Raw genomic sequence first — 144,179 nt, forward strand, 5'->3', positions numbered from 1 at the left:
CAAACTAGTGAGGTTTGTGGTTGAGCATGTGCCAACTGCTTTGTGTCACCTATATGGCGACTCCAGCAGCGCCGCGGCGGCCACTCGGCCGATTGAGTGGAGCCAAAAACCTACTCTCTTTTTGTAGGCGGCAGCACCAAGTTCTTCTGCATCTATGATTGTTTGTGGGAGGTTTCGATAAATCAAATGGGCAAGTAGAAAGGGATTACTGTTCAGTGACGTTAAGGTTGATCTGGGAAAGTTATATCCGTAATTTATTCGGTGTCTGGTTTGATAATTATGTTGTAAGTTTGTAAAGATATTGGTTTTATTTGTTTTTATAAATGTAAGGATGGATTTCAAGTAAAGCTGGCAGATATCCAGGACCTGGAAATCGGAAAAGAGCTGGTCTGACGAGTATCTGACTGGTTTCTTTAGAATAATTTTTATAAGCGCTCTTTGCGTGACAGCCAGAGGCTCAAGCACAGCGGCCGAGGCACCGCCCCATGCCACTACACCATATTGAAGCAGCGACTGAACATACGCAAAATACACACTCCTGCACTGATCCGCAGCCAGCAACCATGCCAGCTGTGAGAAGGCATACAATAATTTCCTCAATTTCCGTTTAACATTGACAATGTGTGGGGACCAACTCATTTTGTGATCAATTGTTATTCCCAAGTAGCAATACTGCTCCACATGCTCAACCTCGTCACAACCGCAGGCAGCCGACCGCAGATCACCACAGGAGTGTATTGCAAGCCTTCTCAGCCCAGGATCGCCATCCTGTCTAAAGTATATAGGCAGAGACTTGGTTTTTCCGACATTCAAGGATAGGGTGTTCTGGTCAAACCACCTTTTAACTTTTAGTAGGTCTGAGGAGGTCTGTTCATAGACTTCGTCCCAAGAACTTCCAGACGACACTAAAACAGTGTCATCGGCGAATAACAATAGTTTCCCTTTAATATTTACTCTAGTTATGTTATTGATATAGATAGAGAATAGTAGGGGGCCCAGGGTACTACCCTGAACCACACCATACTCGATACTTTTTGGGTCACTCTGTGTACCGTTGATGGACACAAACTGCGACCTGTTTTTCAAGTAACTAATAAACCAGTCCAGGGATTCAACGCCGGCGTGCTGGAGTTTCACTATCAATTTATGTCTATCAATAGAATCGAATGCTTTTGCCAGGTCGAAGAATGTGACAATCACCCGTTTTTTGTTGCCTATTTCTCCACTTATGTATCTTATAAATTCAAAAAGTGCGTGGGAAGTACCCCTGTCTTGTCTGAAGCCAAATTGAGAATTGGAAATTATTTTCTCACGCTCAAGGTAATTTGTGAGTTGTATTTTGACGCATTTTTCAATTATTTTTGATACCGTGCAAAATATAGAAATTGGCCTGAAGTTTGAGGTAACATTTTTTTGTCCAGACTTAAATATTGGCAATTTTAAAAACATTCGGAAATCTACCTGTTGTAAAACTAAGATTAATTATGAGTAGCAGAGGTAACTGTAGTGTGTTAATGCTGTTTTTAATTAACTTGGTCGGTATTCCATCCCATCCCGGAGCCGAGCCGCCTCTCATACTGACCACTACCGCGATAAGCTCGTTGTGGGTGACGGGACAAAGAGCAAAGACAGTGTCTGTCGCATGGTCGGTGTCGTCCTCGAGTGGACCAGTCGGCTACAGTGCCCCGGCCAACCGAGGCAAAGTATTCATTGAAGGCATTACCTATTTGTTTAATTTCAGTGGGAGAGGCCTCACCGCTGCGCTCACAGTACGCCTGCAGCGGAAATTTCGGCTTGCCCGTGGATCGACCAGAAACAAACATTGATAATGAATTAATTTATCTACTAGTCTAGCTCACATTCTTGTTACATTCAATACAAATTTAAACTGAATTTTGTAAATAAAATATCTAATGAGACATAGTAATGGCTGATAGACTTACACAGAGTCTTAATATTATAGATTCTTCATGTTTATAGGATGTCATCCTAATAGTATTGAGACGGTAGGCCTACTCATCTATTTCACTTTCAATGACAAAATGCTGGTTAATATTTCAATTTTATCATTATTATTAGGAATTATTAATCACATTGAATTTGACTGCAATGTCATAATTAATAATTCAAAAGGAAAAGTATTATTGAATTGATGGTTGTTGTAAAAATGCCATAACTTTGTTTGTTACAGAGGACTGGACCACTTAGAAAAGAAAAGCCAAACCCATCCAAAGGACCAGATTGTAAGGTAAATACGTTTCAACCAGGTCCGATTTTTCTTAGCCTAAAAGCCTGAACATTGTGATACCTGAGATGACGATAATTTTGTAGCACTGTACATTGATGATGCGTTTTTCACAACAATGGTGGAGAAAACCAATCAAACATATTATGATCATTCAGTGGGGAAGTCTCTACAATTAGACATAAATGAGCTAAATGTCTGGTTGGGTATTAGCAGCTAATACCTGCCTCATGTCAGCTTTACAATACCCAAAAATACGAATGTATTGGGAGAAAAAGTACAGAGTTCCAGTCATCAGTGGGGCAATGTCTTGGGACAGATTTTTTTTATAACGAAATCACTCAAAGTTGTATTTGAAAATGATATTTCAGTAGAAGAGAGGGAAACCGACAGGATTTGGAAGATAAGACCTTTGGTAAACCGTGTTTTATAAGGTTGTTTGTTGCAAAATCGAGATCAGTGGATTTGTATCGACGAAATGATGATACCTTTAAATGGAGCTTGAATAGGGGAATGAGGTGCACTGGTACTGTGATGAGAAATCAGGTTCCAGAAAACAGTGACTTACCCGAAGATAGAACTTTTAAAAACAAACAAGAGGTTCCACAAGCATTACTGTGAGAGAAGATGGTTTCATAGCCTGTACATAATGGCTTGACAATAGGCCAGTCATTTTACTGTCCACACATGAGAGTCAGGAGCCAGAAGGAGTCAGAAGAAATACATAGAGACCAAACAACCAAAGGTAATTAATTCATACAATAAAAATATGAGAAGGGTGGATCTTACAGACAGAATGCTATCTTTCTGTCCATCGAGGTTCAGAACAAGAAAATGGACTGTGAGAAGCATCTTACACTTTATTGACTTGGCACTTGTAAATTAATGACTACAGATGAGAGGAATCAGGAGGAAAGAAGTAACTACAGGTAAATATATTCCTCAGTTCAGAACTTTCAAAATGAATTTTGGTGAACGGTTAATAAACCAAAACAGTCAGGCAGATTCTTCTTCTGATGAAGATGATAGCAGAGTAGGCCTATTTGAAGATGGTAGGAGAACGACACTGCCATCAATTGAACAATGGATGAAAGGTGCTAAACACATTCCAGGGGTTCATGACGGCCAACAACAGAGGTGCCGAGTCCCAAAATGCAAATTGAAAAGCAAAATTTATTGCAAATCATGCAGAGTTTTCCTCTGCTTGAAGAAAAAGAGTAACTGTTTTTCTAAATTCCATCAGAAGTGAACTATTTTAGTGTGTGTATTGTGAAACTGTCCATAGACACTGTATGTGATTGGTCTAGAGATAGAATGGGTTGTCAAAGCCTATAGGTTATAGGTTTACTTTTTAATTCAGTTATAATTTCATTTTCCTACTATCTTGATTTCATAAAACATTTATATTTTTCATTTATGTAAAACGTAACCGGTAGTCTACTCCTAGTTATTATATTCCTCTGTATATGATGCGTCTAGAGGTAGAATAGTTAAGTCTGGTGTTTACATTACCTACACATTTTGTAACAATGTATTCTTTTTAACAATATAATATTTTCCTATTAGAGCAATACAATTTGACTTCTTGTAACAATAAATAATCAATGAGTGCTATCAAATAAACGTTTATTTGTCATAGAATAATGATGTTTTCCGATGAATTTGTTCTAGTATTCAAGTTCGAGTTTTCAAGTTTTATTGAACAAAATATTTACATTGGAGGTCCCACTAAACCCGAAGGTTTTTCAGTAGGTGCCTATATAAGTATACATAGTAAATTATAGAATCGTACATTACAAAGAAAAAAAATTAACAAATTTGATAAGATGAAGAGAAAAAAAATTTTTTTGCATGCAAAGGGAAGTTGGGAAGTAAGAAGAGGATGTAAAGGAAGGATGGTGGTGAGGAAGGTAAACTTATCTAGGAACTAGAATAATAAAATTTAAGAAAAGAAATTAGATAAACTACTCAAGTTGTCAGATTTCGCACTATGCATTGTGTTCTTGTCCCAACTTGTCGCGTTAGTGCGCAAGTCACTTTGTCATCGGTCCACTTTCACTGTGTTTTCTGCAGTTCACGGATTACATCAGTTTTTTGTCATGCTACATTTGTACATTAATTTTATTGTACATTTTGGTATTATTTAATATTATTTTGGAGTATTTCCTACCGTGTCTAGAGGTTTTTACGCATATCTTTTTCATCGACGTGGCTATACGTAGTTTCTTACAACGCAATTTGTGCATGCACTTTCCTGTTTCCTTCTTCACAAAAAAATGGCGTAGCATATAAACATCAACGTTTTCCAGTTCTTCGGTTTTTTGTCACCTTCAATTCAAAATTTTCAATTCTCAGTTTTAAATTCATGTTTATTCAATGTAGAATGTTTCTTCCAGTGCTTTGATAAAGTTTCAGTATTTTCGGTTCGTTAGTTTGTGAAATGTGGCCCAGCTGATTGCACTCACTAGCGGTAAAAGAAAACTCGAGTTCAGAAACGAAATACTACCTTATAATTATTATCACTACTTGAAGCAACCCAAAAGTGAAAACAATAGTTCAGTTCTTATATAGCTGTATACATCTGTCACTCGATAAGATCCCGGATTTATATTTATGTTGAAAAAAATAAACTTGCAATGACAAACCACTGTCTACTCAGTGTAGCTGGTTGAAACTTAGGTTAAGTAGATAGTTAGAAATAAAACCATACCGATCACCAATAAAAAACTCACAGTGCACAGGAAATTCACCTCACAATACAGCAACTACCACTTTGTGGTTCATAATATCGTAAGTATTACGATAGGCTACACATTCATTGGTGATGTGAATGAAAGTCATACATAATTTCGCTCCTGGGTTTTGGAAGATTTTGTGTTATAAATAGTCACGGATAAGTAGAAATTTTGTATTAATTTCATTATTAATTGTTTCTTGATCACGTTTTATCATTTTGTTTTAGATTTTAATTCTTAATTCTATTTTATAAGCCAAACATCGTTTAGAGGTTATTTTGAGGTTAGGTTTTCGAGATTTAAAAATAAACATAGATAGTTTACTTGACTAAAATTATAACCAAATTAAAATCCTATCATTTATAAATCAATTATTATTATTGCAAGTAATATAATTTCTTAGATAGGAAGATGAGCTCAAGTAAAACACCGAAGGTTAATAATAGAAATGTAAACATAGCGAGAGTACTTACGCGTTCCCAAAACCTAAATTCAAAAACGCCAAAACCGAAAACCCCAGTTCTTCAAACTACTTTAGCCGAAAAAGTTGCTCAACTACAAAGTAGCCACACTAATTTAAAAAACCAATTAGAAGTAACTTTAAAAACGTCTGAGGAAGAAAGGTTAGGGATGGTAGAAGAAATTAAATCTTTGGAACTGATTATAAAATTACAAGATGAAGACCATAAAAAAGAAATACTAAATCTAAAAAATCAATGTAGTCTAATGTCGGAGGAAATAAAGAAACTAAAATCTAAATTTGATAATACTAAATGTATGATAGAACCTCCGTCCAAATGCAAAAAAATAGAATCTAACCTAAATGATGGGAAATGCTCTGAAAATGGTCGAAATAAAACGTACAGTGAGGTTTTGAAGACAGCAACCAAAAATATAGCTGAGGAAAATAAAGATAGGAAAGGGAGAGTTCTGCTACTGACGTCCAGTCATGGACGTGATTGCAGTGATCTCCTTGATAAAAGATTAAAAAATAAATTTGATGTCCAATGTTTTTTCAAGCCAAGTGCATCAATTAATGCAGTTGTAGGGTCAGCTAGGGAACAAACTAAAGATTTTGATGAAAATGACTATCTAATTGTACTGGGTGGCTCAAATAATATAAATGAACCTAACTTGAATCATCTTCCTCAAGTAACAGAAAAAATCAAGGAAATTGTGCCACTCAGCAAAAAAACAAACTTAATAATAAGTACTATTCCTAATAGGTTTGATAGGCCAGAATTAAATGAAGCAATCAACTCGACAAACAAATCAATCCATAATACAATCAACAGTTTAAAAAATAAGAATTCTAAACAACTGGGGATTTGTTTTCTAAATGAAAGGCTGAAAAGACATAACTTCACTAATCATGGGTTGCATCTAAATCGATCTGGCAAAGTAATCTTTTGTAATAGATTGGCAGAGCTGATTGAAAGCCGTTTGCAATCCTCTGGTTTAAAAACAGTCAAAAAAACAAATAACGATTTTTTAGTAAATTGGCTCAAAACAGGGAAAGGGAAATAGCTACAAATGCTAGAGATAGAGTAGCACAAGATGGTAAGGTTTTTAGTATTTATCATCAAAATATTCAGTATCTTCGCAACAAAATTGACAGATTAGAAGTATTTCTTAAACAGGAGGATCCTGACATTGTTATTTTCACAGAGCATGGCTTAAAAATAAAGGAAATAAATCAAGTTAGGATTCCAGGCTATTCACTGAGATCAGAATTTTGTAGAATAGCTCATAGAAGTGGTGGTGTATGTATATTCACTAGCAATGCTAAACATACCCAAACTTATGAACTGGATTTTGTTAAGAGATTTTCTGTTGAGATGGATTTAGAGGTGACGGGACTAAGGTTAAAAATTGATGATCGATTTGAGGTAGCAGTGTTAGGTATCTATAGGTCACCAAATGGAGACTGGCAAAAATTTTGTGAGCTGCTCCATACACTTTTGGAAATTACAACCGCTCGTTTCACAAATGTTATAGTAGTAGGAGATTTCAATACCGATTTTGCCAGGCAGGATAAAATGACAGAGGATATTAGAGATATTATTAATATGAATAATTTAGAAATTAAGGTCCACGAATATACAAGAGTAACTCGAACTTCACAGACAATTATTGATAATATCCTCACAAATATAGAAGGTTGTAATGTCAGGTTAGGTAGCTCAGATCTATCAGATCATAACTATCAAATTTTAGATGTTAAGTTGCAGGGCCAGAATCCAAGCAGAAAAAAAACTTTTGTGAAAGAAATTCAGCAATATGAGCTAGGAAATATAAATTGTTTGAAGCAGGAACTGCTTCAAGAAAATTGGAGTAGTGTTTATAACAGTTGTAACCTAAATTACAAATATAAGCAATTCATTGATACTCTAAGATTTCACATTAGTGTATGCTGTCCAATAAAAAAAGTCAAAGTAAAAAGTAAATTAAACAAAGTAGATGAATGGATAACTGAAGATATTCTTACTCAAAGAAATATTGTTAGGGAAGCTTATGAGGAATTTAAATTAGTGAGGGATGTTCCGAGTGAAGTCAAATACAAATGTCTAAAGAAAAACTATGCAAAAGAAGTGAGGAAAGCTAAGTGTAAGAAAACAGCTGAAATATTAACAACTAGTACCAATTTTAACTCTGCTGTTTGGGAGGTAATTAATAGAAATAGGAGAGCAGCTCAAAAAGATACAGTTACTAATGTCCCTAGGATAATCGATGAACATGGAAATTATATGGATGATAGTATAGACATTTGTAACTTTTTCAATAAGTATTATCAACAGGTTGCATATAATCTCCAAAAGTCACTGAACACTAATACTTATAATACAACTACATTAAATGCTGAGCCAATTGAAAAGGTATTTAAATTTCATCCATTATCAAGAGATGAGTTGTCAAGAATAATAAAAAATTTGAATAACAAAAAAACAGTAGGATTGGATGGGGTCTCAAGCAAAATTTTAAAAGAATGTGAAAATGAATTACTGGACCCTTTATTGCATCTCCTTAATACTTCACTAGAGCAGGGTATTTTCCCTGATGATCTGAAACAAGGAAAAATTTTGCCAATTTTCAAGAGCGGTGATTCTGAAAGAGTTGAAAATTATAGACCCATTAGTATTCTAAATGTAATAAGTAAAATTTTTGAAAGAGTAGTTTTAAATAGGCTATTGATGCACCTGGAAGAAATTAATTTCATATGTGATGAACAGCATGGGTTCCAGAAAGGGAAATCTACTAAGACTGCAATAGTATCCCTTGTTGAAAGACTAATAGATATAATAGATTCAGGTGAGAAGGCAGCCGCAATATTTCTTGATTTATCCAAAGCTTTTGATTGTGTGAACCATAGAATATTATTGGAAATACTAAAAACTGTAGGTGTGAATGGTATAGAACTAAAATGGTTTGAATCATATCTCATAGGTAGAAACCAGTGTGTTGAGCTTACCAAGGTGGATGGGAATGAAATAGTAAAAATTAAATCTCAAAAACTGGAGGTCCAGGCTGGAGTACCTCAAGGCTCAATTCTGGGTCCCTTACTGTTTCTGTTGTATGTGAACCAATTACCAAAAGAGTTAAAAGATCACAGAGCTCTGTTGTTTGCTGATGACACATCGCTTATCTTTAACAATTATTTATTAGATAGTCTAGAAATAAATGCTTTTACTGGAGTACAGTCAATTGTCCAATTCTTGAAGCAAAGGCAATTAACAATAAATAGTAAGAAATGTCAATTCCTACAATTCAAAAGTAAATATAATTCAGTAGAGGATAGAGAAATAAATGTGTTTGTAGAGGAAAATGAATTAGACCAAGAAGAGAAAGTAGCATTCTTGGGAATTTTATTGGACAGGAAATTAACATGGCATCCTTACATTGAGAGGATATGTAATAAGATATCATCTGGGGTATTTGTCCTGCGGCAGCTTGCTAGGCTGAATGATAAAAAACTACTGTTAACTGCTTACCATGGACTTATACTATCTCATATTAGGTATGCTATTTTAGTATGGGGTAATTCATCTCAACAAAATATGGACAGGGTGTTTAAGATTCAAAAGAAGGCACTCAGATGTATAGAGAAAGTGAATAGGTTAGACTCTTGTAGGCCTTTATTTAAAAAGCTTGGTCTATTAACTGTGCCATCTTTGTATGTATATGAAGTTGTAATGCATGTGAAAACGAGTGGTGTGATCCAGAATTCAGATGTTCATGAGTATAATACGCGAAACAGAGCAGATTATCATATAATGGGTCACAATAGTAGGTTATTTGAACAAAAACCAGATTATATTGGTAGGAAATTTTATAACTAGCTACCTAATCATTCATTGCTAGATCGCAGTATTAGCAATTTTCATGTCTACCCCATAGATGGTGTATCAGTTTCAACCAGTTCTTTTAGTGATCTACGAACATTTGTTACATTTCATTCACCATGCCAAGCATTTGGATGGTTGTCTATTCAGACATTCACTATAGCATCAGTGTTGTGAATTTTGGCCGTCGCCAACTCAATTAACTTTGCATTTCATTCACCGTGCCTAACTTTTGGACGGTTCATTCAATTCAAATTCAGTGAATCTTCAGCTACGTTACTTTCAAGTTTATGTGTTGCATATCTCAACTGTGTCACACCGTCATTGTGTCAGTCTTGCCCGTATTGCACTGACAATAGTTAACCTGACATTACCCACTCATCGCTGTGTCGCCGCCGTTCCTGTGTCGTCACCACTGAGCCATCGCTGTTGGCTATCCTGATTCGTCATCATTCCAGTCCGGAGTCTGTCGCTCGGATTGATTCTTGTCCTGCCTGCGGGTCATCCTAGTCGCCGCTCTTCATGGTTCGCCGTCCAGTCCAGCTCCGGTAGCTCGCTCTGGTCCGCTCCATTTCGTGGGTCCATCCAGGTCTCCACCATCGTCCGGTATCATCGAGGGGGTCTCGATGTACTGCCCATCCAATTCAAGATTGGATCTCATGCGCTTCATGCATTTGATAAGTATTCTGTATCAATTTTGAATCATTATCAGCATTTTTCATTATTTGTTCAATTGCCTTGTTTGTTTAATTATTATTTGACCTTTTCAGGGTTTACTTGGAATTATTTATTCTAAAGTCGCGATTCCCATTTGTAGACACTACTTTTTACCAATATTTTGGAAGTATTGCAAGTATTTGTACTTTACATTTTTCATATTGACTTATTTAAATATCGATCAATTTCCAATTAACTTTTTGTTTGTGTATTAATTTGATCACATTTTATGACTTATGACCTATGTTTTACTTTTATCTTATCATGATATATCTGATCATATCAGACTTATTGATCTATCATTTAAAGTTAGTCTAGGCCATTGTCATTTACGTTCTTGAATACAGTGTCTGTTTCATTTCACTGTATTACCTATTTTATATTGTCTTTAAAATTATTAATTACATTGAATATATGCTTTTCAAATGACGTTTGAATTTCAAGAAATAATTATAAGTGGTCGCTCTAGCTGGCGGCAGTGACTCAATAAAATTAATGTACCAGCAAAATCTCTGCTAGCTGTTTCTTTATATGAGATTATTGTTATTTATTACATAGCTAAGAACATCACTTTTTGAATAATCTCGAATATTCAGAGGCAATTTATTAAATAATTTAGGAAGTATGTAGAGGAGTGATCTTTTTCCATATATATTTCCAAATCGAGGTAACTGATATATAACTGGTGATCCTAAATTGTAAGGAGATGGTGGAGCAAAGGATCTGTATTGAATATTATTCTTGAAAAATATTATAATCTTGTAAATATAGAAATTCTTTGGAGTTAGTGTATGGTAAAATGTACATTAGAAAGATTATTGAAGTTAATATTTAAGTTGATAAGAGGCAATCGAGATGTTTTGCACTTCAGGGTTCTTAATTGAATTCTTTCTACTCTGTGCAACAAATAGTCAGCTGCACAGCCCCATGAATCTATACCATACCTAATGATAGACTCTACGAGAGATTTATAAATTAGGTGAAGACAGTCCACCGGAATAGTTTTATGCATGTAAAATATTTTTGCGCTTAATGCTTGAAGTTTTTTCGAGATGTAGTTGATGTGTGGATGCCATCTCATTCTACTGTCAACTATCACACCTAGGTATCGGGTATCGTCAACTTGAGTTAGTGATGGGCAACTACAAGTTTGAAGTGATCTAGAAAGACAGAGGCAGTCATGACTGATAATTTTTGGAGTTTCATTACATCTCATATGTGGTGATTTAAAATGCATTAAAACTGTTTTTTTTTTTTATTAATGACTAAATTTCTGTCATGTGACATCCTAAGAATCCTATTATAGTCAGATTGCAACAGTTGCTCTGCAACTTTAAGATTTCTATGCCCAACAATTAAAGCTGTGTCATCAGCACACATAAAAATGTCACCATTTCTGATTATGCTTGAAATTGAGTTTACATATATATTGTAGAAGACAGGACCCAAGATACTACCCTGTGGGACACCAATATCGTCGTTTTTGAATAATTCGCTTTGATTGTTCCCCAACTTAACCAGAAAGTATCTGTCACTCAGGTAACTATCAAACAACTTTAGAACATTTCCTGTGATTCCAATGTCATGAAGCTCATCCAGAAGGATATTATGCTTCAGGGTATCAAAGGCCTTCCAATAATCTATGAATATTGCTAAAATATGAAATCTATCACTCAAAAAATTATTTATTATGTGGGTAATATTTAAAAGAAGTGCTTCTGCAGATTTCCCTTTTTGAAAGCCGTATTGAACATTTGACAGGATATTATTATCAGATAGGTATTGATTTTAATGGATTGATAAATATCTTTTGAATATCTTCTCAGGCACTGATAATTTAGCTATTGGCCTGAAATTCTCCAGGTCATCTCGAGCACCAGTTTTAAAAATTGGTCTAACAATGGCTATTTTTAAAAAGTCTGGGAATATGCCTTTAGAAATTGATAAATTCATCATTCGACAAAGAGGATTTACCATATGCTCTTTCAGGGCTTGCAAATCTGAAACGCCAATATCATCAAAGCCTGGAGACTTATTTGTGCTCATATTATTGATAATTTGAATAATATCATCATTACTTGCATATTTAAGGATGAATTTATGCTCAGATGGCACATGGACTGAGTCGTCAAGGATCAAGGGACATAAATGTGTAGCTTTCCTAATATTTCTGATAAAGGAAGTAGCAAAAGCTGAACAGACCTCGGTGAATGGGATTTTATTCGCAAAATCATTCAAGATTCGGTAATCCGAATCTTCGGAGGTTCTTCCCAAAATGCCATTAATGTACTTATTATTTATTTATTATTTCTTCCCCAAAATGCCATTAATGTACTTATTATTTATTAATGTACTTATTATTTTGAGAGTCTTGAAAATGTTTAATTATATAATCTCTTTTAGTTTTTATGACTTCTTTATTAAGTATGTTTCTATAGTTACAATATTCATCTCTGTAAATGCTATTAGTGGGATTGTTTTTAGTGCGTCTGAATAATCTGTCTCTTATTCTAAGTTTGTTAAAAAGTTCATCTGACATCCAGTTATTTTAAAAGTTGGAATTTGCTCTTTTAAAGGAAATTTCTTTTCTACATTGATTAGTTGCCTTTTCAAAATTTAACCCAATCTTATCATAAATTAAGTTGGGGGAGGAAAGTAAATCACAACTGTTCCACTCACTTTCTTTCAATAAATTTATCCGTTTCGTTTTATTTATTACAACTTTTCTAAGCTCTTCTTCCTTTTCCTTCTCAACTGAAAAGCTATAGTAAATTTTACAACTAATAACATAATGGTCTGAAATTTTCAATTTAATCACTCCGGTAGAAGAACTAAGATTTTTTGTAAATCTTAAGAATAAGTGATCAATACACGTCTGTGTGAGAATATCCTGCCTTAGTTCCTCTCTAGTGACAATAGAAACACCTTTTTTAAACCCGTACGACAGAAGCATAGACTCGTACAGCTGTACAGATTGATCGTCATGCTTCAGTAGATCAAGATTGGCATCACCTTCAATAATGAGATTGGATTTATTGTCCAATTCAGAGATTAATTTTTCTAGATCTGTGATAAAGTTGTTTTTATTAGTACTGTGAGGTCTATAGAGGCTTATTATATCAATATGTAATTTTTTAAATTTTATGTTCAGCAAAATATACTCCAGATTTTCTACGTTACTATTAACTGATTTTTGAATGTAGAAAATATCTGCTTTGATAAAAGCTGCAAGGCCGAGTTGGAATCTATTTGAACTACATTTGTAAACGGATTTGTAGCCAGTGATCTGAAAAAGACTACTTATCTCATCGGGAATATTAATTTCAGGTAACAAGATAACATCAATGTTAGCATTCCTGATGGCCAAGGTTAGTTCGTCGAAATTCTGTCTCAAAGACCTGATATTGAGATAAATAAGTTTTAATGGAGAGTTGGCCTGTCTCGATAAATTGAAAGGAGGCGAACAATCGCTCTTATCAGCAAGCCAGTTATCAACTGTCAGAAATGATTTGCAAGGCAGAATGATTTCTTCAACATTAAAGTCTTCCTCAACCATAGTTGTGAGAAATTATTGTCAGTAATAATTATTATCTTTCTTATTATTGAAAAAACGAAAAAGTGGATTATTATTATTATTGTTATTATTGAGAAAAAGAAAAGTGAATATGGTATAGTAAATAATTAGTATTTGACTTAACATCTAATTTTGATGACAGGAGCTGAATAAAATAAAATTTGCAATGAATGTCATTATACTATAGTCCAATCTAATCAAAAGCCTAAATAATGTTTTCCAAATCTGATAAACATTTCATGCGCAAAATATTCGCCTTCTCTTCTTTTCTTAGAGGATTTTTCCTTGCGATGTCCAAACATATTTGTAATCCAGGAGTCTAGCTTTACGTTTTACTTGCATAAACAGTTTTTTATTATAAGGTGTCAGATTTTCATTGAAGAAGATAATATTATCCGAAGGATTTCCTAGCACTTTGTAAGTTTTGCAGCACGGCCCTTAGTGAGCCAATTGGAACGGGTTATTTTTGAGACGAATTGTACTATTAGTACAGGCTGAATTTCGTTTGATTTTCCGGCCGTTTGATTTTTGGCTTTGCGAACAGGAAGTCTATGAACCGCACTAATATCACTCACTTGAAAATCCATGTCAATTTCAATCCTTCTCATCACATTAAGAGCTGATGTTTTTTTAGAACACATAAAAAACTATTAATACCATTGAAACGATTTATTTCTCCATTTTCCACTTTCATTTGAGTTATTGTTAGATGGAATCAGTCAATCAAGCACAGTGCTGATCGATTGGTTGGCACAGGAAAAGACATAACAAATGTAAACATTTTTTCAAAGAATTGGGAGCCTACTGCCCTAGCATCAAACTCTTCATCATAAAAAAAATAAAAATCCAAGAAATCGATAAGATGTTGCCAAAAGATTTAATATCATTAGTTGGAACTTTGAAAATACACGAAATGACATTGACAAGAGCTAGGCCTTTCAAGATATACGCAAGAGAATTAACATGTTTGACATGTTCAACAAAACTAGAATGCTCCCACTATGGATTGGGAAAAATCAACTTTGAAAAAAGAATCCTTTCAAACTATTACTATTTACTAATAACATAAAGTTTCAATGCCATCGCACTGGTTGTATGATCCAATTTCTCTGTTAGTTTTTAAAGGAAGCATTTTCTTCAACTTGTAGAGAAGTGCATCATGCCATACTTTGTCGAAGGCTTGCCCTCGAAAAATGGAAAATTTATTGTTGAGCTTACTTAAGCCCATATTCTAATACACAATTTTATCAGAAGTATTTCACAAGACATGCAGACATGCAAGACATTCAAATATAGAAATTGACCATTTTTTGTGTATTAGAATATGGGCTTAAGTAAGCTCAACATTAAATTTTCCATTTTTCGACCGAATTCGACTTATGATGCATGATTTAGGACCGCCTTGACAAGAGGAGAATGAAGTGTAGTACAATGTAATCTAAGCATTTTGTCAAAAGTTATAAGTGTTTGAAATTTTTATCCTTGAGGTAACCTTAAGCGCGCCTCTCTACTGGGAAATACTGAAATGAAGTGCATCTAACGGGTGATTCTCATAGAATATACTCTCATGAACTTAGGTCATTGTGCGAAATATCAATGTGAGGACAAAGTAGTTGGTGATGATGGTTGAAGCTGAAAATTAGGTGTTTTTCACAATAAAAGGAACATTGTTGTCAGTTGTACCTGGAAATCTATATGAGATAGAGCGCTCTACCTGATCTCAGACTGTAGAGCACAAAAATACGCCCAGAGGGATTCTGAATTATACATATAAATGGTAACAATCGGAGGATATTGTTGATCAAAAACTAAAATTCATCAAAATTTCACTCAATTTTGAAAAATCATAACTCAGTAACTCAGTACTCAGATCTCATTTTATTCAGAATTTTATAATTAAAAAAAAGGCGAGAGCAAATATTTCTCTCCGATTACGAGATTTGGCAGAAATAGCTGAAAACTAGAAAATGAGCCGAAAATACGAGGTTTTTGGGCCACCCTGTATCTAGCACAAGGAAATTTTGCATGAAGAAATTGGTTCGGGACTTCTCTTATGTGCCCAAATAATACATTGAAAATCTATAAATTGCATGCACTAATGTATATTGTCAGTGACTGGACTACAAGTCTAAATGAAGCATTTAGTATGTTTGTTAACTTGAGTGCTTTCCTTGGCAGGTGCTTTAGGACTGAGCCAGTTATCAAGTCGAATCCTGGAGTTTTCTTTGCATTGATAAGCTTAATTTCTTTTTTCATTTCTTCCACTGAGACACGCAGAATTTCTTGATTCTCTTGCATAAGATTTTCATCAGTTTCTAAATCTTGTTCCTGTGGTCCATTATTTGGCTGGAAAACTTTAACAAACTTCAACTTTAATTTGTCGGTGCTTTTTCTTCATTGTTTCTGGCCCATTCTCTGTTTTGGTTTCTGAAAGGAGGAGCTTGTTGAATAGGTATTTTTATTTTCCTATATCCCTTTCAAAGCGAGTAATCAGTGTTTTTTCCTCCTGTTGAGTTGCGCAAGTAACCGTTGATCGATTCATTTTTAATAGATTGTATCTCTCTTTTCAGTTCTTGAGTTAGATTATTCATCAATCTCTTTTTGTAATGAATAACTAATTTAGTGGATATTTGTTTATTCAATTTCCAAAATCTCAATATAATCATTGTTTATGAAAAATTTTGGTGGCATATTCGGCCGAATTAACGGCCGGCAGATTCGTATGATCCAACGGCCGAACGGATCGATTGGATTCGGTTACAGTGGACGGTAACCCTAAACCTAATGTTAACTCAAAAATCGTTCTTGTAGTCTGAGTTTAAAACTGAATTAAGCATTAAGCAAGTATAGTTTGAATCTTCAAAGCAGTATGTCCAACCCAAAATAGTAGAATCAGAACTTGTAGCAAAGACAATAATGGTATAGTCTTATATTGATAGTGACAACACACCCTACTTGGATAAATGCGTAATGCTCGGTAAACAAAATACTATTCTAGATTGAAAATAGTCCTACCAATCCTTATCTCTGTGAGATCACGTTTTCAAATTCAAAGTATAATATATTTATTTACCTCCATCATGCCCACCCAACATAAGTAGTATAACATTCCAATTTGATTTATTTTTATGACGAGCCCACCAATGAAATTTATCTTCAATCTCTTCAACATTATATTTGGTCATATTTCAGATGATTGATAATATAACAACTTATTATGATGGTATAACAACTTAAATAAATATGAATAATTTATTATTAACATAAAATAATTTATGTTGTACTTTCATTTTTCAGGTGGAGGAGAATCTATCATTATCATAGATAATGCTTACTTAAGCACGGATAGTCTGACTGTCAAGTTTAATTCTTCAAATTTGCTCAAGGAAGTCCAAGGATTTGACCACAATGATTTTAAGGACCCAGTCTATGATCCAGATAATGATTTGACTGCTTTCTCAGATAAGTCTAACTACATACAAAAGACTCCATCTCAAATTGGTGAAATTACTCACAATCTTATACTTCCTGTTCATGAAGAAATATCAAAACATTATTTAGCCAAATAAAAATAAATGCCAAATGTCTGTATGACCAGGTCTGGTGTCAGGTTTTCAGGTCGCACCAAATTTCAGGACCTCTAACGTGACTTAACCACTGCTTTTAGGCAGCCGTGATTGACGATTTAACGTGTCCTTCCAAAACACAAGATTCGCCCGGTGAAAAATAACTGGCCTGGCCTCGATTCACAAGCAGGGTCTCTGGTTTACAAATCCAACAACTCTACTAAGGCTATTCCAGAAGATGAAACTAATCTGCTGTCACATGACCCTCTACTCTACATCAACTCATCAAAATCAATTCAGCTAACAAAAATCTTTTCAACTTTTAAGAACTCTTATTCAATCCTGATTCCATGTAGCTTGCAATATTTAGTTTTTAGACAAGATTCATGAAAGTATATCTAAGAATATAAGAGATTTGTGTATACAGTATTGTTTTTGAATAAAGATTTGTTTTTTTTTTAATTTTTGAATAGATAACTTTCAAATTGTTTTGAATACTATTATTCCTAGCTCTCATATAATCACATACCCACAAGACCAGACTTTACTTTTCCGTTTCCGAACATTTGTCAATTATGACAGGTCTACACTAATGCCAGCAGCGTTACTGAGGATTTCAACAAAACAATAGCACTTTCAGTTATTATATGCATACTATAAAAAATAACATTAAACCGCTGCGTCAAGCATACAACAAATCACCAAAATGTGAATAGCAATATTAAGCATACTTAGAAAAGTATGCGCCTGACACAAGGAGGAAAAAAATTGAAGATAAATTTGAATTGTAAATCTAAAGTTGAATCGCAGTATAAACGTGGCTAATGACAGACTCCAACTTCAAAACAGTTGAAATGAAAGGAAAAAATAATTAAGCAAGAATACGCTTGATCCAATTGATGAAAGTAATTGTAGGAAATAATCTAGTTTCACAACTTTTTGGGAGCTTTTTAAAAGCTAAAAATTCTTCCTTAAAACCCATCAAAGCGATCCAGCAGCCTTATTCCTTCAATAAGTTTGAAGAGTTTACAGTAAGATTTCAATGCTAGGCAATACTCGTAGTGAATACAATCTCTTACATAAGTCTAAAATGTATGAAATACCAAATTAGTTAGCTTAAAGATATGAGAAATATTTTGTAATGAGGGTAGACCATGATGAATTAATACTTGCAGAAGTGATGAAGTTCATCTGTGAGCCATTTGGAATCGCAGTAAAATTGTGAAGTATTCAGTTATCTTGATTTTGCCTCTGTACAATTCTCCACGGCATTGTCTGAGTCAGAGCTAGAAGAATCTTCACTAGAGCTGTCCTCTTCGCTGTCTGATGTATCACTTTCACTCTCTCTGAAAAATATCAATACATTGAACTAAGGAGCATAATGATTCTCTTAATATACATGACTAAGGCCCAGTTTCTATGATACTTATTTAATCTGATGGACCATGGAATCTTTATTAAATCTATAGATTATTGAATCTAAGGTGACTTTGAATCTGTATTAAATATATTATACTCGATCACAATGACCCATTAGATGTAATACGAGTGTCCTAGAAACCGGATCTGATAATTATAATTAGAAACTTTATTTTGATGATTCCTGATTGGAGGGAGCACCGGGATTGGCTTTTTTATATTGAGCTTCTTATAGAAATCTACTTGTTGAGCACCGGAACTGTTCAACTTGTTTCAACCCAATCGGCTTTGTTGTGGAATATTTAAGAATAGTATGGATTTTAATAATATATTAGAGCATGACTACATTACCGTAAACAGTTCATAACATATTAAGACAAAAACACTTTGGTGAGATCCACGTTAACTTTATAATGACAGATGGTTAGGGCAGCCATATTGGGAGCCAGAGATTTGAAATGAAGTAGAAATGAAATTGTATTTTTTATTCAATAAATTGATTTTTATTTAGTTATTTACAGTTTGGAAATGATTAAGAGTGGAGGAGTGGATGGTGTATTCAGAGTGAGGATTGTTTACTATTGCTGTCTGTTTAGCCCACGAAGCACCCAAATAATCGGCAATATTGTCAATATGGATCAACTAATTGATCGACATCAAACAGTCAGATCGAATATTCGTATCAGTGTATCGTTTCAGTACATGCGCATAAACGTGAGAACATTCTAGTGTTATCCTCGCCAGGAAAAAGCTGAACTACAGCATCCTTGCAAGCAGCAAGCAGTCTCCTCACCTTCCAGCACCGGGTCCAAGAGGGATTCTAACCAGAAGCTCGACTACAGTGAGAATAACAGTTCCAGTTGGGAAAATAAGTTACCAGAAAACCGGGGTGACTTTGTTCCAAATTTGGAGAGTTGAAACTTTAAACAGCTTACAATCAATCTTAAGTTGCAACAAATATCTTGTAATATTTTTTTATTGTACTCTGCAATGTTTAAAGAGTATTTTCCATTTTAAAAAGTTAGTATTTTTCTCAACTTAACAGAGATATATTTTTTCGAAAATAAGAGACAATGCCAATCAGGGGTTTATTGTTTATTGTTTTTGAAGGGCGAATTCCTTGACAACCCCTGGTTTAATCGCGACTTTACAGTTAGTACTTTAAAAGAACAAAAATTAACTGAACCAATGAATTGGCTCAGAACCCGTCTCCCTTAATAATACAATTATGTTTAAACTGCCCGATCTGTGACAGAATAACTGTATTATAAAACGAAACGAAGTCTAGCCTTTTTCACTGAATCAGCTAAAAAACACTGTTCATTGAACTTTTAATTAAAAAACTCTAAAATTCTGATCAGTATGAGATAAATATATGATTCATATATATGTCCCATATGACCAAGTGACAAAGTTGATCATGTTCAATCTAGGAATATCCTATTGCCTTCTCTCTGTTATTTATTCATTCATGAACTTATGCGCTCAACTTATTATATAACTTATTAAATGCCTATTAAAGGTTTCCCAGCAAAGTGACGATCATTATTAAGATGAAGACTGGAAGTAATAGCATGATTAAGCAACATTAAAATAAAGTTAACTTACAAATTGAAGCCTAATGTTTCATTGATAATTAAATTGGCAATCTTTTGTAAATAAAAAACGCAGTTGAATTATTAGAGGTGATTATTTATTTATTTGTATGATTAACGATTGATTATTCATTTATACCGGTTAATACAAATACAATGAAACAATGCTATTATATTATACTGTATCTTATCTATGAAACTGTATTATATATTAGTTATTCTACAATACTGTATCTTATCCACAATTCACAGTGTGAAAAACTAAAAAACTCAATGACTAAATAACAGAAAGTCACTTGAAGAAATGACTCTAAATGTAAATGATAGAGAAATAATAAGGTATAGCTTATGCTTCTTAGGTGATAAACACAGTCCCACATGAAGGATAGTCTTTCAGTCTCAACTCCAGAAATAATCATGCGACGATCGATAGATTTTGAATTTAGATTAAATAAATATGAGATAAAATAGAAATAACCCTCAATTGTCACTGAAAATATTGTGTAGAATGTATAAAATATATTTCAGTAGCTCAGTAGAATAATTTTATGACTATTAAATTATTTTCATTTGAAAATTCCACTCAAATCTGTGAGAAAAAAGTTTCAACACGAACTGAGACTCAAAAGAGAGGTTTACCGACCTCCTTTCTTCTTTTTAATGTTATTGTATAAATGAATTCATACAGAGTGGGGCAGAACCGATTGACGAGTTTGGAAGGGTTATAAGTAATGAACCTTTCAACTCAGAAAAATTCTTTAATGGGTTCAATTCAGTTTTAAATGTAGTTTTTATTGTTATTTTTTTAAAATTATATCAGTTAAATGGCAGTCATCAGCAGTAATACACTGATGTAGTGTATTTTTCAAGTTTTAAAACGCATTTTGGCACACTGCGATTGGTAAGGCGTGGATCTCTCTGATTCCCTCCTTTAGTTCTTCCAAGGTGTGGGTGATGTTTGAAAAATTTATTTTTGAGATAACCCCATAGAAAAGATCGCATATGCTTAAATTGGGTGAGCGTGCGGCTCAATAGTGGCCAATAGTTATTTGAGAATGGCAACATCACCGTCAATGTCACCTCCCAGTGGTGAAATGTGAGAATGTTAAGAACGTTTTTGCACCCCAAATTTGAAGAACTTGCTGAGGAACATGAAATATGGTTTTAGCAAGATGAAGCTACAGCCCACACAGGGCGCATTTCAATGAATGTGTTGAGACAAATGTTCCCAGGGCGGCTTATCTCACTAAGGGTGGGCTTGAGGTGGCCGGTACGCTCACTCGATTTGAGCGATTTTTTTTCTAAGGGGCTCTTTTTTTTTGGGGGGGGGTTACCTAAAAAAAAAAGTTTTCAAAGATCGTCAACACACCTTGGAAGAACTAGAGCGAATCAGAGACGAGATCCAAGTTTTACCAATCGCAGTGTGTCAAAATGCGTTTTAAAAACGCATCAGTGTATTGCTGCTGATGACCGCCATTCAAACTGAATTGAACCCATTTTTTTTTCAAGTTGAACGGTTCATTACTTATGACACCTCCAAACTCGTCAATCAGCTCTGCCCCACCCTGTATAAAAAAAATTAAATAAATGATAATTTTTTATCCGTTGCATCACTAACGAACGTCTATGATCTGTGATGAGAGAAGATCACTATATGTGAACATCTTCACTTTTGTGATGAAAGTATTTTCTCGTAGACATTGGTGAACTAGCGAGAGGGTTATGGAAGTAAGTTTGAATTGATTTATCTGGCGTATCTGGAAAGTTCATTACCTGTTCTACGATACTGGCAAATTTACGTAGTTTCTTATCAGATACATTCTGAAGCCAAATGCAATAGTCTTTGATGTAGAGCTCATTCAACATGTATCTTGGTTCACTCTCGCCAAATAACGAGTATATTCTTAATAGAAGCCACAGAACATGTCTTTTACCTGAAATGTTTTTAAATTTTTTACCTGGTTATTCAATTATGGAGACTTTTATACAACTATAAGAAAGAAATCAACATCTTTCAATTCAACCACACTTTAAGTAATCAACATATTTATTAAAAAAGATAACACAAATTGGCATAATCCTCAATGATGAACAATCAAAAAATCATTTAAAAACATATTGATGCCATTGGAGTGGAAGAAGCAATATAATATTATGAATGAGGATTTTAAACTTTTCTTTTCACAAATTTTTCATTATGGAGAAATTTCTTTTGTTCGTAAAGCATGAAAAACACCTAAAATGTTTCCTGTTCACAATCAGACCGAAGGCCAACTTTTTTATTCAACAACCAGTTATGAAATTTTCGTACAGAATCTACTAAAATATGTAAAATGGACTACAACTAGAATCAAAGCAGATCACTCAAACTACGTGACCACAGCAGAAATATGTTATTCACAGCCTTGAAATAATTGAATCAATAGATAATAATCATGCTGTAAGCACCAGCAGACGGTACTGGATTGATTAGATATTTGAATTCAGCTAAGCTATTTCAATGGTATCATAAGTTACTTGTAGAGCCAATAGCAATAAGTTATTTGTACTATCAAAGGAAATGGAATGTCTTTTACCTGCATTGAAGATGATCACAGTATCTTGTAGAACAATATTCGCTAAGTTCCAATGCCTATAAAGAGGATAGATCAATGATCTACGGAGGCAGCACTTGACAACATCCTCTGGAGATTTGAAAATCTGGGAATAAATTGATTAACAATGTTATTACTTCGATTTGAAAGAGAGATATATTCAATTTGTGGTACCCTTATTAGAATAGAAGAGGTATTAGTAAATTTATTATGCTATTTTATTACAGAAGTAATTTCCATTATTAATGGATGATTATAGGGAAACTAAGACAAGTGAGTGAAAATGAAATAGCTACACCTTTAACAAATCTCGTGTCATATTTGAATATTAATTTGATAGTCGTATTAATATTTTGAAACAAGACACACGAATATTACGCTAACAATTGTTTTTTTCAAACTTCTATGAACTTATTCAATGAGAAATAAAAGCTAGAAAGATGCTCGAAATCTTAAAGGAATAGCAAGGATGTGATCATAGTATAAATAGTTAAGATAGAAGCGTTAAATGTATTAAATTTAAACAAGAAATCGGATTGTTCATAAAATTGAGTCTTGTAGGAAATTGCTTTTGTTATTCTATATCATTGATACACTTAGTTTTCCTATAGATGGAAATAGTTATTTGTGCAACTAGTGCGCAAAGTGACAGTTTGCTGCACCGAAAGAAACGTTTACGTACGAGCCGTACGCGAGGGCGGAATGGTTTCTTGAGTGCAGCAGAGGAGCTTTGCGCATGTATTTTACATTAAATTTTTCCTAGTTACCATTGAATATGAAAAGTGGTTGATTATGGGTAAAATGATGGCTGAAATCCATCAAATGTTTGTCTGTATAATTTTGTTATTAATAACAACTTTAATTTATTTTAAACTTGATAATCCAATTGAAAATTAATAATCAATAATTTATTCAAATTAAAAATTAAATTGATCGAATTAATTTGAAAATTAGAATAATTTTGAGTAGTAAATCTTAATTTCTAAATAATTTTTCAACCAATCAATTTATGAATGAAAAAAAAATATTTGAAATAATGATGATAATAATAATATTCAAAATGTATAATTTAATGAGTTCTCATTTTTATTTATTTGAAAATCAGAAAAATATATAGATAGAACAAATTTGCATTCAAAATACACGCCAACAATGTCAACAGCTGATTGGGACGGCTGCAAGATGATACGTAAAGTATTAAGAGTACGCAAAGTAATACTTTGCGCACTAGAGCGGAAAAGTGATACTTTGCGTTCTGTAATCAGTGCAGGAATGGTCACTTTTCAAGGTAACTGTAGGAAAAAAATAACTATATAAATTAAATATAGGACATCTGCTGAGAAAGAAATTAAAAATCAATTTGCCTAGCGGGAAAAAATTATATTTACGGTAGTTGAAAAATATAAAAACAATTTTAAATCCGATTCGGCACCCGGCTGGAAAAACGTTTTCAATTCATTACACATAGAATAGTATAATGAGACAAGAGATTTCAGTTTTACCTTCAACCATGACAACGTAGCACTGAGCTTATTAATGGTCCACGCCGATTCGACGGAAGATTCACCCATTGTTGTTCGAAAGTCATAAACACAGGCAAAAATGACGTCAAACAGCGAGAGAAATGCTGATATTTCATCGTCTTTAGTAAGGAGATACTCTTTGTTCCCAAAGTTTTTCAATGTTTCCAGATCGGTTTTAGACAATTTCACTGTAAACAAAAATCATTAATAATTTCACAAGAAATATCAACTTTATTGGTACATGAACAAGTTACTTTCCTATGAATGTGAGCGATGGAGCCACTTTCTCAATACCATTTTCGCTAGAGTACTGACACTACTGGTACGGACAGGACAACATCCCAAAATGTGCTATGTGCGATTTGCAAACGCTTTCTAGATATTAAAGTCAAAAATGAATTACATTTTCATTTTACATCATAAAATTCATCATTAGAAACACTCAACATAGAAATTATAACAGAACATCGAACGCACAAAGTTATTAACTGATTACTGGGTATATTATCATATACTAGCAAGTAAGCCGAGCTTTCACCGGAGAAAATGTTGTTTTGTAAAATGTAATCAATCCACTCATGCCCAGGAAACATCAAGGATTAGAATTATTATTTTGTCAAATCTTCAAGAGTTGAAATTTTTCAGCAAAAAAGTTTGGGTTTGATCTGGAACCTGCAACCTTTCATTCATTGATCGCGCATGCTACCAATTACGCCAAACTTCTGTCTGGTTGGGCTTTTACTGTTGCGTTCACTTTGAATCACAAATTGAATAGAATTGATTTGATTATTCGATTGAAATTGATTGATTAATAAAAATGAAAATATGCCTATAACCATCCTCAGTAAATTAAGAATCAGTATAAAAAATTTCAAGTTCATCAGTTCAGTAATTCAGACGTGATGATGCGTCATTCGTGTATTTCCTATCCCGTACATGTACAGCCAATTCTTTTCTATTATAGATAGATGGATATGATAGATTATATATGAGCTGAATATACGTTTTAGTAGCTTAATCTTGATGAACGTATAACTAGATTCATTCAATCTTGCCAGAGAAAAGGTAATGTATTTTTCTAAATTTCGAAATAAAGTCAATATTAAATAATTGGGAATCTTGATTTATTACTTACTTTTAGCATCACTTTCTCTCCAAGGTGGGCAATATTCAATGAAAGGCTGAATACCCTCCGGTTCCATGAGGTCACTAAGATAGTGATCATCGCTGAAAAGTTTTTCTTCATCATCGTGCATCAGTTCATCACGCCGACTTTCGGCAGTAACATCAATGTCTCTGAGATTCACTATTTCATAGAACTCTTCACCAAGCCTCGCAAATGCATTGCTTGTCTGATTGCCAAATCCATAACGAGGACAATTGAGAGAGCATCCCTGAAGACTGGGTTCAACCACTTGCTGATCAATCAACCATTCATTCTCATCTTCACTTGTACTTTCTTCTTCCACTTGGTTAACAATATCACCGTCTCCTCTCTTCTCATCATCATTATCTATACTACCTGCAAATTTAAAATGGAAAAGAATGATTAAAAAAGTCAATTTTCAAACTTCACTAATACATCATAGAGATGAGAAAATCTTATAAGCAACTTTTTTATTTGTAACCCAAGTATATCAACAATTGGTGGTATAGCACTTAGGTTTATGGTTCGTTCTTAAAATACTCTATCCGCTATCAGCGGCATTAGTGTAGTGGAATTTTAAAACGTTTTTGTTAATGTTGATAGCAGTCCGGCTTCTTATGGCTCAAAAACAGGGTTTCATGGGAAGTTCGTGAAGATGGAAACAGACCCGAATATTCTGATTGTGGGTACCTCAGGGTATCCGAACCACTTGATGCGCATTTGGGGGTCACGAATGGGCCGCGTAATGGCCGATTCAAAATAGCGGATCCAGCATTAATTAAAACGGTCATAGAATGGTTACCATCCATGATAGAGACCTCTAGTGAACGCGAATCGAATCACAATGAACTATTCTACCAAGTTTGTTATTACACATTCCCACCTAAAACATGATTTTAACCTACAAAAATGCACTTTTTCAAAAACATTCAATTTTTTCACGAGTTTTTTCTAAATAACTACTTTCAATGACAATTTTTGGATTTTAAAGTGCCAAACCAAAAATTATTTGAAATAGAATTTATGATCTATTCCCGTTTGTTTCAAGTTTTATCACCTTTTGTTCTGGAGTTATGATTTTTTTATGTCATTCTAGCCTCTGAGACAATTAATTATCATTAAAACTGAACTATAAAATCGATTTTTCACGACTATTTCATTATATAAATATTTGAAAATGCTCCTTATTCATTTGTTACAACCAGCCTATTACTATTTTTAAGATTGCCATCATGGATATTCTCTCTCTACACATTATGACTAAGAGATTGATACCATTTCCAAGTCTGTACCTTCATGGATTATTGAGATACACGGTTTTCTAATTCTCAGGTTTATCATAGGCCTAATATGGAGGGAAAAATGTAACTTTGGCTGCAAATCCTACTTTTCTTTCTTTTCAATGAAGCTCCAGAAGTGAAAAATGGACTTACAGCCCTCAACTAGATGTCATTTTAAAGTTTTGGGAATATTCTACAACACAGTCTCAGTAAAAGTAGGTTATGTTCACTGTGAATACATTTACAGAGTGGAACGTGAAATTTCGCCCCGAAGATTGTATGTTTCAAGTTTTTGAAACTAAATTAATCATGGAATGAATAATTAAAATGAGATTAATATCTAGATTATTATATTTTGGGTAGCTATGAACACTTTGGTGGTAGAATCAATCCGATATCTCTCACTATAACTGAATAGGAATCGATATAAAAGAATTTTTCAGTTATGACCGCCATCTTGAATTTATCAATTATGAAAAATATATTCGTCGCTTTCTCATCAAAATTATTATTCTGCTGGTTGTAACAAAGAAATTAAGACCACTTACAAGTATTTATCATTGAGTAGTCGTGAAAAATCGATTTTATAGTTCAGTTTTAATGATAGTTAATTGTCTCAGCGGCTAGAATGACATAAAAAAATCATAACTCCAGAACAAAAGGTGATAAAAGCTTGAAACAAACGGGAATAGATCATGAATCCTATTTCAAATAAGTTTTGTTTGGTACTTTAAAATCCAAAAATTGTCATTGAAAGTAGTTATTCAGAAAAAAACTCGTGAAAAATTTAATGTTTTTGAAAAAGTGCATTTTTATAGTTTAAAATCATGATTTAGGTTGAAATGAGAGATAACAAACTTGTTAGAATAGTTCATTGTGATTCGATTCGCGTTTACTAGATGTCTCTATCATGGATGGTAACCATTCTATGACCGTTTTAATTAATGCTGGATCCGCCATTTTGAATCGGCCATTACGCGGCCCAGTCGTGACCCCCAAATGCGCATTTAGTGATTCAGATATCCTGAAGTACCCTAGAATCTGAATGTTTGGGTCTGTTTCCATCTTCACGAAGTGCCCACGAAATCCCTTAAGTAACCGGACTGAAGTTGCAATTCTTTAGACATTCCAATATCAATGTAGATGACTCCAAAAAATCAACCGTATAAAAAATTAACAATAACCTTCAGTTGCACAAAGGTATGTTATCTATTCATCCAGATTGAGTGCTGTATTTTAATCGAGATGAACGCTAATGAATTGAAGCGTTGGTCGTCTCTGTCTGGATCATCTAACATGAGCTTTTTAAGCTTTTCCTAACCTGAGCTTTTTCCTAATCTAAGCTTTTCCTAACCTATGCTTTCCCTAACCTAAGCTTTTCCCGACCCTAGCTTCTCCAACCCTAAGCTTACCCCCATCTAAGCTTTTCCTAACCTAAGTTTTTTCTAACCTAAGCTTTTCCTAAACTAAGCTTTTCCTAATCTAAGCTTTTCCTGATCCAAGCTTCTCCTAATCTAAGCTTTCTCCAACCTAATCTTTTCCTAACCTAAGTTTTTTCTAACCTAAGCTTTTCCTGATACAAGCTTCTCCTAATCTAAGCTTTCCCTAACCTAAGCCTCCCTTAACCAAAGCTTTTTCCTAACCTAAGATTTTCCTAACCTAAGCTTTTCCTAACCTAAGCTTTTCCTAACCTAAGCTTTTCCTATCCTAAGCTTTTTCCTAATATAGGCTTTTCTCTAATCTAAGCTTTTCCTAACCTAAACTTTTCCTAGTCAAAGTTTTTTCCTAACCTAAGCTTTCCTGACCATAACTTCACCTAACCTAATCTCTTTCTGACCTAAACTTTCCCTAACCCAAGCTTTTTCTGACCCTAACTTCTTCTAACCTAAGCTTTCCCCAATCCAAGCATTTCCCAACCTAAGCTTTTCTCCAATCTGAGCTTTTCCTGATCAAAACTTCTCTTAACCTAAGCATTCTCTAATCTAAGCTTTTTTTCTTTAGAATTTATTATTCTATTATATCCAATTGTTTAAAATACCTATCAATCACCATTAAAACAGGTTAAAATCTTTTGAAGCCAAAATTGTACTTTTTTGCTCTTCTTTCTGCAATATTTCGAAAACTACGGAAGTTATAAACCTGAAAACGTGGATTTCTCGTCAAATTTTACATAAGATTGCACTAGTTTGAAACCTATTATAGCCATAGAAAAAATTATAAAAAATAAAAATTGATATAACAATTTTGAACTTTCCGCCATGTTTTTTCACCCAATCCTTGGAAATCGACAACAATGTTATGCATGGTTGATCTCGTCTTGACCTTCTCTATCGATCTATGTAGGTCCCAATGCTAGATTCCGCGGCCCATATACTAAAGTGCAGCCCTCCTTAGTCCACTGATGCCTTCAATTCATAATTCAATGTAACTTAACTTGAACAACCTTTTTTTCTCTTGACTTTTCACTTCAACAGAAAATTGAGTTCTCCAGCCGTGAACGAGTTCTCCAGCTGTGGGGCTCACTAGTAAGTGAGTTATTTCAGTCTTCAAGTTGATATATCGACTCGAGCTTAGATTTAATGGTGCAGTATAAATAAAAAACAATAAGACAACAACCAATCAATTATATACGAAGAACACAGCAAAGCAATATTAGGCTACAAGATATGATTGATAAAAGGATTTGTCAATTCTTAGAAATATTAATTTCAATTTAGATATCGTAACTAAATTGAATACAAATTACTTACTTAAAACTTGAATGTCCGGTTTAATATTTTTTACTTTCTTCTTTGGAGCTAACAATCCACCAATCAAGTCAAGGTCTGGAAAATGTTCACCAGCATTTTGCTTGTGTAATTTCACTTCGAATTGTTTTTCGTCCGTTAAATATCTCGCACAAGGCTCGTCTATATCTTTTACAAAGCCAGGAAAGTGAAGTCTGAAATAAAATGAATAGTGGAGGAATAAATATCTGTCCAACCATATTATAGTCTTGTACAAGAGTACTTAGAGGAAAGAATTTCACCACACCAACACCAGAAAACAAGTGAATGAATTTGAGCTCTTGATGAAAAATCTGAAGTCCACGGCGCAAACGCGCTCTCAGTGTGAGAACTTCAAGTATCAAGTAATTAAGTGGGTAAGTAGTAAATTAGTAGTCGTAAGTATCTGGTGGGAGATCTTCAAGTAGGCTATCAAGTAAGTAAGTAGGTACCGTAGGCTAAGTAGTAAGTAAGAATAAGTTTGTCGTATTAATTTCAAATTGTCACTTGATATAGATAAGACTTGAGATACAACAGTTAAGGTCTAGTAATATTGTTTGATAGACCTAGGCCTACGTCGTAACTTATAGAAAGCTGTAGTTAAATTTACATCCTTAGCCAGATTATAGAGCCGCTACCGCACTTAAGAAAAAACAAGTTATATTAGGCACAAAGTAGCTTAATAGTAAGGAAGCAACATGTTTTTTAATGCAGCTAAAAGTAAAATAGAATCACGCCAATCACCACTTGTTAAAAACAAATTTTCAAAACATGAACATGATTGAATCCCTGAAATTCCTGAGTAAAAGCTAACAGATTGATGAAAATCACCTGAGGTAATAAGGAGATGAATAAAACCGGAAATCATTTCCTTCAGCATAAATCTCAGTCTCTTTGATATTGGCGTAGGGAGCATGTATAAGCAATATCAACTCACTATCACTTTGACGAATCTCAAAATACGGCGTTAACATTTTAATAAAAGCAATCAAAACACAATATTTGAGATATTTATTTGATTCTCTCAAATAGATCTAGTTTGTAGTTTGCAAGCTAGCAAGCTTGTCAAATCACGCTATCATTATTCAATATAGCATAACGTTATGAACAATAGCTTGATGAAAACAGTCCAAATTGTAAAATTTACAAAAAAGGAATCAATGTTTTTTTGTCTCCGAAATTTCAAATAAACCAGGTTGAGAAAACTGTAGCCAAATAGTTATAGCAATTAAAATGAAAACAATAACACACAAATCCCAATTTTCACGCAGGGATTGAAACACGATGTACTAGCACGTTGACGGTTGACGTTCACAAAAAGTGAGGTTAGTTTTGGCGGATTCACTTTTTTATCAAGAAGGCAGTTGCCCAGCAACCCAAGGAGGGATCCTATCACAGTATACATACAGTACGGAAACTTGGCTATACCCTGACGCCAAAATCCGCCATCTTGTTAGGAAGCGCCGCATTGTAATAGTATTGATGGTAGGTTCGGATCACTTCAATGATCCGGATCAATTGATCTCATTCACTGCCACGAGCCAATCAGAAGACCAGGATTGGAACTTCCCAAAGTGACGTGTTTAGTATTGGCGTCATGTAAAAAGCATTGGTTAGATAGGCGATTGATTACAAGTTTCCATTCTGTATATTCTGTTATCCTATAATGAGGTCGGGGAACCACCATAGCACAGTATACATACAGTACGAAAACTTGGCTAGTAGCCTGACGCTAAAATCCGCCATCAATGATTCAATGATTTATTTCAGCCAAAAAAATACATCAAGTACATTAGGCTAGGTCAATTTACAGATAAGTCATATTATTACAATAAAAAATATATATCAACTTGAATTATTATCACAGAATGCACTAAACTTATTCTTTAGGAATATAATATACATGCAAAATAAGTTTTAATCCTAGAGATGAAATTAATTCAGCTGATAGCAATATCATAATAATATTCAAAATAAAAGTAGGTACCTAAAATAAATTATGTCATCTCATGATGATAACAGAATTATTAATCATTATTGTAAAGCTGTGTTTACACAAAATTCATTAACAAAATAATGTTTATTTCTTCGTACTTATAGATTCTATTAGATTATAGTATTATACTATTAGATTCTATTAGTATGATATGCTGCTACTTACACTAAAATTATATTATACATTATACATAAAATGTACTATATGCCTACCTACATAATATACCATATACAAATGATGATAAATATACTATATTTATTATATGCTGATGCTTAACACCAAATTTATATCCATAAATTACATCATACATACAATGTGTGATAGGCCCACCTACATATACCATATACAAATGATACGGTGTACGGTATTTATTATATGCTGGTACCTACTTACACTAAAATTATATACATCAATTACATCATACATAAAATGTGTCATAGGCCTACCTACTTGTACTGTTTACAAATGATAAAATACATAAAGATATATAAATATATAGAATCTAAGATATCAAGATAATGGAATATTATATGCATGTACATCAGGAATAATATCAGACAATCAATTTCATTTGTTGTAATAAGAAAGAGCAACATGATAGGTACTATAAGTGTCAGACGTTTACAGAAAGTGAAACATTATTCTGTGAATTATGATTTTGATTCCTTATAATTAATATTACATGCTGTTGTTCAAGCTAGATCTTACAGACAAGAACTGTTCTTAACACTATTTATAAATTACTCTATACTAATTACTCTACTTGGTTATGTTACTTCTTTACACTTGAATGATATTGCTTGAAGTCAGCTTCAAATGTCATATTTTTGTAAACGAGATAATGGAATCATTCAATGGTACCTACTCAGAAATACATCAGCAATTTTTGAACAGTATAATCTATTCATTTTTTGCCGTATTGTTGCAGCACTCCCGTGTGCTTTCAGATTGATTAGCCTAGATTAGCCGAAATTTTCAATAAACATAGAAACTATCACAGTACGGTATAACTTACTAGGAATATAACCAAATTTGTTGTTTTATTTTTGGTCAAATAAACTGATCAATATAGAAAGAAGTATTGGAAATGTATGTAAAACAAAAAGATTTCTTCAATCAATGTTATTTCATTTCCTTTAACATGCCCATTCTTGCATCCAAATGCAACACAATACATCACCATTTTTCGGTCGTATTTTTATTAAATTCTACGCATTTCACGACAATACATCACAATATTTAAGAGAAAAGGTTGTGATCTAATACTAATAGCCCTAATACTCATTCAAATCCGTTTTTAACTTTAAAAATGAAAAATCGTACTCAGAGCTGCAACAGCCTGCTTGAATGTATGAGTACGAGAGAGAAGAGAATCCCACACGGTATGCCTGTCTCACTCACTCCGCCTTACACACTTTTGGTTGTAGCTAAGCATTGGACAGCCCGTTCCAGTTAGTTTAGAGTTCACTGTTGATTACAAGTTTCCATTCTGTATATTCTGTGAACAAACCACTCTCTGTCTCAGAAGGCACCGTATCGCGCATGCGTTAGCAACGGGTTTTTCCCGTTCCATTCAGTCAAATCTTTGAATGTAACGTTCTTTGTGATGATGGTTACCGAGCACTGTAACTGGAGCCAATCGTCATTCTATGTGATGAAGATATTATTATCCAATGATGATTTATCATTAACTTCAATATAATAATCAATATATTATCATTTTATTTAATAAAAGGAAGAGTACTTTTGAAAAATATAACTAATAAAATATAACAGTTGTTATTTAACTGATGTTAAAAACACTATAACTAAGTCAGCATATTGTCATTTCAAAACAAAAACCGAACCATCAACCTCCACTTTTACATTTTAAACATCAATAAACATAACAATTTGAAAAACCTCTAATCCCTTCCAGCATATTGCAATTTCAAAGCAAAAACCTAACCTATCTTTCCACCTTTGAAATATCAAAAAGCATAATTTAGGGCAGCCCTTCAATGCAAGCCTTAAACAAGACTACATAAATTATAGAAATGTATTGAACTCTTTAATAAGAAAATCAAAGAATGATTACTACAACAATAAATTTATTGAATATAGAAACAATTCCAAGAAAAAATGGGAGTGCATTTCTGAATTGTTGAGAAAGGAGAAAGAATATCACGAACCTAAAATTGATCCTGGAATTTTGAATAAATATTTTGTAAATGTGGGAATTGAGCATGCTAAGAAATTGCTGGATTCTGTAAAGCATATTGAAATACCTCAATCATTAAATGCACCCCCAACAGATAGCATGTTCCTAAACCCAACTAGTATTAATGAAATTTTAGAAGTAATTGGTCAATTGAAGAATAACGCTTCTCCAGGTGTAGATAATATCAGTACACATTGTGTTAAATTAATGAGTAAATATATTGTTTGTCCACTGGAACATATCATAAATAGATGTTTTTCAGAGGGTTATTTTCCAAGGGCGTTCAAGTCTGCAAAAATAATTGCATTACACAAGTCAGGGGATAAATCGCAACCAGAAAATTATCGTCCCATTAGTATTTTAAATAGCTTCTCTGAAATCATCGAGAAGATTATTAAAAAAAGAGTTTTAAACTTCCTAAATAGTAATAATTTTTTTGAAAAAAATCAATTTGGTTTTCAACATGGGAAGTCTACAACTGATGCGATCATCCTCCTGACTAAATTGATAGATGAAAATTTCAATTCTAAACAAAAAACATTGGCTGTCTTTTTAGATTTGGCAAAGGCATTCGATACAATCCCTCACAGCATTTTATTGGAAAAATTAGAGAAATGTGGGATTAGGGGTATATGTACCTGTACCAATTGACCTATACCAAATTGTACCCAAATTGTATATCTTCTAGCTAGCTATCTTCAAGATAGAAGACAAACATTAAAATTGTGTGGAATATCAGTTCATTTATCTAGTTTTGGTTTACCACAGGGTACAGTACTGTCCCCAGTATTATTTTTGATTTATTTGAACGATGCTCTAAAATTGCCTATACCAAATTGTACCCAGATTTCTTTTGCTGATGATACAGCATTAGTATTTTCGGGTGAATCATGGCCACAGGTGTATCAAAGTGCTAATGATGGCCTAAAAATTATGAAAAATTGGATGGATGACCATATTTTAACAGTCAACTTAAAAAAGACAAAATATATTACTTTTTCTCCAACATTAGCGGTTCAACCTGATGATTCATTAGAATTAAAAATGCATACTGATTCACTCTGTTCAAATATCAGGATAAATTGTTTATGCCAACAAGTTGAGAAAGTCATGTCTATAAAATACTTGGGAATAATGGTGGATAGACATTTGAAATGGGATTCTCATATTAATTATTTGTGTTCTAAACTTAAATTTCTTATATACAACTTTTACAAAATTAATCAATTAAAAGACCTTGACATAAAGAGATCAATTTATTTCGCTTATGCCCACTCATTGTTTCAATATGCAATTGAGGCATGGGGTGGTGCATTTGATACTCATTTTAATAAAGTCTTCACATTGCAAAAGCATCTTATAAGGGCAGCACTGGGTAAAGCAAGGCGATACCCGAGTAGGAAAATTTTTGAAGAACTAAGGGTACCCACACTTAAACAGTTATATGTGATAAAGATTGTTTCGCATTTAAATAAAAATATAAGTAATTTAGAAATAAGGCATACACCATAACAAACACGACTAGCAGTATCAAACATCTTTAATACGAATTTTATTAAGTTAGTGGTGTAGACACCAATTCTCTTATTTTTGTAATATATTTTCGAACAAGGTTCCAATTATTTTCATAAATACAAAAATTACTAAAAAACTTCTTAAAGAAATAAATATATGGGTTGAACAGAATATTTATTATAGACTACCTAAATTCTAATAGTTTCATAATTTCGTTACCAGCTCCATTTTGGTTATGTGTTGAATGAGGTTTCTTTTTTTTGTCATTGTACTACCTATTGGATTTTTGTTACTTTTAATTTCTTTATTTATATAATTTAATTTCCTGTATGAACTCACAGCCAGCGCACAAGTTTACTTTGATGGCTGTGCCAAGTATGTGTAAAAATGTATTTCATCTCATTATTTGTATTGTACATTGGCAAATAAATACTTTTTTTTTGAATAACTATGTTATTACTGTGACTGTTGCTGGCCGTTACTCTGTTTCTGAGACAAAGAGATGCTGCTGTGGTGGCAGGCCCAATTTTATTTTACTTGTTGATGCTATGGTTTGTCGATGCTATGTCGTGTCGGTGCTATGGTTTGTCGATGCTATGTCGTGTCGGTGCTGTGGTTTGTCGATGCTATGGTCACAGAATAAGTACAGAATGGAAACTTGTGATAAATCGCCTATCTAACCAATGCTTTTTACATGACCCCAATACTAAACACGTCCGTGACCTTGGGAAGTTCCAATCCTGGTCTTCTGATTGGCTCGTAGTAGTGAACGAGATCAATTGATCCGGATCATCAAAGTGATCCGAACCTACCATCAATACTATTACAATGGGGCGCCACAGTATACATACAGTATGGAAACTTGGCTAGTACCCTGCAAAGACCTTAAAGATGTATCTCTTCAAGGTCTCTGGTACCCTGACGCCATCTTGTTAGGAAGCGCCGCATTGTAATAGTATTGATGGTAGGTTCGGATCACTTTAATGATCCGGATCAATTGATCTCATTCACTGCCACGAGCCAATCAGAAAACCAGGATTGGAACTCCCCAAGGTCACGTGACGTGTTTGATATTGACGTCATGTAAAAAGCATTGGTTAGATGGGCGATTGATTACAAGTTTCCATTCTGTACTTATTCTGTGGTGGCGCTTCCTAACAAGATGGAAACTTGGATCATTGGAGCTATGTGGCAGAGGTGAGCATTGAACAGATATTGAGGAAAATGTAAATAATTTTGGTAAGAGGATCCCTCACAGAGTGTTCAGTGACGGTGCAGTCAGGCTTTTTTATGAATATTTGGTGGCATGTGGTGGTGTCTGGCATGATTTGGTCTCCACTATGCAGGCAAACATCGGCTACAATTATTTCTTTCAGAAGTTTCAGGAAGGCTTTGAAAGTTTCTTTCCAATAAGAATGAGGCTAAGGGGTTTTGACAGGTTTGTAACAAAGAGGGGGAACTCCACTCCACAGGTGAAGGATTGGTTCACTGATGAGCTAGCCCAAATGAGAGACATGGTTTCGATGGTTGGTGATTTAGCTGGGAGTAGGCCTTATCTATTAGAGTTAGCTACTAGACTTAAGAAGGAATACCGATTTAGATTGCGGGAGGCTAAGAAAAGTGCCAATGCAAGGTTCATTATTGAGGCTCAAAACCCATGTAAAGCTGCCTGGGAGCTTATAAATTCACAAAAGCCCAAATCTAAAGGAAATGATCCAAGATTTGCAACTGCTGATGAGTTCAATAAGTTTTATGTCACATCTGTGGAGGGTATTGTTGACAATATACAATGTTCAAGTGATGCATTCACCACTCTTCAAAAAATCCCAGCCATTGAAATTAATTTTGAATGGAGTCATGTTACAGGTGATGATATTATCAATATTGTGAATGGGTTTAGCACCTCAAAGGCAAAAGATATATATGGTATGAGTGTTGCTTTTCTGAAACAGATCATTGTTCCTCTGTACCCAATACTTGCTTGTCTAATTAATAAGTGTATAGATCAGAGTGTCTTCCCGGATGAGCTCAAGGTTTCACGAACGGTCCCTGTCCACAAAAAAGGTGCTGTAGACAATGTATGAAATTATAGATTCATTTCCGTTATTCCAGTATTTGCCAAAATTTATGAAACAGTATTATGTGCCCAGCTTTATGAGTATTTCTAGAACAATAATCTGCTGGTTCCTGCTCAGTTTGGTTTTAGGAAGGGAAAGTCCACTGTGTTGGCCGTTCATACTCTTATACAATCAATCCAAGATGCTTTTGAAGGTAAAAAATCATCCTCACTTCTGATGTGTGACTTGACACGTGCCTTTGACTGTGTTTCACATGATCTATTGTTGAAAAAGCTAGAGAGGTATGGTCTGGGAGTCAGTGCTATTAATTTGATGAAATCTTATCTCGGTAATAGGTCCCAGGTTGTGGACTGGAATGGAGAATTGTCAGGCTCTGCTCCTTTACACTGCGGAGTCCCACAAGGGTCAGTTCTGAGGCCTTTGCTCTTTCTTATTTCAATAAATGACCTTTATTACTCAGTGAATGGTGGCGTTCTTCTGTTTGCTGATGATACGTCTCTTTTTGCTGAGCATGATAGTATCGAGTCTGCCAAGTTGGTTGTTAGAGAGCTGTATGATAGTGCTTCCCAGTGGTTTAGTGCAAATAGACTTGCCCTGAATAATGATAAGACTCAGGAGCTAGTTTTTAGTCTCAATCCCCAGAATTCCACTACAGATACTGTGAAACTGTTAGGGCTCTCCCTGGACAGTAAGTTGATGTGGGAGACTCATATAGATCAACTATGCATCAGGCTCAGTAGGGTTGTGTTCTTGTTGAGGAGGCTTGTGGATTGTGTGCCTGACACTTTTGTGCGTCAGGCATACTTTGCCTTTTTTCAGAGCCATATAGCCTATGGAACAATCCTATGGGGACATGCGACCAGTGTGGATAGGGTCCTGTTGCTGCAGAAGCGAGCGGTTAGGGTTGTGGTGAGGGCTGGAAGGATTGATCATTGTAAGCCACTGTTCATCTGGTTGAAAGTGATGACAGTCTTCAATCTCTATATATATATATATGAGTGCTTGACGTTTGTGAAGAAAAATCTAGATTCATTCACTTTAGCTAATGAGATTCATGGTCATGTAACAAGGAGAAACCATAATATATTCCAGTTAAGAGTCAGATTGGAGCGAACAAGTAGAAGCTTTCCCTCATCTGGTATTAGGTTTTTTAATATGCTACCTAACGAAATAAGAAGCCTGCCCCTTGTGACTTTCAATAGAAGGTTGAAGTCATGGTTGATCTCCAATCCCTTCTATTCTATTAATGAATTCAGGGAGGCCAACCTAAATTAGATGATTGCCAGCTCATCTGTATAGAAATTACTTTTTTTATTATATTTGAAAGTTAACCACATTACATTTTTAGGCTGTATTAATTTCATCTCTAAGGATTAAAACTTATTTTGCATGTATATTATATTCCTAAAGAATAAGTTTAGTGCATTCTGTGATAATAATTTAAGTTGATAATATATTTTTTATTGTAATAATATGACTTATCTGTAAATTGACCTAGCCTAATGTACTTGATGTATTTTTTTGGCTGAAATAAATCATTGAATCATTGATGGCGGATTTTAGCGTCAGGGTACTAGCCAAGTTTCCGTACTGTATGTATACTGTGCTATGGTGGTTCCCCGACCTCATTATAGGATCACAGAAAGCAGCTTCTCTTTGTCTCAGAAACAGAGTAACGGCCAGCAACAGTCACAGTTATAACATAGTTATTTAAAAGTATTCTTTGAGTATCTATAGTGAGGTCCACGTTATAATGGTAGTGTACGATTTGCAATGGTGTTGCTATCCTTGTCCATCGTTCAACAAATGTGAAAGAGTTAGGGGTTCGTTTTTATTTAGGTTATATTTAATAATGTTTTATTAGGATAGGTTAGGTTTTTGCTTTAAAATTGCAATATGCTAGAAGGGGCTAGGGGCTAGGGTCTAGGTAGAGTTATGTTTTTTGATGTTTCAAAGGTAAAAGGATAGGTTAGGGGGTTAGGATTTTGCTTCGAACCACATGTTCGAAATGAACCATGTTCATGAAATGAACCACATATTTGTGAACATGTTCATGGAATGAACCATATGTTTATGTTTTGTTCTAAAGATGACGAATAAATCTGAAGTATTAAATGTGAAAGGGTTAGAGGTTAGGTTTTATCTAGGTTATATTTAATAATGTGTTATTAGGATAGGTTAGGTTTTTGCTTTGAAATTGCAATATGCTAGAAGGGGCTAGGGTCTAGGTAGAGTTATGTTTTTTGATGTTTCAAATGTGAAAGGATAGGTTAGGGGGTTAGGATTTTGCTTTGAAATCCAAATTATTAAATGTGAAAGGGTTAGAGGTTAGGTTTTATCTAGGTTATATTTAATAATGTTCCATAAGGTTAGGTTAGGTTTTTGCTTTAAAATTGCAATATGCTAGAAAGGGCTAGGGTCCAGGATAATAAACAATATGAATTAGCCCAATAAAACATTATTAAATATAACCTAAATAAAAACGAAGCCCCAACTCTTTCACATTTGTTGAACGATGGACAAGGATAGCAACACCATTGCAAATCGTACACTACCATTATAACGTGGACCTCACTATAGATACTCAAAGAATACTTTTAAATAACTATGTTATAACTGTGACTGTTCCTTGCCGTTATTCTTTTTCTGAGACAAAGAGAAGCTCCTGCTATGGTTTGTCGATGCTATGGCACAGTATACTGTTTCTGTGGGGTGGCTATGGTAGGTAACCTGTTTTCACAGCCCAGAGCCCACAGGTTATGTTTTCTTGTTTTGTTAAATTGATTTCAAGTAATCTTGTAATATACTGTGCAATGTTCATTATATATAAATATTTTTAAAATGGAATGTGATTTAAATGAAGATATCGATATAAATGATGTTTTTGATGATATTGCATTATCAGAAGAAAAAATTGTTCAAAACAGTTTCCAAGAAGGTTTGAGTAAAGGCGTTTTGGAAGGTGAAATCGAAGGTTTCCATTTGGGATATCATAGAGGATCAGAAATAGGAAGTGAAATAGGTTTCTATAGTGGTTTTGTAGATATATTGATTTCCATTTCCACTTTGAAAGAAGATTTCCCTCAGAAGGGAATAGTTATTCTAACCAAGTTGAAAAACCTACTTCTTGAATTTCCTAGAAGTAATGTAGAAGACTGTGACATGGTTCAACTACTAGAAAACATTAGATCACTTTATAAGAAGTTGTGTGTCATGCTGAAAATTGACTGTAGACTACCGATGAAAGACGAACTGTCATTCTGATTTACTAACGGTTATGGCTATTCATGATAGAATGAACTTCAAGAAATCCTTGCCTCAAGTCAGGCATAGATTGATTGAGATGACAGATTATATAAAACCATTCTTACCTATTCTGGAATGTCATATGGTTAACTTTTATACAAACAATCTCTGGAGCAAAAATGTGCCCGAGAAAATAAAAGTAGAGGTAGAGAAATGCAATTTGATAGTGAATGAATTTTTTGAAGAATCACCATCAATCAAAAATAGCAAGGAATTGCAAACATTTATAGAATCTGCTAAAAAATATTTTCCTTCAACTTTGGATGTATGTCTCCATGAAAAAGAGTTTTACAATCTTTTCAAAGATTGGAATTGCTCTCGAGCTAACACACTTCTTGATAACTCCTTCATGTCGTTCAAGAAGTCGCATGAAGTTGAAGTAATGAGTAACGTAATCAAGTATTTATCAGAAGGCTTTGGTTGCTCACATATTCTTGATCTTGGAGGAGGTAAAGGCTACTTGGGCTCAGTTCTAGCTCTGGAACATAAATTAAAAGTTCTTAGTATTGATTCGTCGAGTTCAAATACTCATGCAGCTGGAAAGAGAGCTCAAAAGATGGAGGTGAGTCATATTCAAACTGTTGTTCTTTTTCTTTCTTAATTCTCAATTGATCTTGAATTGTAGGGTGAGGGAGGAGCAAGGAGTCTATAGTATAAATTGTCTTTGTAGAGTATTATTACAATTTTGAAAAGGTAGAAATTTTTGGGCGATAAGGTATGATAGAATATGTTGTGCTACGTGGTTTGTATGGATCAATATTATTAACATCAAGAATTCTAGTAGTTATATATTTCAATGTTCTCAATTGTATTCGTTCAACTCTAGATAAAATATAATTGGCTGCACTTCCCCATGATTCAATGCTATATCTAATTATTGGCTCCATCAAAGACGTATAGGCCTAAATCAGATACAAGCAGTCAGGAGTGATATTTTTATGTAAATAAAATACTTTTGCGTTAAGCGCTTGAAGTTTTTGTGAAATTTATTCTATGTGAGGACACCATCTCAGGCTGCTATCAATTATAATGCCAAGGTATAAGCAAAAATTATACAAACTACTCCACTGTGGACTGTTGTAACATTAAATTGATTGAACAGTGGTATCCATCATTTGTAATAAATGATTGGTGACCTGTTTGGTAAGAGTAATAAAAGGGGGCGATCCACCAGTTCCCAGACGGGAACACTGTAAATTGTTGTTGCGTAGCATTTGATGGTAGAGCAAAAGCAGTTGGTTTTTTTTTAATATTATCAACTAGATGTTTTTTGGAATTTGAAAGAAAAACATTTTTTTTCAGGAGTCAGATTTTTTTATTTAAAAGAGAATTTCTGTTTGATTTAAATGTGAATTTTAACATATTTTGGTTTCATAAAATTAGTTATGCTACAACTATTCTAATACAGAACAATTAAGGAGGGTTATGAAATTTTGAGCATTTAATCAATTAAAAAAAAATTAAAATAAACTTGTTGCCAATGATTTTTCAAAACGTTAGACAGAATTGTGTTGGACAGATTATTGTGTTTTTTATTTAAACAAGTTATTTGACAGTTCAAAAAACATTATTCATTTATAATTAATTTGGAATTTCTAAAATCAAAACAATATAGAAAAAATAAATTGAATGTGGAACGATACCGTTATACAGTTGATGTCCATCCTAAGTTGCCATGGGGATGTCCAGCCACGGGGCAGCTCGGTCTGTCTCAGGAGGTAGGCGATCAAAAAGTGTGTGAAATTATTCAGAAGAAAAGTGGAAAGCTTTTTCCACTAGCTGGCTGGAGGGGAGACTAGAATGCTAACCCCACTTCTACCTCTCCTCAGCGTTTTTAGTCTGTCAGCCAAAACTGTCTAATCAGCTTTTAGTTTTTAAAGTTGGAAAAAATTAATTTCTTCTTAAAGAAGGATCTGACTGAATCTGGGGTATGTCAAACCTTTTGGTTCATGACACTGTGGTAATCTTGGTTTCAATTGTGATTGCTTCGAATGACTGAATCTGGTGATTGGAGGATGCTGGACTGGAAGGAGGCGATACAGTTCGGCTGCTCCCGTCACCCGAGTTTCCTTTTCAACCGGCTTCATGTCTGATTCGAACCGAGGGTGCACTCGAGTCGTGGACTATCTCTTATTATTATATTATTGACTGAACTTTCTTCCTGGGAAAGCGTGATTAATGTGTCGACGGGCTCTTTTTCGGACAATATACTCATATAGAACGGACCTCAATATTTCTAATCTGTTTTGTTCTGTTATCAATTTCCTTTTAATCTTTCTCTTTCTCATTTTAAATAGCCTTATGTGTTTACAGTACATCGTAATTCTATTTAAGAATTTTTGCTTTCTTTCCTTTTCAACATATAAGCTATTAAAATAGCCTAAATCAATAATAATTTGAAATCAATTGAAATTGAAATTCTTTATTCTCCAAAAAAGATTAACAATACATTTGTATGTAAAAAATAAAAATACATTCCATTGGAGGCTCCTCTTATGGGCACATGCAATAAGTGTGATTTATAAGATAGCCTGCAATATCTTAAAACATAATTTTCCCATACTTACAAGACGTCTTGTAGTGTTCTCTTCCTGCTTCCTGGGAAATGGGTACTTTCACTCTCAGTCCAACTAATAAAGGAACACTAAGCTTATTTTCCTGGACTTTTACTATGGAAAATCGTTTGAGAATCTTTCTGGTAAGATTCAATGGCGTTGTTTATCAAAGTCGTGCAAAGCGTCTCTGACTGATTAAGCAATGTCTAAAATAATCGAAATAGATTGCCGTCTCCATTACCATCTCACGCAATGTAATAATAAAAAGTTTGAACATGTTCATTTATCAACATGTATCGTTTATTTATAAATGTATCATTTATCAACATTTGTCGTGCAAAGCGTCTCTAACTGATTGAGCAATGTCTAAAATAATCGAAATAGATTGCCGTTTTACAGAATTATGTCCTCTTGTTCGCAGAAATATTGGCAAGGGATAAGAAAACGGATTGAAACTGGTATCACCAGAAAAGGAAAGCATTGGAAGGCAAACCCTTCACAAAATGAAGTTACCGACTCTCCCAACTCTTCATTGCTCTCTACAGATAAGGCTAATAAAGAGGAAAAACGTATAAATTTTATTGATCTGTACAAAAATGTAACTATGTTTGTGAATCCTGATACTGATGTTGTAGGCGTTTTGAGGGAAAAGTTTAAAGAAGAAAATGATGACCTATCAATTGCATTGGTTGGTTTGCATACATGTGGAAACCTAGGGCCAAGCTCAATTGAACTATTCCTGAAAATGAAAAGTGTTAAACTACTTCTAAATGTTGGATGCTGCTATCATTTGCTGACTGACAAATTTGAGGGAGAGCAGGAAACCCAAGTAGCAACGAATCTTTGCTCTTATAGCGCTGGTTTTCCAATGAGTCAATTGCTTCTTTCAAGGGGATTTCGCTTGACTTACAATACTAGAGTTGTGGCAGCACAGTCTGTTGATAGGATCATGCAGGATAAAGTGGTAAATTACACACACATTTTTTCGCTTTTATCTCCTACTACTCTGAATATTTTCAATCTATCATTAGTCAGTCAATTTACTCACACATTAGTCAATCAAGGATTAGGTGGCTAACATCATTTGAATGCTTCAATTTCAAAGTGATCTAAGCCAAATGTTAAATTTTTGGAACATCAATAGAAACACTCCAATTTTGAAAAAAACAGTTTTTTATTTACTGCATTATTATTTTAAGATAATTCATGAATGTAAAAAGTGTCCATGTGTTTTAAAACGATATAACTAAAACAATCATAAAGTAGAAGATAAAAAAGGGACAGGTTAGCAGAAAGATCCAAGTCCGAGGCCAGTTTCTTCCAAATGGGTCTAAGCCCGGGGCCAATTACCTTCAAATGGGTCTAAGTCCTGTAAGCAAGATGAGACGCCTTCAACAACTATGTAAGCTAATGCCTTCACCAATTAGGTAATGGTGAGAAAAGAACTACCATATGTAGCCTAATATGTTTTGATGGTTGTAATGATACAATCAAAGGGTGAACAATCTACTATATAATTTAATCATTTTTTAATTATTATATAATTTAAAAAACTAACCTCATTCTTGGGTTACTTTTATTTTTCCACCTTTTCTCCTTTCAAAATTTTAATTTTCTTCTGTTGAAAATGCTACATCACCCATTATATTGATATTTATATATTTATATTAAATTTAATAGAAAGAGAAACCTATTGTAGCCTACAGTAGTTCTCTGGTAAACGAACTCACAAACAGATGACAGCCTGCCAGCTGGTTGTATGGAGTTAGATCACTTTGAAAACCACTGCCACTGGACATAGACACAGCGCATTCTATGAAAACTAACAGAAAATGATTTGGAACAAAGATCGTGTAGAAGGGCATTGGCATTGGTACTTAGATAACTTTGAAACAAAAAAAAACTTTTTTGGCACTTGGATCGCTTTGAAATGAAAGCATTCATATTTATAATACATCGCATCTCCATATAATTGGTTTTAAATTCATCAGTAAAAAAATACTAATGTTGTTTCTTGTCCGCATTATGTTTTTATTTTTATTAGCGAATGTACATAATTAGGCATCAGAGAAATTCATTGAATATTGAATAAAGTTCAATATTTATTTATTCTTCAATATTGCAAACTAACGTATTAATTTTTTAAAACAATCATAATCTTACTACAGTAACAATTAAAACATTTCAGCAATCATTTCCTTACCTTCGATAAAGAACCTATTAAGTTGGGAGAGTAGATTGAACTTATTAAGTGTTTATATGTTTTCAGATTCCATCTGCAAACCTTTTTTATCGAGCTCTAGTGGAAGTATTATTGGTAGAGAAATTCAAGATAGAGGAGATTTTCAAGATAGGCTCTATCAAGTGTGACTCTTTTCCTGAATATGCAAGAAAAGCGTTGAAGAAGTTCGAATTACAAGATAAAGTAAGACAGTTTTTAAAATTATCTATTGTTACCCATCAATCATTATTTTATTCAAAAATTGATAACGACTCTTTTACTAATGCATGTCTGATCGCTGTATAAGGTTGAGGTGTAGATAGAGATAGAAGTTAGATGAAATTATATTCCATCAATATCTGTAGTCTTGCAGGGATTGATGATGAATAAATTGGAAAGCTTAGGAATGTGTACCTCTTTTTGGAATAGATTTATTCTCGAATATTTTACTGTATCTCACCTGAGTTTAACAAATGGATTTGAAAATATATTAACAGCAACTTGATAGCTTCTAATTTTATAAACTATCACTTTAGAAATGGTTTGTACTTGGACCTTCAAGTCGTACTAAATTTCCCAATCTTTTACCGCCATCAAATTAAAATTGCTATTATATAACCTCTTCTTAAGCAATAACATAATTTCACTGATAAAAAATTATTTTCACCGTTACTTTTATTGTGTTGATAAACAGATCGATAATTTCTCGTGATTCAATGTTCTTCATGCTGTAATCCAACTGGAAGTAAATTAATGATTCGTTTCAAAGTAATTGAAAAATTGCTCAAAAATGTGTATTTATTTGCGATTATTAAAGATACCACGTTAACCATGACATATTATTGAAAACATAATAAAAACTTTGATGAGTTATGAAATCCAATTCTAGTTTCAGTTGAAATTATATATACTTTGATGTCTTCAGTATCACATTAAAAAATCAACAATATTCTCATTAATTATTTAATAATAGGCCTAGTTATATTGATTATTATTTTCTTTCGTTTGATGAGGTTTCCTGAATTGCATTTTCCAAATTGATTTCAGGTCACGGATCATGAGCTGGATGAACTATTCAATAAATATGAACAACATTGGAGCAAACTACAAATTTACTTTATGATGAGAGTGACACTTGCTCCTATTGTCGAGGCAATTTGTCTTCTCGATAGGCTACAATACCTACATGAGCAAGTGAGTAACTCATCACTTCTCATCTAAACATAGTTGATAATTTCACTTTCAACGTTTCATTTATAATGCTAATGGTACTGTATGCCCCGAATTGGGGTCTCTTCTATTCATAACATTCATTCCAAGGTTGTCATCCTGATTTGAAGAACTGTTTGTATATAAATAACTTAACGAAGCATTTTTCTACTTTAACAGTCTTTCACAACTCACTTGTTAAGTCCAGACGCGGTTCAAGGCACTGGCCCCTATCTTCAACGTGCAGGTAGTAGACTACCTTAATACATTATTAACACAGGGTAATACTCTAAGTACTTAGGTACTCTCTGTACGCTGAAGATAGGTCCAAGTGCCTTGAAACGCACTTGAAAAGTAAGTTATAAAAATAATGTTTTAAGAGTGAAGAAGTTATTCTTCTTCTCAGCCTGTTCCCACTCAGGTGGGGTGGCGTTTCTGGTCAGTGGCTTCCAGGAGTCTCGGTCGTGGGCTGCGTTTGGTGTTAGTTCCTTCTCTGCAACATCTTGAGCGATACAATTTTCCCATTTCTCCCTAGTGCCTTCGACATCCAAGTGGTCGATCTTTTTTCCCACATAATCGGCCTTCCTTCCCTCCAAATGTCCGTACCACTGCAGTCTTTTTTCTTGTATTTTCTTTGATATTTTTGTAACCTTCATTCTGTTTCTTATTATTTTATTTCGGATTCTATCCCTTCTAGTTACGCCGCAACTCCACCTCAGCATCTTAAACAAGTATAAAATTGGAAGTCACTCATTACTCTTTGTAAGGATATAAGATTTTACACCCAACAAGATCGAAACAATATTCCAACAAGAATCTTATTATATTCTTACACTTGAATGCAGAAACTGCATTATCCGTTATATGGCTATACCCTATGTGCAGAATATTATGCATATAATAATTATGTGCTTCCTGCTCTAGTGGAATACATAAAAATCCCACACATTTAAACCTTTCATGAAACTAGTTAAATGTATTGCCATCATCCAATTTCTTTGAAGTTTCATAAAAATGTTTTTTTTTTAAGTTTTACTTTTATAATTTTCAGGGAATTGAGGAGGCTTATCTAGTACAGCTGTTTGACCCAGTGAAATCTCCTCGCTGTTACGGAATACTTGCTGTCAGGGATTAAACAAGATCATGTTAAGTGAGACAAATTTTTAACATACTCATTTTGAATATTATTCTCAATTTTTTGAAAAATATACTTGATGTTTTCGCAAATTAAAACGTTTCAAGTACTCTTAGGATCATTCAATCCTCCTATAAACTCGAGGCATATTTCTTACTGCTAGATATATCCTTCTATGAGATGGAGAGTGTCCAATTTTTGTTTTCAGTTATTGAACAATGTTCAATATCAAGCATCGAAGGTATTCGTTAAGAATCATTGAAATTCCCTCACCTAAAATCATCAATATTTGAATCCAATCTTGGGACGCTTTATAACGCCACCCGCTGCTTTGTTTTGAAACCCATGGTTTAGTGTCATTTTGAAGTTTTTCAACTGAGGATGGATGTGATGTAATTTTTTCATTTTGATGTCCACATAAGCTTAATGATTGTACGAGGATGATGTAAAGGATTAATGGGCCTTAGTTAGGTGGGCTCCGAAAACTAACTGGGAAGTGATTCTGAAAACTGTCTGTTATCAGATCCGTCCTGAAGTAAAAATACATCCAATTGGATAACTTGCGCTCCGAAGAGCTGAGTCTATTTTATCTGTTAGATCTGTTAAGCTCATGGCTCATTATGCGTGGACAACCTCTATGAAAGTTATAAAAGCTAATGTACTTTGGATTTTTTATAGTAGCGACATGATTTTTAAAGTGTTATCCTCATGACTGATTCGAATCATTATAATAATATGGGTTTAAAAGCACTTCATAACAGGTATACAATACTGTCAGAGACAAATAAATATATTAAACAGTATATTTACTCAATGATACTGCTTTCCGTATTCGTGATCCTGGAAATCTTTAGAACTCTTCTCCATTCTAATTGGACATTTTAAATTAAAGCATATTATTAAAAAAGGATTATAACTAATTGAACATTCAACATTATACAGCGAAGGCTATAATATATATGATGAGGGTTGAGTAAATATGATATATAGAACATTTTTATTTTCATAGTACTGTATTTATTAAAAATACAACATATTACATAAGTACAATATGATACATATTCTAAATATTTACAGATTCACAGCAGCTTGCAGCCATGACTAAATCAATAACATTTATTATCAGCAATCAGAGAGTAAATAATTCAACATTTCGTAATAGCCCTAAAAAGCTTTCTAAAAATTCCAATACATTTCAAATTCAAAGTTAAAAATAGCTTTTAGGCCTGATAATATATATTAGTACAATATTTTGTTTTTTGTGACATCAATGCACGTAATTTTGCAGAATTCGATTCAACAATGTTCAGTTCTCATAATTTACCATCACTACATCTACTATACATCTATTTTACATAAATCATGTAAATTAATTAGGTTTTCAAATACATATCATATAGGGTCATTTCATAATTTTTAAAGAAGGATCTCAGATTATGATAATTTTATTACTTATTTCCTATCATCAATCATTCCAATAAATCAAAAGTCAATATTGAACATGCACTTCCATGTTGAGTTGTTTAAAATTCTATGTAATATAATATGTTTGCTCCTATTGATAAATCTTGCCCAATATTTCCTCGCTCTTGTAAGCGATTTGTGGATAGTATAAATACTATTGCTACTACGGTATTCAAATATCAATAACCTACTGAATAAAATTTCAAATCTGTTACAACCCTTAAAATTGACAATAATTCAGCAATAGTAATTCAATCTATATAACGATTTCCAAATTTCCAGTAAAAATATTATTTGCCTACTTACTAAAAATGGGAAATGCTTTTCATGTGTTTGTGTAGTTAGCCTTAGAACAGGTATTTTAAAGACCAGTCTTTCAGAGAGTTATGAAAAATAAGATTTACCTGGAAATTTACTGTATAATTAATTAATGCATACTTAGAAACAATAAGTATTGCATCAATTTGATTCATTGGAATCAATATTGCAACTCTTACTGTTGTCGAGTATTAATAATCAAGTTAGTATTATTATTTGTCGAATATTTATATCATAAAACTTTGAAAATGCCCAAGCACATTGAAATTGCTGGATCCATGAAAAAAATATCCATATTATTTACATGGGGGTCATTATCATTGATAGAAAAATAAACTTTCCATTTTGATTTTCAACGAGTGATTCCAATCAATACCTAACAACAATTCCATGAATATCTCCTTACATTAAATGCAGTCCACCAACTTAAAAAAATACATTTTCCATTCATAACTTTCCATTTCTCATCGATATGATTCAGACCATTTTCAATTTCCTTGCAATCCCTCATCATTTTCATAATACGTGGAATTTATGTAAAACGTTTTTTAATAGTTAATTCTCTCCACCTCCTTTCGCCACCTTCATGTCTGTGTTTTGAGTAAATGCTTATGAGGCTGAATCAGTGAAATTTGTACTGAGAAAGTAGGCGAAAAAGACTGATTATAAATATTAAATTATTGAGATACGGCTCTGATGCCGAAGGATTTTGATTCCATCGATTCGAAGCATTTTGCTAATGAGTATGCTCTGAACTTTGGTAGGGCTTAGAAGAAGGATACGGTAACTTTTTAGAATCTGAAATGTCTATCATAGCCTTGAAATTGTATAGATTAAAATAAACCTAATCCATAGAAATTGCTCCGTTTTCAAAGATTGTCAGTATTTGAAACTTGTGTGCTACATAATGACATTATTGGTTGTTCTAAAATGCTTCTTGTTCTGACTATGTCGTTCTAATAAAGAATGAATAGTGAAATATCGTAATCTCTACGTTCATTGTATTTAAATTCAAACAGTAACCTAATATTTTGCACATTTTCATCAATAATTTTATGCATTATCTCTAATAGTAGAGTATATTGCTGTAGTAGACTAATCAGCAGTCATATAACTAATATTTTAGATCTTGATTGAAGGCTACATCTAAAAAAGACTCGTAAAAATTTCTGATGGAGTGATGTCCTATTCAGATTATTACAATAAACAAACATTGTTTTCTCCTAAAGAATCGAATGATCATTCTATAATAATTATCAACATTCTCAAGTTTCTATTATAGCTCAATATTCTGTATAATTCAATTCAAACTGATTTTCCTTCATTCAATTGATCAAAAGTTGTGGGAACTATTCAAATAATCCTAATATTATTAAGTTAATTCGTAATACTAGTTCTAGTATCTTTCTTGATGATTATAATTATTATCAAAGCGTCCCTGCCGTTTACACAGTATGAATAATTCTCTATTGATTTACTTATAAAAATTCGGAACTAATCCTCTAGATATCGTTTCAGCTTGTAACAGATATAAGTAAAATTGTGCTCCTCAATAAATTATATAATGTTATGAAGGCATCTTATAATAATTATTATTTATAATTGTTTTTCAACTGTTGAGTTTCAGTGTACTTAAGTTTATTTGCTACTCAAGCTGACCAATATTGCTTACGTACTAGTTTTGAACTATTTCCATAGAACAGCTTCGATTCTCCATTTACTCTATCAAGATCTAACGGAGAAAGGTCTCTAAGTCAGGGTAGCAGTACAAATTATCTAGGCCATATGAATCTGAATACTCTACCAATTATTCAAAATAGTATACCAATTTTCAATTTACACACAATTCACTTTGAGTTGAAAAATATCTATCTCTGACCTATATTCAATAATTCCCTGAAACGTCTGTTTCACAGGAATATATCTTCATTTTTTCATTTTCTATTTAGCTTGAGGGAGCTTTTCCAATAATTATGTTGAACTATGATTTGAAAGTTGACAGCTCATCTTTTGAGAATTTGAGACAATGTCTACTTGAATAGTTTCTGAACTGTAGTCACTAAATAATAAGAATTTTGCTTTGAAAAATCACTGCTGCTCTGTTATGAAGATCTCCACTCGAAAATGAACCACTGACAATGACTGGTTGAGTATCACTTGGCATTTTTGAGATCTAGAAGTAGGCGGCACACTCTCAACCTTCAAATTTGAATATAATGACAAGTTGAAGATTGATCTGATAGCTATCTAGAAGTGGACTTATTCTCAATACTTATCGTAAAGATTAGTTTGATAAGTGTCAGAAATTGTTTGAAAAATTAATATAGCATATTGATGAAAGGAACAAGGTTTTACATAAGAGCCTTTATTTATTAGAGATAGTTATTCTATCTTTATTTGAACATCTTAAGACCATTACTTAAGAATGCTGTAAGATTACATATCTACTGTTGTCCAATTGATGAGTCTCATTACACATATTAGGCCCACTCATTTGGAGTACTCTAGACAATATTTATTCTGGTTGATTCATAGATTTGACTATTAATAATTTTGGGCTCTATTGGCGAACTTATATGCGAAAAGGACAGTAGGCCTGTACCGAATTACTTGGTGCTACATCTCATTTGGTTACCCTAGCCTCCTTTGATATTCCTCTCCATTCCTCCCACAATGTCATAATGTTCCATAAAATGGATTACACATCATTTGAATGTTTATTAAATCATTCCAAGTTTGAGCAATAGCTGAGAGCCTAATGAACCGTTAGATCCCAATAACGTAAATAAAAAACGAAGTTCTACTTTTTCAGTAAGTCTATTTCGAGAAAGAAGTTATAATATCGCTGATACTGGTGTAGGTTCCAACCAGTAGACCAGCAATACCGAACAGAATCAACAGGAAGTTGCGGAAGAGAATGTAGTAGCCGGTGCCCAGGTTGTCAGGCCACATGACACAGATCTCAATGATTGCCGGGAAAGCGATTCCCAGTGCTGAAAGGCAGAATGCGCCAAAAGCGAGATGAACAGTTCGAGGCGAGGCACGGCAACTGCTAGTACAACTGTAAAACACACACACAATAAACATTACATTTATTTATTCTTCAATCTTATATTTATCTCCCCACAGAGTGATCTAAGCCTCATTGACCCAAAAAACGACTGAGTTTCTGTCGCAGTGGGAGGGATCAAAAATATTTCCTCCAAGGCTTGTTTTTTTCCACTCATTCAAATTCTAATACAAGTTACAATTTTGTAATGAGATCATTACTCATGAAGCATTTGTAATACCATGAAGTATTTGTATTCTCGTGAAGTATTTGTAAAATACCGTACTCATTTGTAGTCTATAAACATTGTGAGAAATGTTTCATTAGTGATCAACAGCTCACTTTCCCATAGTATCCACAATGAAACTATTTCACTCATATTTTGAGTAGGCCTTGAGCCTTCCTCGTCATAGCCTTCTTCACTTTCATTACCATAGACAAAACTAACCAAGATAGAATGTCTGTGCTATTATTCAAAAGGCTTTATTGAAGCTCATTAAGCGACATGTAGAGAGACGACTTTAAAATTTTTGGAACTTTCCACTTTGACTTCCGACTTTTTGAGGAACTTCATTCCAATTTTTTCGCCATCTCTCTTAATCAATACAGATAAAATTAAATTTGGATTAGATGTCCAAAAGCTCAGAAACAGTTCAATACTCACATGTGATTAGCACTGCAGCGGTACGAAGAACATACTCCCAAAATAAATGTTTTGTTGAGATATTCTTCTTCATGTAGGTGTTCCAAACAATATCAACCGGCACATAACACTGGAGAGCGTAAGTGATGAATATGGCTACAGCAAAAATCAACTTCACAACTTGAGCCAATCTGGAAAATGACAAAACCATTTTTTAATTATTGTATAAATTTAAAAAAACTAAGCAATCAATGATAAAAATGTTTTCTAATCTCAGTTGGAAAAATTTCAAAAGTATTCCACAATATTAATGGAAGGATAATACTAACTTATAATTGATTATTCTTATTTATTTATACAATTTGCACTGAGTCCAACAAGACCCATAGTGGTACAAACCAAAATAGCACTGTACATTAATAAACTATAGGGTAAGTATTAATGTAAAACTAAAAGTATGATAGATGAGCACAATAGAAATTAATGTAGATTACTCCAAAAACAAGATAGAAAGATAGACATAGAAAAATAAGAAGAAAAAGTCATGCAGTTCGTGAACCTGTGCAAAAAGCATTATCTACATTTCTTAATTAAGTAATTATAAAATATGAAATACGACTCCTCCTCGCTACCACCCATAAGTTAATACCCTGGAGCAAGAGCTAGGTAAAATATAATAAAACAACTTTTACTTGTTTTCTTGGTTCTTAGGCTAGTTTCACACTCATTCGGTTCGTTTCGTTTTCGGCAAATTCAGATAAGTGTGAAACGGTAATTCGGTACCGAATAGAAACCGCATAGAACCGAACGCCCACTTGACTCTAATACATTCCATCAGGTTTCAATTCGTTGCTAGCGAGAAGCTACTTTCACACACTTTCGGTTCGGTTCGGTTCGTTTCGTTTTCGGTAAATTCCGATAAGTGTGAACCGATGATTCGGTTTGAATTCGGTACCGAATAGCAACCGCATAGCACCGAACGCCCCCTCGACACGAATAGGTTTCATCATATCGAATTCGTTGCTAGGGAAACAGGAAAAAAACAAAGTCTTTTACACACGCTTGCCTTTTTTATTCTTATTTTAACCTGATATCGTAATAATCTGTTTCAAAACTTTCCAAGTCAAAATCATAATTATGGTCAATTCATTTCTGTTAGTTCACAGGAACATTTTTCTCTCAAATGAATAGTTTGCTAAAAAAATATGAAAGATATAAATTAAAACTCAGGGAGAATTTTTATTTTTTCATTTTTTTTATTCTTCCACGAATATTACATGATTTCATCAATGGAGAGAAGAGATTAAGTTTATATACCATGTGTCAAAACAAGGAACACATTTTAAATTAAAAAAATAATCTCTCTGAGCATCCAAAATTAACATAATCAAAAAGAAACTATTCAAATAATTCACAATTTTTAACTAACTTTAAAATTTGTTGTTGAAGAAATAACATCTTACAATTTAACACCAGCTGTTATATTTAAATATACCAGCATGAACTGTGAAAATCCAAACACACCTGTGTTTGAGAAGAAAATACCTAATTAGAACCGTACGAATTAAAACCTGACATGTATGAAAGCCTCATTCGTTTTCGGTAACCAACCGAACCGAATGCGTGTGTAGCTAGCCTTATTTTGTACTGAAAGTAAATTTTGTTGTCATGGCGAGTTTGTTGCTTAAGCCGCCATTTTGTGACACCGTTAAGTGGGAGGAGACTGCCTAGCTGGGCCAACGGCAGGCGTTCATGCCCTGGACCAATGGCACTACTCGCCTACTAGTATAAATTCTGCTGCTCTTGTATTTAGTTTTAGTTTATCAGAAATTGACAATGGTGTAACCGAAACCGGTCTTTCTAAGTATCAATAAATCTGTGGTTTTTGACAATTTCTTAGCATTTCCATTTAATAATTAAAAATTGAGTTAGCATTTTCTCAAATTTCTGTGGATTGAAAATGGATCTTTATTATTACTGTATCTATTTCATTAAAAAATGGTATTAAATTAAATGTTCAGTAGTATTTTGATCCATATCCGTATCTAATTATTGTTAAAAAAATCAATTTTACTGTGAATTTCGTTTGGTATTGACTTACATGTCAGTACTAGGCAAGTTCAGGGTGACACTTCCCAGAGCACCCTTTCCATACTTGACGTAGCCGAAGAAGCCAACCAACACATACAGGATAACAATAACAATCATGCCCTGGTTCAGAACTCCCGTATAGCCACCAAACGATTTTGGTGTTTTCATATTATTCTCCAGAGCCAATATCTGAAAATTATAAAAACAAAATAGTTGTTTGTTAGGTACTAAAAACAAAAAAATTAAAGAGTTTTTAATTTGACTGGTAGGCTTTTTCATGTGGAATTGGAAAAGAAAACTGGAGGAGTAAATTAATATCATGAAAAAGGCTTCTCTACAAGTATGATAAATTTATTGAATAGAAGATACTCAGGCACAGTAAAATCTGTATCTCTCACTTGTGGATGAGTGTAACCGTCCAACACATATTAACATTTTAAAAACCCACTAATTGGAATTATAATTTAAAAGATTGAACATAATAGGCCTATTCAATTACATTCTAATGGATTTGTGGAAAGTTTGATGAATTATTCATCTAACAACTATCCATACAAATGATCACATATTTTCTGATACCTTCAACTCATTCACTGACTGTATTGTTGATGAATTGGATATTGAAGTCGAATCTCAGTGTCCTTCATTCTTTTATTAAATTTCTTAATTTGTTTGTACTCAACACTTTTCATCTATACTGAGGTACACACGTTACAAGGGCTGTGAAGAAAGATAGGAGAAAAACTTTGCCGATTCTCTGCCTTGCCACTGCCTTCTACAGAGGATGACATACCGGTATAAAATAATGAATCATATTTTACTTGCCAAGAAAATATGTTCTTAATGTTAAATAATGAATTTTCATCATTGAAATTGAATAATTGGAAAATTACAGATTAATTGTTATAATTGTAAGATAGCAGAAAGCTCTATCCAGGAGGAAGATAGAAAAGAGAAAAATAAGAGGACAGAGAGAAGAGATGAAGAATAAAAGTAAAACATATATAAAAATAAACTAAAAATGAAGCACAATTACTTTTAAGTGGCGTTGAAAGATCAGCGGACCTCAAAAAGCTTACTGAATCCGTCAGAGAGAGAGAAAGAGAGAGAGAGAGAGAGAGAGAGAGTGTGTGTGTGTAGAGAGACAGATAAGATAACAATAAGGAGGAAATGGAAGTGAAAATGGTCAGAGTTGAATTCATATTCAACTATTTTCATATTCATAGTTGATTTTCTGATTTCATATTTGGATTCATCTTTTCAAAGTTTAAAATTTAAAAAAAAGGTTTAAAAATATTCATGTTTAGACCTAAACTTTTAAGTGTTCGAACACTTCTAAAAACCTTTCCCTTTGTGAGCAAAAAAATGATTATCTTATTAACCTAGTACGTTTTTACTATGATAATAGAAAGCTATATTAAAAACAGCCATAGCTCCCTTGTTTTCAGGTATTTTCGAAAATGGGACTTACGCTTTAAGAATTTGGGGTAGCTGAATTCAAATATGAAATCAAAATTCCTGTATTTCCATTATTGGACGATTTAGATTTTGATGGAGAGGATAGCCTTGAAAAGTAGGGCAGGCCGGGCTCGCGTTGCTTACTACTAGTGTGTAGTGATTTTGCTCCGAGTCGTTCAAGGACACGAGCCAAGACAGGCCAAATCTGTAGATGTGTAGGGCCCTTAACTGCCTTAACGAATGATAGATAAGGATAGCAAGACCAATGTTAATCAAATACCGTCATTATAACGTTGATCTCACCATAGTATAACTTTTATTTTATGAAGTCAATTGTGCTCAATCTATGTTCATGAAATTTATTTATTTGTATGGTAGTACCGTATACTATCATTGAACGTTTATCATTGAACTACAGCTGTATAAACTGGTCTTTTACTAATACTAACAATAGTCTAAATTGTAATTCAGCTCATTAGAAATTATTCCTTAATAACTCCTTCACTAGTTTCTATTGTGAATAGCTTGTCAGCTTATTGCTAACGGAATTTGAGTTTGTGGACTGACCACACCGACAGCCTCCAGTGCAAACAGAGTGGTTCCCATGTAGAGCACAAAGTTCCTGAGCACGCCGACGTAAGGCACTGAATTGACAGGTGGCAAGTCATCGAATATGTAGTACAACGTGATGCCGATTCCGATGAATGTGATGATATTCGCCAGTTGAGAGAAGGGAGCCAACAGCTTCAGATTCCTTATGTATGTAATGAGCATCAAGGGAACAAGGATAATCAACATGTGGAGTCTTACATCGAGAGGTGTTGCATATATGTCTGCTACCTGTAGCAATTGAAATAAACAAAATTACTTATAAACATTTTATTTAAACATTATATTACAAAAATTTTGATTGAGTTTGTTTCTACCTTGAAAAGCTCTTATTTCATTCAAAATATTCCTACTTTTATAATTGATTTTTAAGTGTGATAGGCTAATCTATTCTTATCCTTTATTTATTACTTTTTTGCTGAGGGTGATGCCTATTATGAGCTCTAGACTTGTGCGTGACAGGAAATTATGATAAAAAGTAAGAAGTGACTTTTTTTGAATCGCTATTAGTCTAAACTAAATTTGGAATTAAAATAGTAAAGGGTTCGCCTGTTTTATCTTTTACTCTCCCAATATAATTTAAAAAATAATGAATTAATAAGTTTCTTACTCACTTCTTACAATGGTTTGATAATTATTGAGAGTACTAATAGCTTGTATGAGTAGGAACTTTGCCTGATATTAATACGAAATTACCATATTTTTTCAAAACAAAAATAGTTTTACTGCTCAACCCAACTTGCTTTGAAATGGGGCTTCATCAAATTGTCATCTTTATGACGACTAGGAGAAAATATTCATGTAAGAAATATCACAACATATATAATTTAGTAGGCTACTGAAGCATGCTATATGAACTCTGCTCGCTCATGGTCAAATAGGCTTATAGGATTGTGTGTTTGACGCTGATATTATTGTTCTTCCATGAAATGTACTTAATTGAAGCATTTTCAACATTTTAAAATTTGGTTTAGATTTTTTTGAAAATTTGGATGCTTTTTCAGCAGGTGTTTTATCTCTTGGAAAGAGGTATAAAGTTCAACTCATTAGGCTATTTGGAAAATTGTTACAAAATATTTGAGGGTTTGATCCTACATTTGGATTTTACAAAATAACCGCTTAGACCTGATTTAAATCATTACAACTCACCTGTTTAATACTCTGGGCAACAAACATGATATAACAGACGCAGATACCTAGCTGATAAATGATCAAAAAACCATCAACAATTGGCCTGAAACAAAAATAATACATTTAGTATCAAGCCCAAAATAAAATGAATTTCACATTGAATCAATACTCTTGGAAAAATATTCTTTCCAAGTATTCTTGTCCAGGAATTAGCATATCACATTATCCAATGCTCTCATTTTTTAAGGGTTTCCTCTTGTTATTCATTTTTTGATAAGACCTTGATGTTTTCATACTTAAAATCTAGATAAATGCTAGATCCTTTTCTCATTAAACTCTGCTGACTCTTCTGTAAATTCACTATTTTTTTCACGTAAATACAGTATATAGACCGACTGATGAAAAACTTGATACTGTTAAATGATATCTATTACTGTATTTCTATTTATATGGGTTTGTTGAAGATCATTTTCAGTAGGTGGCTGTGTGGTAGATCACTTGGATACTTGCATTGTAAATAAGGCATAGAATTTTTAAAACTAGTTCTATCACAGAATAAAACTGTTGATATACTATTGAGATTGAATAATCCAATATTGAATAAATATTGATGAATTTATGAAGAGAAATTCGAAAATGTGTCCCTCACCAGTACGTGAAGGCAGTATGTGCAAATGAATCCAATTACAAAAGTGGCCACAGTTCCAACAATAAGTCCTGAATTGTAGAACGCATTTGGCATAGCCAATATACCAGTTCCTAAACTGCCTTTCAGTATGTGTATGAGGGTTTCACGATCCCTGTAATACAAAATAATAATATCAATTGAAATTATCGATTTCATATTAATATGACATGAACATAACATTTGTATGATTCATCAGGATCAGGGGATCGTACATTTTCACAATTATTGGGCTAAATAAATTAATCTAGGCCTACTTGGAAAAATCCATATTCCCATTCCATTAACTTTCAAATGAATTTCGGCAGAGTTTAAAGGTAAAGAGGTTGTAGAAAAAACTAGCATAGTGTGACTTCAAATAGTTAACAAAACCTTCCACTTGAACTTGTATCATTCAATGTTAAAGATGCGTTAATCAACTTTGAAATAGATTGTAAAAATTTTACTTTAAAATTACAATAATGGATAAAATTCCCTTACTCCAATTGAGTTAGCTTGATTACTTTCTTCGGACTTGGTTACCAGCCAGAGTTAAAATTAATCTGAATCAACTTTTGAGTGTTCTTTGATCTGGCCTGATGAGAAAAGATATTTTGCAATCAATGGTTATTCTCTCAGAGCTAAAAGGAATGCCTACTGTTGCATCTCAAAGAGTATTCTTATCAAATCTCTAGAACTCTATTTAGCAAAAAATGTGATCAGATCTGCTTTATTATGTGTGATTCACTATTTAACCACTCAATCTAGTTGAATCTTCCATTAATGCTGTACTCATCTTAATTATTAAGATTTTTCAGAACGATGAATATTGCATAAACTTTAATATTTCAATCAAATTTAATAATTGAGTTCAGATCTTTTTCTTACACTTAAATACGGTAATAAAATAATCACATTTCCATTGAAGTTTGAACAGAAATAAGATTTAATTTATTCAAGTAAACACTCGCATCAATATAAAATAATTTCTAGGCAGGTAATGAATAATACCCTCATCTATTTCACTTTTCATGACAAATTGCTAGTTATTATTATTTTTGACGAGACTACAAACTAATCTATGAATAATAGTGAAAAAACACACTCGTGAGTACTACTTTTTAATAACTAATAAAAAAAATAGACAGTTATACTATATTATTACTATTATACAGTTAAACTATTAGTGTCGTCAAAAATAGTTCAAAAAATAAATAATATCCATTTTATAATTTTAAATCTACTCACGTTGTAGGATTTGCAAGCTCTCGGTGAGCATGTGGATCGTAGGGAGGCCCTGGCGACCCAGACTCCACCGAGTAGTTTGACCCTTTATTCCCATTCACCCTGAAATAAAACATGTAGAAACCATCTGTTGATGAACAAGTAGGCTACAGTCACTTCTAAGATGTCAGAGCTCGAAAGACAAGAATGGTTGTCAAGAGTTGGAAGGGAGGTTTTGAAAAGTATGTATGGAATTTGAGACTTGAATTTTATCAAATCACTTGATACAATTCTGTAATAAAAATGCTGTTATAAAGTTGGAAGGTATATTCTAAAGAGTCATTGACAATTCGATGAAATAAAAAATATGATCTTTTGTAAGAGGGTTTTTTTTTTGTCAAAAATAATAACTATTTGAGTCGCAAAACTCAATAAATTTCAATATTATCCATTGTAATATTACATTTTCTTCTCACATTGGAATCGAATCTTCAATTCGAGATCTATGGAACTTTATAGTAAATGTCAGAGTTATCAATAGACGGACAAATTTTTTGACGGAGAATTTATTATCGTAAATGTTTGTTGCATTGTTCCATAATGTCACCGAGGTAGGGTTAACAAATTACTAAATAAATCGTTTATTTGAATAGAATATATGTATAAAAATTTAAAATAACATTTTCAAATTAAAGTTTTATTGAGAACAGATGTAGAATGTGAATTCTAAATTTATAAGTTATAATTTTGTGTTGACGTGTCTGTAAAGATCGATATTGAAGAGGGCGTTGTCTTTCGTGACTGGCAAATTGTGTCCTTTTCCTGTTGGACCTTCTTCTGAAACTAATGGCTGGCTGTTGCTTGTATAATTTTGTGCTCTGAATTTTTGTCTGTTTAAGTAATTTATTAATGTTTTAAATTGAGTTTATATAAATTTTTGTGCAAAATTCGCTATTAGTGTAGTAAAGCCAATAGCCACTGTGTTTCAACTGTAAACTAGATAAGTATTTTAGTTCGTAGTTACTTGAAATCATTAAGCTTATAAGTTATTGTTCGTTTTATAATTCTGTGTTTTTGCCAAAATTTTCATCTGAAGATTATAAGTTAATTTGCTCTGAAAACTGGATTTCTCATTCATAGGCAATAGATCCATTCACAGTTTATCAAGTATCTATTTTATTGGAGCCGACAACTTTCCTTAGTGTGATAGGTGTTATATGCTATTCCAACCGTTTAAGGAAAAATTGGTAGCACGGCAAATGTTACCCCTGTGGTGGGACAGAATTGCAAAATAAATATGTCCCAAATGGTACACTATGAAATCCCTGGTTATAGAAATTATTAGTAGATAGATATCTTGATAGGTTATGAATGGTTTGTTGCTGAGTGGGAAGTCGGTTCAAGAGAGATCAAGTCCTAATGAATATATTATCTGTGCAGACTAGCAAAATGGCATACAATATGAAAAATATTAAAATTGATGATGAATTAATAGCTGCCTTAACACAACTGTTTGATAAGCAAGATGCTAAGTTAGACCAAATGTTTGAAAATCAAAATGCTATGTTTAATGCTAGGTTTGATGAGATGAAGCAAGAATTTGCTAGCATAAGACTAGAGCAGGTTAGTATAAACCTTCTATTGAAAGATGCACATGAAAAATTGAGAGATAATCATGAAGATGAAAACAAATTGAAGCATGATAATAGTAGTGTTAAGATACAGGATCAACTCATTCAAGTTTCTGACAATGTAGGCCTAGTTACTGTTGTTGAAAAAGTCAACCATAGTGAAAGTGTAGAATTGAGTAAAGAAGTAGGTAGGGAGTTGTCTTCATTGAAAGTCAACTATCAAGAAAGTACTATTGCTACATTGAAGGTTAGGAAAACAGTAAACAAATCGAATGTTTCCATGGATCAGATTACTACATCGAAAGTTAGGAAAACAGTAAATAAAATGAATGATTACATGAGACAGGTTTCTGTAGAGGTTAGGAAAAATGTAAACAAAATGAATGTTGCTTTGAGTCAAGTTGATGAGTTCAACTTTCAACTGAGAATTGAAAAGGTGTATGCTATGCATTCTCAAGTGAACATGACGAACTTTTGTAGACAAAACTGCTTGGTAGAAACTAATGAACCTATGAATAAAATCATGCTATTGAAGAAAACAAAATGCAAAGTTTCCATTGATGTATTAGTATTCAAAGGTTGTTTCAAGTTGCTTATTTATAAGATTATGACAATGAATCACATGATGAAAGGGTATTCCCCAACACACAATGATTAGGAATCCTGTGTTATGCCGGGATTCAGAATAGCATAATCGCTACACAGTGTATGGTAAGAGTCCATAATTGTGTCTTTTTTCTTTCCTATAGCCTATTTTTCTTGGCCCTTGATCTTTTCAAATTTCAATTCTTTCCTGTCTTTGTGTAATATTCAGTAAATTTCTTCTATGAAGCATATCTTAACCAATCTTGTCCATAGTCATTTAAATTTGTATTTTTTCTGAAATAATATTAGAAGTTGAAATAGTAGCTTATTTTCCTAATCTTTAAATTGTTGATAAAACTTAACTTTTCTAAAATCTATCCACTGTAGTGTAAAGAATTGTTTGCTTGTGACATATTTTTTCATCATGTATCACTTATGTGAAGTGTATCAATTTTGTGTATGTTGTTTTAGGGAATTTATTTACCCAGTTTTCTTTTTCTCTTGTTTGTATTTTTTAGGGAACTTATTTACCCAGTATTTCATCTTGATCATCTTTGTATCATAATCTTGAAATGTTTATACTTATTATACAGTCTTTAAATTTTAAATTATTTTAAAAAATAAATGGTTCAATTTAAAACGTTTTGTTATATTATTAATTGAAATAAGTTTTTTGTGATTGATATCTTTTTCAAAATTTTTAAATTTGTTTGTTCTATAAATTTTGATATGATTGATTATCGTTTGAAATGGATGCTGGAGTGTATGTAGAATTTTTAGTGGGGTTTGTTGATTAGAATTTTGCTGGTATGTGATTGTTTTTTGAGATGGAAACCCATTATTGCCTAAAGAAGGAATAACAGAGGTTATGACTTAGAGAGGCAGTAATGAGATAATATTTTTTGTGTTGATTACTTATGTTGATTGCCATAGATGCAAAATGATGATTACTTATGAATATTGTTTGCCTTTGAAGCAAAATATTATTGATGTTTTGAATGGTTCTTGTTTAATGTTTGATAGTAAAGTTTTGTCATGAAATGTAGTTTGTGTTTAGAACATTGAAGAGTCGAAATAAACTATAGTATCCAACAAACGATGATTAACAATATTAAATAATTTGCTTTTTATACAATTTTTGAACAAAATTAAAACTAAATATTTTGAAACCCTGAATGATAAATCATAAATGTGAAATGAACATGCTATAAATGAAATGTTATATTAAATAATAATGAAATGCAAATATATTATGAAATGATTGAATAGAAGACCAAATGTCTGAAATTATTGAAATATGTATTGAAATTAAATTTTTGTTGTGTTGTTATGATGTTTGTTTTTTACAATTTTGATAATGATACAGGGTGTTATGAAATTCTATTTCTATTTTGAAGAATGGATTAAAATTTTGATATTTGAACAGTGAATAGATGAAAATGAATGATTTTTTTTTTAAATTTATCATTGATATGTCCATATTTCACAATTTATGTATTGCTGACTGTATAATAAGATGTTAACAAATTTCAATTTCATAGATACTTAAAATAATTTTTATGTGTATTAGATTGTATTGATAGCCTAATCAAGTTTTTCTTCTTAGTTTATAAGCATTTTAAGATAACAGGTACAGCACAGACATTAACATTGAAATAGTTATCATGTGAATCTCGAAATCAGTAACAAGTGAACGCCATGAAGAGTGTTAAGAACATTTGGGTGATTTTCGAACTAGTGTGACATATCTACGCCAAAATCAACGCTGCGGCCTACACCAATAACTACGCCGAAGCCAATATCTGCGCCAATGCTGATGCCAAAATCTGCGCCAATGCTGATGCCAACAACAATGTCAACACCAATATCAACACCAATAACTACGCCAAAATCTATGCCGATGCCTGTGCTGATGTCAACACCGAAATCAACGCCGATGCCTGCGCCGAAGCCAAAATCTGCGCCAATGCCAACAACAAAAATCAATGCCAATAGCTACGCCAATGCCTGCGCCAATGCTGATGCCAACAACAAAAATCAATACCAATGCTGCACCAATGCCAATAGCTACGCCAATGCCTGCGCCAATGCTGATGCCAACACCAAAATCAACGCCGATGCCTGTGCTAATGCCAATGCCTGCGCCAATGCCAATGCCTGCGCCGATGCCAAAGCCGACACCAAAGCATACGCAAATAGCAATGCCAATGCTTATTGCTGACTCTGTATCTCAAACTTCAACACTACTGCATTACCTGGAGGTAATTGCCATCCATGTTCACATTCACAACTTTGAATTCAGAAGAACAGTCACAGTATCATGAAAGAATTGATTCAAAAAATCCTCTCCTAAATTATTCCTGTATGCAGAACTCTAAACCTTGAAAACTGAAAATATCAAAAAACCAAACCTTACCTAAATTAATCCTCACCTAAATTAATCCTGTATGCAGCGTCTATCTCTTTTCCAAAAAAATGAATTACATTGTCATTTCAAGCCTGAAATGTACATTGTATAATTACAAATATGATACAAAAGTTATGTGACTCTGTATTGAATTTGGAATGCAGCCGTATACTACAAACATGAAGGAATGCTAACTGAGATGTCACCGGTATCAAGTTTGGAATGCAGCCGTCTACTACAAACATGAAGAAATGCTAACTGAGATGTCACCGGTATCAAGTTTGGAATGCAGCCGTCTACTACAAACATGAAGCAATGCTAACTGAGATGTCACCGGTATCAAGTTTGGAATGCAGCCGTCTACTACAAACATGAAGCAATGCTAACTGAGATGTCACCTGTATCGAGTTTGGTATGCAGCAGTCGACTACAAGTATCAGCCCAACACTACGTGCATCCAGATCAGCCCAACACTAACGTCATCACACTGGAGTCACACTAAACTGAAAATCATACTGAGTGCCTTAACGGACTGTTTTCAAAAATGTGCATCAATAAAATCAACCGCGTCAATAGTGAAAGAAATGAACATTTTTTGATTTATTGAATTTTATGTGAAAATTAAATGTAACAATTCATCAATTCATTTAAAAAAAAAATAATAATAATAATAATTTTTCATTCAACATACTAAATTTTTTTATGCAATAAGAATTAATTTTTCTATCTATTAAATTTGTGTGCAATTTCAAAAAACTATTCTTTACATATTAAACTTTCTGTTGAGATATTTTTCTTTAAATTATAAAGCTAAATCAAAAGTAATATTGATATTCTATATTTTGAGATATTGTTTGGAAACATATAACAAACGCTATTGATGAATTTTTATAATAATTTTCAATATTTTTGGATGACATGTAATGTTTTTCTAGAAAAAATTGTTACTGTTCTCAAATTTAAATTTCAACAATTTTCATTAGGGTCAATGTAAATTTTTTCTTTAAATTTTTCAAACAGTAAAATTTTTTTATGTCAAGAGGGGGGTATTTGTAATATTACATTTTCTTCTCACATTGGAATCGAATCTTCAATTCGAGATCTATGGAACTTTATAGTAAATGTCAGAGTTATCAATAGACGGACAAATTTTTTGACGGAGAATTTATTATCGTAAATGTTTGTTGCATTGTTCCATAATGTCACCGAGGTAGGGTTAACAAATTACTAAATAAATCGTTTATTTGAATAGAATATATGTATAAAAATTTAAAATAACATTTTCAAATTAAAGTTTTATTGAGAACAGATGTAGAATGTGAATTCTAAATTTATAAGTTATAATTTTGTGTTGACGTGTCTGTAAAGATCGATATTGAAGAGGGCGTTGTCTTTCGTGACTGGCAAATTGTGTCCTTTTCCTGTTGGACCTTCTTCTGAAACTAATGGCTGGCTGTTGCTTGTATAATTTTGTGCTCTGAATTTTTGTCTGTTTAAGTAAATTTATTAATGTTTTAAATTGAGTTTATATAAATTTTTGTGCAAAATTCGCTATTAGTGTAGTAAAGCCAATAGCCACTGTGTTTCAACTGTAAACTAGATAAGTATTTTAGTTCGTAGTTACTTGAAATCATTAAGCTTATAAGTTATTGTTCGTTTTATAATTCTGTGTTTTTGCCAAAATTTTCATCTGAAGATTATAAGTTAATTTGCTCTGAAAACTGGATTTCTCATTCATAGGCAATAGATCCATTCACAGTTTATCAAGTATCTATTTTATTGGAGCCGACAACTTTCCTTAGTGTGATAGGTGTTATATGCTATTCCAACCGTTTAAGGAAAAATTGGTAGCACGGCACCATATTCTACTTATCAATTAAGTACCTTTAAACTTACAGGTTGGCTACCGTACTGAACTCAGGTTAGACTTGAAATGATAATGATTGAATCCTATTACTATTACGAATGATAAAAATACCAATATAATTTGACCTCTACTTACTTTTGCAATCCGATCGAGTCACCCTTTGACATTTTCAACTATAATGTGGACACCTGCGAAGGAAAATGATTATTATTCATTTTGCAAAATTTTCGAAAATGAACCACAGAAAATTTTTAACAGTAAACTGTAAGTATTACAATAGTCATGTAATTTTCCCCATAGGTAGGTACCATTAATAATATTAATTCTCACAAATACATCACAAAACTCATTTTATTATACGGTATATGTACAACAACCCAATAGTCATTCATTTATATTGATTATATGTAAATTATCTCCGCTAAATAAAAAATAAAGCCCACTCGTTCTTTCCAATAAAATATTTTATAGGCGGACGGACGTTTTGGACTGTGGCCTGGAGTTGAGGGCTTCAAAATCGATTGAATATACTCCATATCCCGGCTATAAGTGAAAACTGGAGTGCATAGTAGAGGAGTTTGAGCTTTAGATTCCAAATTGACTTCTTTCAAGGCTCAGTGAAAATCCTTGACCGTCCAAGACTGACAAGTATAGCCTAGTTTCCAAGTTTTCGATTAACTAATGAAGAGGAGTGAGCTATCTTAGGTATTTTTAAATATTGATTAATTGTGGCTATAGGCTACCTATTCATGTAGTGATAGAATTTAATACTTTATTCGAAAATCGTCAGGCAATATAGAATTGAAATGCACTTCTAGAAGTAAATATTCTCGATTTTCATGTTTTGAATGGAATGTTGAGGGAACTAAATCATATCTTGATCAGTACATTAGAAAATAAATTGCTTTTTGAATAGGCCTGAATGCGTTACCACAATTTACACTTTAACGGACTTACTTAGACAGAAGAGAAAAAAGAAACACGAGAAAAAACGAAAGTGAAACCAAGCCGTGATTGAGAGTTTGCTGCTACAATGGCAAAAGGGTTGAAAGGGGAAGGGTGATTGGAAGGAAAAGAGGGAGTGAGAGATGGAATAGGAAAGAAGTAGACAGATGGAGCAATCAGTAGCGATACAAGGAGAAGTGGGAAAAGAATGAAGGAAGCAGAGGAGTGGGAACTCAGGATGAGGGTGATAAGGGTGTGATGACTGGTTCACATTGTGCTCTAGGTCAGGAGGTCGATAACACCTCGATGACCTCATTCGTCTGGAAGGATAACGCCTAAACTATATTCTTATCAGCTGTTTTCTAGAGGTACATTAATGAATACAAACGATAAATATTAGCAAAGTAGAGTTCAAATTCTACGGTACATGCTTTTAGCCCAGTCAATAAAGGTTTTTTCGATCCGAAAATTGAATAAAAGCTGAATCTCTCACCATCGATAGAACCCTCCCAGAGGGTCAATCTCCCAAAAGTCCCAAGAAATCCCCTTGAAGCTTTCCCCCCTAGCCCTCCTCAAAGTTGAAAAATGCAGGTAATCACGGGAAATCAATTATTTCAATAACCATCGATCGTGAAGAGTTCTATTATATGTCATTCGAATCCTTACATTATGGACTACAATATTAGTTATATTCATTTTTTCAATAAAATGAACAGTTTTATTGATGAAATAAAAATATATATGTAAAAATTTAGGGGGTTTGCGATTTGATTTTTTTGTTTTCTTCGATTAACTTTGAAGCAAGTGATTTTAAAGAAAAAGGAGCTAAATAATTAATTCAGCCACTTCCATTGCGAACCCATTGATGTATATTGTTATGTATTTGCGATTCGATTTGACGCCGTGGAAGGAAAAACTGTCGACGCGGTACTGCGCGGCTGACTCGCTTCGCCATAGTAAACAGCAAACAGGAAATCAATTATCTATGTAACCAATAATCGAAAAAAATCTATCATAATATATGTCATTCGATTTGTCCCATTATGAACTACAATATCAGACTTATTCATTTATTCATTAATTATTCGACGCATTTTTCTTTAAAATTACTTGCTTCGAAATTAATCTGAGAAAACAAAAAAATCAAAAAGAAAACCCCCCCAAATTTTAACATATATATTATTTTATCAATAAAACTGTTCATTTTATTGAAAAATATAACTAATATTGTAGTCCATAATGTAACGAATCGAATGACGTTTAATAGAACTGTTTCCGATCAATGGTTACAGAGATAACTGATTTCCCGTGATTACCTGCATTTTTCATGTTTTAGGGGGCTGGGGGGAAAGCTCCAAGGGGATTTCTTGGGACTTTTGGGAGAATGACCCTCTGGGAGGGTTCTATCGATGGTGGGAAATTCAGCTTTTATTTAATTTTCGGATCGAAACTGCGTTTTTGGACCTTCATTGACTGGGCTATTTCTATGCTGTACGTGATTCAGATTGGGATAAATGGAAAATTGAGAAAACTGAAATGCCGAAGGCCTATCCAACCTATGAAGGCGATAGGCTACACAATCAAAAGTCAATCAATCAATAATCTCATTCAATAAAGTGTATTACAAACTTATAATGAATAAATATAGTATATCCTATTTATTCTGAAATAGTGATTTGGTTCCATTGATGATGAATAAATATTTATTTTGAGAGAATAATATGTTAGTCAATACCGGAGATCATTGAAAGGTAAGCGTTGGAGATCGAGAGAGAAAAGGTTTATGAAGAGTGATAAATGGTCGTAAAGTATATTAATATGAACTTGAAATTACCAAGTCATGAAGTCATAATATGTAATATCAATTGCATCATACCATAAAAATCGTACCATGAGGATCTATATGATTGAAAAATAAATTAATAGATGAATAACAGAACTATTTCTCACGCGTGACACCATCTTTCTAGATCACATTTTGATTGGAAATCTCGTTATGCTACTGTATTGCATGGAATTTTCAAAATCAAACTGTGATTCGCCGATAGAACATAGGAATAGCATTAGGATGATAACTCATTCTTTGGAGGTTTATATGGGTCACGTTAGCGAATATTTGCTTGAAAATAGTTTTGTGAGAAATACACACACACTCAAAAATCAATAACTGATTCATATAGCTTTCGATGATAACGGAATGCTTCAATTACGGTAACATAAACAAACTACAGTATATCAATATCAATAAATTTAGATGGATGGAATGATTGACCAGCAATTGAAATTGATTGATTCTTGAAACGCTTCTTTTATTGATTCGAAATGATTAATCAAAGTTCGCAGTTATTGACCAGCCCGACTAGAGAAGAAATTTTCCGACGATAGTGATTTGAGCTGATGGATCCTTCATTCTAGTTTGGATTTACGGTGTAAAAATCTCCTGTTGAAAATTATTTCCAGAATTATAAAAAACTTCTATAATAGATCCTATTTTTCTAGTGAGGTTGAAGTAAACTCTTCGTCCTGTTCATGTTTGATGAAAAAACTCATCCACCAATTTATATCTATGGCATCTATATCAAGTCACAAGGAGAATCGAGAAAATGATTAATACGGTAACTGAGATGATGAAGATCATAAATAATGTTTAATAATGTTTAATAATGTTTATTTGTTAGCACTCGAGATGTTCTGCTTGCACACTAACATCAAATTTGCAATGAATCTCTCGTAATTGGTCAATTAAAATTACAGTTATGAATCTCGTGAGCTTCTCACTTGAGTATTGCTAGCGTTATTAAGAAGAATAATTTTGGATGAATGAAGAATTTCGAAACAATGAGACTCGACCTTGTTATACATTAACATCTGTGACCCCAGTAGGAGCTGTATTGTAACGGAAAACATGTTCGGCCTCAGCCACTGCGCTAGTCCTCGATAACATAAATATACAATGAAAATAAATGTTTATTCAAAGTATTCATATTTATCATTATATTCTATCAAAAGTATCAACATTAATTCATTTATGAATCATTAAAAATACCTATACATAGGACAACAATAATTGATGAACAACTTATACCCATCAATAGAGAAATCAGAAATTCTTTCAATAAGGTTAAATTAATATTAAATTTTATCTTTGTTGCGAACAATTTTGAGTTTCTTTTTTTAAACGGCTGTTGTAACACTACACAATCATCTAGACCTATAAGCAGTATCAGGATTTTGCATTCTAATTAGGAGATCAAATTAATATGTTTAAGAATGATTTTGAAATTGTATCGTTCATCGAGTAGGCCTACTGATGTGTGTCATTTGAAAACAATGTTATTCGAATAATTTTGAATCAATGAAAATAAACTCTCATAAACCATTCCGTTCAATTCAATAGGCCTACTTTACAAAATCGTATTCATAAACCTGTTTTCTAAGAATGTGGTGTTGAATGTGTTGTGAACTTGACAGCCATGTGACATGTAGAGCACCCAATTGACCTCTGACCTTTCATTCAGAAAATTTAAAATCACGTAAAAATATAATGTCTCATCAACCAAATTCAGTTTTTGTATTGTCAGAGAGAAAAGTAATGAATTATTTTGAAAGCCAATCGATTTACCTTTTGAAAAATACAAAATTCCTCGTGTATTTGCGACGGTTTCGTTGATCACAGGTTTCCCACCATTTTCAGGGATTAACCTCTAACTGCGCACTGGTGCTGGAGATTTTCCGACAATATTTCCAAGTATTTTGGTGGAGATTGAAGATTGGTTCGTTAGTTTGGCACAATATAATGATGAATAATGATCACATCACTGTCACAAAACCATCCCTAATCAGGAGTCCAGCATCCAGATAACCTGAGGGACGGGACGCTTTATCGTCGTTCCCCATGGGCGCTCCTACTCTCAATAAGGGTCCAAGTCACCCTTTGGCTTCGCGCATGCGCAGAACATGCCCGAGTGACGTCACTCTCCTCCCTTCTTAACCTTGCGTGTCACGTGGTTTGAAAGATTTTTCCGATATGCTAACCCTAGTGAATGCTACACTGGAGGACAGAGCTTACATTTCTCATACCACGCATGAATCGCAGTATCATTCACCCTGGCTCAGATCTTTCGGCGCCTCAGTTCTCTCGTTTCAACTAAGCAATTAGAGTGTTTTCCTCTTTACAACACCGGCTCCGGTTGATTTATTTTGGGAGTTCATTCTAGTTCTGCCAGAGATTCAAAACGCCATTTTTGACCAATAATTTCTATCATCTTGCACTTCTCCTCTCTATTTTAATACTTTATCCATTTATTTAATATTTATATTAACATAATACAATGGTTATAAATTGATAGATGGAAATAATCGTTTCAATAATTACCTATTATTATTTGTATTTTCAACAGTCTTTTGAGCTAATATTTTAATGTAATACATAATGGCTGAATACGTAATGAAATGTAATACGTAATACATGAATACGGTTAGGAAGTCTATTAGTTTAACTTAGTTTCATTGTGTGATGAGTTTTATAAATAGTTACAACCTACTATTGTTGTATTTTAGTTTTCCTGTGAAATAAAATCATTTCCTACTTCTACCACTTCTCGTCAACAAATTTTTGATCTATATGAGATCCTCAAACTCTCTATATGAATAAATATTTTTTCAAAGCATTTGAGAACTGTTCATGGCAAAAATATTTTTTTTAATGAATATTTTTAAAATATTTTTTCAGTTTTTGGAAATTATAAATCTATTTATATAGAAGTGAAAGGGCACTGATTCACTCACTCACTCATTCATTCATAATCAACAGAACTAAAAATCAACTTGACTAATTACGTTCAAATTTGGCAGGTTTGTTCAGTTGGTGATCTAGATGAGGTGCACTAAGAACGGATTTGAAAAAATCCAAAGATACTCCCAAAATCTACTTTTCTCCACTCTTTTTCTGCGTTTTCTCAGATTTTCCATGAACTTATTTGCAAAAAATGTTCATACTTGGTACACAGGCTCAGCTGAGGATAGAAATTTTGCATTGGAAGTTAAGTTCCGCCCACGGTCGGCGGTTTTTGAGCGTTTTCCTGCTTTTTCTAGGCCCTTTTCAAGAACCAATTTACAGATTATGTTCAAATTTCGTACAGAAGTTCAGCTAGGGTCTAGAAATTTATTCTTAAGAGGACTCAGAATTACGTCAAAGATACGCCCAAGAAAGGTGGTTTTACCGCGTTTTCCCAGCGTTTCTTGGCTTTTTTCTGCATTTTTTCACATTCTTCAAAAATAAATTGAGAGAAAATGTTCAAACTTGGTACAGAAATCAGCTAGGTTCTAGAAATTTTGTGTTGAGAGAACTTCAAAATCACGCCAAAGATATAGGCGTTTTTACAGCGGTTTTCCAAGCGTTCCCCAGCGTTTTTAAGATGGTTCCTTTACTTAAGTTTTTCATTGAGTTTTAGAAGTATTTATTTACATTTCTCAAGCAAATTCATACATGAGAGGGTTAGATATGGACGTTTGTTAAGTTTTCCTGTTTCAAATTTCAAAGAGCTGTTAGACTGAAATACAATAATTAACATAATATCCTAACCAAGTCTCTAATTGAGAAATAAATAAATATTTATTAATTCTGAAAAAATTAAAGATTTTTGCAAGCCTGCACTAAATAATTCAAAGAAAACTGGTGATTGATTCGAGCCTGAAAGTATTTTTTGACTTTTTGACAGAAGGAAGAAAGCACAAATGAAAAATTCAGGCAAGCAAAGCGAGCCTGCTTATCTTAACCTAGCGCCGCAGTGCAGGATGGTTTCTCACAGCTTGGCGTTGTTGTCATTTGAGATGGGTGTCTGGCTTGGAAGTGTTTCGGCCGCATTGCAGGATGACTGTTAACAGTTGCCGGAAGATCAACAGCTGGATTTTTTCCGTTATTTTTCGTGATAGAGAAATTCTGATTGCAGATTACTCGGCGACCCCAAGTTTAGCCTGAAGGCTCAGAATGTCAACAATGTTTTTAAATAATTAAAAATCATCATGAAAAGTCATTAATATGGTAGTACACCACGTTTCTGGAAACTTTTTACTGGTGACTGGAGTTATTATTGATTATAGGTAACACATAAATCATAATAATCGTGAGAAAGAAAACTGCTGATGAACGCGAATAAGACCGCCACTCCATTGGTCTATTGTCTCGGCTGCTTGGCTGAGCCTGGCTGGAGGGATCAAATAACCGACTCGATTGATCTTTCGTCTGTCCGCTAGGCGGAACTACGCCGACCATTGCTGGGTGGAAGATGCTACTGCGGCCGCTCGCATTCCCACCTACGCTGCTATTATTTGCTGTCTCAGCGCCTAGTCAAAGTCAGACAAGCATCCAGCCCTGCACTGCGGAGCTAGGTTTACTGCGGCCGCTCGCATTATCACCAAGGCTGCTATTATTTGCTGTCTCAGCGCCTAGTCCGATTCAGCCAAGCAACCAGCCTGCACTGCGGAGCTAGGGTTACTTCTGGATGATTCAGCCGGGGGACCAGATAAGGCAAGCGAAGCGAGCCTGCCGTCTAATTTATTATATTCTTCTTAAGTCCTATTCTTCTACAAAGCAATATAAATATATCATTCAATACATTTTAATTATTACTATTTAAGGTGTTGTTAATTATTATTACCACCATCAAGATGTTCATACATTTGACTGACATCATTTGGTCCTAATAATACTCATTTACTTCTCTAACTTCCATACACTATACCATCACTATACATACATAACACCATTCACTATTGTCCATACACTATATTCATAATATAACTATGACTATGATGGAAAAACTAGAATGAGCCTGTACCATTTCTCTCCAAAATTTTGATAAACAGTTAATATTGATCAAAGTATTATTCACGTTATAAAATCACACATAACTACTTCGCCACTTGATTTGTAATGTGTAACAATTAAATATGACCTTTTTCATTTCTTTATACTCTTAATTTATTATTTTACAACTCTCGGAGAGCTATTGATTTCAATCCTCTGCAAATCTGCAATGTATCTTGACTTGTTCAATTTGTAAATGAATAATTGAGCTGTGGAATCGACTATTACTTTCTCTTATTAAGTTATTTTTCAAATACCTTAAATATATTGACAGAAATTATAAAATAACATCCTCTTACAAAATAAATAAAAATGAAATAGTTTCAAATGCCTCCTGCTAAATCATTAAAATCGCTTCCCTGATATCTGTCTTGCTACCAGAGTCCATTGGAAACAGAGAAAGTTCAATTAATCAGGCGAATCTTCTTTTTGTTTCAAGACATGTTAAGATGTTGTTGACACTCATTAATAGGAAAGCATTTGCTGCATGAGCACCCATTCAATTTGTGATTTATTCAACTGATGATTTAAGGAGCAGTAGCACTACATCATCAAATGATCGTAATGATGGAAATAAATTGTTCGAGAACTATTGCTAGGGATCTATAGACATTGATGCCAGATTGCTCATTTAATTCTGGCTAATTGACTCGCAAGGTCTTTCCTGTCTCTCACTCTCTCTTCCTCTCTCATCACTCTCTCTCTCACACACTCACTCATACTCACTCACTCTATCACTCCCTCTTACTCACTACTGCTGAATCCGCCTCATGGCAAATGTCCCATTCCATATAGGCTACCGCGTGCTAACAATTTGCGTATTCAAGAGTGAGTGCACGCGCGTCCGTGGGCTTGTTCAAGTTAGTTTGAGTGACCAAAATCACACACCCACATAAAAAATTTGACCACTTGATTTACATTAGTGTCTTCTTCAGCTTCAGCTCCAGAAATTAACGCAATTAATTGGGTGTGAACAGCATCTCATCAAGCGACATCACTATAAAAATTGGGAAGAATTTTTGAAGTAGACTAGCTCAAATATTCCTTTGTGAACAATCTACAGAATCTGGAACATGATAGGCTGTGAAAATACGAGTAAAAGAAAATTCGATTTTGAGAATGTGTGCCACTTCGAAACGTTATCTTACACATCTATCGATTAAATTTCAGCATTTTGAGAGGCGATCTGTATTGGCCGATAATATCGTCGGTGAGTTTTTTCTGTGGAATTGTCTTGAGACATTGGTAAGATCCATGGAAATTAGCATTCCATTGATGATATTCAGACAAGCTATTAATTGTAACAAATAGCATCGACTATGGTGTCAGACCAACATTGATACTATAATATTTTTAACTTGAATTTTTTATAATTGTGTGAGCTAAGTGCAAAGTGTGGAATTTAGCGGAAATAAGTGATAGGTTACTGAATATGGATGCACTGTTAGAAAACACCAAGCCAAACACCGATTCTGAAGAAAGTCTCAAAACTCAAATTGAAATTTAGTACGATTTTCAAATTACCACTAATGAATTTCCCTATTCATAAGTTTATTTAATTTTGAACAAAGTCTTGCGAATCCACTTGAAAGTTATAGTGGATTTGTTTGAAACGATTCTTTCAGAAAGCAACTTAGCAACTTTCGAAACAATGTATTGAACTTGATTGATTTTGTCCAAGCTTCTCGATTCCGACTGTCAGTAAAAAGGTGAAACCGACAATCAAACAAATTTCTTATTGAAATCTATTATTTTTTATTGTGTTCACATTCGCACATACCAGCGCCTGCATGATTTCTTCTAGAGCTTATTAACTAATTTATTTGAGTGCAACAATGTATTAATACGATCACCGCAGAACGACGACAGAAGTGCAACAGTAAATAGCAAATTGTTATTATTTTGGGAGGATGCCGATCCGCTCAATTTCTTGATGCGCATTTTATGATGCGTGCGACAGAAAGGTGAGACTCGTTTATGATTCTCACGTGAAAACTAGAAGCTTGCACCAATGGCGTAGCCGAGCGTATTAATCTTGAGGTCGAATACTTGCTCTACATCCAAATAACTGAACGGCCAACTAAGTGTCAGCGGCTCATCAAACCTGTGCTCAAAACAGTCTCGTGCAAAATAAATTTAGAGTCATAGGTACGCTAACTAGAAAATAACATTTTGTTGTTTTACTTTTTTTTCTCAAGCGGGTTCAGGTGTAGGTGTACTCTTTTAGCAATTCATCCACCCAGTTCAATAATTTTCATGTTACATCCTATGAAAAAGCCCTGGGCCCTGAGTTTGAATATTCATATCATGAGTATCAATCTATGAAATTTAAAACATTTATAAATAGGCAATCCCCCTTACTTCACTATTTTCTTCCTGGATGGTTAATGGCTCTCCAAATTAGTATTAAACGAAGATGAACCGAAATGGTTCTACACACAGTAATCATAAAATAATACCACATACACATTCAGAGTTAAAAAACTGCTTACCCGGATATGTTAATAAAAATTCGGCAGGTGGGATTTTAGCATTGTAAGCAGTAGGAAGATAATGTATTGAATAGGAAAAGAATGAGATAGGTGTGAGAAGAGAGATAGATTAAACATCGAAAAAATTCTAAGACGATGAACCGAGCAGAGCATGATATCGACGGTCTTTCGACGGCCCAATCACAAATATGATAACAAGATCCAAATTGGTAATACGACTATAGGTACTCCACCCAGGCACCGCCTAGTCTCTCCCGATTGGTTGAAAAAGCAGAAAAATATAGGAATCTAGCCAGTCATTGACAGTTGTTAGTGGGTGGTAAAAAGTTTTCTCATGTCTTCCTTTGCATATTTCAACTTCTTCATTTATTTTCTTCTCATTCTGTTATATACGGTATTTAAACTCATGAGTTTGGATAAAAGACCATTTTTTATCAATACTGATGGAAACAAACTCTTGAATTTCCATTGAAATTTGAATATGTTCAAAGACAACATCTTAAAAACTAACCATATCATTCAATGTGTTACCAACAGTTAAAATTCACAATTTATTTATTTCAACACAATAAACAGAAGTCATATCAATAAGGATTTTTCCGAAGAACTTTGAGCAAAAATGTTTCAGTTCAGTATTTTGTAAATAACTTTTGTACAAGTACCGGTACGGTATTCAATGTGTCCATCAGCACATGCACACACATAACACTTAGAATGTCGCAGTTCAGTTTCTTTTAGAATTTTTCAGGCATGCTCAAATTTTTAACCGACACGATACCGTCCGCACACTTTACCCAACTTACAACGAGAAGAGCTTTGCCAGCTGAGCTTCTACCGCTAGAGTCACCGGGAGGGAGTACCGTTGCAAATATAAGGCTGATAATGCTTACCAAAGTCAATGGTAGTGAGGGGTAAGCAACCTCAATTGCAAGTGAGAGGAATAAATAATCTCAATAAAACAAAATGACCATTCAGTTCAATAGGCAAAATTTAGAGAAGCACCTTCCCGAGAGAGAATTATGAATTAATAATATAATAATACAAAGACATTCACATTTATAACAAAATAAATTGAAGAGAAATAATTCAATGATAATTGTTTAGTAAGTAGACCTTATCTTATCACTCCTTATTGTGATGCTTCGAGCTCTGTTGGCCAGCTCAAGAAATGCGTTGTCACAATAGGTAAATGCGTGTGTAGCAAGCCTGCTGTCAAGTTGTAATAGTTGATGTTAACTCCCATATTTTTGGTAAAAATTATCATCCTTCCAATACTTAAAAATGTTATTTATAAATTGTTTCTAGCATTTCAGGGTTGCTTCCCTCCTCACAATCTCATAGTAGCATAATATTCTGAGCTCACTGCCTTCATACACACGTGTACCCTCTATTGTGTGAACTGAAAGAAATAGGCTAGTCCTATTATTCTGGTCTAGTCCAAATAAATTGACAGGCTACAAATAGATTGCAAGGGCCACTGACCAATCTCCGTCAGCACAATCACATTGGTTGTAGTGAGTTGGTAGGCAGGGCAGCGACTCTCGATGATGATTGAGAGCGAATTCGACCCTGAGAGACACCCCAGCGCTCCATTTATCTGGGCCAATTTATCCATTTGATCTCCGTCAGGGCCGTCAGTCCCCTGTCATCAGACGCGCTATTATTTTGTCACAGCTACGTCACACACAGACGACCAGGCCCACCACCAGATTGACATAGGCTGAATTCATTCGCTTAAACTAGCTTCATTTGTTCAGGGTTACCAGCATTTTTTATCTCACTGGAATCATTTATTCCGTTCCGAGATTGAGCTTTTTTGAACATCACTCTTTGGAATTCCCTCTCAAATTTGCTTCTATGCGTATTTCTTGAGGATGTGATAACTCAAGATATTGCTTACATGAGCGCTAACTAGGCATGTGGTTCGCTGATGGATGATATCCTTTATGATTTATAAAAATATCTTTGAATACCAATAAACTACCTATATAAACTCTCATTTATATCTACGTTATAGAAATATTTCCAAAGAAATACTCTGGAATCAAAGTTCACTAATTTGTTGATGTGAATGAAACATCAATAGAGTTTGAATGAGCTTGAAATAGTTTCAATAAATTGATGGAAAAAGAAAAGTAGGCTATTTATTAAATATGTTACACTCTTACATACCATAACAGAAATAATAGGTTTCTACTAGAAATCTATTATATAGGTACCGTTCTACCGATGCACTCAATTTGATAATAATATATTTCTATCTATTTAGTCTAGTACAGCGGTAGATCTAGGATTCCAAGCTACATCATTGTGAATGTGAATAGAAGTACAAATAATTTAATCATCTTATCATTCAAGTTTCGTAACAAAATGTATCAATAAAAGTTAAGTAACGTAAAAATTGAAAAACTACTAAAATGATTAAAAATAGAAAGTAGAACTCATCAGCAATGTAGTATTGTTGTAATAATGAAGATGTTGATTGAACTTTGTCAGTTTCTTGACATTTAATAGAGTGAAGTGTATGGGATGTTATCATTAGCAACTAATATACCCAGGGTGTTGGACGAGCAAGCAGTAGCTCAGAAAAAATGCGGGCAGTTCCTTTATTTAGCTAATGACAAATAACATTGTTAACAGTTGAATAATATATTATTCAAATGACATAATAGATTATTACGATAGAAATAAGAATAAAAATCCAAGTAGCCTTTTTGAAATTGTTAACTCATAGCACACAACATGTTTGAGCTATGATGTAGGTACCGGTAGGCCTACCGGTAGGTATTTTTATTTCTATTTAAGAGTAGCCCTAACCAAAAAAGACAAAGTATTACGATATTATGTTTTTGTCATTTTCAATCATATATCCACAAATCATAAACGGTAATTAATTATTAGAAACATTTTCAAAACTAGGCTATTTATTTCGATTTGTGATTCTCCACCACTCCTTCTCAACGTTTTAATTTTTTTTTCACAGTATCAACTAGGCCAGTTGCATTTCTTATTACTGTAAAACTAGAGTTCTAGCCGAATCATTGATTATTCTTTATATTCAAGCTGATATTTAGTAAGTTTAATGCTCGTTTCGTGTCACAGAAAGGATCGCTTGCCAAGTTTTGAAACTATTGAATGAGCAGGGCCAAATTATCTGATGCAAAGGAATTTGCGGACCAAAGTCAAGGAGATCATTTCAGAACAATAATTTCAAAAAAGCTCGCAAGCTTCAGTTCATTAAACTCATTTGATGCTATTTGATCGTTGTATTTTATATTCTTGTTACATCCGTCAATGTAATAATGTAGCCTATGTAGGCTATAAGCGCTTTGATCAATATATATTTAACTATCCTCTTACAATATTGGAGTGTTAAACTCTCGTTAAAGTATCGGCAATGTTCAGCAATATTCAGCAATCCACATTCCTCTACTCTATTTTGTTATTTTTCTCACATCCTCCGTATCCTATATAATAGGCTATATATATTTTTTACAGAGGAAATATGTTGTGGATTCCTGATCAATTGCCATATTATATAATATTGTAGAAACTTACTATCAAATTCATCATGAAAGTCCACTTATCAATGCAATTGAATACATTGTTGAATTGTCACTTCAACAAACTTGATGATTTGATTTCTTGAATGACACAATATTCAATTTGAGAGTACTTTTCTCGTTTTTTTTTAATTAATAAATCAACAAGTGATAAATAGTGGATCAGTAATGGAATTTAATTAGACTTTTTGTGTATGGTTGAGGAGTGCTCATACAAGTCTCTACTTTCATTCTACAACAGAAAAATCATTGATTCCAAAATTCAAGAAGTTTGAGAAGAGTGCAACAAAATGAAATGAAATGAAAAATTCTGTATTAGGCAACAAAGCATCTTAGGAGACACCAGCATTTTTCATGAATTCGATATTTGCTTCTTGAATGAACTCACTGATGTAATGTCCAATGGAGCTCTATAAACATAAATGCTATCTGTTAAATACACATTAAACAATGCTTGTATTTTATAAATGGTCATTCCAGTATAAGTCAAACGTCACAATTAGTAAAGCGACGTAGAACTATTAAATATTATAAACGCATTACGTAACTATTCCAATAAAGTTTTTAAGACCAGTACATCTCAACGTCGCATGAAATATGATCCTTATCATTTTTGACTATCACTAATATCACAAAAATGAAGAAAATCAATAAAGAACAAAATATCTGACATGTAATTAATCAGTAACTAATACAATATTAATCAATCATTAATTAACATTTCCACTTTATATATTTTTGTTTAATTCACGATTTTCAAATGAGATATAAAAACAGCTCTGCTTCTGATAAGGATGAGTCTATCATAAATCAAGTCATCAACTACTAAAATTAATTTGGAAATCAATGTGAGCTATGTGTTATAGCACATTCCGTAATGTTCGAAACCTACCCAATTGATGGCAATGCATTCACGCACTTATATTGTTCACTTTGTGTTTTAATAATTAATGAAATAGGGTTCTAAACTAGCAAATATTTTACATCCACTGAATACAATAAATATGCATTTAGAGAACTCTCTCCAAAAGTAAAAGTTCAAAATTCCAGTTGAAACACCAAACTTCACCTAGGTCTGAAATAACGTCTTTATTGATGAAGTAGTTTTGATTTGAAATATCCAACATATAGGTATGACAAATATTGTAATATCAATAACAACAAAACCAGTAGTCTTATTTTCAATAATAAGTTGAATCTTATTCAAATTCAACTATACTGTAAATTAAAAAAGTGTAATTTTGCATAAAAATAATGAAATGATTTGTGAAACTCACCTTCAAGGTGTCGTGCTATGGGGAACAATATGACGAGATGTTGATGTTCTTGTGATTGTTTGAGACTGAAAAGCTGGCAGCAACAGCAGCCGGTCGCCACAAATAGAACAGAGAGGATGAACTTTTCAGTAGTGAAGCCAACGCTAGGACCTGGAACCGTAGGCTACTCACACTGATATTGCTCGGCTCTCTCAATCACACACCAGTAACCCTTCTCAATCCCCTCTCCCTTGCATCCCCCTTCGTCCTCCCTCCACACATCAATGTCCAATCTCCCCTCATTAAGTTTATTTCTCTCAAGCTTATAAATTTAATGCAATATCCATTTATTTCCAAAAACACAATTAAATATATTATTTTGTAATTTATAATATAATATGATACATTATAATCAGGGTTGACCACAGGATAATAAATAATAATAATTTAAGAAATTCTGGGGGTGACCAAAAAAGGATGGTTCAAAATTGATAAAAACATAGAAACAGTGACGACTGGTTTCATTCAAACATATTAATACTATGGGGTCCCTTAAAAAGAATGCACGAAAACTTGTAGAGGTGGGTACACCTGATATCATTTAAAATGAATATCGGGGCACCGAGCTCCGCTCTGGAGTACAAAAGCATATAAAATTTATTACGAAAGAAGAAATTATAATATATTTATAGTTCATACAGAAAGGTTCTATCTAATCACAGTGGATTGAGATCAATTCCCAGAGGAATTCAAAAATTTCTCTCACTAAAGCATGTTAAATTTTAATCCTGATTAATTTCACGTGAAGCAAATCAGAGAAGAACATTCCAAAAAGATAGCTTATCTGATTGGTTCTACTGGAATTAATTAGGATTAAAATTTAACCGGCTTTTGTAGAACCGGCACTAAGTACCTGATTGAATGATTACAATAAAGTTCAACAGCTGAGTCATAATTTTGTCTCAGTCCCACACACATGCACTCGCTCACTCACTTCCATCATTAACAGAAATTGTCAGCTGTTTTTCCAAGGACGTATTTATCCTTTTAATGTCCTTCAGCGAGTTATCCCAGGGTTGAGACCTAGTGCAAACGAATTTTCATATCATAAACCTACTTTGTTCAAATTTCGTGAGAATCGTTAGAGCCGTTTTCGAGATCCGGTCACATACAGATATATAAACATAAAAACATCTAAACTTCTTAAAATCTAAACATACAATGAACAGAAATTGCTCGTTTAATAGTATAGGATTAATAAATTTTGCCGGCCAGGTTAGCCGAGCCAATTAAGGCGTTGCATGTTGCAGTCTGCTAGCGTTACCTGGTCAGTGGTCATGGATTCGAATCCCGCTGGTAGGCATGGACTTGGTAACACATGGTTCAATCACACCATCAAACGTCCATCGCACACTTTCGATTATCCATGCACAAACAAAATCTCAAGTGGGTATCACCAATACCTACTATTACTTAGTAGAATTAATAGTAGGTATTGGTATCACCCGCAATAAAAATAATTATTTTAGAAATATTATCAAGTAGTTCTGGAACTAGAAGATACATTAATATGACCAATGAATCCATAATAATAATGTATGATCAAACCTACAAAATTATCATAATATCCTCGAGTTCTTTTTTTATTGAAGGTTGAGATGATGACTACAGCAACAAGTGCATAAACTACTTCTTTCTCTCTTGAACAACTAATGTCTGAAATTGATTTTGAGTGCAGTATAAAAATTTTAAGTGTGTTTGCCGGTTGTGGATGTCTTTATGAGGCTGATCAAAACGAATGAATGGAAAATAAATGAATAAAACTGATACTTTTAACTCAGGTTAGACATCGGGAATTCAGGAAGTTTTTCTTTTGTTTTCTTTGCTTTGCAACTATTATTATTTTTTCTATTTATTGAAGATTCATATAATTATGTTACACATAATTAAAATAATTATGTAAATGTTTTGTAAGCATTGTAAATTTTTTGTAGGTTTTATTGATATGACAAGTACGGTACCAAGAATTCGACAAAATTTCAATATTGTATATAAATATAAGTAATCACTTCTTGAAAGAAATTGAAGTTAGAAAGGAGAAAGAAGTGAATAGTGTAGGCTACACTTTACGATGATCAAATAGGTACCGTACGGTACTGTTATTCATGATTAATTGCTAAATCATTAAACGTGATTATTGTGAAACTGATATCTTACTAATAGTAAATTCTGTATGTATAAATTCAATCTTTATGATAGTCATACGGAAAAATCTTGATTCAATTCGACTTCTCAACGATGGCTCATGCTATTGGAACACAAAATTATGTAATAGCAACTATACAATTTGAAGGGTGCAAGTAATTCAATGTAATTAAACATTCAGGTTTAATCATTAATAATAAACACTCATCCATTTATTTTACATAGAAACTATGAAGTGATAAGTAATAATCATGATCATATCATTTCACAAAGATCCACAGATTTCTCCTACCTACTAACTTCATCGAGTAGGCCTCATCATGACTCATAGTTTTCTTTCGACATAAACGAACAGAATAGTCACCCCTCTGTCTTTATTGAATTTGACTGAGGATAGAGACAGGATGAAATAGCAACAATTGTGTTCAGTGTATTTGATACACTTATCAAGAAAGAAGGTACATTTTGAAAATCTATTGAAATAGGCCTGATGATTCCAGCAATTTGTTCCAATCTCATAGCTATCTATATCTATCTAGCTCATATCCATGTCGCTAATTTGATATTACAGTAGAGCTTGAAACTTGGGTTTTAATATAGAATTCAAAATCTAGAATTATTGGAGGTGGAAATTCAAATTTAAATTTTACAGTTAAAATTTCATATCTTCGCCTAACTACACGCATATTCCATTCCAAGTGATTATTTATTTATTATTTTTTCAGAGTTATTATTTTAACATTTTTTCATCAATCAACTAAATTACTTTAATCAGCTATACAGGAATATTTTACTATAAGCCAGTATATTTTTTTGTTCTAGTTTCATTCAAAATTTATGTTTTTTGAATAATTGTTTTAAATTCTGTGAAATTTATTTGTTTGTGATATATATTCATTTTTAAAGTGTAAATTTTTAAGATTTTTTTAACGTGTGAATTGCTATTTTTGCATGATAAGAATAGCTAAAGTTAATTTCAAACAATTTTCCTTTGATTGGAGGAGCTCCCCTTTGAAATTATAAAATTTCTATTCCTGGGACCTTTATTTAGATTTTATAAAATCTGAAATTACTCTGATCATCATGCAGTGAATGCTTCAATCAAACTTACTTCGAGAGTTGAAGCAGAGATGACAGAAATAATAAGTATTTCCATACGTTATAGTTGAAGCTAATCATGGCTCCCCTCAATCATCACCCATAACTATAAGAGTGGTTGATTCTGCAAGGGCTAGTCAGTTCCACAAACTGCTGAGTACCATAGATTGGCGAGCAGTTTATGCATGGGCCTATAATTCTAGTATAAATTTTTTTCATTTTTTAATATGTTATTAATCTGCGTAAATAGTTGCTTTCCAGAAAAATCAGTTAGGCCTGAATGTGAGTCTTTCTCAGGGAGAAAATGGTACTCGGAGGAGTTGGCAGTCTTAAAAGAAACTTGTCTGCATTATTTTTGTTTAATTAAAAATCTCAATCGGGATGTTCATAGAGAAATTTATAAGAAGATAAGATGATGTTACAATAAGCAAGTAAAACTGGCCAAATTGAACTTTAATAATAGTCTAGTCAAGAATGCATGTGACAAACAAATATGTGTAATATAATCAGAGATAATCTAGCATTAAACAGAAAACCAGCACATCAATGTAAGATTGTGACTAAGTTCAACCCTCATTTGTTGACAGTATAGCCGGTGTTGTAACGAACCTACCCGGTATGTAGCTCACACACTGTGTCGTATTATTATGTTAAGAGAACTAATGTGGATGATATTTCCTTTACGTTGAAACATTCAACCGTCGAAGAGGTTTATGGAGCTCTCATCTCCTTGAGTAGTGGACTAATAGTCTTGACTTCTTCAACTTAAATTCTCTTATCTGCAGTAAAATCAGTAGTTACCATATTATATGAAAAATTTTAGCATACATTTTTAATGAATGTATTGATTCAGGCAACATACCCGGATATTCTTAAGATTTCAAAGGCAGTTCCAATTTTCAAGAAGGGAGACCTCAACGAGTGTGGTAACTATAGAACAATTTTAGTAGTGTCTATCTTTTCAAAAGTTACGGTATCTGATTGCAGTGCAGGTTGCTCAATTCCTTGAAGGAAACATTGGATTCAGGAAGAAACATTCTACTTGATTCAACATTCATTCTTTATTTACAAATCATACAGCACTTTGATACATTTATTCAATCAAATATGGATCACTGAAATCTTCATGTCACATTCATTCGGTTTTGGCTCAAGTTTCTTGCAGATGGCTTCCAAAAGGTTCGTTTCAGCTAGCTGTTGATCATCATCGTCATATTTCTGGAAAATTCAATTCAAATTATTAGGTATATGTGAAAGCAAATTATTAGTAGAAGAGGATAAATCAGTCCCTAGGACAATGAGGAGCTAGATGGAATAGGGGCGTAAACCAAGTTCTGCCCCTTTTCCGTTAAATGCTTTTTTGGAATCTACGTAGTTTAGTTGGTATACCTGCAAAGTTTCACTCTTATATCTTCTTTCTCGAGATCATGACGTTGATTTTTAGGAGGTTATGTTTGTCAGCAGTTCTAGTTTCCACAGTCTGTGATCAGAGCTTTAAGCTTAGGCTTTTGGATTGGTTGTAAACAGAAATGCTTCATGATTATTATGCTCCAATACGTTATACTTTGCTTTTGAAATCTTAGAATTAACTTTGAGTAATAGAAAGTATTGGAATTTGATTTTTTTTATTCTATTAAACCTACGTCTTTACTGATACCTGAGTGATGACCAAAAGGCATATTTTTTGACAATATATTCCCAAAGTCTCAGGCAGCTACCACTCAGGTTATTGATATTAAGATGTATATAACTTTTTTCTTATCTCATAAAGGCCTATTTCGAACAAATATGCAAAGTCCAGCAGACTAATACCATTTAGGTAGTTATAACTTTTCTGTTTGTTATCATTTATTATTTATTTTTGAAAAATAAATTCAATAAATATAATCATTATTAGGTTTTTATTTATTAATCATCACCCATTCAATTTTTTTATTATTTTACAGCTGAAATATAATGCAAAGTCTCAAATGACTGAAACTGCCCTTCTTCCATTCAATGTGACTTGAATGGAAAAAGGGCAGTATTGAGCTGTTGAATGGAATAAGGGCAGTAACAAGCATATTTCAGACATTCAATATAGATTAACTGTAGCTGTATACTTTGAATTTTTATATCTCACTCCATTCATAAGATATCAAACTACCATAATATGGTGATATTATGATACTAGTTCCAAGTATTTAGAAAAAAACCTCTCTATTTTGAAACTAGTTGAAAACTTCAAGGCCCATTTTCTCGAAATCCCAATTTCTGGGTTACGCCCCTATTCCATTCAACTCCTCAATTTGATAGCATACTTATTGTAGAATACATTCATGAAATGAATTCCGTAATCTATACGATTATATTATTTGAATAAAGCGCACGTTTACAAGAATAGTGGAATAATATTGATTGCGCAGGAATTTTTGTTTTCAAATAAAAACTCTCATATGGACAGCTGTAGTTTCAGTTACAGTAACTATATAACCATGGTTAATATATGGTTAAACATTAATGTATGGTTATAAAAATATAACCATGGTTATATAGTTACCGCGGTAATGTAGTTTTAGTTGATCCAATGCAATGCACCTAGAATACATTGTATCCAATGTAGTTCGAAACTCAGGAGATATTAATATTCTCCTCAATAATGATGTATCTTGTTCAAATTAAATTAAAGGCGTCAAATATTGTAATTATGTATGTTATAAGAGATAATATGAAATATAGAACCTGCTCCTATATAATAGTACCTCAGACAAGAAAGGGCTTAAATCTGTGGTAGTAGGCCTACATAATATGCGCTACAAATTTCATATCGCGAATTGCATATTTCGTAACAATTTAATATCCATCGTAATTAATTTATTTGGTCATTTATTAAATCATCATATTGTTTATTGATAAAGCATAGATAGCATCAATAATTGATCAGAAATGTGATTCTGAGATATGCCAATGAAAATATTTTAGAAAATATGAAATTATAATTATAGTGCTTCCAATATTTTGCTTGTAAGCACAGATAATTATATTAGATTCAAGAATGATCAGCTACTACCGTAAGTTTCTATTTGGATTTGGAATTAAAACTTCAATAAACATTGAATTTGAATTATCAGTTTGTGTCCATTTTGCATTTTAACTCTATATTCCGTATTGAAAATGTTTGAATCAACTATCAACTTACATCATTGAAGACTATTGTCGGTACCCATGTCACTTTTGGCTTGAAGCTGTGTGTTCTATCGCCATTGGCAGCCAACAGCGCATCACCCTCATGTGAGCTGGAGCATGAGTTGATCTTTGCTAGGTCAACATTCGACTTCTTTGCGCACTGCAAAATTCAGCACTTGTGAGTGACATTTCAAACATTTTTCATGATATATTTTCAATATCAATTTCCACTGAGCCATGATGAAATCACGGTATAAACTATCAGTTTTGGAGATGATGGAGAGATTTAAACAACAATGTGAGGTAGTCTATGATGGATTTGTAGTGTTGGGTTGATGGAATGATTAGAAGATTAATCACTACGTAATCGAAACCTAACATATTCATCAATAAAACTCAGTCCTTTCACAACTCAGTCCTTTCAACTCAATCCACATTCACAACAATGACAATGATCAATGGTTCTTGTGCAAATATATGCTAACTATACAAGTGTAGAAAAAAAAAACATTATCGTGTGTAGTATTCACATCAAAACCAACAGTCAAAGATCGAAATCAATTCAAAATCAACAAGCTAAAGAAAAAGAGAATCACATTGCTGAAGTAGGCCTACTACAGTCAGAATGATGAACGACCATTCTTCGACAGTTGAGGAGTTGGCTCCTGTATATTTTGATACCTTGATTAATGCTATCTGATTATTGTACAAGCTTTTCAACAATTTCCATTTTACTCTAGTAGACCTACCAATAAGTAGGTAGAATAGAAAGTCACTAGTATGAGAGTAAACATAATTATTCAACCTATTCTACTTGAAAGGAAACAACCGAATTATCATATTATTTCATCAAAAAGATTGAATAATGATTAATTTGTAGAATCATTGGTAGAATTGTAGAAACCTGTTATTTCATTCTGTATTTTAATGTACGATATAAAAATTAATAACGATAAAGTAATGAAAATATTTATTTTATACTACTTTATTTATTCATTTGAAAACTATATTCGTTCAAACATAATAAATTCTATTATTTTGTATTTTAATGTACGTTACCGTATTAAATAAATAAATACGGTACAATACAATAAAAAATAAAACAGTAGAAATGTAGTATTTCAGGCTACCATACACATATATTGTATAAAATACAACAAAGGACAACATTTAAGTTATTAGAAGCAGTAAGAATGAAATGCGTTTAAACTTTTAATGTGGAGGTCCAGAGCCTCATTACCACCTTCACCTACCTCATTCAAAACTTTGTCCTCATTTTTTAAAACCATCAAGCATGAGATGAAGTCTACCACTTGATTTTGATCAGTTATGTACTTCAAAGCGCAAGAATGAATTTTGTTGTATCTGCATTCATCAGGGCCGTGCTGACAGGTGAATGTGTAGGTACCATTCGAAACTTTGTGCTGAAATACAAATCAGATGCAGTAAATAGAAAATAACAATTCTAGAGTGAAAATATTATTGATATTCGAGTCTCAAGGTTATAACACTACTAAGATAAAATTGGTTTTTTGAAGCTAGTCTTTGATTTTAGCGAGTGAGGAAAGCTAGGCACTTCATAAAATTGAACGAAAAATATTCTCAAATAAATATGCTGATGTTTTATAACGATTAACGAAAGTTTTATGACTAATCTCACAACAATATTGTTTTGGATTAAGATATTGATAAAAATTATCCATAAATAACATTCTCAGTAATTTTCCATATATAATAAATACATTAATAGGTACACATTTTTCATTTTAATTATATATACTGCACTGTAGTATATTTGAATCAACCATTTTCATAATATTTTTGCTCATTTTGGACATAGGCCTATATTGAAGCATTTATTTATACATTACAGTAATAGATACCATACAATAACATTCTCAACTCATTATGAATGATTGAGAGAGGCCTATCATTGAAACATGCACTTGTTTATTCATTTATACATTAATAGATGAAATATTACTTTAAACTAATTATGAATGATCGGGAGAGGAACAACAACCCAAAACTGTTCATTCCCCAAATTTTGATAGAATTAATAGTCGAAAAAAAGTTAATGTTTATCATCACTTCATAAGTTCTGTCTAATTGTTAGTCCAAATATATATAATATTTAAAAAAAATATTTATTAGTACGTTACGGTATACTTGACAGTTGATAAAAGAAGGTTAGTGAGAATATGTTACTGTGTAAATATTCAACTTTACCCTTCCATTTCCATAGGGTACTAGATCAACTTTCATGTATTTTCCAATTTTGTCAAATGTAGGTTGAATCTGTTGTGTGACAAATCCCATGCAAAATGGACAGTTTGCCTCATAGAACAGAGTGAGTGTCACAGCCTGAAGGATAAAAAATAAACTACTTGAGCTGTGTATTTAAGAAACTGTAAATAATAATAGTTACCTCTGCATTACCATAAGGTACTAAATCAATTTTCAAGTACTGTCCAACTTTTTCAAATGTCGGTTTCAGTTGTTCAGTGATGAATGACATACTGTCTGAACATTTCGACTCGTAGAAGATTGTTACTTTCAAAACCTATGAAATCAATTGGAGAGAAAATTATTGAAATGAATATTGATGATGATGATGATGATGATGATGATTATGGAAATTGCATTGAAGTGGCATCGAATATTGTGTGACTATCAATCAATAATTGATGTGAAAAATGATTCTATAGCAGTGTCAGAAAATGAGAGAAACCAAATGCAATTATATGCATGCAAATTATAGGCATATAATTGATAAGACAAAAACAGGTTGAATAGTAATAGCTGTTCAAATGAATTGAAACAGTTATTATAACAACAACAAAATTATTTGATGATTGAGAGTCCTTCCTTTTCCTTTTTCCTTCGTCCTGGTACCCCCAGAAGAAGGGAGTTTTATTATAGAAAATATAACAAACAAAAATGAAAAATACACTTATAAAAAGAAATCTTACAAACAAAACAAATGAAGAATAATAAAAAAAAGCAAGAATGACAAAAGATAAGAAGATTCCCTTTCAGTAGAACATTTCAAATATTATAAACCAGACGAATTACAAATTCTCCAAAACCTTCTAAAGAAGGTTTGACTGGAGGAGTCAAGTTTTACATTATATTAAAAAAAAACCATAGAAATAGTACATTGATACAATCAATCTTGATACAATCAAAATTAATTGATACATTGATAATAATTCATTTAATTGTATTGTGTAGCAATAAAATAATAAAACAATGGGATTTCAGTTGTTGCTTATCACAAACAATAATACACAAGAAAAAATATATATAAAAAAAGAAAGAATTTATGAAAATCATTCAAATTCACTCAAATTATTTAACAGAAAGTGTTTCATCTTATTCTTAACAATTGAAATTCTATCCAGACCAATTAAATCATCTGGCAACTCATTGAAAATAGTTGGTACAACATAACTAAGTTCACATTTACCATGATAATTATTGTATTCAGGCACAATAAACCTCTTATAAGCAGCACCTTGTCTTCGCTCATGCAAAATTCTACTTGACATTTTAAAGTTATTAGAAAAATAATTATTTAATAAGATATCATATCTGAAAAGCTCGTTTACAGGAAGAATGCTATATTTTTTAAACAAATTTGGCTTAGGGTAACTCTCTTGTTTTGAATGAACTATTTTCAGCAAGGAATTTTGTAATCTCTTAACTCTATCAATTTCATAGCCACTTGCATTACCCCAAACATTGACACCGTATCTTACTACGGATTCAGCTAGGGCTTTATAAACAACTATCAATGTCTTCTTTGAGACAGATCGCTGTAAGTTATATAAACCAAATAGACATGAGCGAAGACGCTGGCATACACTATCAATGTGAGGACCCCACTTTAAACAATCATCAATGAAAATACCTAGATACTTTTGAATTGTAACTTGTTTGACCTTTTCATTACAAGTACAAGGAGTTCCAAAGTTATTCTCATGTAGACAATTTAAGGAATGCATAGTAATATTAGTGGACTTTGAGGTTTGACGTGGCGGTCTCATATGCATACAAGTGGTTTTTTTAAAATTCAAAGTCAAGCCATTATCATGGATCCATCTTTGCATTCTATTAAAGTCTCTTTGTAGCAATATTCTTGCTTCATCAAAACTTGTGTGGCTGGCTACCATAACTGTGTCATCAGCATACTGAAATATCTTAGTTTCCTTTGAAACACCAACCATTGTGATTACTGACACCAGATAAAGCAATGGTCCAAGATTGGAACCTTGTGGCACACCAGAGGTGACAAATTCATGGCGACTGTAGGATTTTCCTACTTTAACAGTAACCTTTCGGTTATTCAAATAATCTATTAACCAGTTAATACCTCGTCTTGACAAACCAATTTCACTCATGGACTGTACAATTTTATGAAAAGATAAAGTGTCAAACGCTTTCTTGAAATCTAGAAATAATATTAAAACATGGTAATTCTTATTTAATTTATTATTTATATAGTTACATAATTGGGATAATAGCTGACCAGTTGATTTGTCGCGTTGGAATCCAAATTGAGCTGAAGGGATTAAATTGTGATTTTTTAATGTGTAACTAATTCATTACAAATATACTTTTCAGCTATCTTATCAGGTGAAGAAAGTATTGAAATAGGCCGATAGTTAGAGATTTCTGATCTGGATCCATTTTTGAAAATCGGTCTTATTATGGAAGTTTTCAATTTATTTGGAACTTTACCTTCCTCTAATGATAAATTGATTAATCTTGTGATAATTGGTATGAACTTGATACTGTGATTTTTTATATCAGACATCAAAATATTATCAATCCCTGGAGATTTATTTGAACTCATACTTCTGATGATATTACCTATTTTTAATTCATCTGCATCAGGTAAGTCAAAGCTAGGGAAATTAACATTGGTATCATTATCATTTTCTAAATAAGTAGTAATATTACACTCATGTTTTGCAGCTCTAACACCTTCTGTGAATTCACTGCAGAAATGGTCCACAACCTCCTCAACCTGCCTATCACCAACCACTATGTGTTTCATTATATTATCATCAACTGACAACTTTTCTTGTCTACCCATGGCAACGTTGATTAATGACCAAGTATTTTTTATGCTATTAATGTTTGTCTCAAATTCATTTTTTAGAAAATTACACTTTGCCTTTTTAATATCTTTATTTAATTTGTTACGATATTTCTTATATGCTTCCAAGCCCTCTGGTGTACCAGAGTGTCTATACAAATTATCCCTTTCTTTCAATCTCCTATGCAACTCTAGAGTCATCCAATTCTTTTTAAGTTTAACTTGAGATTTGTTTTTAACTTTGATTTTTGATTTTTCATATCCCAAGTCATAGACTCGGCATAACTCATTATAGAGCTCATCACAGCTATTCAAACTTAAAATGCTATTAACATCAATATCGCTGAGGTAACGATTTATTCTATTTTTTAAGTAAATATATTTATAATCACTCCCAATAGTTGAATTCACACTAAGATTTTGATCTATTGGACATGAACATAAAACAGAAAAATGATCACTTATTCTACTTTTTACTACACCAGTATAGATTGGTTCATCATACTTCATCCATCGAACAAAATAATGATCTAAACAAGATCTAACTGGTACTCCCTGCAGGAAAACCTCTCTTGTATTACTCCAAATACCTCTAACAAATCCCATGGAATAGAGCGTATCTAAGTATTCTTTTATAATAGAAGACCTATCCTCATTCAAATTGAGGTTGATATCACCTGACAACAAGAATTTACAATCAATGGGTACTTTATTAATATTTTCATTGAGCTCTTTGATAAAATTAGACTTAGATAAATTAGGAGGGCGATAAATACCCAAGAAATAAGTTTTGAAATTTGCATTAATACTAGAACGTATAAATCCTTGAACATTTTCAAAAGTAACAAAATTATAATCTATCCTTTCAAAAATAAAACAATTTCTTAGAAACATACAACACCACCACCACCTCTATTTTCTCGCAACCAGAAATGCTTATTGAAACCCTCAATTTTGAAATGATCCATCAGGTAAGATTTAGTTTGTACTTCTGTAAAAAATATCAAGTCAAGTGATTGAATAAATTTATCATAAGCTAGTATGAATTCATCAAAGTGCAACTGGATTTTTCTAATATTGAGAGTAAGTGAATTGAAGTTGGATTTGACACCATTCATATTATGTCTATTGGTCCCTAAAGAAGAAGAAAGAGGTACAAACAATTCGAGCTCAGTAACATCATGGAAAATACTCTCTTTAACAAATGAATCTGAGTCTGGATTCAATTCATTTGCAAAATTTTGAGTAAACAAATCATGAACGGATTCGTCTCCTTCATGATCAAACATTGGCACGAATCAAAAATGAAAATGAAAATAGTGAGTGATAATAATAATAATAATATTGATTTGAAAAAACAGTAGATCAATCTGTGAGAGTGTTTGATGATGATAATAATGATTTGAATGAAAAGTATCCAGTTCAATTTGTAAGAGTGATAATAGTAATGATTTGAAGAACATTAATTGTTCAATCTGTAAATGAAATTCAACATTAAGCCTATAGAGCACTAGAGTAAACATTATTCCATAAATATTAATGAAAAAAATATTTCATTTGCCTACATTTTCCACCCTTATTATCAGGCATCAATCATTGTGAATATCAATCTCATAACTTGTAACTTGCTTTACATATTTCTGTAATTTTAGGCTTTTCAGCTCAATATTGTTCTATTATACTTTACATAGTTCTGTAATTTTAGGCTTATCAGCTCAAAATGGTTTTATTATACTGTCTGAAAATTTTGGAAATAAAATACGCATTCGAGCGAGGCAAGCCTGTTGCTCTCTTCTACATTTTTCAAGTCTCTTATTATTTTTTTATAGAGACGATCGAAATCGCTTAGTGAGTTTTAAAAATACTGTACACTTACATTTCCACCTTGGGCTGTGGCTGTGCATACTAGAAGAGATAAAACTCCAACAAAGAAGGAGAGGCTTATTGTTCCCATTTCTGCTATTGAGTAGATGATTAATTTATGTACCTATGAAATTATTGGATTCTGAAAATAAAGTACACAGTATACAATACAGAGTTGGTGAAAAGTATGGATTCTGTTACAATGATAATGTTACAATGATTAATCTTATTTTGTATAAAAAACTTATGTTCTGTCGCTTCAAAATTTCGGTCCGCTATCTTTTGGAACTGGATTCAAGACCATTCTTGGAATGGTTTTGATTTAGAATTTTAAGAGAAAATGAATGTCGAAAATCGCACATCGATATCTCAAACAGTTTCAAAGTTATTCCATTTAAAAATAATACCAATAAATCATAAAATAATTAGTAGGCCTACAAAAAATCTGACAGATCAAACTTTTCTGTTCAAAGTGTTAAGTATGTGAGTAGATGTGTTTATTGACAATTTAATAAGAGTGAAATTTGATGAATAAGATTTTTTCAATTTCCTATGTAGGCCTATACTCATTTATTCCATTTTTGAATGATTTAATAATATTTATCAATGTGAATAACTTTGAAACGATCTGAGATGCGGTTTGAAATGATGAAACGATGTGCGGTTTTTTGGTGCGATTCATTTTCTCTAGAAATCCTCTATCGAAATCATAATAAGCATCATAGGATGCTTGAAAGTGTGAATGTTGAATGTCTGCGTGTGTGCTTGTCCTTCAAATTTCTATTTTTTCGCTTTGCAGTTTTTTCCTTGTCTATAAAACATTTTATTCTGCAAAACGTATTGGATTGCAATTCTGTGTCTATCTCAATTCTCAAAAATATGTATTGATTAAGTAACTACTTATCTTATACTCTTTCTTTTCAAAACTTTTCCTATTTAAAATCTTCTTATTTGCTATCTGATTTTCCCCACTTTTCTTTATTCTCTTTCCCACGTGTACCGGTATTGAATACTGTTAGGCCTACACAGGTTCTTTCTACTCATATCCATATCCACTATACGGTACATGAAATCAACAAACTCAACTTTGATTCCAATTCTTACTGAATTAATTTTCTTCAGTATAGCTTGTCTATTATTTTGTTTTAATTTATTTTTTGCTTATTCTTTCATCAGTGAAGTGATTGAGTTTATTGAAAAACAATAATTATCTTTCAAGATTTTTATTATTCTTTTATTATTCAATATTGATCTCTCTTATTTATTACATTTTATTGTCATTTCTTGCTTCAATTTTTTTGTTATCTCTGCATAATATTTTGTATTGTATTGTTTGCTAACGACGTGGTTAAGTGGTAGAGTGGACATTATTGTCCAAACTTCGCCACGTCAACAAAAATAAACAAGTCATTCTATTCTATTCTATATCATTTTATGCATGACCTTCATCCTATTGAAAATAATTAAGTTGGATACAAGATGGCGGACCAGAAATTTTGAAGCGACAGAAAAGTAGGTTTTTATACAAATAGGATGGAACATATTGTCAAATTATCCTTGTAACATAATAAGCAGTTTCCATACTTTCCACCAACTCTGTATAATATTATAAACAGCTGTAATTCTTAGAAATATTACAAAGTAGGTAGTTTTTGAGAATTATTCAGTGAAGCTACACATGAGTTTGAATAATATTCTTTGCAACTGATCAATAATATTGTATATCAAAATGTTCATGTGTTGCTAGCATAAATTTGCCAGCCCGACTAGGTACCCATTCAATTTCGGTAGGCTACTATCAACAGCATTTTCAGTGGGATTCTATAATCAAATAATGTACGGTACTTATGGTAGGTGCAGTCTGCCATTCACGCAGCTTCTGTAGAAATAAAATCACGGTATACAAAGTAGTATAGTGATCTTCATTAAGTCTTAAGAATCATGATTGTATGAAAGTTTTGCAAGAACAAATAACTGAGTACTGGGTTGATTCTTAATTAAATTTATGAGAGACATAAAATTTGAAAATGAATAAATTCTTCTCATTTGTCTTTATAATGATATTATTATTCTTACCTGTTAAGTTCGAAAATGAATGAATCACTGCCCAAACCAGAAACTACAATTTGTATGTGCAATTTATAATAAATAGATACGGTAGGCTATTTCCCTCTCCTAGATGCTCCCCCGAATAATACAATGTTATCAATTAACTAGACTAATGAACTGTATAGTGATATGTGATGAACCCATGCTATCAATCTTAGGTCAAGTGTGTTTGTGCTACTAACTGATTACAGTTCTAGTATTATGAAATGTAATTCTTTTTCAATTAGTGTTCATTGAGACATATCAATCAAATATAACAAGTGAGGCCTAGAAACTAATTTTCTGCATGGAACTAATTGAAACTGTGAAATTAATTTTCAAGTGACGTATTAATTTTTTAAATGTCGAATAAGTTGTACTAAAAACAATCAAATGAATTCACTTGAAATTTCTGGGTCGCATATAATTGAAAAAGTTATGAAACTGAGTTAAAAATATAGAAAAGAATCCAGCTGCGTCAAACATCAACGTATTCATTTTACGGTGGTAGTACTTAAGCACCGCGTGTACATTTAGACAGATAATTTTTTGATTCATTATTGGAAAATTAATACAACTGCATGATATCGTGAAGTTAGCTCACAACACAATTCATTTCAAATTAATGTATTTGAGTAATTTTGTATAAATAAAAAAAAATCCGAGTACCTACATACCTTATTTGTGTGATAATTTTAAACTGATAATTTTCAGAATCAGGATTGATTAATTATTGGAGAATTAATACAACTGCATGATATACATAAAGTCAACTCACAACACAATTGGAAGCAATTCAATTCAAAAGTTTTCAAATATTGGCTACATACGAGTACCTATACCTTTGTGTGGTAGAGAATGAATTGCTTACCGTACATAACACGTTATTTGAAGATGTTGTAGGTAGTTTTTGAGAATTATTCAGTGAAGCTACACATGAGTTTGAATAATATTCTTTGCAACTGATCAATAATATTGTATATCAAAATGTTCATGTGTTGCTAGCATAAATTTGCCAGCCCGACTAGGTACCCATTCAATTTCGGTAGGCTACTATCAACAGCATTCTCAGTGGGATTCTATAATCAAATAATGTACGGTACTTATGGTAGGTGCAGTCTGCCATTAACGCAGCTTCTGTAGAAATAAAATCACGGTATACAAAGTAGTATAGTGATCTTCATTAAGTCTTAAGAATCATGATTGTATGAAAGTTTTGCAAGAACAAATAACTGAGTACTGGGTTGATTCTTAATTAAATTTATGAGAGACATAAAATTTGAAAATGAATAAATTCTTCTCATTTGTCTTTATAATTATATTATTATTCTTACCTGTTAAGTTCGAAAATGAATGAATCACTGCCCACACCATAAACTACAATTTGTATGTGCAATTTATAATAAATAGATACGGTAGGCTATTTCCCTCTCCTAGATGCTCCCCCGAATAATACAATGTTATCAATTAACTAGACTAATGAACTGTATAGTGATATGTGATGAACCCATGCTATCAATCTTAGGTCAAGTGTGTTTGTGCTACTAACTGATTACAGTAGTATTATGAAATGTAATTCTTTTTCAATTAGTGTTCATTGAGACATATCAATCAAATATAACAATTGAGGCCTAGAAACTAATTTTCTGCATGGAACTAATTGAAACTGTGAAATTAATTTTCAAGTGACATATTAATTTTTTAAATGTCGAATAAGTTGTACTAAAAACAATCAAATGAATTCACTTGAAATTTCTGGGTCGCATATAATTGAAAAAGTTATGAAACTGAGTTAAAAATATAGAAAAGAATCCAGCTGCGTCAAACATCAACGTATTCATTTTACGGTGGTAGTACTTAAGCACCGCGTGTAGATTTAGACAGATAATTTTTTGATTCATTATTGGAAAATTAATACAACTGCATGATATCGTGAAGTTAGCTCACAACACAATTCATTTCAAATTAATGTATTTGAATATTGGCTACATCCGAGTACCTACATACCTTATTTGTGTGATAATTTTAAACTGATAATTTTCAGATTCAGGATTGATTAGTTATTGGAGAATTAATACAACTGCATGATATACATAAAGTCAACTCACAACACAATTGGAAGCAATTCAATTCAAAAGTTTTCAAATATTGGCTACATACGAGTACCTACCTTTGTGTGGTAGAGAATGAATTGCTTACCGTACATAACACGTTATTTGAAGATGTTCTAAAACATTGTAGAATAGATACTAACAATAATGCTTGTGTTAACCAGGAAACAAAGCAGTAGGCTGAATTTTTATTAGTGGGCACGCTTTTCAAACTTACTTTGTAAATTAAAATATAATACGGTACCTACATCAAATCAGCCAACTGTAAAGATACATTGATTGCCTTTGATGATCAAGTAATTATTTATCGAATTAATTTATTGATTTTCTGTTTTCTTTGACAATTTTTCAGATTTGTTCTTAGGTTTTAGTTGATTAGCCTGTACTCACTCACTTTAACAGTCAATAGACAAATAAAATATCTGGTTTTGACCATTTAAATATTTTTTTCAAGATGAGCATTTATTTATCCTGTCAAATATTTGTAATAGACACTTTTTCATAATCCAAGGCAAGTCTGGTTGCTCCGTTGAATTTCTAAACAAGATGAAACTGAGAGTTTTTTGCATATCAGCGCATGACTGCAGATGGTCAACGAAAATTCATGCAAAATTACTCCTCCACTGAATAAAGAGTCACTTTACTGTATAACATTACTATACTCACTCTTAATGTATTGAAGCAGTTGAAAGTTTCGTGTAGAATAAAATTGATACTGCATGATAATTGTTTTCGAAATTTGTGTCACTTAAAACTCTGTTAACCTCCGCAAATTATGTTTAAATCACTTCTATCTAGGGTGGAGAAGTGCTGAAATCTCATAAACACGTTCAATAGCGACATTGTCGTGGAAAGCTCCAAAACTTTGGGATCACCCTACACCAGAGGGAGGTCCGGGTCCGGAGACCCTTACTCTGTAACATTTTGAAAATATAACTTCAATTTGGTGCAATTCTACGCAAATACCACTTAAAAACAAACATTCCATTTAAGTTTTTTTTGTGTTCAGGAAACTGATTATCATTTCTATTTTGCCTTGAAAATTTCATTTTCTGGACCCCTCTTTAGTAGTATGGGTATTCCCTCCAAAGACCAAGCGCTTTCTAAGTCAATGTTATGATTCTCCCAAAAACATCTTCGGGATACGCCACTGGCCACTGCTGTTGAATTATATATGATAAAAGATTATAATCGTTAATACGGTAATTATCATGTAATCAACTCCATCCTGGCTCTTTATTCCAGTTACAAGTGACGATTTTATTCATTGATACAATCTTTTATATTTTTCCCACCAATTCAATTTTATTTGAATTTTCTGTAGCTTTTATTACACATGCTTTCAAGTTGATTCTATTATTAGGATTCAATTTATCTTTCATTAAAATTGAGTATGAATAGAATGTGACTAGCGTCAATACCTACTATTACTTAAGTAATACTTAAGTAATAGTAGGTATTGATAGCGTTGAGATGATCGGGCTCAATATGTCATAAATGACGCTCATAAATAATTTTCTTACAGTTTTATTCAAATAATTTTCGTATCAATAGAGAATTCAACAGTCAATATAGTAATAATGTGAATATCAACTATTGTGCTGCTCTAACAATATCTTTGGTGTAATAATACTTACTATTCAAAAACTTTAAACTCTCTATCCAATATTCCCATCATCAAGTAGAGAATAATTCAATCATCAATAAGCAGATGATTCAATAATTATAATAAACGTTAACCATCAATTATTACGTATACATTATTCAATACAAGAATCTTGAATGAACAAACTATTCTATAAATTACGGTATTGTAGCATAAATGCAAGCTTATTCAAAAGGAATGTAAACATATTTTTCTTCATGTGCCATGTCTTATTCTAATGTGTTAAAAATGTTAAATTTTAAGATATGCTGTATTTCACAAAAGAGTTATCAAATTTATTAGTTTAAGTTTTTTGTTAGTTGTTAGATATTATGTTATTGGTTTTTTATTTTTGCTCTAAGCAATGCAATCCTCCAATTAATCCGGTGACATTTAACACAACTTTTTGTATGATTGTGGAATGGCGAATGTGAGTCTAATATTGAAAATTAATGTTGGAAATAACGAATAAAACATAATGGAAAATTGTCCTGGAATGTATTTTTTAAAGAAATCGTACACTATATATTTGAAATACAATAATAATATTATGCAAAGTTATTACATTTTTGAATGCTGTTTTGATTTTAAATAATGCGATATTATCCATTATGGGGGGGGGGTTAGAGAATTATGACAACTCACTCAACTAGATACGAACAGGGCACTGACAGTAGAAAGTTTTATTCATGTATATATTTGGATTTATAAATTTTAAACTAAGAATCACCACCCAACAAAGTTTGTCGTACAAAATGAAATTAGTTTAGGCCTATATCGATCATTTTCCATTTCATGAAACTTGCCGATGATTAATACGAACATAATTTCCGAAAAAAATGTATGTTTTATAAAAGTGTTATTGTGGTTGAATAATTTCAGTAGCTCTTATAGAAGACAAGTGAGTATTTGTGATTGCTCTATGTATATATCGTCGATTAAAATTTTGTGGGTTCATATATTATTTAATGAGATTGAAATAAAATAATTTGTTTTATTTCTAATACAATAAATATTGTCTTTACTACTTTTGTAAATAGAAATAGCAACAGAAAAATTAATTTTCTAATAAACTGAATATATAAAGTGTCAGCAAAAAATGTGGATGAAGGGCTTGTTGAAATTAGATTATATCCAAGCTATGATGAGCAAGTCTGATAGAATATTGAAGGCACCATCGAAATTGTCAGCAATTGAGTATTAGTTGATGGGTGATTCCTTCACCATGAACAATAAGATATGTCATCAAATATAAGGCAGAACATGTTATCAATTCATATTGATGTACTTGATATTTTATAATTTCTTCGAACTCATTTGAAAAGTAAATTCCGTTTTTTATATCGGGAGCACCGAGCAACTAGAAAGATGCCTGATGAGAATAAGAATTCACTAAACACCTAGGCTTTAAAGATTATCCTTTAAACGTGATATTTTTCATAAAGATATTCAACTATATAGGCCTAAGCATCACAATTAGCAGAAGGGTGACAATGTCAATCATTTACAGACGGAATTTTATTACAAAGTTTATATAATATATAAATTCAGAGTTCAGACGAATGACATTATTAATAAAATGTGCATCATAATAGTGCCTTATAAAATGACTATTTTCAAGGAGTACAAGAAGCTGTATTTTGATGAGGAACTTGCATAGGTGAGACATGGAATAATCAATGGGGATGGAATATAATTGATTTGGAATAACATTAAAGGCTCCTAAAGCTCTGTTCACACCAAAGTTATTAACACAATTTTTAATAACTTAATCCTTGTAAATTCTATTAAATTGAACATACTTGTTTGTCAAGCTCCGTTCAATCTAATCGAATCTATAAGTATTAAGTTATTAACATTTTGTTAATAACTTTGGTGTAAACGCACTACGCAGCTTAATAGATAGAGGATAGACAATGGTAGGCTATGCACTTCTACACATTGAATTGAAAATCACAGCATTATAATATCAATGGACAAACACATTTCGCTTTCTCAAGTATTAAACGATTGGACACAATGGAGTAAGACTTATTACAACATCTTATTTTTATGAATTTTAGCAAAGTTTGAAAATCAGTCATTTAATATTCCTTGTTTACAGTGTGAACTGTGAAAAATCACATCACTGTATATAAATTTATTAAAGCATTTCTGTGAACTCTACTCGTCAATCAAACTTGCAACATAACAACATTCAATCAGACTATATGTAGGCCTAACTTCACCATCACTGACCAACATTTCCTTTGGATTATTATTATACTGTGATTGAACATAATAAAATCGGTGATTATAATCATCATTATTGAATTTAAGAAGCATCCACCATATCAAGTTGTATTTAAATGATTTTCCTAAATAAATCCTCGTTTCCAAGGCTTATGAAATTTCTTCTCATCCAAACTCTTTGTCAATCTAAACTATTTTTTAAAGGAAAAAAATTAAATTTAAAATTCAGAATTGTTTGATTCTACATTACATATCTCTTTCGTATTTATTCTCAATTGTGATCAACGATGGATGGATAATATTATGAAGGATGGAGTAGGGGCCTATCACTTTATAATGTGTAGGCTATGTATGAGTATTTATTTATTCTTATGGCTTTTATTGGCAGGAGAGATCCTTTTGGATGTTCTGCCTTGCCGTATTACCCAATGTCATTTCCTATCAACACTCAAGTTTATAGTTTATATATGTATGAGTATGACTTGTAAAGAGTAAGTGTATGAGTATATCATGGGGGCAATCTTAAGTTTGTGCCACGAATCACAAATATTTGTTACAATGATTAATATGAAAACTGGTATCCGAAATTGCTTAAGAGATAATATTAGGAGAAGTAGATTATTCCTAAAATTGGAAGATCATTTATAATCAAATCTAATTTCCACTAATTCTACAGTGTAATAAATCTAAATGGTGAAGTATTTACAATGCGACGAGGAATGGGAAACTAGATGGATAGGATGAATGTGAGCACATTCAAGTGCAAGCTTTGTGCGTGCTTTGGAGGCACGAGTGACATCTACAAGAAAGCTCGTTGGTTATCAAGTGAAGTCTTTTATTTTGGCACGGTGTTGAAGAATTTCGGTCGGATGGCTTGGCAGCTGAAATTATTTCTTCGATCTTGGTTTGTGGACATTCTCTCCGAACCTGGATATGACATTTCCTCTCGGGTGGTAATTGGCCACAACAATAACTTGTCCACTTTCGTCAACTGCTTTGCCGATACCGAGCAGTTCACTCTCACGCCATACCATTTGAGTAAAGTGTCCTGCAAATTGAAACAAGAGAGATCAATTATTTTTATCAATTATATTATATTATCCATCAATGTTAGATGATTTTTAAACCCTATTCTTAATAGTAATAGTAGTAATCAGTATATTTATTTATTTAATCATTCAGAATAACACAACTTACAGAAAAGTACCACAGGCGGTTCCCAAAACCAAAACGGTATACCCAAAACGGTTCCAATTCTAATTTATATAACAGTCCAAATATAGCTGGGTTATGGGTCACTTAACATTCTCCAATTACACACTCAATTTACAATATTCAAAACACACAAAAATCATTTTCAAATTAAAAAAATACCTCTAAATTAAATAAAATTAATCAGAAAATTCCAAACTTATATATTATATGGGTGTCATTGATCTATAAAATTATATATTATTAATTCCCCTCTAAAAAATCACTCATTCAAACTATTTTCGCTTCTATAGAATATGAAAATAAAGACAGGAATATAATAGATATTGTTGAATAATAGCTTCAAGTTGCCAAAAAATGAACCAAAAGGTTCGATTCATCACCTTTGAGAGGTGACTGGAACATGCGATTAAATATTTTGAATGATCCTTCATTGGTAAAATGATCAACATTTTTTACTTTCCTTGCCCTATTATCATAGGTAAGGAAAGTATTGCTTTCCAAAAAAATTGAGGTACCCAAATTTCTAAATTTCTATACGTTTCAAGGTCACCTGAGTCCATAAAAGTAGTTTTTGGGTATTGGTCTGTATGTGTGTGTATGTGTGGTGTGTGTGTGTGTGTGTGTGTGTGTGTGTGTGTGTGTACACGATATCTCATCTCCCAATTAACGGAATGACTTGGAATTTGGAACTTAATGTCCTTACACTATAAGGATCCGACACGAACAATTTCGATCAAATGCAATTCAATATGGCGGCTAAAATGGCGAAAATGTTGTCAAAAACAGGGTTCTTCGCGATTTTCTCGAAAAGGATAAAACGATTTTGATCAAATTTATACCTGAAATTGTCATTAATAATCTCTATCAACTGCCACAAGTCCCATATCTGTAAAAATTTCAGAAGCTCCGCCCCATCTATGCAAAGTTTGATTTTAGATTTTCAATTATCAGGCTTCAGATACAACTTAAACAAAAAAATCCAAGTGGAAAAGATTGAGCATGAAAAACTCTAAAATTAATGTCCAGTAACATTTTCATCTGAAATTTAAAATAAGCTTGAAATTCGAGAAAATGTGATTATTCAATTGCAAACTGTTGGCAACTGTTGATTCTATTAAATCATTCACTATGAAGAGATAGCAGACCTCGTGTGTCTCCAGCGTTATTGTCCTGTCACCAACTGGCTCAGATCTTTCAATAGTAGACTTGAAATGCGCGTGAACACTAGCGTCAGGTGATCAATTTTCATAACGGCAAGGAACGAAAGTTGTGTGAGTGCGCCACACCAGATTTTTCTCCAAATTCTCAAGAGAATAATAATTTTTAAACTGATTATTGTTATTTCATAACTAATCAAATAATATTTTCTTAGAACATTTTTCTAAGCAGTTGACTGAGAATGGGCCTTAAAAATTAGTATTTCTCATTTCATGCTACATCATTGATATCTCAACGAGGTATAGTCAGAATATTTATTTAATTTTCCAATTTAAAGCCTCTTGTAGAGTAGACTGAGTCATAGGCGTAAGTCATACCGGTACTCATTGTGGAGTGGAATAATAGACTACAAACATACTCCTAAGCTCTCTTCCAATAATGCTTCAAAATGTAACTCCTATCACTTCCTCTGAAGGATTTCCCTTTTACTGAATCACCACAGATATACATAAAACTATCTACTATTATTATCACGAAGTAAATAACCAAATGTTTCCTTCTTCTGTGCTACTACCTACTATCAACCTTGAAACAATAAAAGTCATCCATTACCCTTCACAACAATAGGATAAAACTTCTGACATTTTTAATTTATTTAAAAACTTTGTGTTAGTACAACTCATTGGAGCCATTTCAAGTGTAGGCCATTCACACATGAAAATGGCTGTAATGAGTTGAAACTAGTTGTGATTTGATAAAATAATAATGGTACTTGTGACAACTTAGTCATTGTGTTTCAGTAATTTTAGTAGCCCAGTAGAGAAAAGTGAGTCCTATCAACCTTTACGGTATATATTCAGGAATTGTATATGGTGTTCCAGGCTTCAGCAGAAAAAGACTTGAGATTTTTTTAGTCTATGGCTTCAGTCTCTAGTTAAATTTATGATAATGTCGGGAATAATTTTCGACGGATTGACAAACCTGCATCCAATCGGGCCGGTTCCTGGCCATACCAGCTGGAATGGTATTTGTCGGACTCAGCATACCAGCTGCGGCAGGCGTCGGCCGCTGTGACCGGGTCAGATGAACGCATCGCAAACAGATTTTCACCGTAGGGGTTGTTCGGCCTGTGATGGAATGTCCTTGTGCGAGCTAGAGTCTGCGCCCAATCCTGAGCGAAGGCGCTGAGCTGAAATAAAACACCAGTTCCATCATAAACAAGTAACAAAAAAAGTCTTGTTCTATTATAGACTGAAGAACTGAATTCATATCTTACCATAGAATACAGGAATGCATATACTTCCTTTATGATATAACCTATTGACATGAGATATTAATGTTGTTATAGAAAGTTAATTTATTGTCTGTTTTCTTGATTTATATAGTATATTACTATAGTATCTTACCAATAACTTACTGTTTGTTCCCTGAAAAAACCCACCTGTAAATCAGGAGAGCACACTGAAGGCCACAGGAAATTCTACCCCCTGGAACCCTTGAGACCCCCAATTTTTGTGGACACATTTAAATCAGCTTCGCACAAAAATTTAATGGAAAGCGGATAGACGTATTAAGGTTACTGTACAAAAAGACAGTTTTTTCTACAACCATTTCTACAAACATTCTCTATTCATGAGTGAGAACTTCTTCTTTTGAATGAAGTACCTAGCTTAGTCGATACAGTGTACTGATTTGACCTATGTTTTTATAAATGATATTACAATGCAATACATTCATAGAAGAAATATATCAAAATAATTAATTGGAAGGACGTTATGACAAAATTTTGCTAATAAACAAATAATGTAATCCGTGAGAATATTCGCACTGGGAATGACTTTTAGGAAATCGTATCTAATCAAAATCTAGTCATCTAGAAGCGTCCCGTACCGTGAATCTGTCAAGTTTGTATTAGGTCTGAGTGATCATCATAGAAATGACTTTATTAAACTTCCGGTAGTCGTGCCCTACTCAATCACACGAGCAGTCGCGTGTTGTATTTTGTACAACATCCAATTTTCCAAGTGTTATGTACTCTGTTTACTGTCAAAACATATTAATTAATTGAATAATTACTTTTTCCATCTTCTTGGATTATTTTACGCCTATGAACGAACATTTGGATGATTACCATTTCATAGCCCAATAAGGTAGTACATCAAGCGAAGCCATCAATTCTGTTTTATTGGTTCGTTTACAGTCCCCGTATACAGTCTTTCCCTATCTTAAGCACAGCGCGACTTATACACTGTTGCGACTAAATGGCACCTAAAGACTGAACCATTGCTCGGTTGATACTGCAACTCAGTGGAGTGATGGGGGGAAAGTTTTGGAATGCAAAGGTGACTCATTCACTGACACCACCCCATTCAATAGTTTTGTGCAGCAAAAAAACTGACACTGTTGTACTTTTTACAACAGCGCGGCTGCTGAAAGGCTAATTTCCCTAAAAGTACTGATAAAAAAAGTAAAAATATTGTTTCCAATTAAAATTCCGAAAAAATGTTTGAAAATTCAATTAAAAAATATGAAACTTGAGTGAAAAAAGTAATTTAAATGACAATTTCCCTGCAGATTATTTTTTTCTGTCTGAAAACATAGATAGAATACTGCCATACCTGTGCGTTCAATTGCAGCGGCGGAGCTGAGTGTCGAGCTCTGAATTCGTTATGCAGACGTAGAGCCTGGTGCACAAAATTCTCATCCGAGAGCTCTTCTTCATCTTTCAGCTCTTCTTCATCAAACCCACTTGAAATAAAAAAGTATGCTGATAAATACCGTGAGGTACTCACATCAATCAAGAATAATTTCATTTTTACATCTGATATACCTATATGAATGAGAAGTAAGAAATATGTAACAGAACACAAATAATAATATGGAAAAACAGGATTGAATAATTTTCAAAGAATATATGAATGACCTTTTTATAGTTATTGGTTGAGGTCTGGTGACAGAATTAACAATCTGGTCGCATCCAATGAATTCCAGGTCTGTCATATGACTTTCAAAACGACTGTTCTTAAGCAGCCGCGATCAAAAATGGACACAACGTGCCCATCCCAGACATTTAATAAATAGAGAAATAAAATAAATTCAATTTCATTATGATTCTCATCCATCCATTCTGATATCCATCAATATTGAATGAGAAAGGTTAAATGTTTGTTCCTCATCATAGAGCACATGATATTACATTATTATACTCGATTCTACATATCATAATTGATTGAATAATAATATTCTTATGAATAGTGGAGAGATCCTAAATTTGATTGTTTCCAACATAGAGGAAAGAAAGCATAAGAAGATATCCCATGGAATAGCCGATAGTTAACGAGTTCTTTTTCCGGAATCTATATGTGACGCCGGTAGTCTCTCGTCGTACTGTGCCGTTCATATACATTCTAGCCCCGCCAAGACAGTAATAATCGACAGTAATCTTTTCTCTATGGGCCCACTCAGTCGTATTCAATGAAAATAATTGCAATTGCTGTATGTAGGCCTTTTTAAAATTCTATTTTATTAGAGCATTAAGAAGATTCCGTATAAATTCATTAGTGGCCTTTGCGGTTTTTTGCGAAGCCACAAAACATCTTTTCTCTTGGTACCCAATTACTCGGATTTCTTACATGGAATTAGCATGTCTAAAGCGATGTCTTATTGAATTATATAGCTTCCTGTTTTCAATAACGCCAGTGTTTCTGGTTGGGTTGATCGTTTTGGAGCGAATCAAATTGTCGCTGTAACATCGTTCAACTGAACGTAGTCAGGGAGACCGCGGTGACGTCTATTAGCTAGTGAAATTGGCCGTTCACAGCCAATCCTAGACCTTGGAAGACTGACTGCCACAAAAACAATGCAAGCCACTCATTCCCGCTGCACAAACTGCTTTATCGGCTATCAATTCGTTACACCATTGAAAATCTGCTTTTGAAAAAAACTCGAATCACTGCATTCCGTTATCTGTACCACTATGATACTGTCCTCTACTATATCCTCCTCTCAGTCTATATGACTCTCGTAGAGGGGCAGGAAAATTAATCTCTTCTAGCGACAATCTTTGGTGATACTTTTCACTAATTATTGTAGAACGGGTTTTGGAATTATTTCTTATTGGGAATTTTAGGTGACGAGAAAGGAGAAATAGGAAAGAGATACTAACTAATATTAAACGCAATCAAAATTTAACAGGAATCCTGCTAAATCCTGATCTGTATTTCAATAATTTAGAATACGGTATCTTACCTATCTTATCATAAACGTGTTAATCGTTATCAATTAAGTACTCGTTTTACAAAGACCTGCATTATACACTGTTTTACTCACGGTAAGCGGTATTTAATACATTTAATAATTACAGTACCTACTAAAAGGTAACTTATTCTTGATTAAATCAAATCAATTACCTCAGTTGTACTCTGTAATGACTTGAGGTTAAGTATCAAGCTACTAAATCATGGTTTACATTATTAATGTCTAGAAGGTCAGAATGAATATTTAACTCCTAGTCTGAATTTTATATGATTATATAAATTTATTGATGGATTTGAATGAATGTCTATTTCTGAAATTGGGTTGGAAAAGTGTATTATTTACTGTGTCAAGTAGGCTACTGTTGAACTTTTACACTTTCATTTAAAAAGAAATTTTTTCCCATATTAATATTTTATCATTAATGCTAATATTGATGTATTTTAGAGAATATTGTGAAAAAATCTTGAACAATAATTCTAACTGATTTCTTGTAGGTAAAATAAATAATTAGAAGGCCGCCAGGATATCAATACGGATGATGGAAGCTAAGAAGCAACAGCATGTAATTTCCTTCTAAAAATAATAATAATCCATTGAAAGGGAGCCTATTATTATTATTGATTGGGTTCTCAATAATTACATTTATATTTGAAATTTGAAATCATAAGGAGTAAAGAACCTATATTAGAAAGTAAAATTCCATATGCTATCCCATGTATTACGAGATTGAACATAAAACTAAGAAATAATGAGAGATTCAATGGTTTGATCGTTTAATTGCTATTTAGCGATTAACTGAATAAAAGCAAATTGATAGTGCTATAAAATTCAGTAGTACACTCAAATCTTGCTAATATTTTTCAGTGTAGCGCTCTAGAAATCTATAAGTAGCGCTCAAAGAATTCTTTTCGACTATTTTATTAAATAATTGTTAATTTCTTCAAAGTTATAGAGGTGTTCAAGTTATTTAATGACTTTATCTATTTAGATTTTCATTCTGTTGATCATTAGAATACGAAATCGGGACTCATTATTTGACCGAAAGTCGTGAATTTATCGAAGTATTTTTACCTGATTTCAATGTTTTCGGCTCGACTCCGAACGTGTGCTTCTCGATCTCCTTGTACCAATTGTCAACCGGATCATTTCCTTTGACACGCTCCCTTGGATTACTCGACCAGAAAAAGAAAATGTTCTCTCCATACGTGGATTTCGGCCTGTGACATGTGTTCTTCACTTTCGCCAAGTGCTCGGCCCATTCTTGACTGTATTTGCAAAGCTGTTGACAGTGAAATGCCTCTAATTAGTTGGGTTGAAGCACAGAATACAGCAAACTGTATTCTGTAGTTGAAGGAATGGTGATTGTCTTTATATATGTCTTGGAACTTTTCTTCATCAAAATTTGGGAGAAAGACAGTTTTGGACTATGCCTGTAATTGTCTTCTCCCAATCATATTATTATTTTAATGTATAATATGATGATTTATGATTGTCAATGAATGAAACGAAATAAATGAATGGGATGAAATGTTTATTCAACTTGACAAAAAATAACGGTAACCAGAAATAAGGATTAAGGATCTATTTGTCCCTATAGAGGAATTTATTAATCATTAAGATAAAAAACTAACGGTCATCATCCAGGTGGAAATAATAATGCAGTTAGTTTTTGTTTTTGTTAGATTTTGAAAAACATATATGAAATCACTTATAAAAACAACTCATTCAAATACGATTCAAGGGAATAAAATAATCTCCTACATAAATCAACGAAATTCTCCACAGGTGCTTTTACGAATAATATTATATCAAACAAAATGAGATCGAAATATGCAACATTACTCGAACAATTATATAGGCCTTCTTCTCATGCTTCTATAATGGAACGATGGATTGTTTACTTGGTGATGGTCATAGAGCATTACCTTTTTATCGAGCCTCAGTTCTGGAACCCCATGTAGCCTTCGGTATTCATTGTGAGCTTGTAAGCATTCATCGTGAAACTCTTCAAGTTTGCCCACAGTTGCATTCTGCTGACGCTCTTTGAGTCTGGGCGTGTCCAGTCCATTCTGCAACACAGAAGCCATCATAATTGGCTTGATTATTAAGAACTACGTACCGAGAAGAAAAAAGAATACTGGACTAGAGGGAAATTCAAGAACAACAATTTGTTGCTCAAACTACAATTATATTCAAATTGAAAGTTTTACTGTATTTTTGAAATATTTAAAATACTGATTGTATAATTGGATATGATTGTGGAGTGTTCGTTATTATGAAGGAGACTATTACAGTTTGAAACCACAAGGATACAAAAATTGTATCGAAATTAATTGTGTAATAAATATCAATGTACGGCAATGATATACAGTAACAATTTATTGAACCTCCAATGCTTGGTGAAGAATAGGCCTAATGAAGTGTTGTAAATTACTGGCATAGTGAAATTCCAATAAGGTATATTGCATTGAGAGGATAAGATAACTTATTTGGCCTGGAATTAACAAAGATGTCGGCTTGTGATGTACCTAACAAAGAAGGCACAAATTACAGCTTTTCTTTCATTTATCTCTCTCTTTGGTTAACAGCCGTTGATTTTTCATTGATGTCGATCCATGACAGTAGGACACTAATTCACAGGTCAAAACCAGTTCCTAATGAGTCTGACTGAGCCTGTTTGAAAGGATGATCTGAGGGAATTGGACGTGATGAAAAACCTTATAAACCTATAAAAGTCCCATTAAATTATCCAGTAGTTATGTTGACCACGGCCCGTCTTTTGTAGTATATTTTAAAAACGATTTATCATTGTGACAGTGTCAAGGTCGAGGTAGGATTCGTCAGCTTTACTTCACGTAATGGTCAATGGTTTGTTGAGATACATTAAAGAATGGAAATCTTTTGAAACGATAGTATCGTACTTTGTATTGCTATTTTTCACTGAATTACGTAATTAAAATTCATGATTCTTGAGGTTAGATGAAGTTTGAGAATCTTTAATCACTGATTCTTTATACTTGGGCTGGCGCCTGTTTTTTTACTCAATATTTTTTACTCGGTATTTTGTTCAATATATGAATAAATAAGTTTTTTTACTCAATATTTTTTACTCGGTATTTTGTTCAATATATGAATAAATAAGCGAATAAATAGGCTACTGCAAGTGCTAGAAGTTATATCAAGGGTGCCTATTATCACACCCACGAATCCCCCAAAATCCAAAGTACCAGGCCCTCCATAAATTTGGATCCACACAAAAAAGGAAAATCATTATGCTAAATACTTTTTTGGGACCCCCAAAAATTTGCTGTGGCTCATTGACGATGTTTAGACGTAATAATTCTCTTTATACAATTTTCCATCAATATCCCATTTCAAAATTTTGCATTACCGTATTAATTGAGAAGTACTTAATTATAAGATAACAGAGAAAGGTACAATTAGTTTTTAATTTCGCACTGATATAGTTACAATAATAATAAAGCTTTTGGATATCATTTGCTCAATAATTCCGGTTAATGCTTTTAATATTGAAGATCATAAACACTCCAAAAGAATTTCAAAATACAGTGCTGTTGGTAAAGGCCGATTTCAAAGGAAACATGTCATTTTCCTCAATATATTTGGGCTTAGCTGAGATTGGATGAGTACCTACCTAGTATAGACTACTCCTATTTGAAAATTTATAGAGGATAAAAACCAGAAATATTTCTCGAATTACATTCAATATTAAAATTAGTTTTCGATTGGTCAGATGTCAATTTGAAAATAAAGAATATTACCCTAATAAATGGTGCAAATTATTATGTTATCATATTATCAAATCGCTTGAGAATAAGGTGAACCCAATCGATCGTGTGCAATAATAATTATGTTGTTATAAAGATATAAGTGCATTTCGAAACTATGTGTAATATGGAGTGTTTTTATAGATAAAAATAGCTTCTGATTTGTCCAATGGAAGATAACCGAAAATAATTATCCAAGTAAATTAGGCCAATTAAGTATTTTTCTCAATTTAAATTCTAGTCAAGTGGTTGAAAAAAGAAAATTTCCATATAATTATGAGTTGTTATTGACCGTGGAAGGCATTGTTGTGTTGACTGTCGCTTAATGATACCTTAAAGAAGAGATGCATGCACTAGAAATACATTTACGCTATTAAATCGACTATAATGGGAGTGCCCAATCACTTAGGGAAGGCACGCCCTGAGCATATTGCGCAGAGCTAAGACGTAAGTATCGCATCAAGATCAGATAAAGATTTCAGTAAATTAATCTACTCTTAACTTTAATAACTCCTCCCAGGTTGCATTCAAGAAATTGGATCAGCCTTCTGGTTAAGGTCTGGTGTCAGATTTCATGTAGTAGGTTTGTATTGATGATTTGATAGCCTGTGTGGTGAGGTAGATGTTCAGTGGAAATCTGAAGTCTGATCTATCTTACAAATCGCGATAATGGTTTGAAATTTAATTTTTCATGTTTCGGGATTAAAACTTCTCACTTATTGAAGAACTCAACGTAGTTTCCAGATTTATTTGCTGTGAAAAGTATTGAGATTCTGATGTCTTATCGTATTTCACCAATGTCTGATCTCTTATCAATCAGTGCAATAGGCCTACTGTAAGGGATAAACAGCGAAATAATAATGGACAATTTCTGTGGTTTCCATTCATCCTCTCTATAGAAACTGGAATGATTGAGTTTTCTATATTATAAGCAAAGTAAATTCAAACTAATTGAAAATGACGGTAAATCATGATAAAAAATTCAAAATATCAAAAAAACAATCTCCATTAGAATTTCTTCAGAATATAGAATCATTACGATCATTTGTCACTAAGAAGTAAACTGCAGAGTCAAATCTCTACAAAGCTCTACTATAGTGACTTTTTCAACGTAAACCTCATTAATAGATCTACTTCATCAAGCAGAATGTATCATCACAGACAATTCATTTAGAATAGTAAAATACATTGTTGGTGCGTAAATTATTATTATCCATTTATTTTGTGAGATGGAATATGAATAAAATGCCAATCAATATAAAATAATATTGTAAAATTGCAGTATTGAAGATGAAGTTCCTTTCTAATTGACCATTACAATTCTCTATAAACTTCTTCACCAATGAAGTATTACTCAATATTAAGTGAGAGGAGGAGAATAAATTGAATCTGGTAATAAACAGTTGAAGCCGTATTGTTTCAGGTCATGAGGGGAGGGAGTGTCTAGGAGCCGTTCTCTGTACCTAGTATACTGGCCCTACAACAGTGGGAAGGCTTCTCAGTTCTGTTCCATTCATCAGAAGGGTAGAGCAACGCTCAAGGAAATTGAATCCAATTTCAAGCATGCAACATGATTAACTGATCAAATTAAGGGAGTACCACGTGTCAATACAATCACTTCAAGCACTCTTTGTTGTTGGGTTGCCTACCTACCTTTATCGATAGAATCATCATTATCATTTTGAAAAGGATAGAGATGATATTTTTGTAAATAAAAAATTAAAACTACCCTGAGAACCTCATTCTTCATTCCAGTTGGATTTGTGAGTGCAGAGCGTCAACAACATTGAATGCCGTATTCGAAATGAGCTTCAAACCTCACATTCAAGTTCATTTAAATTAATTTCATTCATTTGATTTTCATTTAAATCAAAATTCGTTTGAAATTTGATAAAGATTTCATCAATCTATTCATAACAGTTTTATTCAATTATGCCACTTTTAATTCATGATTTATATATTGATGCTCTTGGTAAAGTTTTCACCTATATACTAGTGACCAACTAGTAATAAGTTTCACATAATAACAATTAAATAGTATCAATAATGAAAGTATATGTAAGTTGTTGAACAACTCCAATAGATCTCAATTTTTCCAGTTATGTAGGCATTATAGTGATTACGTTACTGTACTGTACTTTATATCATGAAAATTTCATTATTGAAATTTGGGTTATATATTTTTCTGAGCTTTTTCCTACTCAGGTGGGGTCGGCGTTTCGGGTCAGACGGTTCCAGGAGTCTCGGTCGTGGGCTTCGTTTGGTGTTAGTCCCTTCTCTGCAAGATCTTGATCGATACAATTCTCTTATTTCTTCCTAGGTCTTCCCCTCTTCCTAGTGCCTCCGACATCTTAGTGGTCGATCTTTTTTCCCCACATCACTTTCCTCATTTTTACAGTGAATCGTCCTCCCTTCTCTCTACATGTCCGTACCACCGCAGTATTTTCCCTTGTATTTTCTTTGATATTTCTGTAACCTTTATTCTATTGGGTTATATCATATTCACATTAATTGATTCCAAAAATATTCGTATTGATTTCATATATTCATCATTATGTTCAAATGTTCAAAGAATTGTTTATAAAGTTTAATTTCTCATTTTTAAGGTATATTATCTATGGTAATAGGTATAGTATAATGTATGTATGATAATGTGTAATGATATGTATGTATATAGGTATGGGTATAATAATAGATCTTACCTTTGATCCATTTCTGCTCATCCTCAGAGAGCCTCCCAGACTTTCTGATGATTTCTTTGGGGTGGACATGCCACTGGTTTCTTGAAAACAAACACAACACAGTAGTTGTAGATATTCTATAGAATTATGTAAGAAATTACTCGCCTCCTCACCTATTTTACTCATTCCTCACAGCAATCATATAAATGAGTTAGAATTGGATCTGTAAATGTAGATATGCATATAGAATCGTGAGGAATATTGAGAAAATGATAAGGAATGAAAGTTGAACAATAATGTGAAATCACTGCATTATTTCAATTTGTGATCTCCATCCATAGAAATAACACGTTATCGTAATGATAGGAAGTGGACTGTTAATGGAATTGAAAGGAAAATTATTTGAAATAGAATAGATTCCAATTCAAATCTCACCGGCATTCTCGGCCAGTTTTCTAGAAAGCACTTATACTAGCCTACTGAGGTAAAGGTTACCGGGCTGCACTTGGCAAGTTTCTTTAATATAATAGAATCACGAAGTTGATGGCAGCATAACTTAATACTTCATATTTATCGTGTCGGAACGAGCTAAGAATGTTTCAGCTCTGGGAAGCGGTGAATTAGATTTCAGTGATATTTTAAGATTGGATTACGGTTCCTTGCTTCTCGGTTCAGATGATGGGGATAATTTAGATCTAATGCCAGTTGCAACTGAATTTCGTGGTTTTGAGAAGCATATTATTCTTATTATGTTAGAGCTCGCTTTTGTGTGGTTATCGGTCTCATTTTAGGATTCCAATGGGTAAAAATAGTAGTCTACTACACCGTCTTCTCAATCTAGTGTCAGAAGAATGAAGCTTTCATTTCAGAAGAGTATGATTGATTATACGATTTCTTCAGCCTTGAAGTTTTTGGAACTTCCGAGAAGAGAAGGTATCGTATATAGTAAGGTGAGAAGAAAACATTATTTAGAAGATGAGAGAGAAGCTATGAAAGTGAAGAAAGTTTTATTTGAGCAAAGGAAAGAATGAAAAAAAGAAGCTGCAGGAATAGTATTATCAGAAGAAGGAACAAATAAAAAATGTAATGATAGAAGAACTTAGTTTGTTATAAATACAAGTTAATAGTTGGAACGTTGAGAGAAAAAAGAGTAAGAGGATCAATCACTGTAAAATGGAAAGGATATCTTCAAATGGAATTTTTATCACTCTACGTTATTTTGTTATATCATTTCAATAAATGATTCAATCTTACAACCCAATATGAAGCAATCTGTGAAAACTGAAAACAAAGATTGACTTGTGATGTAATGTGATCTGAAGACCGAAAAATAGTCTTCATAGAACTCATGTTTTCAATTTCTCTACTTCTTGTTCTTAATTGAAATATCTCTTTTTCATTTTTCAAATTAGTTCAACCATGATAACATTTTAAAATCTGAATTCTTCTAATTTGAAGTATAAAATTAATGTCAACTGAAATCCTTTAAGGAGATTGAAACGCATTTTAAACTCATAAATATGAAAAAGCAAAAATAAAAAATTGTATCAAAAGTAACTCACTTTTGACAGGAGTTCTTGGTGTTGATGATGCTTTCCACTCGTTTTCTGCACCTTCGTCGTTGTCTTTCTTTGGCAGAGTTACTTTTCTGAGAACTTTGTTGTTGCCGTCAAATGTTTGCACCGTTGTTCGTGTAACTGTTTTGAGCTTTGGTGTCTGGAAAAAACGAATACAATTTTATACTTTCTGAACTCATTCTGGAAATTGTTAGTCATCTTTATCCATCTTCGTCCATCTCTTTTTATCTCTTAATCTGCATTGTGCTAGTCATACTTGAAATTTCTCATAACCTAGGTTTAGTAGAAGAAATTGTCATCTTATAAACATATTGCTCTTCTATTACTTGAAGTATATCATATGACTCTCTAAGAAAGTTCTCCTCCAGATGATATTATTCATTGTGCACCAGTATAATGAGGAGGGCCAATGAATGAAAACCTTATAGACTACTGTATTTGGAATTGGTTCGGAAAGAATTATTGGTATTTTGAGAGATTTATATCGTAGAAACCACTATTATTATTATTTGTTGTTACTTTATAATATTGTGCTAAATCAAGTATTTTTGAATCACAAAATAAGTATTGGATAAAGATTTCACAGTATCGTAATTCGTACAAGTGATTGGTAATAGAAACCACAAAGCCTAGCAACTGCCTCAAGTCTCTGAGATATTTTTCAATTACTGAAAAATGTCCAAGAGGGTCCTGTAAATCAAATTCAGTTTACTTTCAATGTAGAAAAATAACCATAAGTTACTATTCTGAAGGAGGAGGAGTAAACTTTTTGTGGCAACTTTGACCTAGATCAATAACGGACGGAATTTTTTAAATAAATTATGCTACTCCAGTCAACTGGTAAACGCTGGTGTCATCATGGGGCTATTCCAGGAAAACATGGTGTGATGATTTCAGTGCAATTGCATTACTTTTGAAAGATGAAGCTGAGACGAGTGTCATCACCAGCAGAGAGGAAAGGATCATGCGAAACGTCCAAGGAGCATGCAGCGGGGTATGGAAGAGAATGCGGAGGCAATTTATACGGGTCATTAATTTCGAACATTCAGGGTACAGTCCAAGTCGCCGCCGTATCATTGAATGCCGAATGAGGTGAGCCAGATGAATGATGATGATGGTGATGATGCGGCTGATGATGATAACACGCACCAGTAGCTTTGGTGACCCGTAGACCATCACTTCTACTCTGGTTGCGATTCCCAACAAATATCGAGATTCACAATCAGCTAGTATCATCATCATCTTCATCATCATCATCATCATCATCATCATCATCATCATCATCATTATCATCAGGTCACCATCACCAGTCATGGACGACGAATAAAGTACCCTTGACACCTTACTCTTCTCACTTAACGTCAATCATTGTGTAACAAAACAAGTCAGTTCAATATCTGGATCAAAATTTTGAAGATATTTATAACTCAGGCGCTTTTATATACAGTTCTTGCAATACCAACCAAAAGTTTTGTGAACACTTCTTCACTAAGATAATACGAATCCATCACGAATCGCGATGCAAATACTTCTGATTTTCAGGTATATAATCTTCTCTTACAATTGAAGGAATATGACTGCATATAAGGATATCTATGTGGATATCGTAACTTGGTGGTACATGAATTACCTATCATCTTCTACTGAAGCCAATGTTTTCTCAAATAAACAACATTATTGAAAGGAGAAGGTCTTCCGACCCTTCATATTTTGAATTTGTGTCTGCCGTATTCTCCAGGAAAGTTTGGAATTCGAAAATGAAATTCACCATTTCCGATTCACAATATTTTGATGATGACCAGCGGATTGTGACAGACTATTGTATTCTCCCTCCATGATACAGCAGCTATTGATCTATACATAGCCATTCAAAGAAATCATATAATATAGTGCAGTAATCGTAAAACATCGACTACTATGTAATAATGAGAAGTTTGGGAAAGTCACACCCAGTTTAGCTGCTTTCAATCACACTACCATACAAGCAATTCAATATGTTGAGAAATTATGTCTTAGAACATCATGTAATGTAATCAATACAGTATTGCGTTAGTGAAATGATATAAGTTGATGCTCACTCGGAACGGAGTGGTTTTAGCTCATTTGATTTGAGATTAGAAGAGCAGATTTAAGGTTATTATTAGAACAGAAAAAAATTCATTTTGTTAGTTAATACTTTCATGAAGTTCTCATGGAATTTTTCAATAGCTTGTGGAACAGAGAGCTCTAGTTGCTATGAAAAATTCAGCAGCCTGCTTTTGACGGGAAATAGAAAATGGAACACAAATAAAAGATATCTTACCTCTCCTTCTTTTCCAGATGCAAAAGTTCTCTGTTCGGTTTTTCTGACCATAATCAACTTGTTCGCCGGTTGGAAGTCATGACCATGAGACGGTGATAGACTTGCGATTCGGTTCATGTCCATAGACGTGACAGGATATCTGCGAAAATACAAGAGCTGTAATTACTATGGCTAACAGTATCAATTTTCACTGTATTTGAAGACACCGGTTTGTGTAAAGATTTGAAAAGAAGGATTCGTGTTTCGTGAGAATTTTTACAGTATAGTTAGTGTATTTTTATTGAATTTGTTTTCAATCACTTGATAATTGCATAATGGCCGAAACATGTCGTAAATAAACAATTTTAAAAAATGATACTTGGATTTTTATTTGTATTATTACAGAATAGTGTTCTCTTATACAATAGTGGCAGGTTTTTTGGAATCTGTAATCTGTTGTAGCTGATAACGAATTGAGATGGATGATCAGAAATAATGGAAATGATTAATGACAAGGCAAATGAAAACGATTCTAGTGAAAAACCTAAGGCACTAAAAAAAGATTTCAGAGAATTTAAGAGAGCCGGAAAACTAATTCTAGGAAAATCCAAAAAAACATTAGCCAAGAAGAAAACGAAATAGAAGAAAAAATATGTGGAGAATAATAGGAAAAGGAAGGGAGAAATCAGAATTTTTTAATGTGAACAGAATAGTCTTTTGATACCAGAACAACAATAGTCATATGAGAAAAAGAGTGAGGGATAAGTACAGCAATTGTCATGTTAAGAGAAATAAAAAATAGAATGAAACAGAATATGTAATAAATTGCAAAACCAATTCTCAACTGCTGTTTTCACCAGTTAAAATATTTTATCACTGGAATGTCATTGAAATTTTGAGATAGTGGACCTATCCAATTCAATAAGGGATCTAATTGGATCGGTTCAAGAGATTATAGATTACCGGAACTGAAATATGAGAAAACATCATAATTATAGTAGTTATGATAACTATATAATAAAGTCAAATAAAATATAGTAGAACTATCAATAATTAAGAATTATATAAGTGGTTGGTGGTGATTTTAGAGCTACCGTACTAATTACAAAAAACATGTAAGGCATTGTTGAGAATTAAGATACTTTTTTGGAGAGTTCTTTTCATTCTCTAGAAAAACCAAGACTTGGAGCAATAACTTTAAGAAGAACAATAACTCTAATGCATTTTCTAGTCCTCTCTCAAAATTTAAAAATATTTGACACTGAGTAAAATCAATGAGATACCTAACGACACGTGAAAACTTGTTTTTTGAATACTGAATCACCTAATAATTATTTACCCTACTGTTGAAAATAATCTTTATGGAAATATCGTGCTTTGAATCAAAGGTTTAAATCAAGTTAGATAGTCAAGACTTATAGATGGATAAAAAATAATTATAACGAGAGAATAACAAATAGCTTATGATTTGAATACCGATCTGAATCGCCTCAGGCCTGGAATTGATTGCACTTTGATTACAAATTGCTGGCTCTTGACTTCATGGATTCGGAAAATGATACAAAACACTCAATAGAATCATTTTTTATAATTTTGCATTTAGGAAATTTGCATTTTGAACTTTGCCTGGAGAAAGAATCACATAAACAACATTGCTATTCCACATTATGATACGTCATGCTGAGTATATTATAACTGTGAGATGACGTTATAATTATTTATTGTGGATAATTTATTCCTCTCTAGCATGAAACTGAATAAATATTACTAGTATAATCAGTGTTCACGTTCGAATAGAGATCGCTGGATCGTTGGAGTAACATTCCAATGACAATAATTGTAATAGTTTTAAATAAAAATGAGGATAATTTGTATCATAGCAGGCTTTTTCCAGTATGTGATCATGCTTTTGAGGCTCATTATCAAGATATGCTTTTTAGTATCTGATTGTCGTCGCTTATTACCGTAATGACCTCTAAATGAATTTAATTGCTGATTTACAAGCGAGTGATTGTTGAGTTAATTAGCATGGATGGATGGAAGGAGAGAAATTATTTCTACACACGCTATGATATCAAACAGTCAAATATGAACAATGATAGTGGGATGGATTATGATCATGATAGTAGATTCCAAAGTAGACACAGAAACAAGCTTTTTCAATATAATAATCAAACACTAGAGCTGAGTTCCAGGTTAACAATAGACAAAGCTGGGATATCCACTACCTTCCAACCTGATAGACCCTCCCCATATTTTCGAAAAATTCGGCATATAACCTCCCCCCTTACGAAAAAAAGTCTGTCAGTAGGTAGTCGTTTTAAACACTGCTGACCTTTTTCTAGCCCCCCCACAAGATTTATTTTGAGGGAAAAAATTTCACAGATGCAGTCTGCGTCAAAGCCCCTGTGGGCATCTCTCGAGAGAGTATCCAAAATAGATCATTTCAACCAGTTTTCTCATCAGTATATCCTGATAATTTTGTATGATTATCAGTTCTCTCCTAAATAAAATTAATCTTGAATCTAAATCTCTACTATTAGTCCAGTCAACGAAAGATTATAGAGGGAAAAGTTTGGAACACAATTTTCAACTCCACAGCTCTTTTAAGGATAGTAAGAGGATTAACATATCAAAAGTCATCACCCCTACCCCCTGTGCTTGGAGGGTGGGGGTGGTTTGAAAGTACCATTTTTCCATTGTTCGCATATATCTAGGAAACGATGCATCTTATGAACATTCGTATTCTGTGCAAAATTTAAGCTTACAAAATTACCAACAAGTTGTGTCTTCTACATTTTTTCCATATCTCTCATAGTTGATCTCTCAAGTGATGCATTTTCGAAAAAACTAGTTTTTCTTTCATTTATTTGCTCTTTCAAGTCTTATAACTTTTCAACAATTGATAAAACAAGAATGTGCTAATTAGGAGATTGTATAACATTAAATTATCTTCCATTTCATGTATAATTCGACTATTTCACGCATTCCCATACGACTGTTGCAGCAGTTTTAGTTTTGAGTGTCTTTGTTTGGTAGGAAGTTTAGAAACACCCCCTGTGTTTAGTTTCCCAGACGTTCCAATAGGTACTCACGATAGGTGAGGACTTTTGATATGTTAATCCTCTTACTATCCTTAAAAGAGCTGTGGGGTTGAAAATTGTGTTCCAAACTTTTCCCTCTATACCTTTATTTGAGCATTAGTTGGCTGGACTATATTGAAATGGGAGGATTTTGGTTTCTCATAAGAGTCTGCGAACAATTGGAATTTTCAAATAATTCATTGCAAATTAAAGTTTGTTCAAAGTCAAGGAACTAGAAGAAAATCCATACGTTGAAACTCGCATGAAATTCGATAATACTTCAGGCAAGCTCAAGCTCCACAAGAATTCAATCAAATTGAATGCAGACTCCTGGTAATAGAGTATGACTGAAGCGGAATTTTTTCAAAATAATAAATTTAAATTGTTAAGAACTCCATTCATCCATACATTGAGAGCAAAGTGTATAAATCAACTCTTCACAATCCAAATTGAAATCATGTTCACATGATATACATTTGCAAATTGATAATCACCAGAAACAGTAATAAATTATTGCTGATTGCTGATAAACTGATGGTTCTATGACTTGATATCGTTTTACTGATCAATTCAATTCAATTCAATTCAATTCAATTCAATCCAAAAAATTATTTTCTTTTGACAGTAGGCTACCAATACACAGTGTTTACCAACTCCCTACCAATTCTCTATCAATACCAATACCAATGTTCCTGGGTGAAAAACGTATCTAAATATAATAATTAAATTGTCCGGAAGTCTTCAGTTACTCACACAGCGGCCATTTTGCTTTTTTCACTTCTTATTTTTTCCTAAATAATGGTTAAACATATGTCATTGAAACTTGGCACAGTAATTTATATTAACTAGACGAAACTACAAAAAAATGATGATAATTTTTCAAATTCATAAAACAAAATGGCGGTCATTAAAAATGTTGTTTATTAAATAACTCAGAAACCGTTGGTTTTACAAAAAACTCTACAAGAATAACTTCTTTTAGTAAATTTGATTGCCTATCGATTGCCATAAAATTCTTCAATATTGGACCAATAATAACTAAAGATATGGCAGCTTTAGTGGCTGGTGACCCACTTTTAGAGTGTTATTTAACGTTATTTTATTGTTTGAAATGCGCTAAAATCGCTTACCATTAACATGCAATACAAATAGAGATTTTTGCATCATTGAGGCGACTCTATCAGCATGCTTTCAGTGGTCACCTATCACTAAGGCTGCCATATCTCAGTTGATATTGGTCCAATCTTAACAACTCTGTTACCAATCAATAGGCAATTAAATTTACTAAAAAAAGTTATTATTGTAATTTCATTGTAAAACCAACGGTTTCTGAGTTATTTAAGAAACAAAATTTTAAATGGCCGCCATTCCGTTTTATGAATTTGAAAAATTATCATAATTTTTTTGTAGCTTTGTCTAGTTGTTATAAATGACTGTGCTAAGTTTCAATTTCGTATGTTTCAACTATTATTTAGAAAAAAATAAGAAGTGAAAAAAGCAAAATGGCCGCTGTGTGAGTAACTGAAGACTTCCAGACAATTTGAATACCTATGATATCTAGATATGTTTTTTACCCAGGAACAATGCCCTAGAGCCTAGAGTATTGGTAGGCAGTTCGTAAATACTCTGTATAATAATTTTTTAAGTAGGCCAAGTTAATCCTTCACAAAAATCCAATATGATCAATGGGAAAATGCATCCCCGCAAGGTCTATTAATTTTAGATCCGTAATCTAGTAGACATAACATTTAACGATGGATATTATTAAAATCAGGAGTATTTGGATATCATTCAAATGAATTAGAATATATTAAAGTTACATAATAGAAGATAAATATTAATTTGAACTGGATAACTCAAGTTATATAATGCTCATGAAATACGCAGCAAAATGTTACTTACATGTTGCTTTTCATAGAATGCAATTTGGATAAACTGTACACACCTTGATAAGCTCGACAGCATGGTTATTGTTCCATTCACACACTGCACAACATAACACTGAAATTAGCACATGGATGATCCGCCAACCTATCAAACACACTGACAACTGTCAAATAATAACCAAGTAATGAGCGGCAGCTTGTGTTTGTTCTAGGCACGTCCTTGAGCTAATAATACAAGTTCACCTGAAAACTTTGTGTAAGATATGGCGTAACCTGAAAGTGATAGCTTATCTTTGCAAAAAATCAGCAGAGATTGCCCAACGCGGTTGAAGTATGATCTATTGGAATTATAAAGATCTTGGATTGATTAGGATAAAAAGCGTGAGCAATTCAAGAAATTATTGTCACGTTTACGATGATCTGATTTAGAAATTTCTGATAACCGGTGTTTAGGAGTAGTATTTTGAGAAATGAATATTGTAAGATTTGCATTTGCATTGGATTGCAGAATTCGAAGGATTGATAAGCATGAGATTGATTTCTATGAGGGAGGATAAACAATGAGAGGTTTCAAGGCATTGAACAATAAAAATATACGATACAATTTTTCTCTTATAGTGAAGATTTATATTATGATGCGAGTGTTCGTAACTTTACGATGTATTTTAAGAATATAATTTAAAATTAATCTATTCCTGCACTCAATCCTAGTTCAATGAGCTAAAATATATCCAGTAATAGAAGAAGATTTTTCGCAGAAACTTTTATTTTTGACAAGATATTCGATAGGCTATTTTGAACCATCGAACCTTAGTAGGTTCTAGTTTGGATACATTTTCAAATTTCATCAACCATCATTTCTCCATTCACTAGTTTTCGGGACAGAATTATTTGCTTCACGTGCAATTTGCAAAACTATTTACTTCTACTATTGCTGTTCTAATCAAATTCACACAAGAATTGGTGCTATAATAATTATGATATAGGCATATCTATCATATCAGGAGTAGAAACCTTTTGAACCGGGCCTTGTAATGATTGCTTCACAGCAATTTAAAAATAACTCTAGTCATTGGATAATTAATTAATATACTTAAAGTATATATATTTTGATTGAAATATATTATCAATATAATATATTAGTGTATAATCAATCTAGAAGTGACTCAGTACACCAATATTCACTTTACGCGTTCATAGGAGTACAGTAGACTTGTAATTAATAGTCCCACATTAATAGATTAATAATAGATCATTCCTTGCACTAGATCATTCCGTGAAACAAATAACTTTCTTCATACACAGTCAATCACTGAGCTGCAAATGAAAATGAAATGGGCTGCTTAATGAATGAGCTTGCAAATAGAAAAATATTTCACATTTTACATCTCTAAACCAGTGAAAAGAAAAAGGGCAAAATATTAGGTTGGAATAGTTTGCTAAGCAGAGACTTGATGTGAAAGAAATCTTTAAAAGTAACAAAGCATAATAGAAGTAATCAAATAAAAAAAGACACAGAGAAGGATAATAAACCACACCTTATACAGTAAAAATTATCATATTTCATATTACCAATATAGCTAAATCAACTAAAAAAGCCTGTATAAGAAGGTTTCAATATATCAATCAAGCATGAAGATTTTCCAAAAGATATTACCACCCCAACTTGCAATATATTTGATCTTGAAACCTGCAAAAGTACCCTTTATGAACAACTGGAGGTCTACTCTGAGTTTTTCAATTGCACGCACTGATCCACGAATTCACCGAAGAATAATTGACACGCCGGTAGTTGTTTACCTCTCCACGGCAGGGCAAGAACTGAAGACGTTCTCTAGGCGTTTTGACGAGCGTTGTTCTCTTTGCCCGATTCCAACAGCGGCGTTTCTCTGTGCAGTAACTCTCTGTCGTACCACTGTATACTGTATCTCAAGGCACTGTATTTCTCTGTAGTGAATGTTCAGGTGCTCAGAGCTCAGAAGAGAACGCATCACAGTCGGTGACGCCGATGTCAATGGAGCCGCGCTTTATCAAAATTACCGGTACTGTACTGTACTGTACGTCCAACAGTCATTCGTAACGACATACTGTGAGGATGATGCTGCAGTTGTAAAGATGGCTCTATTGTACAAATATAGTTCATGTACCATGTTCAACTGACTATTACTTTCAATATACTTACATAAGAGCTGTCTTCTTCAATCTTCTCCAGGACCATTTTTATTTTTATTACAGAATAATCCATGTTTTGGTACTGAGTACATGTGTTTTGATTCCTTGTAGAACCAAAGTCTATGTCTATGATATTGTACAAATTGAAGCAGAGTGGAGGGATGAAAACGACGATTTCTTGCAGCGTTGTATCAACATTGACTATCTATTTAATTATTGATCATTGGCTGATCAAGAAATCTACAATCAAAGTTGATCTTGATCCTTGCAACTCATACTTCTTACTGTCAATCTTGGGTTTTATTTCCAGGTAGAGTTGGAAATTCTCCGTAATCTGATTTGCTGCTTCAATAATAAAATATTACGATGATTGCCTTAATTTCATGAGTAGTCAACTGTCTCTAATCCTCAGAGGGACATTGAGAGAGAAGAATAGTACTTTTGTGAAACATCAATCATTATAAAAGGGTGAGTGCAATCATTTCAATCAAATTTCAATCTCACGTTTAATAAAACATGCGATTGCAAAGCCCTACCCTTTCCATTAAAAAAAAAAACACCGTTCTGTGATAAACGTTTCTTACTAATTTCATATAATTATTATTAATTTCTGACCTTCTAGTATGTAATTGATGAAATAATAATCAAAATTTAAAGGAATTTAAAAAATCCAACCAACTTTTAGAAATACGATCAGCTATTTTGCTTCAATTATGTTGTACATTGGTCCTCATCATTCTGTCTTCGTTTGGCATTACATAATGAAATATGTCCTCCTTAGTTCCTGACGTTGAGCTTATGTTATTCATCCATACGTCACGACTTGGGACGTGTTCACATCAGTTCGTGCTACAATAGTTCCCTTAACTCCCCACCATACTTTATCAGCTCCCTTCCTATACTGAATAATAATTCACATTGAGTTACGATATTCCAAGTCATCTTTTGAGAAAATATTGAATAAGACGTTTTTCAATATTTGAGTGAAATCTGACACTCAATCTCTGAGTACTAGGTGATTAATTCAGTAGGAGCATTTTTATTGGTGAGTTTCTGTTTTCGAATTAGTGAGAGATCGTTCGTTTTCGTGCTCCTGGTCACCATTATGCTATTATTCTTTATATATTACTCTTCTCTATATCTCTCTCTCAAAATTTAGCTACCCGAAGGGCTTTGCCATTGCATTTGAGGAGGTCATCAAGAAAGCAGTTTGTGTCAAGCAACTCGCACTCTCATTATACCCATGTCATGAATTTATCCATATTATAATAATATGAATAAGTTGAAATGAATTAAAAATATTGAGTTATTACTTGGAGAAAATCCATTTCGTACAACACATTCTCTTTACCATCGATGTCTTCCACTTATTTATAAAAAGAGTAATAATTCAAAAAGACTCAGTAATTAGACCTGAAAATGCAATTGCCCAATTACATCAATAACATCAATCTTGGAGTAAGTTGCTACAGACGTTGCTGCGGTTATAAGTAACTGTGAAGACAAAAACATGACTCAATTTGAGAGTTCTCCACGGCTTTACCAATAAAATTACAAATATTTTATTCAGTAATTGGATGATTCTCATCCTAATGAATAATTTAATTAAATTCATCTCCTGTGTCTCCCCTGAATTTCTTATGTACACTTAAAGAAGGCTACTCTTATCAGAATAGAGGTGTATTGAACATTGCATAATTCGAATATTATACAACCAAGTCAATAGCTCAATTCACAGTTTGGGACAGTCCTATTTAGAAACCCTCACAAGTTATGGAAAAATAAAAGATGAAAAGCGCTTTATGCTTTTTTCCTCGCACTTCCCAACAAGTTTCTGTTAACTTTATTGACTTGACTCCAATGTGCTATGAAATATTTCTCTGATCTTTTTGGCCCTTTATGTCTTCTCCGATCTTAATGTTGTTCAGAACAATTTGTACTAGTATTCGCAATAGCGGTGGAATTTATAATAATGGAGGATTCATAAAATTGAACAACACATCACTATTCTGGACTCATCTTACCAGAGAATCCAATCCCATAAAATTCAAATTTATTGGCTGTGAAATTCAGACTTCTGAATTCCTGATACTGCATAACATTCACAGGACTGTCATGTCTAATGGCCGTGTTCGAAAACATATTAATAAGAGCAAAATCAAATCAAGTACAGTTGTCTGCAGAGCAACCAATAAAATGACCAACTCAAGTAGGCCTACTTGCTTGCTAGGCAACTGAAACGAGTTTGGTTTATTTTGTTCGTGAGTACGTTCATAAATAAGGTCCTAAATCAATTCTCTATTTACTACAGTTGTGCACCACTTTCAAACTCATTCCAGTTGAAATGGGTCAACTTGGGTTATCCATTCTCTTCTTACTCATCCCGGACTATTACAACTCGATTACCAATGTCTTAATCGCAGAACCTAGCGGTTTTCCTAGATGGTGTAAGCACTGTTACCGTGACAGATCCGGTACTCTTCGTTGTGAAAAATTAGATCCTAGACAAGTACAGCACTATGTGGATGTTGGCGTGTTCCCTTTCATGAAATGCTCGCTGATCGTGAGAGACAACGAGTTAGAGTAAGGAGTCAAGGGAGGAGTTATGGTTATGCACGACTGGGTGCCAATCCACTCTGCGCTCTGCCACTATTTACAGCAACGGAATACAAAGAGAACCAAGGCCCACTACAGACTACATACATATTATTTCATTCAACTACTTATCCTTATTACTTTTTATTCATTTCTCTTTATTTCTTATCCTGGTTTTTCATCCCATATCTATGTGATACTTCTTATCGAACCATTTTTCAATCCGTATTTTCTGTTTATGAAACTTACTCCTGCATATTATTATTTTCTTGGATATCCCGTCTTCTAAATGAATAAAAAATACAGTTGAGGCAGAAAATACAGTTAACATTCACCAGCATTTATTTACGAATTTTTTCCCCATTATTGTATACTTTTCTGAACCCTGATCATACGATGATTAAATTCTAATTTTTTGGTGTTTCATGCTTCCTACTTCCACAAATCCACTTTCTTTACCTTTCTTCAATCCTTATTCCACTTCTTCAGTCAGCTTTTACTTTCCATTTAGTTCTTCTGGTTTTCTCATACAATTTTCAACTCAATTTCTATCATCACACTGTATCCTAGTCTCCATACATATTTCTTCCTGTTTTCTATATTTTTGTAGCTCCTCTTACAACTGCTACTTGGTTTCTATCGGATCTTGATCTATCACTCTTTTCTCTTTATCTACCTCTCCAACTTCTCTAATGAGTGTTTAATTGCTCCCTAGCTTCAATTTATCTTACCCCCTCTAATGTAATCCAATCTCCATTCTCTCCCCCTTAGTCTTTTTCATATCAATTCTAATGTTATTTTTCTCTCTTCCGAGTCTTCCGACTTCTATACTCATTTTTTCACTTTTTACTTTCCTTGCCCTATTACAATAGGTAAGGAAAGTATTGCTTTCCAACAAAATTTAAGGTACCCTAATTTCATGTTTTCTATACGTTTCATTACTTTCGTTGCCCTATTACCATAGGTAAGGAAAGTATTGCTTCCCAAAAAAATTTAAAGTACCCTAATTTCATGTTTCCTATACGTTTCAAGGTCCCCTGAGTCCAAAAACATGATTTTTGGGTATTGGTCTGTATGTGTGTGTGTGTGTGTGTGTGTGTGTGTGTGTGTGTGTGTGTGTGTGTGTGTATGAGTGTATGTGCGTCTGTGTACACGATATCTCATCTCCCAATTAACGGAATGACTTGAAATTTGGAACGTAAGCTCCTTACAATATAAGGTTCCGACACGATCAATTTCGATCAAATGCGATTCAAGATGGCGGCTAAAATGGCGAAAATGTTGTCAAAAACATGGTTTTTCACGATTTTCTCGAAAATGGCTCCAACGATTTTGATTAAAGTTATACCTAAAATAGTCATCGATAAGCTCTATCAACTGCCACCAGTCCCATATCTGTAAAAATTTCAGTAGCTCCGCCCCATCTATGCAAAGTTTGATTTCAGATTCTCAATTATCAGGCTTCAGATACAATTTAAACAAAAAATTTCGAGTGGAAAAGATTGAGCATGACAATCTCTACAATTAATGTTCAGTAACATTTTCACCTAAAATCAAAAATAATCCCGAAATTTGAGAAAATGTGATTATCCAATTGCAAACTGTTGGCAACTGTTGATTCTATTAAATGATTCACTATGAATAGATAGCAGACCTCGTGTGTCTCCAGCGTTATTGCCCTGCCACCAGCTGGCTCAAATCTTTGAATAGTAGACTTGAGATGCGCGGGAACACTAGCGTCAGGTGATCAATTTTCATAACGGCAAGGAAAGTTGTGTGAGTGAGCCACACCAGATTTTTAAATAAGTAATAAGTATCAAGTCCACCTGCTTCTGCTCATTCCTTTTTCTTCATGAGATTAGGTTTTCACTTCTTCGTCATCTTCTACTTTCCTTGCACTGCCTTCTCTTTTCCTCAACTTCTTCTTCTTTTTCTCCAATTTTTCATATCCTTATCTTTTTATTCTCAAAATCTCCTTATCTTCCATTCCTATATCTCTGCTTCTCGATTTCCTCTTCAACATTTCCTCAGCCAATCTTATATTTTCCTCTTGTCCTATAGTTCTTGTATTTCCATCTTCTTGTTCTCTCTAATCTCCTTTTCCTTTCTCTTCTTCCCATTCCTATATCGCTGCTTCCCAATTTCCTCTCTCTAATCTCCTTCTCCTTTCTCTTCCTCTTCTAATCTTCCATTCCTATATTTCCGCTTCTCAAATTCCTCTTCTGCCACTCTACATTTCTTCAGCCAATCTTATATTTTCCTCTTGTCCTCTAAATTTTCATCCTCTTGCTCTCCCTGATCTCCTCCTCCTCCCTCTTTCTTTTCTCAACATCCATTCCCATGTCTTTGCTTCATAAAATTCCCTCTTCTTCCATTCTCCGTCTCCTCAGCCAGACGTCTAGTTCAACAACATGGCAACTCGTCAATGGTTGACAGAAGCAGCAGCCATTGAACTGGGCGCTTCCTCTCTTAGCAAAGCACCGAGTCCAACAACAATGAGCCTCTGTCACTGACACAGACACAACTAGAAGCACAACATGAGTTCAGTACTAGAAGCGGTACACGTAGCTGTAGCAATGCTAATAGGACTGGGAGTGGAGGAGGATGTGCGACGTGATAGTGAGTGAGTGAGTGACACGCGTGTTACGAAAAGTGGAAGTGAAATTATTAGGGTTTGCTCGCTTGGACAGTGCACTTTCAAGGCTTCGTTCCATTTCGCCAAACATCAGCTACTACACAATACAGTTCTTCTAAGCGCACCACGCATAATACTACTGTATCTTTACATAGTCTACTATGTAGTGGTGAGATAGGAAAGCTTGATACGGCTCCGTCCATGTTCGATGAATGGATGTGTAGAGTGTCTTCAATCAATGAGAGAATCATGTAGTGGAAATCTAGATGCAATACGTCTTTCTTGGTGTTTGCGGTGAGAACGTGTTGGAATACAAAATCATTGAAAATAGATGACAATGAGCTCATGAATGTGGATCGTGAATCGACGTCATTCCATGTAGGTTTTTCATTGTTGAGAACTATACACAGATACCGTTGAATCTAGCATGAAAAGCGTAAAACATTTTGTGATATTCATATAATCTAAATCAGATTTTGAAGAGGATTCAATGAAATGGCCATTTATTTCATCCTGTGGACTAGTTTTATTTAATTGATTAAATAAAGTCAATTGATTGATCACTTCAAGAAGAACAGTAGGCCTACCGGGGTCAGTGCTCAATGCTGACAAAGTTGAAAAATGCTTTGGTCTGAATTATTGGCCAATATTCTGAGATAATAAATAAAGCTTCAATGAATTGGAAAATCAAAACTCCACACAATTCAACAATTCTATTCAAATTTCATCTCAGAATGGGATCTAAGTTTTACCGAAACGTTATTAATAAAATGAATGACATATTTTTCTCCTTGGACAATTGAGAATTCCCACTAACAACTTAATTTGTGAAGTTTTGTCCACATTAAATTGTACGAATAACTTTTTTGTAGTTGTGGGTGTAGACCGATTTGATACGATAAGGCAGAAAGAACTGGCAATTATCCAATAAACCCAAAAAATTGATCCCACTCATTGGAAGTGACCTACTGGAATTAAATGAGTGCTTACAGCTAGGAGTTGATATAATGCAATCTCAAATATATTATCCTCAATTTCCAGATAATGCACTAAGATCACAGCCTCCTGATATTGTCATTCAGAAGATTGAAAAAATTCACATTGCTTCGAGCACAAAAATGAGTTTGGGAAGATCATATAGATAGATCATATTGATTCGATTTAACTTGAACTATAACTTTTAAATCTACTCGGAATTTGGAGTATTAATCTAATTTGTAACTTACAAATTCTTCATCTTTCTCAGTATAATTTCAAATTATCTCACATGATTCTAGGAAAGAATAGAATATTTGCATGAAAACTGCAAGATATTCTTCCAGAATGTGAAGAGATTGAGCTCGATGAAAGACATGTGATACCTTCTATAGTGAGATTCACTTCAAATTGTCAGCAATAGTATAACAGTAAGCATTTAATTCAATTATGGCGGAATGCTGACATTTCAAAGTGAACCTCACCATAGAATGATCTGTCAAATTCTTCAGAGCTTTAAAATTCATGAATAACAGAAACCGGACGTTGAGATTATTAATTTGGTCATATTTGAAAACGGATATCATCTCTCTCAAGCTCATAATCTTGCCAGATAAAGCAAACAATCATGTCAAGTTTTGGCGTTTATCAAGTCCATTATTCAAGCTCTTACGTTGCTTTCTCTTGCATCCTTGCGAAACTGTTTATGTATCCTGTATCAATATTCAGATATCATTGAGTTTTATACAAATTCATAATATAAACATGGCATAATATTAGAATATTATTCTTAATGAATCTTGAAAGGAAGGAGTAATCATTCTATGAGATTCACAGAAGTACTCTAATTTGAATGAAACTCCTAATTTTCCATTTAACATGATACGGAAAAAAATCAATCTTTGCGTATTCACTGGTGATCACTGGAAAATTATAATGTACAATATCCGGCTCCAAATGTATTCTTATTTTTTCCTCTATGTGAATTTGGTTGTGGTCAATCCTGAAAAAGAGGTGGGAATGGAAAGCTCCCAGATATTCTAGCTCCCGAGGTCCTTATGCGAATCGTCATGCGTCACAGTGGTGTGAACAAGGTTTTAAAGGAGCAAGGTAGGAATATTGAGATTCATGACAAGTCAGAAATTCCAAGAGGATCTCTTTGTCAATAAAATTTATAGGAATAAGAATATTAACAAAATTACGTTGGGTGATATATTTCCATATTTCTCCATGTTCATAGCCTACTTCTATATTTTGGCATAGAAGATAGAACAAGTAGCTTGTTCCGCCTGAATTGGCTTGATTTTCTCAGATCAAAACAAGAATGGCTCGATTGTTCTCCATCAATTTTTGTTCAACAATCACTCTTTTAAAGTTAATAACCTTTCAAAATAACCAACCGTGGGCAAACCTTTTTTTAATATTCTATTACGACTCAATGGGTTTTCTCATTGCATCGACTTTTCCAATATCTTTCTTAATTTCACTAAAATTTTATTCGTTTTCACTTCACAAATTTCAACTATCATCATTCTCAGACATTCTCAATTTTTTGAAATAGTCACTCCTACACAACTTCATACAACTGGAAGAGAACAAGGGATTGTTAAGAGAGTAAATAGAACGATGAATACGACATGAGGAACGTAGAAAGTGTTTACAGCTCTCCTAACAAACTAATTTAGTTTATTATTACAGTAATTGTTAACGCATCGACTCACAAATAAGGCGCTCTAATCAATGTGAGTGGTAGGCCTATTCTTCGTTTGGAAATACAACCAAACTCTCACTAAATACTATCTTCGAGCAAAAAATAACCAATTTCTCGTTTGGTTTCAGTTCTATCATAGAGCCTTTTGATAGAGCAGCAGTATCATAGTAATCAATTTATTATTAACAAAACCTAATTTTTGCCAAAAATATTTGAATAACATAAAACATTTTTAATCAATAGTTGATTATTAATTCCTGATGATTAATCTGTATTTTTCTTGGTAAATTGTTCACTAAGGGTCAGTACTAAGATCAAGTCATTATGACTGCATTTATGTTTCATTGTTTATGTCTTATGTTTTATATTTTATGTTATGTTTTGAGTCATGAAGGGAGCTGACAAATATCCATAATCTACGTACGAATAATTTTCCTAGGTTTAATGCTGATTATGTCATTTATATGATCCAATGAGAGATATTTAGTGATATTTTCATGTATATGCTTGCTAAATCTAATAATGCAATACTTGCAATTCTTGATAGGATCTTTTGAAGCGTTATAGATCTTATATTTGAGTAATTTATCGTTGAAATGTCTAAACCAAGTGAAAAATACTTCTGAAATAATGTATACAAAAATAAACAAACAAACATCAAGTCACCTAGCAAGGTAGTATTTTTTTTTTTTAATTATCCCATAAACAATTACTTCCATTAATTTGTTCAAACCTCTAGAATACCTGTTTACAATGCACCAAACTCTAATTTTACTGAAACTTCATTATAATCAAAGGCTTTATTTGCTTTATGTTTAGGTTGTGAAATAGGAGAATTAGGTGCAGAAGAGGAAGTTGAAGAGGAAGCTGACAAATCAGACATTGCAGACAGACCAGAGCCTGCAGACAGACCAGAGCCTCCAGACAGACCAGAGCCTGCAGACAGACCAGAGCCTGCAGACAGACCAGAACCTGCAGACAGACCAGTTGAGCCTGCAGACAGACCAGTGGAAGTGATTGCTCCAGGAGAAGTTGGTATAAGTGATGAAGATTTTTTCAGATTGAACAATCTCACTAGTAAAAAAAACATTTCCTGGGTGAATGGGACATTTGAGACCCCCCCTATTGATTTCCACAAACTTTTGGAGGCTCCCATAGACACATTACAGTCTCCTATGGAATATTTCAGAAAATATATTTCTCCTGAACTTGTATCTATGATGGTGGAAAACACAAATTTATATGCAGTGAGGAGTGGGGCAACTTTTCCACCAACCTCCCTGGGTGAAATGAACACTTTCATTGGGATAAATCTTCTAATGGGAATATTGGGGTTTCCTAGAATCAGGCTCTACTGGGAATCAAGATTCAGTATACCTATGATTTCTGAAAACATGCCTGTAAATAGGTTCAACAAATTGAGGCAAAATGTTCATGTAGTAGATACCGATAAAAAACCAAATAATGAGGATAAGTTATGGAAAGTAAGGCCTTTGTATGATGCTGTCAGGGCTAGATGTAGGGATTTAGAAATGGAAGGGGAGTTGTCTGTGGACGAACAAATGGTCCCGTTCAAGGGCCAAATAGGTATAAAACAATATATGGCCAAAAAACCCACAAAATGGGGGATAAAAATTTTTTCGCTTTGTGGAGCAAGTGGCCTCATGTATGATTTCATAATATATCAGGGTCAATCAACTGAAATTCGCCAGCAGTACAAGCAATTTGGTTTTGGTGCTAGTGTAGTGATGCAACTGGCAGAGAGAATCAGTGCTCCCAACTGCCAGTTGTATTTTGACAATTATTTTTCATCATATCATTTATTCCAATATCTCCGGAATAAATCGATTCACGCTATTGGTACTGTCAGGGCCAATCGATTCTATAAGGCTCCCCTCACCCCAGACAATCTTTTCAAAAAAAATGTCAGGGGATACAGTGAAGATGTTGTCAGTAGGGATGGGTCAGTTGTTCTAACTAAGTGGCTTGACAACAACACTGTCACTGTTGGTTCAAATTTTGTAGGATCTGGAGAGAAAGATAAATGTCGTAGATGGGATAGAAAAACTAAAACTTACATGGATATTGAGAGACCCGAAGTCATAGCCCTTTACAATAAGAGCATGGGTGGGGTCGATAAATTTGATTTTCTGTTGGCAATTTACAGAACCTTTATCAGATCTAGGAAGTGGACCCTCAGGTTGATCAATCATGCCTGGGACATGGCAGTGGTAAATGCATGGTTAGAGTACAGGCGGGATGCATCAACACTGAAAATTGAACCGAAAAAAATATTAGATTTGATACATTTTCGGCTACATGTAGCTGAAGGACTCATATTGGCAGGGCAAAAGCCAACTAAAAAGCGCGGACGTCCTTCCCTTGAACAGCCAGGACCTTCAGTCAGTGCAAAACGCAAGGCACAAATTGAACCACTTTCAGATGTTCGGTATGATAATATTGGACATCTACCAGAATTCCTTGATCTAAAGAACGCAAATAGGTGTAAAAATCCCGGCTGTTCTGGTAGAACATTTGTAATTTGCATGAAATGTAAGATAAGTCTCTGCTGTGGTAGAAATAAAAATTGTTTCTTGGAGTTCCACACCAAATAATGAATGAATCCATGTTCCACACCATGTAATGAATTTTTAAAATATTTTATTTCATGATTTAGTGTTGATTATGTTTTGATAATGATTAGTGTTTTAGAGTATTATTCAGTGTATGTATTATGTATTATGTATGTATTATGTAGAAATAATAATTGTTTCTTGGAGTTCCACACCAAATAATGAATGAATCCATGTTCCACACCATGTAATGAATTTTTAAAATATTTTATTTCATGATTTAATGCTGATTATGTCATTTATATGATCCAATGAGAGATATTTAGTGATATTTTCATGTATATGCTTGCTAAATCTAATAATGCAATTCTTGATAGGTTTTTTTGAAGCGTTATAGATCTTATATTTGAGTAATTTATCGTTGAAATGTTTAAACCAAGTGAAAAATACTTCTGAAATAATGTATACAAAAATAAACAAACAAACATCAAGTCACCTAGCAAGGTAGTATTTTTTTAATTATCCCATAAACAATTACTTCCATTAATTTGTTCAAGCTTCTGGGATAATTGCCATAGTAGCACCAATATGGAAATGCTATTTTTGAGATTACAGCATACGATAAAATATAAATAGAAGCGTGTTCATAATGCAAGCGAAGCAGGGAAAAATTGGGGCGAAGCTAATGAATTTTTCGCGGATACTCATGAAGCAAATAATTAAGGAAGAGAGCAAACTTTTGCACATCTCTTCTGCAGTTCTAGAGAACATGGAGTTCGTTGACTGTGACGATCTGAGTACTGAGTCAATCCGGCCATGTAAGAGGAGTCCATGTACTAGAGTTGAACACAATGTACATGTGTAGACCAAGTATATTAGATAGAAATAATACATATTTATGTAGAGTGACCACTCTCACCTATAATTTGAATGTTCACAAAACGTTACAGCGTAGCTCATGCATACTTATTCAGTTGACTGAGCTTGTGATCTAGAACTCTGTACCTGTAGAAGAAGAAAGTTCTTGCTTTAGTATGAGTATGATCTTGAAGAGTTTAAATTCTACGTTCACATTAAGATAATCATGATAGTTCAATAGAGGATGAAGAATCCAGTTTAAAGCAGAAGGCATGCATATTCAAAAAATATTTTGTTTTGTTTTGGTACATAATTTCTGATGGAGCTGATAGTAATGGCTCAGAAAGAAGGAAATGGTTTCAAGTTTTCAACGTTCATATAATCAAGTGGTCTTCTTTATCATAATAGGAGTTTGATCACATTGCAATGGGAGAAAGTTTCTGGGTTTTCCCAGTCTATCATTGTTTGACTTTCAGTAAGACCCACATTATTTTTGATATTAGAGTATCTACTAATAATTTACAGAATGTGTAAAAGTAACAGATTCAAAAATATTGTATAAATTAATATTTCCTGATTTATAAATGTCCAGAAAGATAAGTAAATTCAGTAAAGTAACTCTTTTCTTGAATAAAATTGAATCCTGGCAGAACTGTAGAACTATTATAAGATTAAAATGCACTAAATTATCTATTTCGAATAATTCCATTCATCTAGACTGGACATTGTTTATCCTAGCTCCTCTAACTGGTATGTTGGAAACTTAGGTTCATTACTCTCTCCTCCTCACAGAGCTTCTCTATTTTGAGTGTATCCAGTGTGCTTTGTAATTTAAAACAATTTTTGAAATGCCACTATGATGATCATCGGAGACGAAGTTTCCCACGGAAGGCGCAGATGAATAGTTTCACGACATTTCAGCACTTTAGATGCTTTTTACTTTCTAAAGTCCTTCCAGTAATGGACAATACTGTACCTTTAAAGTGGGACTTCAGCTTATTGCATAACAAGAATTTGTTATGAAGCAAAACGAGGAGTTCTCACCAGATCCACTGAGTTTATTATAGAAATTGAGATTCTGAAGCATTATTCTGATATTACGGCTTCCTTATCGTTATTTACTCGCATATTGAGTGTCAAGTAGATAACAGCTCTTGAAATAGTGACAGTATTGATGATTAAGCTTAACCAAGAAAGCTCTCTATTTGATCTAGAGAAGTGTTGTTCAAAATTAGATAAGGGGTCGAGGCGGGACTCATAAGTTTCAATAATTTCCATCTCGGACTATTTTCGTGCGGTTGACTATAGTATCAGTTCTCCCGAATAATGTACGAATTCCATCAATAGTAGATTAATGAAGCTATTTCCAATAATGAATCAGCTTTCCACAAGCTCCATTTCAATAGTTCCTTGATTAATTAGGTATTGAGCCAGTTTCTAACCAATCTCATTTTCAAAGGCTTTTATTGAGATCATCAACACTTTTATTGCAATGATTCTCTCATAAAAATATTTTCCACAAGATTCCTCAAATTCTTCTCAATTTACTCAAGATTCGAGCGAAGTGACGGCTGACGTCATTGTCTGTGATGCAACAATCATCATTAAAACCTTGTTATTCTGCTGTGAAGCTGCAGCCGACTGGAAGGCCTACTAATATCCCGCATCCTGCCTGTCGTGTGACCTACACAGAGAACGCACTACAATGTAAATCGCTCTAAATCCAGCGTTGCCCGCCGCTTCTACCATTCTATCATTTATTGTTATTTGAAGGCAATTGTGATAACAGAATTTAACAATTGTGTAGATGTAGATCACGATTTTGTCATTATTTTTGTTGTTCGAATTGCATACTATTACATTATTCAAAGTGTTTGTGCAAATGGTTGTTAGTACGCTAACCACTATTCTTATGTTTTAAGCAATAAATATAATAATGTGTGAAGCATTCATTCACTATAATTTTGTAGATTCTAGCTTTAAAATTATCAACAAATTATGAAGGCATTTATACGTTAAATTTTCACCTGCTTCCATTATTATGTAGAGTTAGTATGCAATGGGTCTTGCAAGACCTGGCAATACATTGCCATTTGTCATAAAGAATTAATCAATCAAATGCATAAAACAATACTGAAGCCATTTATTCAATTGATCGTTTAAAATGATTCATAGACAGGTGATATAGATGTGTGGACGGAACATTACTGACCCCAGTAGTGTTTTCCATCAATTTAGACAAAAATGATTTGTGAATGGAACTAGTTGGAAGTGACATAATGGATAGCATTGGCCTCCAGTACTTTCCCTGTCTAATCAGATTAAAATTGAATTCGATGTGTATAGATTTCTGAGAGAATGTATAAGCTTCTGAATAAGTTTTCTTATTAAATTCATAGGATTCTTAGTCTCTTTTGGTTTTATAAGAAGGATTGAGACCCTTTTTCTTGGGAACTCCAACGTTTGCATTAAATCTCAACTTTCTCTACTGATTCTATAATTAATATATTTTCATGATTTATCAACTCACAGAGTTGATTAAGACGTCGTTGCCTATTGATAATATATTTGGCCATGCTTTTCTGTATTTTTAGGAGTAAATAAATAAATCAACATAAAAGATGAAGGATATATTCATTCATCTGTCAATATTAGCCATCTCATTATCCAATCACAAGTATGGAGCTAATGTGAGCATCACTCTCAACAGAATCAAATCTGTCTTTGAAGTATTGGAGAATCACCAAAGTACTCTACCCTAAAGCAGATAATTTTCACGTAAGTGGTAGAATTGATGGAAATATGTTCACAAGTGAAGCAAATTACTTATGAAAATGAACTTTTCCAAAAACCCCGTTTGGAAACATTTTACTTCAAGAAATAAGTAAAATCCTTTCCACGTTTTCTATAGAGACTGAATAAGAAGCCAAGTAAATAGTTTTCACGAATGTTCTTGTTGTAATATAACACAGCCATAGAACACACATAATCTTAACAAATTATATGGATTTCTATTCTGATGGTCTTGTTCGAATAGTGTTATTGTGATGATGATGATGATGATTATGTGTCGGAATCAGGCGGAAACCTCTGTAGCCATCTTGTAGCATTGTCTCTGTTAAATACAGGATATCGAGAAAAATCAATATAGTTAGAGTCTGAACAGAATTTGGAATATTCTAGCCTGAGAAGCTTCAATGAAAACAATGAACTGACAATGGTGATTCGACCTTCAAATCAAAATTCTGATTAGCTTTCAATGAAGGTAGTCTTCTGCTAATTAGGCTTTATTTTACAGACAAACTTCTCCATCACACAATGAATTCGAAAAGGTAGTGCAGTAGGAACTATACAATGAATTTGAAGGTTCAAAACTATTGTACTTGTATGTGACAGAAAAAATGAGATTCATTTGTACAGTCTTTACGTGTTCGCCAAAAGAATTGTTGCTCTTGAATCATTGTCACAAACTTAATTCTCTGCATCGCACTAAGAATAACCTTCAAGAAAGGTGATGAATGAAAAAATGTGTACTTATCTGAATGATGACAAAAAATAAGTTTACCCTCCAAAAATTAACCACTCCTCAAACTCCTAAAGACCTCACAAACCTTTGTGGAAAGTAACACATAAATTTTGACTATAGAACAATGTCGAATTACTGTACCTCAAACAAAAAATATCTAAATCCTTACAATCTTTGTAACAGTTCTTGGATAAGTTCTTGACAGGCTCTAGGTTCACATTAGATTAGATTTATTTTCGCATTAAAAATGCTCATCATTCATCTCCTGTAAAATCAATAATGCTCATTGTCTATTCTTTCCAAAATATACTAAATATTGTATATCAATAACAAATCTGACACTAACCATGAACATAGAATTGCTATTATTATGTAGAACTGGACAATTAGGACTATCAATTGCCAGTACCTAGCTAATAGTATATGTAATAAACAGAATTAATAGGCCAGCTTCAGGTGGTAATTGCAGGAAACAATGAGAGCACAGGAAATGCAAATCACTGTCCTTTTCCTCAATTAACTTCTGCCATTCAAAGTCAAATGGCTATTTTTGTTTTGGCTCATGTTGATTAAAAAGTCATCTTGACAAACATCATATAATGTGTTTAGATCCCAATCAGAATTTATTCAAATTATGCTCTACTCTAGAATCGAATTAAAAAAAATATAATAGAATTGATTCCAGTTAATATGGAATTTTCAGTAACTCTCACATTCCCAAATTCTATTTAGAAGAGAGGAGCAGTAGTCTAAGAAGTATTAATAGCTTAACAGTGGATTCACAAGCAACCAAGAATTATCGGTATAGCTTATTCCAATAAATTATAGCTGTTGTCATCAGCAGATCATCATCTCTCAGATATGAAAAATTCTATTCTTTCACCCACCGACTTGAATCATACTTTACTGGAACAAAATACCGAGAATTACTCATTTTCCAGCCACAGGGTACCCATTCAATAATCAACAAAGGGAGAAATCCGGCAAAACGCATATATAGTTTTCCCTTGATATTGTATGCATAGTCCGACAACGTTGTCTATGTCGTATAGGTACGCCTCAAAGTCTGTAATTGTAACATGGTTATAGGTAGGTGAAAACAAAGATTATGTATGTGGAGAACGAATCGAATAATCTATTCGTTATTGATGTACAAGTGGGTGTAGGTTGGATTGGATGAAAATTTAGGGTGGTATTTTGGTAAAAACATCACAAAAGTAAGGTAAGAGACTTTTTCTCTTTAAGGAAATTTTTCTTCTACTTTTTCACTCTCTGCTAGTCTTTAGTCGCTCAAATAACTATGAATTTAAAGTGGGATATTTATCATCCGATTCACTGATTGAATGCATAAGAAATAGGGAGTTGACGTATTCACGATGGTAATTGATATTGATCTTACACGTTATGTGGGTATGAGTGACAAGTGACAATAATTATTTTGTTTGCCTTGATGTTAACATGAACATGATCAAACTGACCAAGAAACAGTATCTCTCTTCCAGGTACTATCCACTCTTATCTTTGAATATCTGGGAATATGATGAATTTATGGAAATAATAATGAATCTCTCCCAGTCTTTATTGAATGGGGATCACTGTACCCTGTTCCGTGGCAAAAAACTAGTAGCCTATATATATTATACCCAGTTTCTCTATACTTCAGATAGTGTTATTGTGATGATCATTATGTGTCGGAATCAGAACCTCATTACGCCAA

The 144,179-nt window shown here is 33.2% G+C and overlaps 5 protein-coding genes and 1 long non-coding RNA gene across 13 annotated transcripts; 1 reads left to right on the plus strand and 5 right to left on the minus strand.

Annotated features, from left to right (window-relative positions):
- Positions 1 to 15,643: 15,643 nt before the first annotated feature.
- Positions 15,644 to 30,833, minus strand: LOC111054722 (protein SHQ1 homolog). Its single transcript, XM_039431459.1, has 7 exons — positions 30,332 to 30,833; positions 29,486 to 29,676; positions 25,444 to 25,830; positions 24,288 to 24,496; positions 22,768 to 22,891; positions 21,854 to 22,125; positions 15,644 to 18,546 (listed from the first exon to the last, which is right to left on the minus strand). The coding sequence occupies exons 1-7, from the start codon at positions 30,472 to 30,474 to the stop codon at positions 18,412 to 18,414; spliced, it is 1,461 nt and encodes a 486-aa protein (XP_039287393.1). The 5' UTR covers positions 30,475 to 30,833; the 3' UTR covers positions 15,644 to 18,411.
- A 9,171-nt stretch (positions 30,834 to 40,004) lies between these two features.
- Positions 40,005 to 47,826, plus strand: LOC120351936 (methyltransferase-like protein 25). Its single transcript, XM_039430855.1, has 5 exons — positions 40,005 to 41,157; positions 43,572 to 44,114; positions 45,420 to 45,575; positions 46,419 to 46,565; positions 47,632 to 47,826. Exons 1-5 carry the CDS (start codon positions 40,567 to 40,569, stop codon positions 47,713 to 47,715), a joined length of 1,521 nt encoding a protein of 506 aa, XP_039286789.1. The 5' UTR covers positions 40,005 to 40,566; the 3' UTR covers positions 47,716 to 47,826.
- LOC120351937 lies at positions 44,312 to 44,880 on the minus strand. Its single transcript, XR_005571639.1, has 2 exons — positions 44,709 to 44,880; positions 44,312 to 44,519 (listed from the first exon to the last, which is right to left on the minus strand). It is a non-coding gene; the product is annotated as an uncharacterized LOC120351937 (long non-coding RNA).
- An 883-nt stretch (positions 47,827 to 48,709) lies between the features above and the next one.
- LOC111054725 (proton-coupled amino acid transporter-like protein CG1139) lies at positions 48,710 to 82,182 on the minus strand. Its single transcript, XM_039431460.1, is given in 10 exon segments — positions 48,710 to 52,514; positions 52,517 to 52,558; positions 53,211 to 53,380; positions 55,291 to 55,469; positions 57,306 to 57,578; positions 58,497 to 58,598; positions 59,128 to 59,278; positions 60,391 to 60,489; positions 66,992 to 67,044; positions 82,002 to 82,182. Coding segments are annotated over 9 exon segments (1,248 nt in total). The 5' UTR covers positions 67,024 to 67,044; positions 82,002 to 82,182; the 3' UTR covers positions 48,710 to 52,314.
- Positions 82,183 to 86,325: 4,143 nt separating this feature from the next.
- LOC111054724 (GILT-like protein 1) lies at positions 86,326 to 99,117 on the minus strand. 8 transcript variants are annotated; one of them, XM_039430857.1, is made up of 6 exons: positions 98,838 to 99,117; positions 95,429 to 95,557; positions 90,678 to 90,812; positions 89,702 to 89,872; positions 88,462 to 88,608; positions 86,326 to 86,501 (listed from the first exon to the last, which is right to left on the minus strand). In XM_039430857.1, exons 2-6 carry the CDS (start codon positions 95,504 to 95,506, stop codon positions 86,385 to 86,387), a joined length of 648 nt encoding a protein of 215 aa, XP_039286791.1. In that variant the 5' UTR covers positions 95,507 to 95,557; positions 98,838 to 99,117; the 3' UTR covers positions 86,326 to 86,384. The 8 variants fall into 8 exon arrangements, with proteins under 8 accessions (XP_039286791.1, XP_039286795.1, XP_039286797.1 ...); XM_039430861.1 differs by lacking the exon at positions 90,678 to 90,812 and adding an exon at positions 90,877 to 91,011; XM_039430863.1 differs by lacking the exon at positions 90,678 to 90,812 and adding an exon at positions 90,877 to 91,011 and having other exon boundaries at positions 95,429 to 95,539; positions 98,838 to 99,087.
- A 2,008-nt stretch (positions 99,118 to 101,125) lies between these two features.
- On the minus strand, positions 101,126 to 127,423 carry LOC111054714. Its single transcript, XM_039431461.1, has 9 exons — positions 127,218 to 127,423; positions 120,470 to 120,608; positions 118,153 to 118,306; positions 116,612 to 116,691; positions 112,047 to 112,190; positions 111,161 to 111,400; positions 108,483 to 108,731; positions 106,846 to 107,053; positions 101,126 to 104,539 (listed from the first exon to the last, which is right to left on the minus strand). The coding sequence occupies exons 1-9, from the start codon at positions 127,406 to 127,408 to the stop codon at positions 104,379 to 104,381; spliced, it is 1,566 nt and encodes a 521-aa protein (XP_039287395.1). The 5' UTR covers positions 127,409 to 127,423; the 3' UTR covers positions 101,126 to 104,378.
- Positions 127,424 to 144,179: the final 16,756 nt, after the last annotated feature.

The sequence above is a fragment of the Nilaparvata lugens genome, chromosome 6, assembly GCF_014356525.2.
Source record: "Nilaparvata lugens isolate BPH chromosome 6, ASM1435652v1, whole genome shotgun sequence".
In the NCBI taxonomy this organism is placed as follows: Eukaryota; Metazoa; Arthropoda; class Insecta; order Hemiptera; family Delphacidae; genus Nilaparvata; species Nilaparvata lugens.

Coding starts and splice junctions, on each gene's coding strand:
- LOC111054722 (XM_039431459.1), bottom strand. CDS start 30,474: ATGTTAACGCCGTATTTTGAGATTCGTCAAAGTGATAGTGAGTTGATA. Junction 25,831..29,485: donor ACCGGACATTCAAGTTTTAA/GTAAGTAATTTG, acceptor TTAAATTTGCAG/GTAGTATAGATAATGATGAT. Junction 22,892..24,287: donor CTACGTTGTCATGGTTGAAG/GTAAAACTGAAA, acceptor ATTTATTCCCAG/ATTTTCAAATCTCCAGAGGA.
- LOC120351936 (XM_039430855.1), top strand. CDS start 40,567: ATGGCTATTCATGATAGAATGAACTTCAAGAAATCCTTGCCTCAAGTC. Junction 44,115..45,419: donor GGATCATGCAGGATAAAGTG/GTAAATTACACA, acceptor ATATGTTTTCAG/ATTCCATCTGCAAACCTTTT. Junction 46,566..47,631: donor TACAATACCTACATGAGCAA/GTGAGTAACTCA, acceptor TATAATTTTCAG/GGAATTGAGGAGGCTTATCT.
- LOC111054724 (XM_039430857.1), bottom strand. CDS start 95,506: ATGGGAACAATAAGCCTCTCCTTCTTTGTTGGAGTTTTATCTCTTCTA. Junction 89,873..90,677: donor TACCCTATGGAAATGGAAGG/GTAAAGTTGAAT, acceptor TTTGTATTTCAG/CACAAAGTTTCGAATGGTAC. Junction 88,609..89,701: donor AGGACAAAGTTTTGAATGAG/GTAGGTGAAGGT, acceptor TGAATTTTGCAG/TGCGCAAAGAAGTCGAATGT.
- LOC111054714 (XM_039431461.1), bottom strand. CDS start 127,408: ATGCGTTCTCTTCTGAGCTCTGAGCACCTGAACATTCACTACAGAGAA. Junction 120,609..127,217: donor TCTTGCCCTGCCGTGGAGAG/GTAAACAACTAC, acceptor GTATTTTCGCAG/ATATCCTGTCACGTCTATGG. Junction 111,401..112,046: donor AACTGAGGCTCGATAAAAAG/GTAATGCTCTAT, acceptor CACTGTCAACAG/CTTTGCAAATACAGTCAAGA.